This window comes from Calliopsis andreniformis, unplaced genomic scaffold (assembly GCF_051401765.1).
Source record: "Calliopsis andreniformis isolate RMS-2024a unplaced genomic scaffold, iyCalAndr_principal scaffold0138, whole genome shotgun sequence".
NCBI lineage: Eukaryota > Metazoa > Arthropoda > Insecta > Hymenoptera > Andrenidae > Calliopsis > Calliopsis andreniformis.
In genome coordinates this window covers 165,953-310,131 of record NW_027480547.1, presented here as the reverse complement: position 1 = coordinate 310,131, position 144,179 = coordinate 165,953, and positions in this window count along the sequence as shown.

Sequence of the window (144,179 nt, the reverse complement as noted above, 5' to 3'; positions counted from 1 at the left end):
GATTGAGGATTGAGGATTGAGGATTGAAGATTGACTATTGAGGATTGAAGATTGAAGATTGGGGATTGAGGATTGAGGATTGAGGATTGAAAATTGAGGATTGAGGATTGAAGATTGAGGATTGGGAATTGAGGATTGACGATTGAGGATTGAGTATTGAGGATTGAGAATTGAGGATTGAGGATTGAAGATTGAGCATTGAGGTTTGAGTATTGAAGATTGAGAATTGAGGATTGCAGATTGAGTATTGAGGATTGAAGATTGAGGATTGAGGATTGAGGATAGAGGATTGAGGACTGAGGATTGAGGATTGAGGATTGAAGATTGAGTATTGAGTATTGAAGATTGAGGATTGAGGATTGAGTATTGAGGATTGAGGATAGAGGAGTGAAGATTGAGGATTGGGGATTGAGGATTGAGGAGTGAGGATTGAGTGTTGAGTATTGAGAATTGAGGATTGAGGATTGAAGATTGAGTATTGAGGATTCAATATTGCTGATTGAGGATTGAGGATTCAAGATTGAGGACTGAGTGTTGAGGGTTGAGTGATGAGAATTGATGTTTGTGGATTGAGATTTGAAGATTGAAGAATGGGGATTGAGTATTGAAAACTGTGAATTGAGGATATTCTATTGAGGATTGAGGATTGACAATTGATTGTTGAGGACTGAGGACTGAGGACTGAAGTTTGCGGATTCAGGATTGAGGATTCGGGATTGAGGTTACAGGACTGAGGATAGCGGGTTGAGGATTGAGGATTGAGGATTGAGGATTGAGGATTGAGGATTGAGGATTGAAGATTGAGTATTGAGGTTTGATAATTGAGGATTGATGATTGAGGATTGAGGATTGAGTATTGAGGATTGAAGATTGAGGATTGGGTATTGAGGATTGAACATTCAGGATTGAGGATTGAGGATAGAGGATTGAAGATTGAGGATTGATGATTGAATATTGATGATCCGAGATTGAGGATTGAGGATTGAGGGTTGTGGATTGCGGACGAGGACTGAGGGTTGAGTATTGATGCTTGAGGTCTGAGCGTTGAGGATTGAGGATTGAGAATTGAGGATTGAGGATTGAGGATTGAAGATTAAGGACTGGGTGTTGAGGATTGAAGAATGAGGATTGAGGATTGAGGATTGAAGATTGAGGGTTGAGGATTGAGTATTGAGTATTGAAGATTGAGGATTGAGGATTGCGGATTGAGGATTGAGGATTGAGGATTGAGGATTGAAGATTGACTATTGAGGATTGAAGATTGAAGATTGGGGATTGAGGATTGAGGATTGAGGATTGAAGATTGAGGATTGAGGATTGAAGATTGAGGATTGGGAATTGAGGATTGACGATTGAGGATTGAGTATTGAGGATTGAGAATTGAGGATTGAGGATTGAAGATTGAGCATTGAGGATTGAGTATTGAAGATTGAGAATTGAGGATTGCAGATTGAGTATTGAGGATTGAAGATTGAGGATTGAGGATTGAGGATTGTGGATTGAGGACTGAGGATTGAGGATTGAGGATTGAAGATTGAGTATTGAGTATTGAAGATTGAGGATTGAGGATTGAGGATTGAGGATTGAGGATAGAGGACTGAAGATTGAAGATTGGGGATTGAGGATTGAGGATTGAGGATTGAGTGTTGAGGATTGAAAATTGAGGATTGAGGATTGAAGATTGAGTATTGAGGATTCAATATTACAGATTGAGGATTGAGGATTGAAGATTGAGGATTAGGTGTTGAGGATTGAAGAATGAGGATTGAGGGATTGCAGATTGAGTATTGAGGATTGAAGATTGAGGATTGAGGATTGAGGATTGAGGATTGAGGACTGAGGATTGAGGATTGAGGATTGAAGATTGAGTATTGGGTATTGAAGGTTGAGGATTGAGGATTGAGGATTGAGGATTGAGGATAGAGGATTGAAGATTGAGGATTGGGGATTGAGGATTGACGATTGAGAATTGAGTGTTGAGGATTGTGAATTGAGGATTGAGGATTGAGGATTGATGATTGAGAATTGGGGATTGAGGATTGAAGGTTGAGTATTGATGATTGAAGGTTGAGGATTGAGGATTGAGGGTTGTAGATTGAGGACGAGGTCTGAGGGTTGGGTATTAATGCTTGAGGTCTGAGGATTGAGGATTGCGAATTGAGGATTGAGGATTGAGGATTGAGGATTGAAGATTGAGGATTGATGATTGAATATTGATGATTGAAGATTGAGGATTGAGGATTGAGGGTTGGGGATTGCGGACGAGGACTGAGGGTTGAGTATTGATGCTTGAGGTCCGAGGATTGAGGTTTGAGGATTGAGAATTGAGGATTGAGGATTGAGGGTTGAGGATTGAAGATTGAAGACTGGGTGTTGAGGATTGAAGAATGAGGATTAAGGATTGAGGATTGAAGATTGAGGGTTGAAGATTGAGTATGGAGTATTGAAGATTGAGGATTGAGGGTTGAGGATTGAGGATTGAGGATTGAGGATTGAGGATTGGAGATTGAGTATTGAGGATTGAAGATTGAGGGTTGGGGTTGAGGATTGAGGATTGAGGATTGAAGATTGAGGATTGAGGATTGAAGATTGAGGATTGGGTATTGAGGATTGACGATTGAGGATTGAGTATTGAGGATTGAGAATTGAGGATTGAGGATTGAAGATTGAGTATTGAGGATTGAAGATTGAGGATTTAGGATTGAGGATTGAAGATTGACGACTGAGTGTTGAGGGTTGAGTGATGAGAATTGATGTTTGTGGATTGAGATTTGAAGATTGAAAAATGGGGATTGAGTATTGAAAACTTTGAATTGAGGATATTCTATTGAGGATTGAGAATTGACAATTGATTGTTGAGGACTGAGTGCTGAAGTTTGAGGATTCAGGATTGAGGATTCGGTATTGAGCTTTCAGGACTGAGGATTGAGGGTTGAGGATTGAGGATTGAGGATTGAGGATTTGGGATTGAGGATTGAGGATTGAGGATTGAGGATTGATGATTGAGGATTGAGTATTGAAGATTGAGTATTGAGGATTGAAGATTGAGGATTGAGGATTGAGGATTGAGGATTGAGAATTGAGGATTGAGGATTGAGGACTGAGGATTGAAGATTGAGGATTGGGTATTGAGGAGTGACGAATTAGGATTGAGGATTGAGGATTGAGGATTGAGGATTGCAGATTGAGTATTGAGGATTGAAGATTGAGGATTGAGGATTGCGGATTGAGGATTGAGGACTGAGGACTGAGGATTGAGGATTGAAGATTGAGTATTGAAGATTGAGGATTGGGGATTGAGGATTGAGGATTAAGGATTGAAGATTGAGGATTGAGGATTGAAGATTGAGGATTGGGAATTGAGGATTGGCGATTGAGGATTGACTATTGAGGATTGAGAATTGAGGATTGAGGATTGAAGATTGAGTATTGCGGATTGAAGATTGAGGATTTAGGATTGAGGATTGAAGATAGAGGACTGAGTGTTGAGGGTTGAGTGATGAGAATTGATGTTAGTGGATTGAGATTTGAAGATTGAAGATTGGGGATTGAGTGTTGAAAACTGTGAATTGGGTATATTCTAGTGAGGATTGAGGACTGACAATTGATTGTTGAGGACTGAGGGCTGAAGATTGAGGATTCAGGATTGAGGATTCAGGATTGAGGTTTGAGGACTGAGGATTGAGGATTGAGGATTGAGGATTGAGTATTGAGGATTGAAGATTGAGGATTGGGTATTGAGGATTGAACATTCAGGATTGAGGATTGAGGGTAGAGGATTGAAGATTGAGGATTGATGATTGAATATTGATGATCGAAGATTGAGGATTGAGGATTGAGGGTTGTGGATTGCGGACGAGGACTGAGGGTTGAGTACTGATGCTTGAGGACTGAGCGTTGAGGATTGAGGATTGAGAATTGAGGATTGAGGATTGAGGATTGAAGATTGAGGACTGGGTGTTGAGGATTGAAGAATGAGGATTGAGGATTGAGGATTGAAGATTGAGGGTTGAGGATTGAGTATTGAGTATTGAAGATTGAGGATTGAGGATTGCGGATTGAGGATTGAGGATTGAGGATTGAGGATTGAAGATTGACTATTGAGGATTGAAGATTGAAGATTGGGGATTGAGGATTGAGGATTGAGGATTGAAGATTGAGGATTGAGGATTGAAGATTGAGGATTGGGAATTGAGGATTGACGATTGAGGATTGAGTATTGAGGATTGAGAATTGAGGATTGAGGATTGAAGATTGAGCATTGAGGATTGAGTATTGAAGATTGAGAATTGAGGATTGCAGATTGAGTATTGAGGATTGAAGATTGAGGATTGAGGATTGAGGATTGTGGATTGAGGACTGAGGATTGAGGATTGAGGATTGAAGATTGAGTATTGAGTATTGAAGATTGAGGATTGAGGATTGAGGATTGAGGATTGAGGATAGAGGACTGAAGATTGAAGATTGGGGATTGAGGATTGAGGATTGAGGATTGAGTGTTGAGGATTGAAAATTGAGGATTGAGGATTGAAGATTGAGTATTGAGGATTCAATATTACAGATTGAGGATTGAGGATTGAAGATTGAGGATTAGGTGTTGAGGATTGAAGAATGAGGATTGAGGGATTGCAGATTGAGTATTGAGGATTGAAGATTGAGGATTGAGGATTGAGGATTGAGGATTGAGGACTGAGGATTGAGGATTGAGGATTGAAGATTGAGTATTGGGTATTGAAGGTTGAGGATTGAGGATTGAGGATTGAGGATTGAGGATAGAGGATTGAAGATTGAGGATTGGGGATTGAGGATTGACGATTGAGAATTGAGTGTTGAGGATTGTGAATTGAGGATTGAGGATTGAGGATTGATGATTGAGAATTGGGGATTGAGGATTGAAGGTTGAGTATTGATGATTGAAGGTTGAGGATTGAGGATTGAGGGTTGTATATTGAGGACGAGGTCTGAGGGTTGGGTATTAATGCTTGAGGTCTGAGGATTGAGGATTGCGAATTGAGGATTGAGGATTGAGGATTGAGGATTGAAGATTGAGGATTGATGATTGAATATTGATGATTGAAGATTGAGGATTGAGGATTGAGGGTTGGGGATTGCGGACGAGGACTGAGGGTTGAGTATTGATGCTTGAGGTCCGAGGATTGAGGTTTGAGGATTGAGAATTGAGGATTGAGGGTTGAGGATTGAAGATTGAAGACTGGGTGTTGAGGATTGAAGAATGAGGATTAAGGATTGAGGATTGAAGATTGAGGGTTGAAGATTGAGTATGGAGTATTGAAGATTGAGGATTGATGGTTGAGGATTGAGGATTGAGGATTGAGGATTGAGGATTGGAGATTGAGTATTGAGGATTGAAGATTGAGGGTTGGGGTTGAGGATTGAGGATTGAGGATTGAAGATTGAGGATTGAGGATTGAAGATTGAGGATTGGGTATTGAGGATTGACGATTGAGGATTGAGTATTGAGGATTGAGAATTGAGGATTGAGGATTGAAGATTGAGTATTGAGGATTGAAGATTGAGGATTTAGGATTGAGGATTGAAGATTGACGACTGAGTGTTGAGGGTTGAGTGATGAGAATTGATGTTTGTGGATTGAGATTTGAAGATTGAAAAATGGGGATTGAGTATTGAAAACTTTGAATTGAGGATATTCTATTGAGGATTGAGAATTGACAATTGATTGTTGAGGACTGAGTGCTGAAGTTTGAGGATTCAGGATTGAGGATTCGGTATTGAGGTTTCAGGACTGAGGATTGAGGGTTGAGGATTGAGGATTGAGGATTGAGGATTTGGGATTGAGGATTGAGGATTGAGGATTGAGGATTGATGATTGAGGATTGAGTATTGAAGATTGAGTATTGAGGATTGAAGATTGAGGATTGAGGATTGAGGATTGAGGATTGAGAATTGAGGATTGAGGATTGAGGACTGAGGATTGAAGATTGAGGATTGGGTATTGAGGAGTGACGAATTAGGATTGAGGATTGAGGATTGAGGATTGAGGATTGCAGATTGAGTATTGAGGATTGAAGATTGAGGATTGAGGATTGCGGATTGAAGATTGAGGACTGAGGACTGAGGATTGAGGATTGAAGATTGAGTATTGAAGATTGAGGATTGGGGATTGAGGATTGAGGAATAAGGATTGAAGATTGAGGATTGAGGATTGAAGATTGAGGATTGGGAATTGAGGATTGACGATTGAGGATTGACTATTGAGGATTGAGAATTGAGGATTGAGGATTGAAGATTGAGTATTGCGGATTGAAGATTGAGGATTTAGGATTGAGGATTGAAGATAGAGGACTGAGTGTTGAGGGTTGAGTGATGAGAATTGATGTTAGTGGATTGAGATTTGAAGATTGAAGATTGGGGATTGAGTGTTGAAAACTGTGAATTGGGTATATTCTAGTGAGGATTGAGGACTGACAATTGATTGTTGAGGACTGAGGGCTGAAGATTGAGGATTCAGGATTGAGGATTCAGGATTGAGGTTTGAGGACTGAGGATTGAGGATTGAGGATTGAGGATTGAGTATTGAGGATTGAAGATTGAGGATTGGGTATTGAGGATTGAACATTCAGGATTGAGGATTGAGGGTAGAGGATTGAAGATTGAGGATTGATGATTGAATATTGATGATCGAAGATTGAGGATTGAGGATTGAGGGTTGTGGATTGCGGACGAGGACTGAGGGTTGAGTACTGATGCTTGAGGACTGAGCGTTGAGGATTGAGGATTGAGAATTGAGGATTGAGGATTGAGGATTGAAGATTGAGGACTGGGTGTTGAGGATTGAAGAATGAGGATTGAGGATTGAGGATTGAAGATTGAGGATTTCGGATTGAGGATTGAAGATAGAGGACTGAGTGTTGAGGGTTGAGTGATGAGAATTGATGTTTGTGGATTGAGATTTGAAGATTGCAGATTGAGTATTCAGTATTGAAAACTGTGAATTGATGATGTTGTATTGAGGATTGAGGATTGACAACTGATTGTTGAGGACTGAGGGCTGAAGATTGACGATTGAGGATTGAGGATTGAGGATTGAGGATTGAGGATTGAGGATCGAGGATTGAAGATTGAGTATTGAGGATTGAAGATTGAGGATTGAGGATTGAGGATTGAGGATTGAGGACTGACAATTGATTCTTGAGGACTGAGGGCTGAAGATTGAGGATTCAGGATTGAGGATTCAGGATTGAGGCTTGAGGACTGAGGATTGAGGATTGAGGATTGAGGATTGAGTATTGAGGATTGAAGATTGAGGATTGGGTATTGAGGATTGAACATTCAGGATTGAGGATTGAGGATAGAGGATTGAAGATTGAGGATTGATTATTGAATATTGATGATCGAAGATTGAGGATTGAGGATTGAGGGTTGTGGATGGCGGACGAGGACTGAGGGTTGAGTATTGATGCTTGAGGTCTGAGCGTTGAGGATTGAGGATTGAGAATTGAGGATTGAGGATTGAGGATTGTGGATTGAGGTCTGAGCGTTGAGGATTGAGGATAGAGAATTGAGGATTGAGGATTGAGGATTGAAGATTGAGGACTGGGTGTTGAGGATTGAAGAATGAGGATTGAGGATTGAGGATTGAAGATTGAGGGTTGAGGATTGAGTATTGAGGATTGAAGATTGAGGATTGAGGATTGCGGATTGAGGATTGAGGATTGAGGGTTGAGGATTGAAGATTGACTATTGAGGATTGAAGATTGAAGATTGGGGATTGAGGATTGAGGTTTGAGGATTGAAGATTGAGGATTGGGGATTGAGGATTGAGGATTGAGGATTGAGGATTGAGGATTGAGGACTGAAGATTGCGGATTGAGGATTGAGGATTGAAGATTGAGGACTGAGTGTTGAGGGTTGAGGGTTGAGTGATGAGAATTGATGTTTGTGGATTGAGATTTGAAGATTGAAGAATGGGGATTGAGTATTGAAAACTGTGAATGGAGGATATTCTATTGAGGATTGAGGATTGACAATTGATTGTTGAGGACTGAGGACTGAGGACTGAAGTTTGCGGATTCAGGATTGAGGATTCGGGATTGAGGTTTCAGGACTGAGGATTGCGGGTTGAGGATTGAGGATTGAGGATTGAAGATTGAGGATTGAGGATTGAGGATTGAAGATTGAGTATTGAGGTTTGAGAATTGAGGATTGATGATTGAGTATTGAAGATTGAGTATTGAAGAATGAGGATTTGGGATTGATGATTGAGGAATGAGGATAGAGCATTGAAGATTGAGGATTGGGATTGAGCATTGACGACTGAGGATTGAGGATTGAGGATTGAGGATTGAGGATTGAGGATTGAGGATTGAGGATTGAGGATTGAAGATTGAGTATTGAGGATTGAGGATAGAGGATTGAGGATTGGGTATTGAGGTTTGAGGATTGAGGATTGAGGATTGAGGATTGAGTATTGGAGACTGAGGATTGAAGGTTGAATATTGATGATTGATGATTGAGTATTGAGGATTGAGGGTTGTAGATTGAGGACGAGGACTGATGGTTGGGTATTAATGCTTGAGGTCTGAGGATTGAGGATTGCGAATTGAGGTTTGAGGATTGAGGATTGAAGATTGTGCGTTTGGTATTGAGGATTGAAGAATGAGGACTGAGGAGTGAGGATTGAGGATTGAGGATTGACGATTGAGTATTCAGGATTGGAGATTGACGATTGAGGATTGAGGATTGAGGATTGAGGATTGAGGATTGAGGATTGAGGATTGAAGATTGAGTATTGAGGATTGAAGATTGAGGATTGAGTATTGATGATTGAGGATTGGGGATTGAAGATTGAGGATTGGGGTCTGAGTGTTGAGCGTTGAGTGATGAGAATTGATGTTAGTGGATTGAGATTTGAAGATTGAAGATTGGGGATTGAGTGTTGAAAACTGTGAATTGGGTATACTCTATTGAGGATTGAGGACTGACAATTGATTGATGAGGACTGAGGGCTGAAGATTGAGGATTCAGGATTGAGGATTCAGGATTGAGGTTTGAGGACTGAGGATTGAGGGTTGAGGATTGAGGATTGAGTATTGAGGATTGAAGATTGAGGATTGGGTATTGAGGATTGAACATTCAGGATTGAGGATTGAGGATTGAGGATTGAAGATTGAGGATTGATGATTGAATATTGATGATCGAAGATTGAGGATTGAGGATTGAGGGTTGTGGATTGCGGACGAGGACTGAGGGTTGAGTATTGATGCTTGAGGTCTGAGCGTTGAGGATTGAGGATTGAGAATTGAGGATTGAGGATTGAGGATTGAAGATTGAGGACTGGGTGTTGAGGATTGAAAAATGAGGATTGAGGATTGAGGATTGAAGATTGAGGGTTGAGGATTGAGTATCGAGGATTGAAGATTGAGGATTGAGGATTGCGGATTGAGGATTGAGGATTGAGGATTGAGGATTGAAGATTGACTATTGAGGATTGAAGATTGAAGATTGGGGATTGAGGATTGAGGATTGAGGATTGAAAATTGAGGATTGAGGATTGAAGATTGAGGATTGGGAATTGAGGATTGACGATTGAGGATTGAGTATTGAGGATTGAGAATTGAGGATTGAGGATTGAAGATTGAGCATTGAGGATTGAGTATTGAAGATTGAGAATTGAGGATTGCAGATTGAGTATTGAGGATTGAAGATTGAGGATTGAGGATTGAGGATTGAGGATTGAGGACTGAGGATTGAGGATTGAGGATTGAAGATTGAGTATTGAGTATTGAAGATTGAGGATTGAGGATTGAGGATTGAGGATAGAGGAGTGAAGATTGAGGATTGGGGATTGAGGATTGAGGAGTGAGGATTGAGGATTGAGGATTGAAGATTGAGGGTTGAGGATTGAGTATTGAGGATTGAAGATTGAGGATTGAGGATTGCGGATTGAGGATTGAGGATTGAGGATTGAGGATTGAAGATTGACTATTGAAGATTGAAGATTGAAGATTGGGGATTGAGGATTGAGGATTGAGGATTGAAAATTGAGGATTGAGGATTGAAGATTGAGGATTGGGAATTGAGGATTGACAATTGAGGATTGTGTATTGAGGATTGAGAATTGAGGATTGAGGATTGAAGATTGAGCATTGAGGATTGAGTATTGAAGATTGAGAATTGAGGATTGCAGATTGAGTATTGAGGATTGAAGATTGAGGATTGAGGATTGAGGATTGAGGATTGAGGACTGAGGATTGAGGATTGAGGATTGAAGATTGAGTATTGAGTATTGAAGATTGAGGATTGAGGATTGAGGATTGAGGATTGAGGATAGAGGAGTGAAGATTGAGGATTGGGGATTGAGGATTGAGGAGTGAGGATTGAGGATTGAAGATTGAGGACTGAGTGTTGAGGGTTGAGGGTTGAGTGATGAGAATTGATGTTTGTGGATTGAGATTTGAAGATTGAAGAATGGGGATTGAGTATTGAAAACTGTGAATTGGGTATACTCTATTGAGGATTGAGGACTGACAATTGATTGTTGAGGACTGAGGGCTGAAGATTGAGGATTCAGGATTGAGGATTCAGGATTGAGTATTGAGTATTGAGGATTGAAGATTGAGGATTGGGTATTGAGGATTGAACATTCAGGATTGAGGATTGAGGATAGAGGATTGAAGATTGAGGATTGATGATTGAATATTGATGATCGAGGATTGAGGATTGAGGACTGAGGGTTGTGGATTGCGGACGAGGACTGAGGGTTGAGTATTGATGCTTGAGGTCTGAGCGTTGAGGATTGAGGATTGAGAATTGAGGATTGAGGATTGAGGATTGAAGATTGAGGACTGGGTGTTGAGGATTGAAGAATGAGGATTGAGGATTGAGGATTGAGGATTGAAGATTGAGGATTGGGGATTGAGGATTGAGGATTGAGGATTGAGGATTGAGGATTGAGTATTGAAGATTGCGGATTGAGGATTGAGGATTGAAGATTGAGGACTGAGTGTTGAGGGTTGAGGGTTGAGTGATGAGAATTGATGTTTGTGGATTGAGATTTGAAGATTGAAGAATGGGGATTGAGTATTGAAAACTGTGAATTGAGGATATTCTATTGAGGATTGAGGATTGACAATTGATTGTTGAGGACTGAGGACTGAGGACTGAAGTTTGCGGATTCAGGATTGAGGATTCGGGATTGAGGTTTCAGGACTGAGGATTGCGGGTTGAGGATTGAGGATTGAGGATTGAGGATTGCGGATTGATGATTGAGGATTGAGGATTGAGGATTGAAGATTGACTATTGAGGATTGAAGATTGAAGATTGGGGATTGAGGATTGAGGATTGAGGATTGAAGATTGAGGATTGGGGATTGAGGATTGAGGATTGAGGATTGAGGATTGAGGATTGAGGATTGAAGATTGCGGATTGAGGATTGAGGATTGAAGATTGAGGACTGAGTGTTGAGGGTTGAGGGTTGAGTGATGAGAATTGATGTTTGTGGATTGAGATTTGAAGATTGAGGATTGGGGATTGAGCATTGACGACTGAGGATTGAGGATTGAGGATTGAGGATTGAGGATTGAGGATTGAGGATTGAGGATTGAGGATTGAAGATTGAGGATTGAGGATTGATGATTGAGGATTGAGGACTGAGGATTGAGGATTGAGGATTGAAGATTGAGTATTGAGTATTGAAGATTGAGGATTGAGGATTGAGGATTGAGGATTGAGGATAGAGGATTGAAGACTGAGGATTGGGGATTGAGGATTGAGGAATGAGGATTGAGTGTTGAGGATGGAGAATTGAGGATTGAGGATTGAAGATTGAGTATTGAGGATTCAAGATTGCGGATTGAGGATTGAGGATTGAAGATTGAGTACTGAGTGTTGAGGGTTGAGTGATGAGAATTGATGTTTGTGGATTGAGATTTGAAGATTGAAGAATGGGGATTGAGTACTGAAAACTGTGAATTGAGGATATTCTATTGAGGATTGAGGATTGACAATTGATTGTTGAGGACTGAGGACTGAGGACTGATGTTTGCGGATTCAGGATTGAGGATTCGGTATTGAGGTTTCAGGACTGAGGATTGCGGGTTGAGGATTGAGGATTGAGGATTGAGGATTGAGGATTGAGGATTGAGGATTGAAGATTGAGTATTGAGGTTTGATAATTGAGGATTGATGATTGAGGATTGAAGATTGAGGATTGAAGAATGAGGATTGGGGATTGAGGAATGTGGATTGAGGATAGAGGATTGAAGATTGAGGATTAGGATTGAGCATTGACGACTGAGGATTGAGGATTGAGGATTGAGGATTGAGGATTGAGGATTGAGGATTGAGGATTGAAGATTGAGTATTGAGGATTGATGATTGAGGTTCGAGGATCGAGGATTGAGGATTGAGGATTGAGGATTGAATATTCAGTATTGAGGATTGAAGATTGAGAATTGAGGATTGAGGATTGAACATAAAGGACTGAGTGTTGAGGGATGATTGATGAGAATTGATGTTGGTGGATAGAGATTTGAAGATTGCAGATTGTGTATTGAGTATTGAAATCTGTGAATTGGTGATATTCTATTGAGGATTGAGGATTGACAACTGATTGTTGAGGACTGAGGGCTGAAGATTGAGGATTCATGGTTGAGGATTCAGGATTGTGGTTTGGGGACTGAGGATTGAGGATTGAGGATTTAGGATTGAGGATTGAGGATTGAGGATAGAGGATTGAGGATTGGGTATTGAGGTTTGAGGATTGAGGATTGAGGATTGAGGATTGAGTATTGGAGACTGAGGATTGAAGGTTGAATATTGATGATTGATGATTGAGTATTGAGGATTGAGGGTTGTAGATTGAGCACGAGGACTGATGGTTGGGTATTAATGCTTGAGGTCTGAGGATTGAGGATTGCGAATTGAGGTTTGAGGATTGAGGATTGAAGATTGTGCGTTTGGTATTGAGGATTGAAGAATGAGGACTGAGGAGTGAGGATTGAGGATTGAGGATTGAAGATTGAGTATTGAAGATTGAGGATTGAGGATTGAGGATTGAGGATTGAGGATAGAGGAGTGAAGATTGAGGATTGGGGATTGAGGATTGAGGAGTGAGGATTGAGGATTGAGGATTGAAGATTGAGGGTTGAGGATTGAGTATTGAGGATTGAAGATTGAGGATTGAGGATTGCGGATTGAGGATTGAGGATTGAGGATTGAGGATTGAAGATTGAGCATTGAGGATTGAGTATTGAAGATTGAGAATTGAGGATTGCAGATTGAGTATTGAGGATTGAAGATTGAGGATTGAGGATTGAGGATTGAGGATTGAGGACTGAGGATTGAGGATTGAGGATTGAAGATTGAGTATTGAGTATTGAAGATTGAGGATTGAGGATTGAGGATTGAGGATTGAGGATAGAGGAGTGAAGATTGAGGATTGGGGATTGAGGATTGAGGAGTGAGGATTGAGGATTGAAGATTGAGGACTGAGTGTTGAGGGTTGAGGGTTGAGTGATGAGAATTGATGTTTGTGGATTGAGATTTGAAGATTGAAGAATGGGGATTGAGTATTGAAAACTGTGAATTGGGTATACTCTATTGAGGATTGAGGACTGACAATTGATTGTTGAGGACTGAGGGCTGAAGATTGAGGATTCAGGATTGAGGATTCAGGATTGAGGTTTGAGGACTGAGGATTGAGGATTGAGGATTGAGGATTGAGTATTGAGGATTGAAGATTGAGGATTGGGTATTGAGGATTGAACATTCAGGATTGAGGATTGAGGATAGAGGATTGAAGATTGAGGATTGATGATTGAATATTGATGATCGAGGATTGAGGATTGAGGATTGACGGTTGTGGATTGCGGACGACGACTGAGGGTTGAGTATTGATGCTTGAGGTCTGAGCGTTGAGGATTGAGGATTGAGAATTGAGGATTGAGGATTGAGGATTGAAGATTGAGGACTGGGTGTTGAGGATTGAAGAATGAGGATTGAGTATTGAGGATTGAAGATTGAGGGTTGAGGATTGAGTATTGAGGATTGAAGATTGAGGATTGAGGATTGCGGATTGATGATTGAGGATTGAGGATTGAGGATTGAAGATTGACTATTGAGGATTGAAGATTGAAGATTGGGGATTGAGGATTGAGGATTGAGGATTGAAGATTGAGGATTGGGGATTGAGGATTGAGGATTGAGGATTGAGGATTGAGGATTGAGGATTGAAGATTGCGGATTGAGGATTGAGGATTGAAGATTGAGGACTGAGTGTTGAGGGTTGAGGGTTGAGTGATGAGAATTGATGTTTGTGGATTGAGATTTGAAGATTGAAGAATGGGGATTGAGTATTGAAAACTGTGAATTGAGGATATTCTATTGAGGATTGAGGATTGACAATTGATTGTTGAGGACTGAGGACTGAGGACTGAAGTTTGCGGATTCAGGATTGAGGATTCGGGATTGAGGTTTCAGGACTGAGGATTGCGGGTTGAGGATTGAGGATTGAGGATTGAGGATTGAGGATTGAGGATTGAGGATTGAAGATTGAGTATTGAGGTTTGATAATTGAGGATTGATGATTGAGTATTGAAGATTGAGGATTGAAGAATGAGGATTGGGGATTGAGGATTGAGGATTGAGGATAGAGGATTGAAGATTGAGGATTGGGATTGAGCATTGACGACTGAGGATTGAGGATTGAGGATTGAGGATTGAGGATTGAGGATTGAGGATTGAGGATTGAGGATTGAAGATTGAGTATTGAGGATTGATGATTGAGGATTGAAGATTTAGGATTGAAGATTGAGGATTGGGGATTGAGGACTGAGGATTGAGGATAGAGGATTGAAGATTGAGGATTGGGTATTGCGGATTGAACATTGAGGATTGAGGATTGAGGACTGAGGATTGAGGTTCGAGGATCGAGGATTGAGGATTGAGGATTGGGGATTGAAGATTGAGGATTGGAGACTGAGTATTGAAGATTGAGGATTGAGGATTGAGGATTGAGGATTGAGGATTGAGGATTGAGGATTGAGGATTGAGGATTGAAGATTCAGTATTGAGGATTGAAGATTGAGAATTGAGGATTGAGGATTGAACATAAAGGACTGAGTGTTGAGGGATGATTGCTGAGAATTGATGTTGGTGGATAGAGATTTGAAGATTGCAGATTGTGTATTGAGTATTGAAATCTGTGAATTGGTGATATTCTATTGAGGATTGAGGATTGACAACTGATTGTTGAGGACTGAGGGCTGAAGATTGAGGATTCATGGTTGAGGATTCAGGATTGTGGTTTGGGGACTGAGGATTGAGGATTGAGGATTTAGGATTGAGGATTGAGGATTGAGGATAGAGGATTGAGGATTGGGTATTGAGGTTTGAGGATTGAGGATTGAGGATTGAGGATTGAGTATTGGAGACTGAGGATTGAAGGCTGAATATTGATGATTGATGATTGAGTATTGAGGATTGAGGGTTGTAGATTGAGGACGAGGACTGATGGTTGGGTATTAATGCTTGAGGTCTGAGGATTGAGGATTGCGAATTGAGGTTTGAGGATTGAGGATTGAAGATTGTGCGTTTGGTATTGAGGATTGAAGAATGAGGACTGAGGAGTGAGGATTGAGGATTGAGGATTGAAGATTGAGTATTCAGGATTGGAGATTGACGATTGAGGATTGAGGATTGAGGATTGAGGATTGAGGATTGAGGATTGAGGATTGAAGATTGAGTATTGAGGATTGAAGATTGAGGATTGAGTATTGAGGATTGAGGATTGGGGATTGAGGACTGAGGATTGAGGATTGAGGATTGAAGATTGAGTATTGAGTATTGAAGATTGAGGATTGAGGATTGAGGATTGAGGATTGAAGATTGAGGATTGAGGATTGCGGATTGAGGATTGAGGATTGAGGATTGAGGATTGAAGATTGACTATTGAGGATTGAAGATTGAAGATTGGGGATTGAGGATTGAGGATTGAGGATTGAAAATTGAGGATTGAGGATTGAAGATTGAGGATTGGGAATTGAGGATTGACGATTGAGGATTGAGTAATGAGGATTGAGAATTGAGGATTGAGGATTGAAGATTGAGCATTGAGGATTGAGGATTGAGGATTGAGGATAGAGAAGTGAAGATTGAGGATTGGGGATTGAGGATTGAGGAGTGAGGATTGAGGATTGAAGATTGAGGACTGAGTGTTGAGGGTTGAGGGTTGAGTGATGAGAATTGATGTTTGTGGATTGAGATTTGAAGATTGAAGAATGGGGATTGAGTATTGAAAACTGTGAATTGGGTATACTCTATTGAGGATTGAGGACTGACAATTGATTGTTGAGGACTGAGGGCTGAAGTTTGAGGATTCAGGATTGAGGATTCAGGATTGAGGTTTGAGGACTGAGGATTGAGGATTGAGGATTGAGGATTGAGTATTGAGGATTGAAGATTGAGGATTGGGTATTGAGGATTGAACATTCAGGATTGAGGATTGAGGATAGAGGATTGAAGATTGAGGATTGATGATTGAATATTGATGATCGAGGATTGAGGATTGAGGATTGAAGATTGAGGATTGAAGATTGAGGATTGAGGATTGCGGATTGATGATTGAGGATTGAGGATTGAGGATTGAAGATTGACTATTGAGGATTGAAGATTGAAGATTGGGGATTGAGGATTGAGGATTGAGGGTTGAAGATTGAGGATTGGGGATTGAGGATTGAGGATTGAGGATTGAGGATTGAGGATTGAGGATTGAAGATTGCGGATTGAGGATTGAGGATTGAAGATTGAGGACTGAGTGTTGAGGGTTGAGGGTTGAGTGATGAGAATTGATGTTTGTGGATTGAGATTTGAAGATTGAAGAATGGGGATTGAGTATTGAAAACTGTGAATTGAGGATATTCTATTGAGGATTGAGGATTGACAATTGATTGTTGAGGACTGAGGACTGAGGACTGAAGTTTGCGGATTCAGGATTGAGGATTCGGGATTGAGGTTTCAGGACTGAGGATTGCGGGTTGAGGGTTGAGGATTGAGGATTGAGGATTGAGGATTGAGGATTTAGGATTGAAGATTGAGTATTGAGGTTTGATAATTGAGGATTGATGATTGAGTATCGAAGATTGAGGATTGAAGAATGAGGATTGGGGATTGAGGATTGAGGATTGAGGATAGAGGATTGAAGATTGAGGATTGGGATTGAGCATTGACGACTAAGGATTGAGGATTGAGGATTGAGGATTGAGGATTGAGGATTGAGGATTGAGGATTGAGGATTGAAGATTGAGTATTGAGGATTGATGATTGAGGATTGAAGATTTAGGATTGAAGATTGAGGATTGGGGATTGAGGACTGAGGATTGAGGATAGAGGATTGAAGATTGAGGATTGGGTATTGCGGATTGAACATTGAGGATTGAGGATTGAGGACTGAGGATTGAGGTTCGAGGATCGAGGATTGAGGATTGAGGATTGGGGATTGAAGATTGAGGATTGGAGACAGAGTATTGAAGATTGAGGATTGAGGATTGAGGATTGAGGATTGAGGATTGAGGATTGAGGATTGAAGATTGACTATTGAGGATTGAAGATTGAAGATTGGGGATTGAGGATTGAGGATTGAGGATTGAAAATTGAGTATTGAGGATTGAAGATTGAGGATTGAGGATTGAGGATTGAGGATTGAAAATTGAGTATTGAGGATTGAAGATTGAGGATTGAGTATTGAGGATTGAGGATTGGGGATTGAGGACTGAGGATTGAGGATTGAGGATTGAAGATTGAGTATTGAGTATTGAAGATTGAGGATTGAGGATTGAGGATTGAGGATTGAAGATTGAGGATTGAGGATTGCGGATTGAGGATTGAGGATTGAGGATTGAGGATTGAAGATTGACTATTGAGGATTGAAGATTGAAGATTGGGGATTGAGGATTGAGGATTGAGGATTGAAAATTGAGGATTGAGGATTGAAGATTGAGGATTGGGAATTGAGGATTGACGATTGAGGATTGAGTATTGAGGATTGAGAATTGAGGATTGAGGATTGAAGATTGAGGATTGAGGATTGAGGATTGAAGATTGAGGGTTGAGGATTGAGTATTGAGGATTGAAGATTGAGGATTGAGGATTGCGGATTGAGGATTGAGGATTGAGGATTGAGGATTGAAGATTGAGCATTGAGGATTGAGTATTGAAGATTGAGAATTGAGGATTGCAGATTGAGTATTGAGGATTGAAGATTGAGGATTGAGGATTGAGGATTGAGGATTGAGGACTGAGGATTGAGGATTGAGGATTGAAGATTGAGTATTGAGTATTGAAGATTGAGGATTGAGGATTGGGGATTGAGGACTGAGGATTGAGGATAGAGGATTGAAGATTGAGGATTGGGTATTGCGGATTGAACATTGAGGATTGAGGATTGAGGACTGAGGATTGAGGTTCGAGGATCGAGGATTGAGGATTGAGGATTGGGGATTGAAGATTGAGGATTGGAGACTGAGTATTGAAGATTGAGGATTGAGGATTGAGGATTGAGGATTGAGGATTGAGGACGAGGACTGATGGTTGGGTATTAATGCTTGAGGTCTGAGGATTGAGGATTGCGAATTGAGGTTTGAGGATTGAGGATTGAAGATTGTGCGTTTGGTATTGAGGATTGAAGAATGAGGACTGAGGAGTGAGGATTGAGGATTGAGGATTGAAGATTGAGTATTCAGGATTGGAGATTGACGATTGAGGATTGAGGATTGAGGATTGAGGATTGAGGATTGAGGATTGAGGATTGAAGATTGAGTATTGAGGATTGAAGATTGAGGATTAAGTATTGAGGATTGAGGATTGGGGATTGAGGACTGAGGATTGAGGATTGAGGATTGAAGATTGAGTATTGAGTATTGAAGATTGAGGATTGAGGATTGAGGATTGAGGATTGAAGATTGAGGATTGAGGATTGCGGATTGAGGATTGAGGATTGAGGATTGAGGATTGAAGATTGACTATTGAGGATTGAAGATTGAAGATTGGGGATTGAGGATTGAGGATTGAGGATTGAAAATTGAGGATTGAGGATTGAAGATTGAGGATTGGGAATTGAGGATTGACGATTGAGGATTGAGTAATGAGGATTGAGAATTGAGGATTGAGGATTGAAGATTGAGCATTGAGGATTGAGTATTGAAGATTGAGAATTGAGGATTGCAGATTGAGTATTGAGGATTGAAGATTGAGGATTGAGGATTGAGGATTGAGGATTGAGGACTGAGGATTGAGGATTGAGGATTGAAGATTGAGTATTGAGTATTGAAGATTGAGGATTGAGGATTGAGGATTGAGGATTGAGGATAGAGGAGTGAAGATTGAGGATTGGGGATTGAGGATTGAGGAGTGAGGATTGAGGATTGAGGATTGAAGATTGAGGGTTGAGGATTGAGTATTGAGGATTGAAGATTGAGGATTGAGGATTGCGGATTGAGGATTGAGGATTGAGGATTGAGGATTGAAGATTGACTATTGAAGATTGAAGATTGAAGATTGGGGATTGAGGATTGAGGATTGAGGATTGAAAATTGAGGATTGAGGATTGAAGATTGAGGATTGGGAATTGAGGATTGACGATTGAGGATTGAGTATTGAGGATTGAGAATTGAGGATTGAGGATTGAAGATTGAGCATTGAGGATTGAGTATTGAAGATTGAGAATTGAGGATTGCAGATTGAGTATTGAGGATTGAAGATTGAGGATTGAGGATTGAGGATTGAGGATTGAGGACTGAGGATTGAGGATTGAGGATTGAAGATTGAGTATTGAGTATTGAAGATTGAGGATTGTGGATTGAGGATTGAGGATTGAGGATAGAGAAGTGAAGATTGAGGATTGGGGATTGAGGATTGAGGAGTGAGGATTGAGGATTGAAGATTGAGGACTGAGTGTTGAGGGTTGAGGGTTGAGTGATGAGAATTGATGTTTGTGGATTGAGATTTGAAGATTGAAGAATGGGGATTGAGTATTGAAAACTGTGAATTGGGTATACTCTATTGAGGATTGAGGACTGACAATTGATTGTTGAGGACTGAGGGCTGAAGTTTGAGGATTCAGGATTGAGGATTCAGGATTGAGGTTTGAGGACTGAGGATTGAGGATTGAGGATTGAGGATTGAGTATTGAGGATTGAAGATTGAGGATTGGGTATTGAGGATTGAACATTCAGGATTGAGGATTGAGGATAGAGGATTGAAGATTGAGGATTGATGATTGAATATTGATGATCGAGGATTGAGGATTGAGGATTGAGGGTTGTGGATTGCGGACGAGGACTGAGGGTTGAGTATTGATGCTTGAGGTCTGAGCGTTGAGGATTGAGGATTGAGAATTGAGGATTGACTATTGAAGATTGAAGATTGAAGATTGGGGATTGAGGATTGAGGATTGAGGATTGAAAATTGAGGATTGAGGATTGAAGATTGAGGATTGGGAATTGAGGATTGACGATTGAGGATTGAGTATTGAGGATTGAGAATTGAGGATTGAGGATTGAAGATTGACTATTGAGGATTGAAGATTGAAGATTGGGGATTGAGGATTGAGGATTGAGGATTGAAGGTTGAAGATTGCGGATTGAGGATTGAGGATTGAAGATTGAGGATTGAAGATTGAGGATTGAGGATTGCGGATTGATGATTGAGGATTGAGGATTGAGGATTGAAGATTGACTATTGAGGATTGAAGATTGAAGATTGGGGATTGAGGATTGAGGATTGAGGATTGAAGATTGAGGATTGGGGATTGAGGATTGAGGATTGAGGATTGAGGATTGAGGATTGAGGATTGAAGATTGCGGATTGAGGATTGAGGATTGAAGATTGAGGACTGAGTGTTGAGGGTTGAGGGTTGAGTGATGAGAATTGATGTTTGTGGATTGAGATTTGAAGATTGAAGAATGGGGATTGAGTATTGAAAACTGTGAATTGAGGATATTCTATTGAGGATTGAGGATTGACAATTGATTGTTGAGGACTGAGGACTGAGGACTGAAGTTTGCGGATTCAGGATTGAGGATTCGGGATTGAGGTTTCAGGACTGAGGATTGCGGGTTGAGGATTGAGGATTGAGGATTGAGGATTGAGGATTGAGGAATGAGGATTGAAGATTGAGTATTGAGGTTTGATAATTGAGGATTGATGATTGAGTATTGAAGATTGAGGATTGAAGAATGAGGATTGGGGATTGAGGATTGAGGATTGAGGATAGAGGATTGAAGATTGAGGATTGGGATTGAGCATTGACGACTGAGGATTGAGGATTGAGGATTGAGGATTGAGGATTGAGGATTGAGGATTGAGGATTGAGGATTGAAGATTGAGTATTGAGGATTGATGATTGAGGATTGAAGATTTAGGATTGAAGATTGAGGATTGGGGATTGAGGACTGAGGATTGAGGATAGAGGATTGAAGATTGAGGATTGGGTATTGCGGATTGAACATTGAGGATTGAGGATTGAGGACTGAGGATTGAGGTTCGAGGATCGAGGATTGAGGATTGAGGATTGGGGATTGAAGATTGAGGATTGGAGACTGAGTATTGAAGATTGAGGATTGAGGATTGAGGATTGAGGATTGAGGATTGAGGATTGAGGATTGAGGATTGAGGATTGAGGATTGAAGATTCAGTATTGAGGATTGAAGATTGAGAATTGAGGATTGAGGATTGAACATAAAGGACTGAGTGTTGAGGGATGATTGCTGAGAATTGATGTTGGTGGATAGAGATTTGAAGATTGCAGATTGTGTATTGAGTATTGAAATCTCTGAATTGGTGATATTCTATTGAGGATTGAGGATTGACAACTGATTGTTGAGGACTGAGGGCTGAAGATTGAGGATTCATGGTTGAGGATTCAGGATTGTGGTTTGGGGACTGAGGATTGAGGATTGAGGATTTAGGATTGAGGATTGAGGATTGAGGATAGAGGATTGAGGATTGGGTATTGAGGTTTGAGGATTGAGGATTGAGGATTGAGGATTCAGTATTGGAGACTGAGGATTGAAGGCTGAATATTGATGATTGATGATTGAGTATTGAGGATTGAGGGTAGTAGATTGAGGACGAGGACTGATGGTTGGGTATTAATGCTTGAGGTCTGAGGATTGAGGATTGCGAATTGAGGTTTGAGGATTGAGGATTGAAGATTGTGCGTTTGGTATTGAGGATTGAAGAATGAGGACTGAGGAGTGAGGATTGAGGATTGAGGATTGAAGATTGAGTATTCAGGATTGGAGATTGACGATTGAGGATTGAGGATTGAGGATTGAGGATTGAGGATTGAGGATTGAGGATTGAAGATTGAGGATTGAGGATTGCGGATTGAGGATTGAGGATTGAGGATTGAGGATTGAAGATTGACTATTGAGGATTGAAGATTGAAGATTGGGGATTGAGGATTGAGGATTGAGGATTGAAAATTGAGTATTGACGATTGAAGATTGAGGATTGAGTATTGAGGATTGAGGATAGGGGATTGAGGACTGAGGATTGAGGATTGAGGATTGAAGATTGAGTATTGAGTATTGAAGATTGAGGATTGAGGATTGAGGATTGAGGATTGAAGATTGAGGATTGAGGATTGCGGATTGAGGATTGAGGATTGAGGATTGAGGATTGAAGATTGACTATTGAGGATTGAAGATTGAAGATTGGGGATTGAGGATTGAGGATTGAGGATTGAAAATTGAGGATTGAGGATTGAAGATTGAGGATTGGGAATTGAGGATTGACGATTGAGGATTGAGTATTGAGGATTGAGAATTGAGGATTGAGGATTGAAGATTGAGCATTGAGGATTGAGTATTGAAGATTGAGAATTGAGGATTGCAGATTGAGTATTGAGGATTGAAGATTGAGGATTGAGGATTGAGGATTGAGGATTGAGGACTGAGGATTGAGGATTGAGGATTGAAGATTGAGTATTGAGTATTGAAGATTGAGGATTGAGGATTGAGGATTGAGGATTGAGGATAGAGGAGTGAAGATTGAGGATTGGGGATTGAGGATTGAGGAGTGAGGATTGAGGATTGAGGATTGAAGATTGAGGGTTGAGGATTGAGTATTGAGGATTGAAGATTGAGGATTGAGGATTGCGGATTGAGGATTGAGGATTGAGGATTGAGGATTGAAGATTGAGCATTGAGGATTGAGTATTGAAGATTGAGAATTGAGGATTGCAGATTGAGTATTGAGGATTGAAGATTGAGGATTGAGGATTGAGGATTGAGGATTGAGGACTGAGGATTGAGGATTGAGGATTGAAGATTGAGTATTGAGTATTGAAGATTGAGGATTGAGGATTGAGGATTGAGGATTGAGGATAGAGGAGTGAAGATTGAGGATTGGGGATTGAGGATTGAGGAGTGAGGATTGAGGATTGAAGATTGAGGACTGAGTGTTGAGGGATGAGGGTTGAGTGATGAGAATTGATGTTTGTGGATTGAGATTTGAAGATTGAAGAATGGGGATTGAGTATTGAAAACTGTGAATTGGGTATACTCTATTGAGGATTGAGGACTGACAATTGATTGTTGAGGACTGAGGGCTGAAGTTTGAGGATTCAGGATTGAGGATTCAGGATTGAGGTTTGAGGACTGAGGATTGAGGATTGAGGATTGAGGATTGAGTATTGAGGATTGAAGATTGAGGATTGGGTATTGAGGATTGAACATTCAGGATTGAGGATTGAGGATAGAGGATTGAAGATTGAGGATTGATGATTGAATATTGATGATCGAGGATTGAGGATTGAGGATTGAGGGTTGTGGATTGCGGACGAGGACTGAGGGTTGAGTATTGATGCTTGAGGTCTGAGCGTTGAGGATTGAGGATTGAGAATTGAGGATTGAGGATTGAGGATTGAAGATTTAGGACTGGGTGTTGAGGATTGAAGAATGAGGATTGAGGATTGAGGATTGAAGATTGAGGGTTGAGGATTGAGTATTGAGGATTGAAGATTGAGGATTGAGGATTGCGGATTGAGGATTGAGGATTGAGGATTGAGGATTGAAGATTGACTATTGAGGATTGAAGATTGAAGATTGGGGATTGAGGATTGAGGATTGAGGATTGAAGATTGAGGATTGGGGATTGAGGATTGAGGATTGAGGATTGAGGATTGAGGATTGAGGATTGAAGATTGCGGATTGAGGATTGAGGATTGAAGATTGAGGACTGAGTGTTGAGGGTTGAGGGTTGAGTGATGAGAATTGATGTTTGTGGATTGAGATTTGAAGATTGAAGAATGGGTATTGAGTATTGAAAACTGTGAATTGAGGATATTCTATTGAGGATTGAGGATTGACAATTGATTGTTGAGGACTGAGGACTGAGGACTGAAGTTTGCCGATTCAGGATTGAGGATTCGGGATTGAGGTTTCAGGACTGAGGATTGCGGGTTGAGGATTGAGGATTGAGGATTGAGGATTGAGGATTGAGGATTGAGGATTGAAGATTGAGTATTGAGGTTTGATAATTGAGGATTGATGATTGAGTATTGAAGATTGAGGATTGAAGAATGAGGATTGGGGATTGAGGATTGAGGATTGCGGATTGAGGATTGAGGATTGAGGATTGAGGATTGAAGATTGACTATTGAGGATTGAAGATTGAAGATTGGGGATTGAGGATTGATGATTGAGGATTGAGGATTGAGGATTGAAGATTGACTATTGAGGATTGAAGATTGAAGATTGGGGATTGAGGATTGAGGATTGAGGATTGAAGATTGAGGATTGGGGATTGAGGATTGAGGATTGAGGATTGAGGATTGAGGATTGAGGATTGAAGATTGCGGATTGAGGATTGAGGATTGAAGATTGAGGACTGAGTGTTGAGGGTTGAGGGTTGAGTGATGAGAATTGATGTTTGTGGATTGAGATTTGAAGATTGAAGAATGGGGATTGAGTATTGAAAACTGTGAATTGAGGATATTCTATTGAGGATTGAGGATTGACAATTGATTGTTGAGGACTGAGGACTGAGGACTGAAGTTTGCGGATTCAGGATTGAGGATTCGGGATTGAGGTTTCAGGACTGAGGATTGCGGGTTGAGGATTGAGGATTGAGGATTGAGGATTGAGGATTGAGGATTGAGGATTGAAGATTGAGTATTGAGGTTTGATAATTGAGGATTGATGATTGAGTATTGAAGATTGAGGATTGAAGAATGAGGATTGGGGATTGAGGATTGAGGATTGAGGATAGAGGATTGAAGATTGAGGATTGGGATTGAGCATTGACGACTGAGGATTGAGGATTGAGGATTGAGGATTGAGGATTGAGGATTGAGGATTGAGGATTGAGGATTGAAGATTGAGTATTGAGGATTGATGATTGAGGATTGAAGATTTAGGATTGAAGATTGAGGATTGGGGATTGAGGACTGAGGATTGAGGATAGAGGATTGAAGATTGAGGATTGGGTATTGCGGATTGAACATTGAGGATTGAGGATTGAGGACTGAGGATTGAGGTTCGAGGATCGAGGATTGAGGATTGAGGATTGGGGATTGAAGATTGAGGATTGGAGACTGAGTATTGAAGATTGAGGATTGAGGATTGAGGATTGAGGATTGAGGATTGAGGATTGAGGATTGAGGATTGAGGATTGAGGATTGAAGATTCAGTATTGAGGATTGAAGATTGAGAATTGAGGATTGAGGATTGAACATAAAGGACTGAGTGTTGAGGGATGATTGCTGAGAATTGATGTTGGTGGATAGAGATTTGAAGATTGCAGATTGTGTATTGAGTATTGAAATCTCTGAATTGGTGATATTCTATTGAGGATTGAGGATTGACAACTGATTGTTGAGGACTGAGGGCTGAAGATTGAGGATTCATGGTTGAGGATTCAGGATTGTGGTTTGGGGACTGAGGATTGAGGATTGAGGATTTAGGATTGAGGATTGAGGATTGAGGATAGAGGATTGAGGATTGGGTATTGAGGTTTGAGGATTGAGGATTGAGGATTGAGGATTGAGTATTGGAGACTGAGGATTGAAGGCTGAATATTGATGATTGATGATTGAGTATTGAGGATTGAGGGTTGTAGATTGAGGACGAGGACTGATGGTTGGGTATTAATGCTTGAGGTCTGAGGATTGAGGATTGCGAATTGAGGTTTGAGGATTGAGGATTGAAGATTGTGCGTTTGGTATTGAGGATTGAAGAATGAGGACTGAGGAGTGAGGATTGAGGATTGAGGATTGAAGATTGAGTATTCAGGATTGGAGATTGACGATTGAGGATTGAGGATTGAGGATTGAGGATTGAGGATTGAGGATTGAGGATTGAAGATTGAGGATTGAGGATTGCGGATTGAGGATTGAGGATTGAGGATTGAGGATTGAAGATTGACTATTGAGGATTGAAGATTGAAGATTGGGGATTGAGGATTGAGGATTGAGGATTGAAAATTGAGTATTGACGATTGAAGATTGAGGATTGAGTATTGAGGATTGAGGATAGGGGATTGAGGACTGAGGATTGAGGATTGAGGATTGAAGATTGAGTATTGAGTATTGAAGATTGAGGATTGAGGATTGAGGATTGAGGATTGAAGATTGAGGATTGAGGATTGCGGATTGAGGATTGAGGATTGAGGATTGAGGATTGAAGATTGACTATTGAGGATTGAAGATTGAAGATTGGGGATTGAGGATTGAGGATTGAGGATTGAAAATTGAGGATTGAGGATTGAAGATTGAGGATTGGGAATTGAGGATTGACGATTGAGGATTGAGTATTGAGGATTGAGAATTGAGGATTGAGGATTGAAGATTGAGCATTGAGGATTGAGTATTGAAGATTGAGAATTGAGGATTGCAGATTGAGTATTGAGGATTGAAGATTGAGGATTGAGGATTGAGGATTGAGGATTGAGGACTGAGGATTGAGGATTGAGGATTGAAGATTGAGTATTGAGTATTGAAGATTGAGGATTGAGGATTGAGGATTGAGGATTGAGGATAGAGGAGTGAAGATTGAGGATTGGGGATTGAGGATTGAGGAGTGAGGATTGAGGATTGAGGATTGAAGATTGAGGGTTGAGGATTGAGTATTGAGGATTGAAGATTGAGGATTGAGGATTGCGGATTGAGGATTGAGGATTGAGGATTGAGGATTGAAGATTGAGCATTGAGGATTGAGTATTGAAGATTGAGAATTGAGGATTGCAGATTGAGTATTGAGGATTGAAGATTGAGGATTGAGGATTGAGGATTGAGGATTGAGGACTGAGGATTGAGGATTGAGGATTGAAGATTGAGTATTGAGTATTGAAGATTGAGGATTGAGGATTGAGGATTGAGGATTGAGGATAGAGGAGTGAAGATTGAGGATTGGGGATTGAGGATTGAGGAGTGAGGATTGAGGATTGAAGATTGAGGACTGAGTGTTGAGGGATGAGGGTTGAGTGATGAGAATTGATGTTTGTGGATTGAGATTTGAAGATTGAAGAATGGGGATTGAGTATTGAAAACTGTGAATTGGGTATACTCTATTGAGGATTGAGGACTGACAATTGATTGTTGAGGACTGAGGGCTGAAGTTTGAGGATTCAGGATTGAGGATTCAGGATTGAGGTTTGAGGACTGAGGATTGAGGATTGAGGATTGAGGATTGAGTATTGAGGATTGAAGATTGAGGATTGGGTATTGAGGATTGAACATTCAGGATTGAGGATTGAGGATAGAGGATTGAAGATTGAGGATTGATGATTGAATATTGATGATCGAGGATTGAGGATTGAGGATTGAGGGTTGTGGATTGCGGACGAGGACTGAGGGTTGAGTATTGATGCTTGAGGTCTGAGCGTTGAGGATTGAGGATTGAGAATTGAGGATTGAGGATTGAGGATTGAAGATTTAGGACTGGGTGTTGAGGATTGAAGAATGAGGATTGAGGATTGAGGATTGAAGATTGAGGGTTGAGGATTGAGTATTGAGGATTGAAGATTGAGGATTGAGGATTGCGGATTGAGGATTGAGGATTGAGGATTGAGGATTGAAGATTGACTATTGAGGATTGAAGATTGAAGATTGGGGATTGAGGATTGAGGATTGAGGATTGAAGATTGAGGATTGGGGATTGAGGATTGAGGATTGAGGATTGAGGATTGAGGATTGAGGATTGAAGATTGCGGATTGAGGATTGAGGATTGAAGATTGAGGACTGAGTGTTGAGGGTTGAGGGTTGAGTGATGAGAATTGATGTTTGTGGATTGAGATTTGAAGATTGAAGAATGGGTATTGAGTATTGAAAACTGTGAATTGAGGATATTCTATTGAGGATTGAGGATTGACAATTGATTGTTGAGGACTGAGGACTGAGGACTGAAGTTTGCCGATTCAGGATTGAGGATTCGGGATTGAGGTTTCAGGACTGAGGATTGCGGGTTGAGGATTGAGGATTGAGGATTGAGGATTGAGGATTGAGGATTGAGGATTGAAGATTGAGTATTGAGGTTTGATAATTGAGGATTGATGATTGAGTATTGAAGATTGAGGATTGAAGAATGAGGATTGGGGATTGAGGATTGAGGATTGAGAATAGAGGATTGAAGATTGAGGATTGGGATTGAGCATTGACGACTGAGGATTGAGGATTGAGGATTGAGGATTGAGGATTGAGGATTGAGGATTGAGGATTGAGGATTGAAGATTGAGTATTGAGGATTGATGATTGAGGGTTGAAGATTGAGGATTGAAGATTGAGGATTGGGGATTGAGGACTGAGGATTGAGGATAGAGGATTGAAGATTGAGGATTGGGTATTGCGGATTGAACATTGAGGATTGAGGATTGAGGACTGAGGATTGAGGTTCGAGGATCGAGGATTGAGGATTGAGGATTGGGGATTGAAGATTGAGGATTGGGGACTGAGTATTGAAGATTGAGGATTGAGGATTGAGGATTGAGGATTGAGGATTGAGGATTGAGGATTGAGGATTGAGGATTGAGGATTGAAGATTCAGTATTGAGGATTGAAGATTGAGAATTGAGGATTGAGGATTGAACATAAAGGACTGAGTGTTGAGGGATGATTGATGAGAATTGATGTTGGTGGATAGAGATTTGAACATTGCAGATTGTGTATTGAGTATTGAAATCTGTGAATTGGTGATATTCTATTGAGGATTGAGGATTGACAACTGATTGTTGAGGACTGAGGGCTGAAGATTGAGGATTCATGGTTGAGGATTCAGGATTGTGGTTTGGGGACTGAGGATTGAGGATTGAGGATTTAGGATTGAGGATTGAGGATTGAGGATAGAGGATTGAGGATTGGGTATTGAGGTTTGAGGATTGAGGATTGAGGATTGAGGATTGAGGATTGAGTATTGGAGACTGAGGATTGAAGGCTGAATATTGATGATTGATGATTGAGTATTGAGGATTGAGGGTTGTAGATTGAGGACGAGGACTGATGGTTGGGTATTAATGCTTGAGGTCTGAGGATTGAGGATTGCGAATTGAGGTTTGAGGATTGAGGATTGAAGATTGTGCGTTTGGTATTGAGGATTGAAGAATGAGGACTGAGGAGTGAGGATTGAGGATTGAGGATTGAAGATTGAGTATTCAGGATTGGAGATTGACGATTGAGGATTGAGGATTGAGGATTGAGGATTGAAGATTGACTATTGAGGATTGAAGATTGAAGATTGGGGATTGAGGAATGCGGATTGAGGGTTGAAGATTGAGGATTGAGGATTGAAGATTGAGGATTGGGAATTGAGGATTTAGGATTGAGGGTTGGGGATTGCGGACGAGGACTGAGGGTTGAGTATTGATGCTTGAGGTCTGAGGATTGAGGTTTGAGGATTGAGCATTGAGGATTGAGGATTGAGGATTGAAGATTGAGGACTGGGTGTTGAGGATTGAAGATTGAGGATTGAGGATTGAGGATTGAGGATTGAGGATTGAGGATTGAGGATTGAAGATTGAGTATTGAGGATTGAAGATTGAGGATTGGGGATTGAGGATTGAGGATTGAGGATTGAAGATTGAGGATTGAGGATTGAAGATTGAGGATTGGGAATTGAGGATTGACGATTGAGGATTGAGTATTGAGGATTGAGAATTGAGGATTGAGGATTGAAGATTGAGTATTGAGGATTCAAGATTGCGGATTGAGGATTGAGGATTTAAGATTGAGGACTGAGTGTTGAGGGCTGAGTGATGAGAATTGATGTTTGTGGATTGAGACTTGAAGATTGAAGAAAAGGGATTTGAGTATTGAAAACTGTTAATTGAGGATATTCTATTGAGGATTGAGGATTGACGATTGATTGTTGAGGACTGAGGACTGAAGTTTGCGGATTCAGGATTGAGGATTCGGGATTGAGGTTTCAGGACTGAGGATTGAGGGTTGAGGATTGAGGATTGAGGATTGAGGACTGAGGATTGAGGATTGAGGATTGATGATTGAAGATTGAGTATTGAGGATTGAAAATTGAGGATTGATGATTGAGGATTGAGGATTGAGTATTGAAGATTGAGGATTGGGGACGGAGTGTTGAGGGTTGAGAGATGAGAATTGATGTTTGTGGATAGAGATTTGAAGATTGCAGATTGAGTATTCAGTATTGAAAACTGTGAATTGATGATGTTGCATTGAGGATTGAGGATTGACAACTGATTGTTGAGGACTGAGGGCTGAAGATTGACGATTGAGGATTGAGGATTGAGGATTGAGGATTGAGGATTGGGGATTGAGGATTGAGGATTGAGGATTGAAGATTGAGGATTGAGGATTGAAGATTGAGGATTGGGAATTGAGGATTGACGATTGAGGATTGAGTATTGAGGATTGAGAATTGAGGATTGAGGATTGAAGATTGAGTATTGAGGATTCAAGATTGCGGATTGAGGATTGAGGATTGAAGATTGAGGACTGAGTGTGGAGGGCTGAGTGATGAGAATTGATGTTTGTGGATTGAGACTTGAAGATTGAAGAATGGGGATTTGAGTATTGAAAACTGTGAATTGAGGATATTCTATTGAGGATTGAGGATTGACGATTGATTGTTGAGGACTGAGGACTGAAGTTTGCGGATTCAGGATTGAGGATTCGGGATTGAGGTTTCAGGACTGAGGATTGAGGGTTGAGGATTGAGGATTGAGGATTGAGGACTGAGGATTGAGGATTGAGGATTGATGATTGAAGATTGAGTATTGAGGATTGAAAATTGAGGATTGATGATTGAGTATTGAGGATTGAGTATTGAAGATTGAGGATTGGGGACGGAGTGTTGAGGGTTGAGTGATGAGAATTGATGTTTGTGGATAGAGATTTGAAGATTGCAGATTGAGTATTCAGTATTGAAAACTGTGAATTGATGATGTTGTATTGAGGATTGAGGATTGACAACTGATTGTTGAGGACTGAGGGCTGAAGATTGACGATTGAGGCTTGAGGATTGAGGATAGAGGATTGAGGATTGAGGATTGAGGATTGAAGATTGAGTATTGAGGATTGAAGGTAGAGGATTGAGGATTGAGGATTGAGGATTGAGGACTGACAATTGATTGTTGAGGACTGAGGGCTGAAGATTGAGGATTCAGGATTGAGGATTCAGGATTGAGGTTTGAGGACTGAGGATTGAGGATTGAGGATTGAGGATTGAGTATTGAGGATTGAAGATTGAGGATTGGGTATTGAGGATTGAACATTCAGGATTGAGGATTGAGGATAGAGGATTGGAGATTGAGGATTGATGATTGAATATTGATGATCGAAGATTGTGGATTGAGGATTGAGGGTTGTGGATTGCGGACGAGGACTGAGGGTTGAGTATTGATGCTTGAGGTCTGAGCGTTGAGGATTGAGGATTGAGAATTGAGGATTGAGGATTGAGGATTGAAGATTGAGGACTGGGTGTTGAGGATTGAAGAATGAGGATTGAGGATTGAGGATTGAAGATTGAGGGTTGAGGATTGAGTATTGAGGATTGAAGATTGAGGATTGAGGATTGCGGATTGAGGATTGAGGATTGAGGATTGAGGATTGAAGATTGACTATTGAGGATTGAAGATTGAAGATTGGGGATTGAGGATTGAGGATTGAGGATTGAAAATTGAGGATTGAGGATTGAAGATTGAAGATTGGGAATTGAGGATTGACGATTGAGGATTGAGTATTGAGGATTGAGAATTGAGGATTGAGGATTGAAGATTGAGCATTGAGGTTTGAGTATTGAAGATTGAGAATTGAGGATTGCAGATTGAGTATTGAGGATTGAAGATTGAGGATTGAGGATTGAGGATAGAGGATTGAGGACTGAGGATTGAGGATTGAGGATTGAAGATTGAGTATTGAGTATTGAAGATTGAGGATTGAGGATTGAGGATTGAGGATTGAGGATAGAGGAGTGAAGATTGAGGATTGGGGATTGAGGATTGAGGAGTGAGGATTGAGTGTTGAGGACTGAGAATTGAGGATTGAGGATTGAAGATTGAGTATTGAGGATTCAATATTGCAGATTGAGGATTGAGGATTCAAGATTGAGGACTGAGTGTTGAGGGTTGAGTGATGAGAATTGATGTTTGTGGATTGAGATTTGAAGATTGAAGAATGGGGATTGAGTATTGAAAACTGTGAATTGAGGATATTCTATTGAGGATTGAGGATTGACAATTGATTGTTGAGGACTGAGGACTGAGGACTGAAGTTTGCGGATTCAGGATTGAGGATTCGGGATTGAGGTTACAGGACTGAGGATAGCGGGTTGAGGATTGAGGATTGAGGATTGAGGATTGAGGATTGAGGATTGAGGATTGAAGATTGAGTATTGAGGTTTGATAATTGAGGATTATGTATTGAGGATTGAGGATTGAGTATTGAGGATTGAAGATTGAGGATTGGGTATTGAGGATTGAACATTCAGGATTGAGGATTGAGGATAGAGGATTGAAGATTGAGGATTGATGATTGAATATTGATGATCCGAGATTGAGGATTGAGGATTAAGGGTTGTGGATTGCGGACGAGGACTGAGGGTTGAGTATTGATGCTTGAGGTCTGAGCGTTGAGGATTGAGGATTGAGAATTGAGGATTGAGGATTGAGGATTGAAGATTGAGGACTGGGTGTTGAGGATTGAAGAATGAGGATTGAGGATTGAGGATTGAAGATTGAGGGTTGAGGATTGAGTATTGAGGATTGAAGATTGAGGATTGAGGATTGCGGATTGAGGATTGAGGATTGAGGATTGAGGATTGAAGATTGACTATTGAGGATTGAAGATTGAAGATTGGGGATTGAGGATTGAGGATTGAGGATTGAAGATTGAGGATTGAGGATTGAAGATTGAGGATTGGGAATTGAGGATTGACGATTGAGGATTGAGTATTGAGGATTGAGAATTGAGGATTGAGGATTGAAGATTGAGCATTGAGGATTGAGTATTGAAGATTGAGAATTGAGGATTGCAGATTGAGTATTCAGGATTGAAGATTGAGGATTGAGGATTGAGGATTGTGGATTGAGGACTGAGGATTGAGGATTGAGGATTGAAGATTGAGTATTGAGTATTGAAGATTGAGGATTGAGGATTGAGGATTGAGGATTGAGGATAGAGGACTGAAGATTGAAGATTGGGGATTGAGGATTGAGGATTGAGGATTGAGTGTTGAGGATTGAAAATTGAGGATTGAGGATTGAAGATTGAGTATTGAGGATTCAATATTGCAGATAGAGGATTGAGGATTGAAGATTGAGGATTAGGTGTTGAGGATTGAAGAATGAGGATTGAGGGATTGCAGATTGAGTATTGAGGATTGAAGATTGAGGATTGAGGATTGAGGATTGAGGATTGAGGACTGAGGATTGAGGATTGAGGATTGAAGATTGAGTATTGGGTATTGAAGGTTGAGGATTGAGGATTGAGGATTGAGGATTGAGGATAGAGGATTGAAGATTGAGGATTGGGGATTGAGGATTGACGATTGACAATTGAGTGTTGAGGATTGTGAATTGAGGATTGAGGATTGAGGATTGAGGGTTGAGGATTGGGGATTGAGGATTGAAGGTTGAGTATTGATGATTGAAGGTTGAGGATTGAGGATTGAGGGTTGTAGATTGAGGACGAGGACTGAGGGTTGGGTATTAATGCTTGAGGTCTGAGGATTGAGGATTGCGAATTGAGGATTGAGGGTTGAGGATTGAGGATTGAAGATTGAGGATTTGGCATTGAGGATTGAAGAAGGAGGACTGAGGAGTGAGGATTGAGGATTGAGGATTGAAGATTGAGTATTCAGGATTGGAGTCTGACGATTGAGGATTGAGGATTGAGGATTGAGGATTGAGGATTGAGGATTCAGGATTGATAATTGAGGATTGAAGATTGAGTAATGAGGAATGAAAATTGAGGATTGATGATTGAGGATTGAGGATTGAGGATTGAAGATTGAGGATTGGGGACGGAGTGTTGAGGGTTGAGTGATGAGAATTGATGTTTGTGGATAGAGATTTGAAGATTGCAGATTGAGTATTGAGTATTGAAAACTGTGAATTGATGATGTTGTATTGAGGATTGAGGATTGACAACTGATTGTTGAGGACTGAGGGCTGAAGACTGGCGTTTGAGGATTGAGGTTTGAGGATTGAGGATTGAGGATTGAGGATTGAGGATTGAAGATTGAGTATTGAGGATTGAAGATAGAGGATTGAGGATTGAGGGTTGAGGATTGAGGATTGAAGGTTGAGGATTGGGGACTGAGTGTTGAGCGTTGAGTGATGAGAATTGACGTTTGTGGATTGAAATTTGAAAATCGAAGATTGGGGATTGAGTATTGAAAACCTCGAATTGGGTATATTCTATTGAGGATTGAGGACTGACAATTGATTGTTGAGGACTGAGGGCTGAAGATTGAGGTTTCAGGATTGAGGATTCAGGACTGAGGTTTGAGGACTGAGGATTCGAGGATTGAGGATTGAGGATTGAGTACTGGGGATTGAAGATTGAGGATTGGGTATTGAGGATTGAACATTCAGGATTGAGGATTGAGGATAGTGGGTTGAGTATTGAGGATTGAAGATTGAATATTGATGATTGAAGATTGAGGATTGAGGACTGAGGGTTGTGGATTGCGGACGAGGACAGAGGGTTGAGTATTGATGTTTGAGGTCTGAGGATTGAGGAATGAGGATTGAGGATTGAGGATTGAGGATTGCAGATTGAGGATTTGGTGTGGAGGATTGAAGAATGAGGATTGAGGATTGAGGATTGAGGATTGAGAATTGAGGAGTGAGGATTGAGGATTGAAGATTGAGGACTGGGTGTTGAGGATTGAAGAATGAGGATTGAGGATTGAGGATTGAAGATTGAGGATTTAGGATTGAGGATTGAGGATAGAGGACTGAGTATTGAGGGGTGAGTAATGAGAATTGATGTTTGTGGATTGAGATTTAAAGATTGAAGAATGGGGATTGAGTATTGAAAACTGTGAATTGAGGATATTCTATTGAGGATTGAGGATTCACAATTGATTGTTGAGGACCGAGGACTGAAGTTTGCGGATTCAGGGTTGAGGATTCGGGATTGAGGTTTCAGGACTGAGGATTGAGGGTTAAGGATTGAGGACTGAGGATTGAGGATTGAGGATTGAGGATTGAGGATTGAAGATTGAGTATTGAGGATTGAAAATTGAGGATTGATGATTGATGATTGAGGATTGAGGATTGAGGATTGAAGATTGAGGATTAGGCTTTGAGGATTGAAGAATGAGGATTGAGGATTGCAGATTGAGTATTGAGGATTGAAGATTGAGGATTGAGGATTCAGGATTGAGGATTCAGGATTGAGGTTTGAGGACTGAGGATTGAGGATTGAGGATTGAGGATTGAGTATTGAGGATTGAAGATTGAGGATTGGGTATTGAGGATTGAACATTCAGGATTGAGGATTGAGGATAGAGGATTGAAGATTGAGTATTGATGATTGAATATTGATGATCGAAGATTGAGGATTGAGGATTGAGGGTTGTGGATTGCGGACGAGGACTGAGGGTTGAGTATTGATGCTTGAGGTCTGAGCGTTGAGGATTGAGGATTGAGAATTGAGGATTGAGGATTGAGGATTGAAGATTGAGGACTGGGTGTTGAGGATTGAAGAATGAGGATTGAGGATTGAGGATTGAAGATTGAGGGTTGAGGATTGAGTATTGAGGATTGAAGATTGAGGATTGAGGATTGCGGATTGAGGATTGAGGATTGAGGATTGAGGATTGAAGATTGGCTATTGAGGATTGAAGATTGAAGATTGGGGATTGAGGAATGAGGATTGAGGATTGAAGATTGAGGATTGAGGATTGAAGATTGAGGATTGGGAATTGAGGATTTAGGATTGAGGGTTGGGGATTGCGGACGAGGACTGAGGGTTGAGTATTGATGCTTGAGGTCTGAGGATTGAGGTTTGAGGATTGAGCATTGAGGATTCAGGATTGAGGATTGAAGATTGAGGACTGGGTGTTGAGGATTGAAGAATGAGGATTGAGGATTGAGGATTGAAGATTGATGGTTGAAGATTGAGTATTGAGGATTGAAGATTGAGGATTGAGGATTGAGGATTGAGGATTGAGGATTGAGGATTGAGGATTGAAGATTGAGTATTGAGGATTGAAGATTGAGGATTGGGGATTGAGGATTGAGGATTGAGGATTGAAGATTGAGGATTGAGGATTGAAGATTGAGGATTGGGAATTGAGGATTGACGATTGAGGATTGAGTATTGAGGATTGAGAATTGAGGATTGAGGATTGAAGATTGAGTATTGAGGATTCAAGATTGCGGATTGAGGATTGAGGATTGAAGATTGAGGACTGAGTGTTGAGGGCTGAGTGATGAGAATTGATGTTTGTGGATTGAGACTTGAAGATTGAAGAAAAGGGATTTGAGTATTGAAAACTGTGAATTGACGATATTCTATTGAGGATTGAGGATTGACGATTGATTGTTGAGGACTGAGGACTGAAGTTTGCGGATTCAGGATTGAGGATTCGGGATTGAGGTTTCAGGACTGAGGATTGAGGGTTGAGGATTGAGGATTGAGGATTGAGGACTGAGGATTGAGGATTGAGGATTGATGATTGAAGATTGAGTATTGGGGATTGAAAATTGAGGATCGATTATTGAGGATTGAGGATTGAGTATTGAAGATTGAGGATTGGGGACGGAGTGTTGAGGGTTGAGTGATGAGAATTGATGTTTGTGGATAGAGATTTGAAGATTGCAGATTGAGTATTCAGTATTGAAAACTGTGAATTGATGATGTTGTATTGAGGATTGAGGATTGACAACTGATTGTTGAGGACTGAGGGCTGAAGATTGACGATTGAGGATTGAGGATTGAGGATTGAGGATTGAGGATTGGGGATTGAGGATTGAGGATTGAGGATTGAAGATTGAGGATTGAGGATTGAAGATTGAGGATTGGGAATTGAGGATTGACGATTGAGGATTGAGTATTGAGGATTGAGAATTGAGGATTGAGGATTGAAGATTGAGTATTGAGGATTCAAGATTGCGGATTGAGGATTGAGGATTGAAGATTGAGGACTGAGTGTGGAGGGCTGAGTGATGAGAATTGATGTTTGTGGATTGAGACTTGAAGATTGAAGAATGGGGATTTGAGTATTGAAAACTGTGAATTGAGGATATTCTATTGAGGATTGAGGATTGACAATTGATTGTTGAGGACTGAGGACTGAAGTTTGCGGATTCAGGATTGAGGATTCGGGATTGAGGTTTCAGGACTGAGGATTGAGGGTTGAGGATTGAGGATTGAGGATTGAGGACTGAGGATTGAGGATTGAGGATTGATGATTGAAGATTGAGTATTGAGGATTGAAAATTGAGGATTGATGATTGAGTATTGAGGATTGAGTATTGAAGATTGAGGATTGGGGACGGAGTGTTGAGGGTTGAGTGATGAGAATTGATGTTTGTGGGTAGAGATTTGAAGATTGCAGATTGAGTATTCAGTATTGAAAACTGTGAATTGATGATGTTGTATTGAGGATTGAGGATTGACAACTGATTGTTGAGGACTGAGGGCTGAAGATTGACGATTGAGGATTGAGGATTGAGGATTGATGATTGAGGATTGAGGATTGAGGATTGAAGATTGAGTATTGAGGATTGAAGGTAGAGGATTGAGGATTGAGGATTGAGGATTGAGGACTGACTATTGATTGTTGAGGACTGAGGGCTGAAGATTGAGGATTCAGGATTGAGGATTCAGGATTGAGGTTTGAGGACTGAGGATTGAGGATTGAGGATTGAGGATTGAGTATTGAGGATTGAAGATTGAGGATTGGGTATTGAGGATTGAACATTCAGGATTGAGGATTGAGGATAGAGGATTGGAGATTGAGGATTGATGATTGAATATTGATGATCGAAGATTGAGGATTGAGGATTGAGGGTTGTGGATTGCGGACGAGGACTGAGGGTTGAGTATTGATGCTTGAGGTCTGAGCGTTGAGGATTGAGGATTGAGAATTGAGGATTGAGGATTGAGGATTGAAGATTGAGGACTGGGTGTTGAGGATTGAAGAATGAGGATTGAGGATTGAGGATTGAAGATTGAGGGTTGAGGATTGAGTATTGAGGATTGAAGATTGAGGGTTGAGGATTGCGGATTGAGGATTGAGGATTGAGGATTGAGGATTGAAGATTGACTATTGAGGATTGAAGATTGAAGATTGGGGATTGAGGATTGAGGATTGAGGATTGAAAATTGAGGATTGAGGATTGAAGATTGAGGATTGGGAATTGAGGATTGACGATTGAGGATTGAGTATTGAGGATTGAGAATTGAGGATTGAGGATTGAAGATTGAGCATTGAGGTTTGAGTATTGAAGATTGAGAATTGAGGATTGCAGATTGAGTATTGAGGATTGAAGATTGAGGATTGAGGATTGAGGATAGAGGATTGAGGACTGAGGATTGAGGATTGAGGATTGAAGATTGAGTATTGAGTATTGAAGATTGAGGATTGAGGATTGAGGATTGAGGATTGAGGATAGAGGAGTGAAGATTGAGGATTGGGGATTGAGGATTGAGGAGTGAGGATTGAGTGTTGAGGATTGAGAATTGAGGATTGAGGATTGAAGATTGAGTATTGAGGATTCAATATTGCTGATTGAGGATTGAGGATTCAAGATTGAGGACTGAGTGTTGAGGGTTGAGTGATGAGAATTGATGTTTGTGGATTGAGATTTGAAGATTGAAGAATGGGGATTGAGTATTGAAAACTGTGAATTGAGGATATTCTATTGAGGATTGAGGATTGACAATTGATTGTTGAGGACTGAGGACTGAGGACTGAAGTTTGCGGATTCAGGATTGAGGATTCGGGATTCAGGTTACAGGACTGAGGATAGCGGGTTGAGGATTGAGGATTGAGGATTGAGGATTGAGGATTGAGGATTGAGGATTGAAGATTGAGTATTGATGTTTGATATTTGAGGATTGAGGATTGAGGATTGAGGATTGAGTATTGAGGATTGAAGATTGAGGATTGGGTATTGAGGATTGAACATTCAGGATTGAGGATTGAGGATAGAGGATTGAAGATTGAGGATTGATGATTGAATATTGATGATCCGAGATTGAGGATTGAGGATTGAGGGTTGTGGATTGCGGACGAGGACTGAGGGTTGAGTATTGATGCTTGAGGTCTGAGCGTTGAGGATTGAGGATTGAGAATTGAGGATTGAGGATTGAGGATTGAAGATTGAGGACTGGGTGTTGAGGATTGAAGAATGAGGATTGAGGATTGAGGATTGAAGATTGAGGGTTGAGGATTGAGTGTTGAGTATTGAAGATTGAGGATTGAGGATTGCGGATTGAGGATTGAGGATTGAGGATAGAGGATTGAAGATTGACTATTGAGGATTGAAGATTGAAGATTGGGGATTGAGGATTGAGGATTGAGGATTGAAGATTGAGGATTGAGGATTGAAGATTGAGGATTGGGAATTGAGGATTGACGATTGAGGATTGAGTATTGAGGATTGAGAATTGAGGATTGAGGATTGAAGATTGAGCATTGAGGATTGAGTATTGAAGATTGAGAATTGAGGATTGCAGATTGAGTATTGAGGATTGAAGATTGAGGATTGAGGATTGAGGATTGTGGATTGAGGACTGAGGATTGAGGATTGAGGATTGAAGATTGAGTATTGAGTATTGAAGATTGAGGATTGAGGATTGAGGATTGAGGATTGAGGATAGAGGACTGAAGATTGAAGATTGGGGATTGAGGATTGAGGATTGAGGATTGAGTGTTGAGGATTGAAAATTGAGGATTGAGGATTGAAGATTGAGTATTGAGGATTCAATATTGCAGATTGAGGATTGAGGATTGAAGATTGAGGATTAGGTGTTGAGGATTGAAGAATGAGGATTGAGGGATTGCAGATTGAGTATTGAGGATTGAAGATTGAGGATTGAGGATTGAGGATTGAGGATTGAGGACTGAGGATTGAGGATTGAGGATTGAAGATTGAGTATTGGGTATTGAAGGTTGAGGATTGAGGATTGAGGATTGAGGATTGAGGATAGAGGATTGAAGATTGAGGATTAGGGATTGAGGATTGACGATTGAGAATTGAGTGTTGAGGATTGTGAATTGAGGATTGAGGATTGAGGATTGATGATTGAGGATTGGGGATTGAGGATTGAAGGTTGAGTATTGATGATTGAAGGTTGAGGATTGAGGATTGAGGGTTGTAGATTGAGGACGAGGTCTGAGGGTTGGGTATTAATGCTTGAGGTCTGAGGATTGAGGATTGCGAATTGAGGATTGAGGATTGAGGATTGAGGATTGAAGATTGAGGATTGATGATTGAATATTGATGATTGAAGATTGAGGATTGAGGATTGAGGGTTGGGGATTCCGGACGAGGACTGAGGGTTGAGTATTGATGCTTGAGGTCCGAGGATTGAGGTTTGAGGATTGAGAATTGAGGATTGAGGGTTGAGGATTGAAGATTGAAGACTGGGTGTTGAGGATTGAAGAATGAGGATTAAGGATTGAGGATTGAAGATTGAGGGTTGAAGATTGAGTATGGAGTATTGAAGATTGAGGATTGAGGGTTGAGGATTGAGGATTGAGGATTGAGGATTGAGGATTGGAGATTGAGTATTCAGGATTGAAGATTGAGGGTTGGGGTTGAGGATTGAGGATTGAGGATTGAAGATTGAGGATTGAGGATTGAAGATTGAGGATTGGGTATTGAGGATTGACGATTGAGGATTGAGTATTGAGGATTGAGAATTGAGGATTGAGGATTGAAGATTGAGTATTGAGGATTGAAGATTGAGGATTTAGGATTGAGGATTGAAGATTGAGGACTGAGTGTTGAGGGTTGAGTGATGAGAATTGATGTTTGTGGATTGAGATTTGAAGATTGAAAAATGGGGATTGAGTATTGAAAACTTTGAATTGAGGATATTCTATTGAGGATTGAGAATTGACAATTGATTGTTGAGGACTGAGTGCTGAAGTTTGAGGATTCAGGATTGAGGATTCGGTATTGAGGTTTCAGGACTGAGGATTGAGGGTTGAGGATTGAGGATTGAGGATTGAGGATTTGGGATTGAGGATTGAGGATTGAGGATTGAGGATTGATGATTGAGGATTGAGTATTGAAGATTGAGTATTGAGGATTGAAGATTGAGGATTGAGGATTGAGGATTGAGGATTGAGAATTGAGGATTGAGGATTGAGGACTGAGGATTGAAGATTGAGGATTGGGTATTGAGGAGTGACGAATTAGGATTGAGGATTGAGGATTGAGGATTGAGGATTGCAGATTGAGTATTGAAGATTCAGGATTGAGGATTGCGGATTGAGGATTGAGGATTGAGGATTGAGGATTGAAGATTGACTATTGAGGATTGAAGATTGAAGATTGGGGATTGAGGATTGAGGATTGAGGATTGAAGATTGAGGATTGAGGATTGAAGATTGAGGATTGGGAATTGAGGATTGACGATTGAGGATTGAGTATTGAGGATTGAGAATTGAGGATTGAGGATTGAAGATTGAGCATTGAGGATTGAGTATTGAAGATTGAGAATTGAGGATTGCAGATTGAGTATTGAGGATTGAAGATTGAGGATTGAGGATTGAGGATTGTGGATTGAGGACTGAGGATTGAGGATTGAGGATTGAAGATTGAGTATTGAGTATTGAAGATTGAGGATTGAGGATTGAGGATTGAGGATTGAGGATAGAGGACTGAAGATTGAAGATTGGGGATTGAGGATTGAGGATTGAGGATTGAGTGTTGAGGATTGAAAATTGAGGATTGAGGATTGAAGATTGAGTATTGAGGATTCAATATTGCAGATTGAGGATTGAGGATTGAAGATTGAGGATTAGGTGTTGAGGATTGAAGAATGAGGATTGAGGGATTGCAGATTGAGTATTGAGGATTGAAGATTGAGGATTGAGGATTGAGGATTGAGGATTGAGGACTGAGGATTGAGGATTGAGGATTGAAGATTGAGTATTGGGTATTGAAGGTTGAGGATTGAGGATTGAGGATTGAGGATTGAGGATAGAGGATTGAAGATTGAGGATTGGGGATTGAGGATTGACGATTGAGAATTGAGTGTTGAGGATTGTGAATTGAGGATTGAGGATTGAGGATTGATGATTGAGGATTGGGGATTGAGGATTGAAGGTTGAGTATTGATGATTGAAGGTTGAGGATTGAGGATTGAGGGTTGTAGATTGAGGACGAGGTCTGAGGGTTGGGTATTAATGCTTGAGGTCTGAGGATTAAGGATTGCGAATTGAGGATTGAGGATTGAGGATTGAGGATTGAAGATTGAGGATTGATGATTGAATATTGATGATTGAAGATTGAGGATTGAGGATTGAGGGTTGGGGATTGCGGACGAGGACTGAGGGTTGAGTATTGATGCTTGAGGTCCGAGGATTGAGGTTTGAGGATTGAGAATTGAGGATTGAGGGTTGAGGATTGAAGATTGAAGACTGGGTGTTGAGGATTGAAGAATGAGGATTAAGGATTGAGGATTGAAGATTGAGGGTTGAAGATTGAGTATGGAGTATTGAAGATTGAGGATTGAGGGTTGAGGATTGAGGATTGAGGATTGAGGATTGAGGATTGGAGATTGAGTATTGAGGATTGAAGATTGAGGGTTGGGGTTGAGGATTGAGGATTGAGGATTGAAGATTGAGGATTGAGGATTGAAGATTGAGGATTGGGTATTGAGGATTGACGATTGAGGATTGAGTATTGAGGATTGAGAATTGAGGATTGAGGATTGAAGATTGAGTATTGAGGATTGAAGATTGAGGATTTATGATTGAGGATTGAAGATTGAGGACTGAGTGTTGAGGGTTGAGTGATGAGAATTGATGTTTGTGGATTGAGATTTGAAGATTGAAAAATGGGGATTGAGTATTGAAAACTTTGAATTGAGGATATTCTATTGAGGATTGAGAATTGACAATTGATTGTTGAGGACTGAGTGCTGAAGTTTGAGGATTCAGGATTGAGGATTCGGTATTGAGGTTTCAGGACTGAGGATTGAGGGTTGAGGATTGAGGATTGAGGATTGAGGATTTGGGATTGAGGATTGAGGATTGAGGATTGAGGATTGATGATTGAGGATTGAGTATTGAAGATTGAGTATTGAGGATTGAAGATTGAGGATTGAGGATTGAGGATTGAGGATTGAGAATTGAGGATTGAGGATTGAGGACTGAGGATTGAAGATTGAGGATTGGGTATTGAGGAGTGACGAATTAGGATTGAGGATTGAGGATTGAGGATTGAGGATTGCAGATTGAGTATTGAAGATTGAGGATTGAGGATTGCGGATTGAGGATTGAGGATTGAGGATTGAGGATTGAAGATTGACTATTGAGGATTGAAGATTGAAGATTGGGGATTGAGGATTGAGGATTGAGGATTGAAGATTGAGGATTGAGGATTGAAGATTGAGGATTGGGAATTGAGGATTGACGATTGAGGATTGAGTATTGAGGATTGAGAATTGAGGATTGAGGATTGAAGATTGAGCATTGAGGATTGAGTATTGAAGATTGAGAATTGAGGATTGCAGATTGAGTATTGAGGATTGAAGATTGAGGATTGAGGATTGAGGATTGTGGATTGAGGACTGAGGATTGAGGATTGAGGATTGAAGATTGAGTATTGAGTATTGAAGATTGAGGATTGAGGATTGAGGATTGAGGATTGAGGATAGAGGACTGAAGATTGAAGATTGGGGATTGAGGATTGAGGATTGAGGATTGAGTGTTGAGGATTGAAAATTGAGGATTGAGGATTGAAGATTGAGTATTGAGGATTCAATATTGCAGATTGAGGATTGAGGATTGAAGATTGAGGATTAGGTGTTGAGGATTGAAGAATGAGGATTGAGGGATTGCAGATTGAGTATTGAGGATTGAAGATTGAGGATTGAGGATTGAGGATTGAGGATTGAGGACTGAGGATTGAGGATTGAGGATTGAAGATTGAGTATTGGGTATTGAAGGTTGAGGATTGAGGATTGAGGATTGAGGATTGAGGATAGAGGATTGAAGATTGAGGATTGGGGATTGAGGATTGACGATTGAGAATTGAGTGTTGAGGATTGTGAATTGAGGATTGAGGATTGAGGATTGATGATTGAGGATTGGGGATTGAGGATTGAAGGTTGAGTATTGATGATTGAAGGTTGAGGATTGAGGATTGAGGGTTGTAGATTGAGGACGAGGTCTGAGGGTTGGGTATTAATGCTTGAGGTCTGAGGATTGAGGATTGCGAATTGAGGATTGAGGATTGAGGATTGAGGATTGAAGATTGAGGATTGACGATTGAATATTGATGATTGAAGATTGAGGATTGAGGATTGAGGGTTGGGGATTGCGGACGAGGACTGAGGGTTGAGTATTGATGCTTGAGGTCCGAGGATTGAGGTTTGAGGATTGAGAATTGAGGATTGAGGGTTGAGGATTGAAGATTGAAGACTGGGTGTTGAGGATTGAAGAATGAGGATTAAGGATTGAGGATTGAAGATTGAGGGTTGAAGATTGAGTATGGAGTGTTGAAGATTGAGGATTGAGGGTTGAGGATTGAGGATTGAGGATTGAGGATTGAGTATTGAAGATTGAGTATTGAGGATTGAAGATTGAGGATTGAGGATTGAGGGTTGAGGATTGAGAATTGAGGATTGAGGATTGAGGACTGAGGATTGAAGATTGAGGATTGGGTATTGAGGAGTGACGAATTAGGATTGAGGATTGAGGATTGAGGATTGAGGATTGCAGATTGAGTATTGAGGATTGAAGATTGAGGATTGAGGATTGCGGATTGAGGATTGAGGACTGAGGACTGAGGATTGAGGATTGAAGATTGAGTATTGAAGATTGAGGATTGGGGATTGAGGATTGAGGATTAAGGATTGAAGATTGAGGATTGAGGATTGAAGATTGAGGATTGGGAATTGAGGATTGACGATTGAGGATTGACTATTGAGGATTGAGAATTGAGGATTGAGGATTGAAGATTGAGTATTGCGGATTGAAGATTGAGGATTTAGGATTAAGGATTGAAGATAGAGGACTGAGTGTTGAGGGTTGAGTGATGAGAATTGATGTTAGTGGATTGAGATTTGAAGATTGAAGATTGGGGATTGAGTGTTGAAAACTGTGAATTGGGTATATTCTAGTGAGGATTGAGGACTGACAATTGATTGTTGAGGACTGAGGGCTGAAGATTGAGGATTCAGGATTGAGGATTCAGGATTTTGGTTTGAGGACTGAGGATTGAGGATTGAGGATTGAGGATTGAGTATTGAGGATTGAAGATTGAGGATTGGGTATTGAGGATTGAACATTCAGGATTGAGGATTGAGGGTAGAGGATTGAAGATTGAGGATTGATGATTGAATATTGATGATCGAAGATTGAGGATTGAGGATTGAGTGTTGTGGATTGCGGACGAGGACTGAGGGTTGAGTACTGATGCTTGAGGACTGAGCGTTGAGGATTGAGGATTGAGACTTGAGGATTGAGGATTGAGGATTGAAGATTGAGGACTGGGTGTTGAGGATTGAAGAATGAGGATTGAGGATTGAGGATTGAAGATTGAGGATTTCGGATTGAGGATTGAAGATAGAGGACTGAGTGTTGAGGGTTGAGTGATGAGAATTGATGTTTGTGGATTGAGATTTGAAGATTGCAGATTGAGTATTCAGTATTGAAAACTGTGAATTGATGATGTTGTATTGAGGATTGAGGATTGACAACTGATTGTTGAGGACTGAGGGCTGAAGATTGACGATTGAGGATTGAGGATTGAGGATTGAGGATTGAGGATTGAGGATCGAGGATTGAAGATTGAGTATTGAGGATTGAAGATTGAGGATTGAGGATTGAGGATTGAGGATTGAGGACTGACAATTGATTGTTGAGGACTGAGGGCTGAAGATTGAGGATTCAGGATTGAGGATTCAGGATTGAGGCTTGAGGACTGAGGATTGAGGATTGAGGATTGAGGATTGAGTATTGAGGATTGAAGATTGAGGATTGGGTATTGAGGATTGAACATTCAGGATTGAGGATTGAGGATAGAGGATTGAAGATTGAGGATTGATGATTGAATATTGATGATCGAAGATTGAGGATTGAGGATTGAGGGTTGTGGATGGCGGACGAGGACTGAGGGTTGAGTATTGATGCTTGAGGTCTGAGCGTTGAGGATTGAGGATTGAGAATTGAGGATTGAGGATTGAGGATTGAAGATTGAGGACTGTGTGTTGAGGATTGAAGAATGAGGATTGAGGATTGAGGATTGAAGATAGAGGGTTGAGGATTGAGTATTGAGGATTGAAGATTGAGGATTGAGGATTGCGGATTGAGGATTGAGAATTGAGGATTGAGGATTGAAGATTGACTATTGAGGATTGAAGATTGAAGATTGGGGATTGAGGATTGAGGATTGAGAATTGAAGATTGAGGATTGAGGATTGAAGATTGAGGATTGGGAATTGAGGATTGACGATTGAGGATTGAGTATTGAGGATTGAGAATTGAGGATTGAGGATTGAAGATTGAGCATTGAGGATTGAGTATTGAAGATTGAGAATTGAGGATTGCAGATTGAGTATTGAGGATTGAAGATTGAGGATTGAGGATTGAGGATTGTGGATTGAGGACTGAGGATTGAGGATTGAGGATTGAAGATTGAGTATTGAGTATTGAAGATTGAGGATTGAGGATTGAGGATTGAGGATTGAGGATAGAGGACTGAAGGTTGAGGATTGGGTATTGAGGATTGAGGATTGAGGATTGAGTGTTGAGGATTGAGAATTGAGTATTGAGGATTGAAGATTGAGTATTGAGGATTCAATATTGCAGATTGAGGATTGAGGTTTGAAGATTGAGGATTAGGTGTTGAGGATTGAAGAATGAGGATTGAGGATTGCAGATTGAGTATTGAGGATTGAAGATTGAGGATTGAGGATTGAGGATTGAGGATTGAGGACTGAGGATTGAGGATTGAGGATTGAAGATTGAGTATTGGGTACTGAAGGTTGAGGATTGAGAATTGAGGATTGAGGATTGAGGATAGAGGATTGAAGATTGAGGATTGGGGATTGAGGGTTGACGATTGAGGATTGAGTGTTGAGGATTGTGAATTGAGGATTGAGGATTGAGGATTGAGGATTGAGGATTGGGGATTGAGGATTGAAGGTTGAGTATTGATGATTGAAGATTGAGGATTGAGGATTGAGGGTTGTAGATTGAGGACGAGGACTGAGGGTTGGGTATTAATGCTTGAGGTCTGAGGATTGAGGATTGCGAATTGAGGATTGAGGATTGAGGATTGAGGATTGAAGATTGAGGATTTGGTGTTGAGGATCGAAGAAGGAGGACTGAGGAGTGAGGATTGAGGATTGAGGATTGAAGATTGAGTATTCAGGATTGGAGTCTGACGATTGAGGATTGAGGATTGAGGATTGAGGATTGAGGATTGAGGATTGAGGATTGAGGATTGAAGATTGAGTAATGAGGAATGAAAATTGAGGATTGATGATTGAGGATTGAGGATTGAGGATTGAAGATTGAAGATAGAGGACTGAGTGTTGAGGGTTGAGTGATGAGAATTGATGTTTGTGGATTGAGATTTGAAGATTGAAGAATGGGGATTGAGTATTGAAAACTGTGAATTGAGGATACTCTATTGAGGATTGAGGATTGACAATTGATTGTTGAGGACAGAGGGCTGAAGTTTGAGGATTCAGGATTGAGGATACGGAACTGATGTTTCTGGACTGAGGCTTGAGTGTTGAGGATTGAGGATTGAGGATTGAGGATTTGGGATTCAGGATTGAGGATTGAGGATTGAGGATTGAGGATTGAGGATTGAGGATTAAAGATTGAGTATTGAGGATTGAAGATTGAGGGTTGAGGATTGAGGATCGAGGATTAAGGATTGAGGATGAGGGCTGAGGGTTGAGGATTGAGGTCTGAGGACTCAGGACTGAGGATTGAGGATTGAGAATTGAGGATTGAGGATTGAGGATTGAAGATTGAGGATTGGGTATTGAGGATTGAAGAATGAGGATTGGGGATTGAGGATTGAGGACTGAGGATTGAGGATTGAGGATTGAAAATTGAGCACTGAGGATTGAAGGTTGATGATTGAGGTTTGAGGATTGAGGATTGAGGATTGAATATTGAGGATTGTGGACTGAGTGTTGAGGGTTGAGTGTTGAGAATTGATGTTTGTGGATAGAGATTTGAAGATTGCAGGTTGAGTATTGAGTATTGAAAACTGTGAATTGGTGATATTCTATTGAGGATTGAGGATTAACAACTGATTGTTGAGGACCGAAGGCTGAAGATTTAGGATTCAGGATTGATGTTTGAGGACTGAGGATTGAGGATTGGGGATTGAGGATTGAGGATTGGGGATTGATGATTGAGGATTGAGGATTGAGGATTGAGAATTGAGGGTGAGGACTGAGGATTGAGGATTGAGGTTTGAGGAATGAGGATTGAGGATTGAGGATTGAGGATTGAGGATTGAGGATTGAAGATTGAGGATTGGGGACTGAGTGTTGAGCGTTGAGTGATGAGAATTGATGTTTGTGGATTGAGATTTGAAGATTGAACATTGGGGATTGAGTATTGAAACCTGCGAATTGGGTATATTCTATTGAGGATTGAGGACTGACAATTGATTGTTGAGGACTGAGGGCTGAAGATTTAGGATTCAGGATTGATGTTTGAGGACTGAGAATTGAGGATTGGGGATTGAGGATTGAGGATTGGGGATTGATGATTGAGGATTGAGGATTGAGGATTGAGAATTGAGGGTGAGGACTGAGGATTGAGGATTGAGGTTTGAGGAATGAGGATTGAGGATTGAGGATTGAGGATTGAGGATTGAGGGTTGTGGATTGCGGACGAGGACAGTGGGTTGAGTATTGATGTTTGAGGTCTGAGGATTGAGGAATGAGGATTGAGAATTGAGGATTGAGGATTGAGGATTGCAGATAGAGGATTTGGTGTTGAGGATTGAAGAATGAGGATTGAGGATTGAGGATTGAAGATTGAGGGTTGAAGATTGAGTATTGAGGATTGAAGATTGAGGATTGAGGATTGAGGATTGAGGATTGAGGATTGAGGATTGAGGATTGAAGATTGACAATTGAGGATCGAAGATTGAGGATTGAGGATTAAGGATTGAAGATTGAGGATTGAGGATTGAAGATTGAGGATTGGGAATTGAGGATTGACGGTTGAGGATTGAGTACTGAAGATTGAGAATTGAGGATTGAGGATTGAGGTTTGAGGATTGAGGATTTGGGATTCAGGATTGAGGATTGAGGATTGAGGATTGAGGATTGAGGATTGAGGATTAAAGATTGAGTATTGAGGATTGAAGATTGAGGGTTGAGGATTGAGGATCGAGGATTAAGGATTGAGGATGAGGGCTGAGGGTTGAGGATTGAGGTCTGAGGACTCAGGACTGAGGATTGAGGATTGAGAATTGAGGATTGAGGATTAAGGATTGAAGATTGAGGATTGGGTATTGAGGATTGAAGAATGAGGATTGGGGATTGAGGATTGAGGACTGAGGATTGAGGATTGAGGATTGAAAATTGAGCACTGAGGATTGAAGGTTGATGATTGAGGTTTGAGGATTGAGGATTGAGGATTGAATATTGAGGGTTGTGGACTGAGTGTTGAGGGTTGAGTGATGAGAATTGATGTTTGTGGATAGAGATTTGAAGATTGCAGATTGAGTATTGAGTATTGAAAACTGTGAATTGGTGATATTCTATTGAGGATTGAGGATTAACAACTGATTGTTGAGGACCGAAGGCTGAAGATTTAGGATTCAGGATTGATGTTTGAGGACTGAGGATTGAGGATTGGGGATTGAGGATTGAGGATTGGGGATTGATGATTGAGGATTGAGGATTGAGGATTGAGAATTGAGGGTGAGGACTGAGGATTGAGGATTGAGGTTTGAGGAATGAGGATTGAGGATTGAGAATTGAGGGTGAGGACTGAGGATTGAGGATTGTGGTTTGAGGAATGAGGATTGAGGATTGAGAATTGAGGATTGAGGATTGAGGATTGCAGATAGAGGATTTGGTGTTGAGGATTGAAGAATGAGGATTGAGGATTGAGGACTGAAGATTGAGTATTCAGGATTGGAGTCTGACGATTGGGGATTGAGGATTGAGGATTGAGGATTGAGGATTGAGGATTGAGGATTGAGGATTGAAGATTGAGTAATGAGGAATGAAAATTGAGGATTGATGATTGAGGATTGAGGATTGAGGATTGAAGATTGAGGATTGGGAACGGAGTGTTGAGGGTTGAGTGATGAGAATTGATGTTTGTGGATAGAGATTTGAAGATTGCAGATTGAGTATTGAGTATTGAAAACTGTGAATTGATGATGTTGTATTGAGGATTGAGGATTGACAACTGATTGTTGAGGACTGAGGGCTGAAGATTGGCGATTGAGGATTGAGGATTGAGGATTGAGGATTGATGATTGAGGATTGAGGATTGAAGATTGAGTATTGAGGATTGAAGATAGAGGATTGAGGATTGAGGGTTGCGGATTGAGGATTGAAGGTTGAGGATTGGGGACTGAGTGTTGAGCGTTGAGTGATGAGAATTGACGTTTGTGGATTGAGATTTGAAAATTGAGGATTGGGGATTGAGGATTGAGGATTGGGGATTGATGATTGAGGATTGAGGATTGAGGATTGAGAATTGAGGGTGAGGACTGAGGATTGAGGATTGAGGTTTGAGGAATGAGGATTGAGGATTGAGGATTGAGGATTGAGGATTGAGGGTTGTGGATTGCGGACGAGGACAGTGGGTTGAGTATTGATGTTTGAGGTCTGAGGATTGAGGAATGAGGATTGAGAATTGAGGATTGAGGATTGAGGATTGCAGATAGAGGATTTGGTGTTGAGGATTGAAGAATGAGGATTGAGGATTGAGGATTGAAGATTGAGGGTTGAAGATTGAGTATTGAGGATTGAAGATTGAGGATTGAGGATTGAGGATTGAGGATTGAGGATTGAGGATTGAGGATTGAAGATTGACAATTGAGGATCGAAGATTGAGGATTGAGGATTAAGGATTGAAGATTGAGGATTGAGGATTGAAGATTGAGGATTGGGAATTGAGGATTGACGGTTGAGGATTGAGTACTGAAGATTGAGAATTGAGGATTGAGGATTGAGGTTTGAGGATTGAGGATTTGGGATTCAGGATTGAGGATTGAGGATTGAGAATTGAGGATTGAGGATTGAGGATTGCAGATAGAGGATTTGGTGTTGAGGATTGAAGAATGAGGATTGAGGATTGAGGACTGAGGATTGAGGGTTGAGGATTGTGGATTGAGGATTGAGGATTGAGGATTGAGGATTGAGGATTGAGGATTGAAGATTGAGTATTGAGGAATGAAAATTGAGGATTGATGATTGAGGATTGAGGATTGAGGATTGAAGATTGAGGATTGGGGACGGAGTGTTGAGGGTTGAGTGATGAGAATTGATGTTTGTGGATAGAGATTTGAAGATTGCAGATTGAGTATTGAGTATTGAAAACTGTGAATTGATGTTGTTGTATTGAGGATTGAGGATTGACAACTGATTGTTGAGGACTGAGGGCTGAAGATTGGCGATTGAGGATTGAGGATTGAGGATTGAGGATTGAGGATTGAGGATTGAGGGTTGAAGATTGAGTATTGAGGATTGAAGGTTGAGGATTGAGGATTGAGGGTTGAAGATTGAGGATTGAAGGTTGAGGATTGGGGACTGAGTGTTGAGCGTTGAGTGATGAGAATTGACCTTTGTGGATTGAGATTTGAAAATTGAAGATTGGGGATTGAGTATTGAAAACTGCGAATTGGGTATATTCTATTGAGGATTGAGGACTGACAATTGATTGTTGAGGACTGAGGGCTGAAGATTGAGGTTTCAGGATTGAGGATTCAGGACTGGGGTTTGAGGACTGACGATTCGAGGATTGAGGATTGAGGATTGAGTACTGGGGATTGAAGATTGAGGATTGGGTATTGAGGATTGAACATTCAGGATTGAGGATTGAGGATAGAGGGTTGAGTATTGAGGATTGTAGATTGAATATTGATGATTGAAGATTGAGGATTGAGGATTGAGGGTTGTGGATTGCGGACGAGGACAGTGGGTTGAGTATGGAGTTTGAGGTCTGAGGATTGAGGAATGAGGATTGAGAATTGAGGATTGAGGATTGAGGATTGCAGATCGAGGATTTGGTGTTGAGGATTGAAGAATGAGGATTGAGGATTGAGGATTGAAGATTGAGGGTTGAAGATTGAGTATTGAGGATTGAAGATTGAGGATTGAGGATTGAGGATTGAGGATTGAGGATTGAGGAATGAGGATTGAAGATTGAGTACTGAGGATTGAAGATTGAGGATTGGGGATTGAGGATTGAGGATTAAGGATTGAAGATTGAGGATTTAGGATTGAAGATTGAGGATTGGGAATTGAGGATTGACGGTTGAGGATTGAGTACTGAAGATTGAGAATTGAGGATTGAGGATTGAAGATTGAGTATTGAGGATTGAATATTGAGGATTTAGGATTGAGGATTGAAGATTGAGGACTGAGTGTTGAGGGTTGAGTGATGAGAATTGATGCTTGTGGATTGAGATCTGAAGATTGAAGAATGGGGATTGAGAATTGAAAACTGTGAATTGAGGATATTCTATCGAGGATTGAGGATTGACAATTGATTGTTGAGGACTGAGGGCTGAAGATTGAGGATTCAGTATTGAGGATTCGGTATTGATGTTTCAGGACTGAAGCTTGAGGGTTGAGGATTGAGGATTGAGGATTGAGGATTTGGGATCCAGGATTGAGGATTGAGGATTGAGGATTGAGGATTGAGGATTGAGGATTAAAGATTGAGTATTGAGGATTGAAGATTGAGGGTTGAGGATTGAGGATCGAGGATTAAGGATTGAGGATGAGGGCTGAGGGTTGAGGATTGAGGTCTGAGGACTCAGGACTGAGGATTGAGGATTGAGAATTGAGGATTGAGGATTGAGGATTGAAGATTGAGGATTGGGTATTGAGGATTGAAGAATGAGGATTGGGGATTGAGGATTGAGGACTGAGGATCGAGGATTGAGGATTGAAAATTGAGCTCTGAGGATTGAAGGTAGATGATTGAGGTTTGAGGATTGAGGATTGAGGATTGAATATTGAGGATTGTGGACTGAGTGTTGAGGGTTGAGTGATGAGAATTGATGTTTGTGGATAGAGATTTGAAGATTGCAGATTGAGTATTGAGTATTGAAAACTGTGAATTGGTGATATTCTATTGAGGATTGAGGATTAACAACTGATTGTTGAGGACCGAAGGCTGAAGATTTAGGATTCAGGATTGATGTTTGAGGACTGAGGATTGAGGATTGGGGATTGAGGATTGAGGATTGGGGATTGATGATTGAGGATTGAGGATTGAGGATTGAGAATTGAGGGTGAGGACTGAGGATTGAGGATTGAGGTTTGAGGAATGAGGATTGAGGATTGAGGATTGAGGATTGAGGATTGAGGATTGAAGATTGAGGATTGGGGACTGAGTGTTGAGCGTTGAGTGATGAGAATTGATGTTTGTGGATTGAGATTTGAAGATTGAACATTGGGGATTGAGTATTGAAACCTGCGAATTGGGTATATTCTATTGAGGATTGAGGACTGACAATTGATTGTTGAGGACTGAGGGCTGAAGATTTAGGATTCAGGATTGATGTTTGAGGACTGAGGATTGAGGATTGGGGATTGAGGATTGAGGATTGGGGATTGATGATTGAGGATTGAGGATTGAGGATTGAGAATTGAGGGTGAGGACTGAGGATTGAGGATTGAGGTTTGAGGAATGAGGATTGAGGATTGAGGATTGAGGATTGAGGATTGAGGGTTGTGGATTGCGGACGAGGACAGTGGGTTGAGTATTGATGTTTGAGGTCTGAGGATTGAGGAATGAGGATTGAGAATTGAGGATTGAGGATTGAGGATTGCAGATAGAGGATTTGGTGTTGAGGATTGAAGAATGAGGATTGAGGATTGAGGATTGAAGATTGAGGGTTGAAGATTGAGTATTGAGGATTGAAGATTGAGGATTGAGGATTGAGGATTGAGGATTGAGGATTGAGGATTGAGGATTGAAGATTGACAATTGAGGATCGAAGATTGAGGATTGAGGATTAAGGATTGAAGATTGAGGATTGAGGATTGAAGATTGAGGATTGGGAATTGAGGATTGACGGTTGAGGATTGAGTACTGAAGATTGAGAATTGAGGATTGAGGATTGAGGTTTGAGGATTGAGGATTTGGGATTGAGGATTGAGGATTGAGGATTGAGGATTGAGGATTGAGGATTGAGGATTGAGGATTGAGGATTAAAGATTGAGTATTGAGGATTGAAGATTGAGGGTTGAGGATTGAGGATCGAGGATTAAGGATTGAGGATGAGGGCTGAGGGTTGAGGATTGAGGTCTGAGGACTCAGGACTGAGGATTGAGGATTGAGAATTGAGGATTGAGGATTGAGGATTGAAGATTGAGGATTGGGTATTGAGGATTGAAGAATGAGGATTGTGGATTGAGGATTGAGGACTGAGGATTGAGGATTGAGGATTGAAAATTGAGCACTGAGGATTGAAGGTTGATGATTGAGGTTTGAGGATTGAGGATTGAGGATTGAATATTGAGGATTGTGGACTGAGTGTTGAGGGTTGAGTGATGAGAATTGATGTTTGTGGATAGAGATTTGAAGATTGCAGATTGAGTATTGAGTATTGAAAACTGTGAATTGGTGATATTCTATTGAGGATTGAGGATTAACAACTGATTGTTGAGGACCGAAGGCTGAAGATTTAGGATTCAGTATTGATGTTTGAGGACTGAGGATTGAGGATTGGGGATTGAGGATTGAGGATTGGGGATTGATGATTGAGGATTGAGGATTGAGGATTGAGAATTGAGGGTGAGGACTGAGGATTGAGGATTGAGGTTTGAGGAATGAGGATTGAGGATTGAGGATTGAGGACTGAGGATTGAGGATTGAAGATTGAGGATTGGGGACGGAGTGTTGAGGGTTGAGTGATGAGAATTGATGTTTGTGGATAGAGATTTGAAGATTGCAGATTGAGTATTGAGTATTGAAAACTGTGAATTGATGTTGTTGTATTGAGGATTGAGGATTGACAACTGATTGTTGAGGACTGAGGGCTGAAGATTGGCGATTGAGGATTGAAGATTGAGGATTGGGAATTGAGGATTGACGGTTGAGGGTTGAGTACTGAAGATTGAGAATTGAGGATTGAGGATTGAAGATTGAGTATTGAGGATTGAATATTGAGGATTTAGGATTGAGGATTGAAGATTGAGGACTGAGTGTTGAGGGTTGAGTGATGAGAATTGATGCTTGTGGATTGAGATTTGAAGATTGAAGAATGGGGATTGAGAATTGAAAACTGTGAATTGAGGATATTCTATCGAGGATTGAGGATTGACAATTGATTGTTGAGGACTGAGGGCTGAAGATTGAGGATTCAGTATTGAGGATTCGGTATTGATGTTTCAGGACTGAGGATTGAGGGTTGAGGATTGAGGATTGAGGATTGAGGATTTGGGATTCAGGATTGAGGATTGAGGATTGAGGATTGAGGATTTGGGATTCAGGATTGAGGATTGAGGATTGAAGATTGAGGATTGAGGATTGAGTATTGAAGATTGAGTATTGAGGATTGAAGATTGAGGATTGAGGATTGAGGATTGTGGATTGAGAATTGAGGATTGAGGATTGAGGATTGAAGATTGAGGACTGGGTTTCGAGGAGCGACGAATTAGGATTGAGGATTGAGGATTGAGGATTGAGGATTGCAGATTGAGTATTGAGGATAGAAGATTGAGGATTGAGGATTGAGGATTGAGGATTGAGGACTGAGGAATTAGGATTGAAGATTCAGAATTGAGGATTGAATATTGAGAATTGAGGATTGAGGACTGAACATTGAGGACTGAGTGTTGAGGGTTGAGTTATGAGCATTGATGTTTGTGGATAGAGATTTGAAGAATGCAGATTGAGTATTGGGTATTGAAAGCTGTGAATTGAGGATATTCTATTGAGGACTGAGGATTGGCAACTGATTGTTGAGGACTGAGGGCTGAAGGTTGAGGATTCAGGACTGAGTACTCAGAATTGAGGTTTGAGGACTGAGGATTGAGGATTGAAGATTGAGTATTGAGGATTGAAGATTGAGGGTTGAGGATTGAGGATCGAGGATTGAGGATTGAGGATGAGGGCTGAGGGTTGAGGATTGAGGTCTGAGGACTCAGGACTGAGGATTGAGTATTGAGAATTGAGGATTGAGGATTGAGGATTGAAGATTGAGGATTGGGTATTGAGGATTGAAGAATGAGGATTGGGGATTGAGGATTGAGGACTGAGGATTGAGGATTGAGTATTGAAGATTGAGCACTGAGGATTGAAGGTTGATGATTGAGGATTGAGGATTGAGGATTGAGGATTGAATATTGAGGATTGTGGACTGAGCGTTGAGGGTTGAGTGATGAGAATTGATGTTTGTGGATAGAGATTTGAAGATTGCAGATTGAGTATTGAGTATTGAAAACTGTGAATTGGTGATATTCTATTGAGGATTGAGGATTAACAACTGATTGTTGAGGACTGAGGGCTGAAGATTTAGGATTCAGGATTGATGTTTGAGGACTGAGGATTGAGGATTGGGGATTGAGGATTGAGGATTGGGGATTGATGATTGAGGATTGAGGATTGAGGATTGAGAATTGAGGGTGAGGACTGAGGATTGAGGATTGAGGTTTGAGGAATGAGGATTGAGGATTGAGGATTGAGGATTGAGGATTGAGGATTGCAGATTGAGTATTGAGGATTGAAGATTGAGGATTGAGGATTGCGGATTGAGGATTGAGGACTGAGGATTGAGGATTGAGGATTGAAGATTGAGTATTGAAGATTGAGGATTGGGGATTGAGGATTGAGGATTAAGGATTGAAGATTGAGGATTGAGGATTGAAGATTGAGGATTGGGAATTGAGGATTGACGATTGAGGATTGACTATTGAGGATTGAGAATTGAGGATTGAGGATTGAAGATTGAGTATTGCGGATTGAAGATTGAGGATTTAGGATTGAGGATTGAAGATAGAGGACTGAGTGTTGAGGGTTGAGTGATGAGAATTGATGTTTGTGGATTGAGATTTGAAGATTGAAGAATGGGGATTGAGTATTGAAAGCTGTGAATTGAGGATATTCTATTGAGGATTGAGGATTGACAATTGATTGTTGAGGACTGAGGGCTGAAGACTGAGGATTCAGGATTGAGGATTCGGAACTGATGTTTCTGGACTGAGCATTGAGGGTTGAGCATTAAGGCTTAAGGATTGAGGATTGAGGATTGAGAATTGAGGATTGAGTATTGAGGATTAGAGATTGAGGATTGAGGATTGAGGGTTGAGGATTGAGAATTGAGGATTGAGTATTGAAGATTGAGTATTGAGTATTGAAGATTGAGGATTGAAGATTGAGGATTGGGGATTGAGGATTGAGGATTGAGGATAGAGGATTGAAGATTGAGGATTGGGGATTGAGGATTGACGATTGAGGATTGAGGATTGAGGATTGACGATGGAGGATTGAGGATTGAGGATTGAAGATTGAGTATTGAGAATTGAAGATTGAGGATTGGGGATTGAGGATTGAGGATTGAGTATTGAAGATTGAGGATTGAGGATTGCAGATTGAGTATTGAGGATTGAAGATTGAGGATTGAGGATTGAGGATTGAGGATTGAGGACTGAGGATTGAGGATTGAGGATTGAAGATTGAGTATTGAGTATTGAAGATTGAGGATTGAGGATTGAGGATTGAGGGTAGAGGATTGAAGACTGAGGATTGGGGATTGAGGATTGAGGATTGAGGATTGAGTGTTGAGGATTGAGAATTGAGGATTGAGGATTGAATATTGAGTATTGAGGACTGAGGATTGAGGATTGAGGATTGAGGATTGAGGATTGAGGACTCAGGATTGAGGATTGAGGATTGAAGATTGAGTATTGAGGATTGATGATTGAGGATCGAAGATTGAGGATTGAAGATTGAGGATTGGGGATTGAGGATTGAGGATTGAGGATAGAGGATTGAAGATTAAGGATTGGGTATTGCGGATTGAACATTGAGGATTGAGGATTGAGGACTGAGGATTGAGGTTCGAGGATCGAGGATTGAGGATTGAGGATTGAGGATTGAAGATTGAGGATTGGGGACTGAGTATTGAAGATTGAGGATTGAGGATTGAGGATTGAGGATTGAGGATTGAGGATTGAAGATTCAGTACTGAGGATTGAAGGTTGAGTATTGAGGATTGAAGATTGAGGATTGGGGATTGAGGATTGAGGATTAGGGATTGAAGATTGAGGATTGAGGATTGAAGATTGAGGATTGGGAATTGAGGATTGACGGTTGAGGATTGAGTACTGAAGATTGAGAATTGAGGATTGAGGATTGAAGATTGAGTATTGAGGATTGAATATAGAGGATTTAGGATTGAGGATTGAAGATTGAGGACTGAGTGTTGAGGGTTGAGTGATGAGAATTGATGCATGTGGATTGAGATTTGAAGATTGAAGGATGGGGATTGAGAATTGAAAACTGTGAATTGAGGATATTCTATCGAGGATTGAGGATTGACATTTGATTGTTGAGGACTGAGGGCTGAAGATTGAGGATTCAGTATTGAGGTTTCGGTATTGATGTTTCAGGACTGAGGGCTGAAGGTTGAGGATTCAGGACTGAGTACTCAGAATTGAGGTTTGAGGACTGAGGATTGAGGATTAAAGATTGAGTATTGAGGATTGAAGATTGAGGGTTGAGGATTGAGGATCGAGGATTGAGGATTGAGGATGAGGGCTGAGGGTTGAGGATTGAGGTCTGAGGACTCAGGACTGAGGATTGAGGATTGAGAATTGAGGATTGAGGATTGAGGATTGAAGATTGAGGATTGGGTATTGAGGATTGAAGAATGAGGATTGGGGATTGAGGATTGAGGACTGAGGATTGAGGATTGAGGATTGAAGATTGAGCACTGAGGATTGAAGGTTGATGATTGATGATTGAGGATTGAGGATTGAGGATTGAGAATTGAGGGTGAGGACTGAGGATTGAGGATTGAGGTTTGAGGAATGAGGATTGAGGATTGAGGATTGAGGATTGAGGATTGAGGATTGAGGATTGAAGATTGAGGATTGGGGATTGAGGATTGAGGATTGAGGATTGAAGATTGAGGATTGAGGATTGAAGATTGAGGATTGGGTATTGAGGATTGACGATTGTGGATTGAGTATTGAGGATTGAGAATTGAGGATTGAGGATTGAAGATTGAGTATTGAGGATTGAAGATTGAGGATTTAGGATTGAGGATTGAAGATTGAGGACTGAGTGTTGAGGGTTGAGTGATGAAAATTGATGTTTGTGGATTGAGATTTGAAGATTGAAGAATGGGGATTGAGTATTGAAAACTCTGAATTGAGGATATTCTATTGAGGATTGAGAATTGACAATTGATTGTTGAGGACTGAGTGCCGAAGATTGAGGATTCAGGATTGAGGATTCGGTATTGAGGTTTCAGGACTGAGGATTGAGGGTTGAGGATTGAGGATTGAGGATTGAGGATTTGGGATTGAGGAATGAGGATTGAGGATTGAGGATTGATGATTGAGGATTGAGTATTGAAGATTGAGTATTGAGGATTGAAGATTGAGGATTGAGGATTGAGGATTGAGGATTGAGAATTGAGGATTGAGGACTGAGGATTGAAGATTGAGGATTGGGTATTGAGGAGTGACGAATTAGGATTGAGGATTGAGGATTGAGGATTGAGGATTGCAGATTGAGTATTGAGGATTGAAGATTGAGGATTGAGGATTGCGGATTGAGGATTGAGGATTGAGGACTGAGGATTGAGGATTGAGGATTGAAGATTGGGTAGTGAAGATTGAGGATCGGCGATTGAGGATTGAGGATTAAGGATTGAAGATTGAGGATTGAGGATTGAAGATTGAGGATTGGGAATTGAGGATTGACGATTGAGGATTGACTATTGAGGATTGAGAATTGAGGATTGAGGATTGAAGATTGAGTATTGCGGATTGAAGATTGAGGATTTAGGATTGAGGATTGAATATAGAGGACTGAGTGTTGATGGTTGAGTGATGAGAATTGATGTTTGTGGATTGAGATTTGAAGATTGAAGAATGGGGATTGAGTATTGAAAACTGTGAATTGAGGATATTCTATTGAGGATTGAGGATTGACAATTGATTGTTGAGGACTGAGGGCTGAAGACTGAGGATTCAGGATTGAGGATTCGGAACTGATGTTTCTGGACTGAGCATTGAGGGTTGAGTATTAAGGATTAAGGATTGAGGATTGAGGATTGAGAATTGAGGATTGAGTATTGAGGATTAGAGAATGAGGATTGAGGATTGAGCGTTGAGGATTGAGGATTGAGGATTGAGTATTGAAGATTGAGTATTGAGGATTGAAGATTGTGGATTGAATATTGAAGATTGGGGATTGAGGATTGAGGATTGAGGATAGAGGATTGAAGATTGAGGTTTGGGGATTGAGGATTGACGATTGAGGATTGAGGATTGAGGATTGACGACGGAGGATTGAGGATTGAGGATTGAAGATTGAGTATTGAGAATTGAAGATTGAGGATTGGGGATTGAGGATTGAGGATTGAGTATTGAAGATTGAGAATTGAGGATTGCAGATCGAGTATTGAGGATTGAAGATTGAGGATTGAGGATTGAGGATTGAGGATTGAGGACTGAGGATTGAGGATTGAGGATTGAAGATTGAGTATTGAGTATTGAAGATTGAGGATTGAGGATTGAGGATTGAGGGTAGAGGATTGAAGACTGAGGATTGGGGATTGAGGATTGAGGATTGAGGATTGAGTGTTGAGGATTGATAATTGAGGATTGAGGATTGAAGATTGAGTATTGAGGACTCAAGATTGCGGATTGAGGATTGAGGATTGAAGATTGAGGACTGAGTGTTGAGGGTTGAGTGATGAGAATTGATGTTTGTGGATTGAGATTTGAAGATTGAAGAATGGGGATTGAGTATCGAAAACTGTGAATTGAGGATATTCTATAGAGGATTCAGGATTGACAGTTGATTGTTGAGGACTGCGGACGGGGGACTGATGTTTGCGGATTCAGGATTGAGGATTCGGGATTGAGGTTCCAGGACTGAGGAATGAGGGTTGAGGATTGAGGATTGAGGATTGAGGATTGAGGATTGAGGATTGAGGATTGAAGATTGAGTATTGAGGTTTGATAATTGAGGATTGATGATTGAGGATTGAAGATTGAGGATTGAAGAATGAGGATTGGGGATTGAGGACTGATGATTGAGGATAGAGGATTGAAGATTGAGGATTGGGATTGAGCATTGACGACTGAGGATTGAGGATTGAGGATTGAGGATTGAGGATTGAGGACTCAGGATTGAGGATTGAGGATTGAAGATTGAGTATTGAGGATTGATGATTGAGGATCGAAGATTGAGGATTGAAGATTGAGGATTGGGGATTGAGGATTGAGGATTGAGGATAGAGGATTGAAGATTAAGGATTGGGTATTGCGGATTGAACATTGAGGATTGAGGATTGAGGACTGAGGATTGAGGTTCGAGGATCGAGGATTGAGGATTGAGGATTGAGGATTGAGGATTGAAGATTGAGGATTGGGGACTGAGTATTGAAGATTGAGGATTGAGGATTGAGGATTGAGGATTGAGGATTGAGGGTTGAAGATTCAGTACTGAGGATTGAAGGTTGAGTATTGAGGATTGAAGATTGAGGATTGGGGATTGAGGATTGAGGATTAGGGATTGAAGATTGAGGATTGAGGATTGAAGATTGAGGATTGGGAATTGAGGATTGACGGTTGAGGATTGAGTACTGAAGATTGAGAATTGAGGATTGAGGATTGAAGATTGAGTATTGAGGATTGAATATTGAGGATTTAGGATTGAGGATTGAAGATTGAGGACTGAGTGTTGAGGGTTGAGTGATGAGAATTGATGCATGTGGATTGAGATTTGAAGATTGAAGGATGGGGATTGAGAATTGAAAACTGTGAATTGAGGATATTCTATCGAGGATTGAGGATTGACATTTGATTGTTGAGGACTGAGGGCTGAAGATTGAGGATTCAGTATTGAGGTTTCGGTATTGATGTTTCAGGACTGAGGGCTGAAGGTTGAGGATTCAGGACTGAGTACTCAGAATTGAGGTTTGAGGACTGAGGATTGAGGATTAAAGATTGAGTATTGAGGATTGAAGATTGAGGGTTGAGGATTGAGGATCGAGGATTGAGGATTGAGGATGAGGGCTGAGGGTTGAGGATTGAGGTCTGAGGACTCAGGACTGAGGATTGAGGATTGAGAATTGAGGATTGAGGATTGAGGATTGAAGATTGAGGATTGGGTATTGAGGATTGAAGAATGAGGATTGGGGATTGAGGATTGAGGACTGAGGATTGAGGATTGAGGATTGAAGATTGAGCACTGAGGATTGAAGGTTGATGATTGATGATTGAGGATTGAGGATTGAGGATTGAGAATTGAGGGTGAGGACTGAGGATTGAGGATTGAGGTTTGAGGAATGAGGATTGAGGATTGAGGATTGAGGATTGAGGATTGAGGATTGAGGATTGAAGATTGAGGATTGGGGATTGAGGATTGAGGATTGAGGATTGAAGATTGAGGATTGAGGATTGAAGATTGAGGATTGGGTATTGAGGATTGACGATTGTGGATTGAGTATTGAGGATTGAGAATTGAGGATTGAGGATTGAAGATTGAGTATTGAGGATTGAAGATTGAGGATTTAGGATTGAGGATTGAAGATTGAGGACTGAGTGTTGAGGGTTGAGTGATGAAAATTGATGTTTGTGGATTGAGATTTGAAGATTGAAGAATGGGGATTGAGTATTGAAAACTCTGAATTGAGGATATTCTATTGAGGATTGAGAATTGACAATTGATTGTTGAGGACTGAGTGCCGAAGATTGAGGATTCAGGATTGAGGATTCGGTATTGAGGTTTCAGGACTGAGGATTGAGGGTTGAGGATTGAGGATTGAGGATTGAGGATTTGGGATTGAGGAATGAGGATTGAGGATTGAGGATTGATGATTGAGGATTGAGTATTGAAGATTGAGTATTGAGGATTGAAGATTGAGGATTGAGGATTGAGGATTGAGGATTGAGAATTGAGGATTGAGGACTGAGGATTGAAGATTGAGGATTGGGTATTGAGGAGTGACGAATTAGGATTGAGGATTGAGGATTGAGGATTGAGGATTGCAGATTGAGTATTGAGGATTGAAGATTGAGGATTGAGGATTGCGGATTGAGGATTGAGGATTGAGGATTGAAGATTGAGGATTGAGGATTGAAGATTGAGGATTGGGAATTGAGGATTGACGATTGAGGATTGACTATTGAGGATTGAGAATTGAGGATTGAGGATTGAAGATTGAGTATTGCGGATTGAAGATTGAGGATTTAGGATTGAGGATTGAATATAGAGGACTGAGTGTTGATGGTTGAGTGATGAGAATTGATGTTTGTGGATTGAGATTTGAAGATTGAAGAATGGGGATTGAGTATTGAAAACTGTGAATTGAGGATATTCTATTGAGGATTGAGGATTGACAATTGATTGTTGAGGACTGAGGGCTGAAGACTGAGGATTCAGGATTGAGGATTCGGAACTGATGTTTCTGGACTGAGCATTGAGGGTTGAGTATTAAGGATTAAGGATTGAGGATTGAGGATTGAGAATTGAGGATTGAGTATCGAGGATTAGAGAATGAGGATTGAGGATTGAGCGTTGAGGATTGAGGATTGAGGATTGAGTATTGAAGATTGAGTATTGAGGATTGAAGATTGTGGATTGAATATTGAAGATTGGGGATTGAGGATTGAGGATTGAGGATAGAGGATTGAAGATTGAGGTTTGGGGATTGAGGATTGACGATTGAGGATTGAGGATTGAGGATTGACGACGGAGGATTGAGGATTGAGGATTGAAGATTGAGTATTGAGAATTGAAGATTGAGGATTGGGGATTGAGGATTGAGGATTGAGTATTGAAGATTGAGAATTGAGGATTGCAGATCGAGTATTGAGGATTGAAGATTGAGGATTGAGGATTGAGGATTGAGGATTGAGGACTGAGGATTGAGGATTGAGGATTGAAGATTGAGTATTGAGTATTGAAGATTGAGGATTGAGGATTGAGGATTGAGGGTAGAGGATTGAAGACTGAGGATTGGGGATTGAGGATTGAGGATTGAGGATTGAGTGTTGAGGATTGATAATTGAGGATTGAGGATTGAAGATTGAGTATTGAGGACTCAAGATTGCGGATTGAGGATTGAGGATTGAAGATTGAGGACTGAGTGTTGAGGGTTGAGTGATGAGGATTGATGTTTGTGGATTGAGATTTGAAGATTGAAGAATGGGGATTGAGTATTGAAAACTGTGAATTGAGGATATTCTATAGAGGATTCAGGATTGGCAGTTGATTGTTGAGGACTGCGGACGGGGGACTGATGTTTGCGGATTCAGGATTGAGGATTCGGGATTGAGGTTCCAGGACTGAGGAATGAGGGTTGAGGATTGAGGATTGAGGATTGAGGATTGAGGATTGAGGATTGAGGATTGAGGATTGAAGATTGTGTATTGAGGTTTGATAATTGAGGATTGATGATTGAGGATTGAACATTGAGGATTGAAGATTGAGGATTGGGGATTGAGGACTGAAGATTGAGGATAGAGGATTGAAGATTGAGGATTGGGATTGAGCATTGACGACTGAGGATTGAGGATTGAGGATTGAGGATTGAGGATTGAGGACTCAGGATTGAGGATTGAGGATTGAAGATTGAGTATTGAGGATTGATGATTGAGGATTGAAGATTGAGGATTGAAGATTGAGGATTGGGGATTGAGGATTGAGGATTGAGGATAGAGGATTGAAGATTGAGGATTGGGTATTGCGGATTGAACATTGAGGATTGAGGATTGAGGACTGAGGATTGAGGTTCGAGGATCGAGGATTGAGGATTGAGGATTGAGGATTGAAGATTGAGGATTGGGGACTGAGTATTGAAGATTGAGGATTGAGGATGGAGGATTGAGTGTTGAGTGTTGAGGATTGAGAATTGAGGATTGAGGATTGAAGATTGAGTATTGAGGATTCAAGATTGCGGATTGAGGATTGAGGATTGAAGATTGAGGACTGAGTGTTGTGGGTTGAGTGATGAGAATTGATGTTTGTGGATTGAGATTTGAAGATTGAAGAATGGGGATTGAGTATTGAAAACTGTGAATTGAGGATATTCTATTGAGGATTGAGGATTGACAATTGATTGTTGAGGACTGAGGACTGAGGACTGAAGTTTGCGGATTCAGGATTGAGGATTCGGGATTGAGGTTTCAGGACAGAGGATTGCGGGTTGAGGATTGAGGATTGAGGATTGAGGATCGAGGATTGAGGACTGAGGAGTGAGGGTTGAGGATTGAGGATTGAAGATTGAGTATTCAGGATTGGAGATTGACGATTGAGGATTGAGGATTGAGGATTGAGGATTGAGGATTGAGGATTGAGGATTGAGGATTGAAGATTGAGTATTGAGGATTGAAGATTGAGGATTGAGTATTGAGGATTGAGTATTGGGGATTGAAGATTGAGGATTGGGGTCTGAGTGTTGAGCGTTGAGTGATGAGAATTGATGTTAGTGGATTGAGATTTGAAGATTGAAGATTGGGGATTCAGTGTTGAAAACTGTGAATTGGGTATACCCTATTGAGGATTGAGGACTGACAATTGATTGTTGAGGACTGAGTGCTGAAGATTGAGGATTCAGGATTGAGGATTCAGGATTGAGGTTTGAGGACTGAGGATTGAGGATTGAGGATTGAGGATTGAGTACTGAGGATTGAAGATTGAGGATTGGGTATTGAGGATTGAACATTCAGGATTGAGGATTGAGGATAGAGGATTGAAGATTGAGGATTGATGATTGAATATTGATGATCGAAGATTGAGGATTGAGGATTGAGGGTTGTGGATTGCGGACGAGGACTGAGGGTTGAGTATTGATGCTTGAGGTCTGAGCGTTGAGGATTGAGGATTGAGAATTGAGGATTGAGGATTGAGGATTGAAGATTGAGGACTGGGTGTTGAGGATTGAAGAATGAGGATTGAGGATTGAGGATTGAAGATTGAGTGTTGAGGATTGAGTATTGACGATTGAAGATTGAGGATTGAGGATTGCGGATTGAGGATTGAGGATTGAGGATTGAGGATTGAAGATTGAGTATTGAGGATTGAAGATTGAGGATTGGGGATTGAGGATTGAGGATTGAGGATTGAAGATTGAGGATTGAGGATTGAAGATTGAGGATTGGGAATTGAGGATTGACGATTGAGGATTGAGTATTGAGGATTGAGAATTGAGGATTGAGGATTGAAGATTGAGTATTGAGGATTCAAGATTGCGGATTGAGGATTGAGGATTGAAGATTGAGGACTGAGTGTTGAGGGCTGAGTGATGAGAATTGATGTTTGTGGATTGAGACTTGAAGATTGAAGAATGGGGATTTGAGTATTGAAAACTGTGAATTGAGGATATTCTATTGAGGATTGAGGATTGACGATTGATTGTTGAGGACTCAGGACTGAAGTTTGCGGATTCAGGATTGAGGATTCGGGATTGAGGTTTCAGGACTGAGGATTGAGGGTTGAGGATTGAGGATTGAGGATTGAGGACTGAGGATTGACGATTGAGGATTGATGATTGAAGATTGAGTATTGAGGATTGAAAATTGAGGATTGATGATTGAGGATTGAGGATTGAGTATTGAAGATTGAGGATTGGGGACGGAGTGTTGAGGGTTGAGTGATGAGAATTGATGTTTCTGGATAGAGATTTGAAGATTGCAGATTGAGTATTCAGTATTGAAAACTGTGAATTGATGATGTTGTATTGAGGATTGAGGATTGACAACTGATTGTTGAGGACTGAGGGCAGAAGATTGACGATTGAGGATTGAGGATTGAGGATTGAGGATTGAGGATTGAGGATTGAGGATTGAGGATTGAAGATTGAGTATTGAGGATTGAAGATAGAGGATTGAGGATTGAGGATTGAGGATTGAGGACTGACAATTGATTGTTGAGGACTGAGGGCTGAAGATTGAGGATTCAGGATTGAGGATTCAGGATTGAGGTTTGAGGACTGAGGATTGAGGATTGAGGATTGAGGATTGAGTATTGAGGATTGAAGATTGAGGATTGGGTATTGAGGATTGAACATTCAGGATTGAGGATTGAGGATAGAGGATTGAAGATTGAGGTTTGATGATTGAATATTGATGATCGAAGATTGAGGATTGAGGATTGAGGATTGAGGATTGAGGATTGAGTGTTGAGTGTTGAGGATTGAGAATTGAGGATTGAGGATTGAAGATTGAGTATTGAGGATTCAAGATTGCGGATTGAGGATTGAGGATTGAAGATTGAGGACTGAGTGTTGAGGGTTGAGTGATGAGAATTGATGTTTGTGGATTGAGATTTGAAGATTGAAGAATGGGGATTGAGTATTGAAAACTGTGAATTGAGGATATTCTATTGAGGATTGAGGATTGACAATTGATTGTTGAGGACTGAGGACTGAGGACTGAAGTTTGCGGATTCAGGATTGAGGATTCGGGATTGAGGTTTGAGAATTGAGGATTGAGGATCGAGGATTGAGGACTGAGGAGTGAGGGTTGAGGATTGAGGATTGAAGATTGAGTATTCAGGATTGGAGATTGACGATTGAGGATTGAGGATTGAGGATTGAGGATTGAGGATTGAGGATTGAGGATTGAGGATTGAAGATTGAGTATTGAGGATTGAAGATTGAGGATTGAGTATTGAGGATTGAGGATTGGGGATTGAAGATTGAGGATTGGGGTCTGAGTGTTGAGCGTTGAGTGATGAGAATTGATGTTAGTGGATTGAGATTTGAAGATTGAAGATTGGGGATTCAGTGTTGAAAACTGTGAATTGGGTATACTCTATTGAGGATTGAGGACTGACAATTGATTGTTGACGTCTGAGGGCTGAAGATTGAGGATTCAGGATTGAGGATTCAGGATTGAGTTTTGAGGACTGAGGATTGAGGATTGAGGATTGAGGATTGAGTATTGAGGATTGAAGATTGAGGATTGGGTATTGAGGATTGAACATTCAGGATTGAGGATTGAGGATAGAGGATTGAAGATTGAGGACTGATGATTGAATATTGATGATCGAATATTGAGGATTGAGGATTGAGGGTTGTGGATTGCGGACGAGGACTGAGGGTTGAGTATTGATGCTTGAGGTCTGAGCGTTGAGGATTGAGGGTTGAGAATTGAGGATTGAGGATTGAGGATTGAAGATTGAGGACTGGGTGTTGAGGATTGAAGAATGAGGATTGAGGATTGAGGATTGAGGATTGAGGATTGAGGATTGAGGATGGAAGATTGACTATTGAGGATTGAAGATTGAAGATTGGGGATTGAGGATTGAGGATTGAGGATTGAAGATTGAGGATTGAGGATTGAAGATTGAGGATTGGGAATTGAGAATTGAGGATTGAGGGTTGGGGATTGCGGACGAGGGCTGAGGGTTGAGTATTGATGCTTGAGGTCTGAGGATTGAGGTTTGAGGATTGAGAATTGAGGATTCGAGGATTGAGGATTGAAGATTGAGGACTGTGTGTTGAGGATTGAAGAATGAGGATTGAGGATTGAGGATTGAAGATTGAGGGTTGAAGATTGAGTATTGAGGATTGAAGATTGAGGATAGAGGATTGAAGATTGAGGATTGGGGATTGAGGATTGAGGATTGAGGATTGAGTGTTGAGGATTGAGAATTGAGGATTGAGGATTGAAGATTGAGTATTGAGGATTCAATATTGCGGATTGAGGATTGAGGATTGAAGGTTGAGGACTGAGTGTTGAGGGTTGAGTGATGAGAATTGATGTTTGTGGATTGAGATTTGAAGATTGAAGAATGGGGATTGAGTATTGAAAACTGTGAATTGAGGATATTCTATTGAGGATTGAGGATTGACAATTGATTGTTGAGGACTGAGGACTGAGGACTGAAGTTTGCCGATTCAGGATTGAGGATTCGGGATTGAGGTTTCAGGACTGAGGATTGAGGGTTGAGGATTGAGGATTGAGGATTGAGGATTGAGGATTGAGGATTGAGGATTGAGGATTGAAGATTGAGTATTGAGGTTTGATAATTGAGGATTGATGATTGAGGATTGAAGATTGAGGATTGAAGATTGAGGATTGGGGATTGAGGATTGAGGATTGAGGATAGAGGATTGAAGATTGAGGATTGAGGATTGATGATTGAGGATTGAGGATTGAGGACTGAGGATTGAGGATTAAGGATTGAAGATTGAGTAATGAGTATTGAAGATTGAGGATTGAGCATTGAGGATTGAGGATTGAGGATAGAGGATTGAAGATTGAGGATTGGGCATTGAGGATTGAGGATTGAGGATTGAGTGTTGAGGATTGAGAATTGAGGATTGAGGATTGAAGATTGAGTATTGAGGATTCAAGATTGCGGATTGAGGATTGAGGATTGAAGATTGAGGACTGAGTGTTGAGGGTTGAGTGATGAGAATTGATGTTTGTGGATTGAGATTTGAAGATTGAAGAATGGGGATTGAGTATTGAAAACTGTGAATTGAGGATATTCTATTGAGGATTGAGGATTGACAATTGATTGTTGAGGACTGAGGACTGAGGACTGAAGTTTGCGGATTCAGGATTGAGGATTCGGGATTGAGGTTTCAGGACTGAGGATTGCGGGTTGAGGATTGAGGATTGAGGATTGAGGATCGAGGATTGAGGACTGAGGAGTGAGGGTTGAGGATTGAGGATTGAAGATTGAGTATTCAGGATTGGAGATTGACGATTGAGGATTGAGGATTGAGGATTGAGGATTGAGGATTGAGGATTGAGGATTGAGGATTGAAGATTGAGTATTGAGGATTGAAGATTGAGGATTGAGTATTGAGGATTGAGGATTGGGGATTGAAGATTGAGGATTGGGGTCTGAGTGTTGAGCGTTGAGTGATGAGAATTGATGTTAGTGGATTGAGATTTGAAGATTGAAGATTGGGGATTCAGTGTTGAAAACTGTGAATTGGGTACACTCTATTGAGGATTGAGGACTGACAATTGATTGTTGAGGACTGAGGGCTGAAGATTGAGGATTCAGGATTGAGGATTCAGGATTGCGGTTTGAGGACTGAGGATTGAGGATTGAGGATTGAGGATTGAGTATTGAGGATTGAAGATTGAGGATTGGGTATTGAGGATTGAACATTCAGGATTGAGGATTGAGGATAGAGGATTGAAGATTGAGGATTGATGATTGAATATTGATGATCGAAGATTGAGGATTGAGGATTGAGGGTTGTGGATTGCGGACGAGGACTGAGGGTTGAGTATTGATGCTTGAGGTCTGAGCGTTGAGGATTGAGGATTGAGAATTGAGGATTGAGGATTGAGGATTGAAGATTGAGGACTGGGTGTTGAGGATTGAAGAATGAGGATTGAGGATTGAGGATTGAAGATTGACGGTTGAGGATTGAGTATTGAGGATTGAAGATTGAGGATTGAGGATTGCGGATTGAGGATTGAGGATTGAGGATTGAGGATTGCAGATTGACTATTGAGGATTGAAGATTGAAGATTGGGGATTGAGTATTGAAAACTGTGAATTGAGGATATTCTATTGAGGATTGAGGATTGACAATTGATTGTTGAGGACTGAGGTCTGAGGACTGAAGTTTGCGGATTCAGGATTGAGGATTCGGGATTGAGGTTTCAGGACTGAGGATTGCGGGTTGAGGATTGAGGATTGAGGATTGAGGATCTAGGATTGAGGACTGAGGAGTGAGGGTTGAGGATTGAGGATTGAAGATTGAGTATTCAGGATTGGAGATTGACGATTGTGGATTGAGGATTGAGGATTGAGGATTGAGGATTGAGGATTGAGGATTGAGGATTGAAGATTGAGTATTGAGGATTGAAGATTGAGGATTGAGTATTGAGGATTGAGGATTGGGGATTGAAGATTGAGGATTGGGGTCTGAGTGTTGAGCGTTGAGTGATGAGAATTGATGTTAGTGGATTGAGATTTGAAGATTGAAGATTGGGGATTCAGTGTTGAAAACTGTGAATTGGGTATACTCTATTGAGGATTGAGGACTGACAATTGATTGTTGACGACTGAGGGCTGAAGATTGAGGATTCAGGATTGAGGATTCAGGATTGAGGTTTGAGGACTGAGGATTGAGGATTGAGGATTGAGGATTGAGTATTGAGGATTGAAGATTGAGGATTGGGTATTGAGGATTGAACATTCAGGATTGAGGATTGAGGATAGAGGATAGAGGATTGAAGATTGAAGATTGGGGATTGAGGATTGAGGATTGAGGATTGAATGATTGAGGATTGACGATTGAAGATTGAGGATTGGGAATTGAGGATTGACGACTGAGGATTGAGTATTGAGGATTGAGAATTGAGGATTGAGGATTGAAGATTGAGCATTGAGGATTGAGTATTGATGATTGAGAATTGAGGATTGCAGATTGAGTATTGAGGATTGAAGATTGAGGATTGAGGATTGAGGATTGAGGATTGAGGATTGAAGATTGAGTAATGAGTATTGAAGATTGAGGATTGAGGATTGAGGATTGAGGATTGAGGATAGAGGATTGAAGATTGAGGATTGGGCATTGAGGATTGAGGATTGAGGATTGAGTGTTGAGTGTTGAGGATTGAGAATTGAGGATTGAGGATTGAAGATTGAGTATTGAGGATTCAAGATTGCGGATTGAGGATTGAGGATTGAAGATTGAGGACTGAGTGTTGAGGGTTGAGTGATGAGAATTGATGTTTGTGGATTGAGATTTGAAGATTGAAGAATGGGGATTGAGTATTGAAAACTGTGAATTGAGGATATTCTATTGAGGATTGAGGATTGACAATTGATTGTTGAGGACTGAGGACTGAGGACTGAAGTTTGCGGATTCAGGATTGAGGATTCGGGATTGAGGTTTCAGGACTGAGGATTGCGGGTTGAGGATTGAGGATTGAGGATTGAGGATCGAGGATTGAGGACTGAGGAGTGAGGGTTGAGGATTGAGGATTGAAGATTGAGTATTCAGGATTGGAGATTGACGATTGAGGATTGAGGATTGAGGATTGAGGATTGAGGATTGAGGATTGAGGATTGAGGATTGAAGATTGAGTATTGAGGATTGAAGATTGAGGATTGAGTATTGAGGATTGAGGATTGGGGATTGAAGATTGAGGATTGGGGTCTGAGTGTTGAGCGTTGAGTGATGAGAATTGATGTTAGTGGATTGAGATTTGAAGATTGAAGATTGGGGATTCAGTGTTCAAAACTGTGAATTGGGTACACTCTATTGAGGATTGAGGACTGTCAATTGATTGTTGAGGACTGAGGGCTGAAGATTGAGGATTCAGGATTGAGGATTCAGGATTGAGGTTTGAGGACTGAGGATTGAGGATTGAGGATTGAGGATTGAGTATTGAGGATTGAAGATTGAGGATTGGGTATTGAGGATTGAACATTCAGGATTGAGGATTGAGGATAGAGGATTGAAGATTGAGGATTGATGATTGAATATTGATGATCGAAGATTGAGGATTGAGGATTGAGGGTTGTGGATTGCGGACGAGGACTGAGGGTTGAGTATTGATGCTTGAGGTCTGAGCGTTGAGGATTGAGGATTGAGAATTGAGGATTGAGGATTGAGGATTGAAGATTGAGGACTGGGTGTTGAGGATTGAAGATTGAGGATTGAGGATTGAGGATTGAAGATTGACGGTTGAGGATTGAGTATTGAGGATTGAAGATTGAGGATTGAGGATTGCGGATTGAGGATTGAGGATTGAGGATTGAGGATTGCAGATTGACTATTGAGGATTGAAGATTGAAGATTGGGGATTGAGTATTGAAAACTGTGAATTGAGGATATTCTATTGAGGATTGAGGATTGACAATTGATTGTTGAGGACTGAGGTCTGAGGACTGAAGTTTGCGGATTCAGGATTGAGGATTCGGGATTGAGGTTTCAGGACTGAGGATTGCGGGTTGAGGATTGAGGATTGAGGATTGAGGATCTAGGATTGAGGACTGAGGAGTGAGGGTTGAGGATTGAGGATTGAAGATTGAGTATTCAGGATTGGAGATTGACGATTGAGGATTGAGGATTGAGGATTGAGGATTGAGGATTGAGGATTGAGGATTGAGGATTGGGGATTGAAGATTGAGGATTGGGGTCTGAGTGTTGAGCGTTGAGTGATGAGAATTGATGTTAGTGGATTGAGATTTGAAGATTGAAGATTGGGGATTCAGTGTTGAAAACTGTGAATTGGGTATACTCTATTGAGGATTGAGGACTGACAATTGATTGTTGACGACTGAGGGCTGAAGATTGAGGATTCAGGATTGAGGATTCGGGATTGAGGTTTGAGGACTGAGGATTGAGGATTGAGGATTGAGGATTGAGTATTGAGGATTGAAGATTGAGGATTGGGTATTGAGGATTGAACATTCAGGATTGAGGATTGAGGATAGAGGATTGAAGATTGAAGATTGGGGATTGAGGATTGAGGATTGAGGATTGAATGATTGAGGATTGACGATTGAAGATTGAGGATTGGGAATTGAGGATTGACGACTGAGGATTGAGTATTGAGGATTGAGAATTGAGGATTGAGGATTGAAGATTGAGCATTGAGGATTGAGTATTGATGATTGAGAATTGAGGATTGCAGATTGAGTATTGAGGATTGAAGATTGAGGATTGAGGATTGAGGATTGAGGATTGAGGATTGAAGATTGAGTAATGAGTATTGAAGATTGAGGATTGAGGATTGAGGATTGAGGATTGAGGATAGAGGATTGAAGATTGAGGATTGGGCATTGAGGATTGAGGATTGAGGATTGAGTGTTGAGTGTTGAGGATTGAGAATTGAGGATTGAGGATTGAAGATTGAGTATTGAGGATTCAAGATTGCGGATTGAGGATTGAGGATTGAAGATTGAGGACTGAGTGTTGAGGGTTGAGTGATGAGAATTGATGTTTGTGGATTGAGATTTGAAGATTGAAGAATGGGGATTGAGTATTGAAAACTGTGAATTGAGGATATTCTATTGAGGATTGAGGATTGACAATTGATTGTTGAGGACTGAGGACTGAGGACTGAAGTTTGCGGATTCAGGATTGAGGATTCGGGATTGAGGTTTCAGGACTGAGGATTGCGGGTTGAGGATTGAGGATTGAGGATTGAGGATCGAGGATTGAGGACTGAGGAGTGAGGGTTGAGGATTGAGGATTGAAGATTGAGTATTCAGGATTGGAGATTGACGATTGAGGATTGAGGATTGAGGATTGAGGATTGAGGATTGAGGATTGAGGATTGAGGATTGAAGATTGAGTATTGAGGATTGAAGATTGAGGATTGAGTATTGAGGATTGAGGATTGGGGATTGAAGATTGAGGATTGGGGTCTGAGTGTTGAGCGTTGAGTGATGAGAATTGATGTTAGTGGATTGAGATTTGAAGATTGAAGATTGGGGATTCAGTGTTCAAAACTGTGAATTGGGTATACTCTATTGAGGATTGAGGACTGACAATTGATTGTTGACGACTGAGGGCTGAAGATTGAGGATTCAGGATTGAGGATTCAGGATTGAGGTTTGAGGACTGAGGATTGAGGATTGAGGATTGAGGATTGAGTATTGAGGATTGAAGATTGAGGATTGGGTATTGAGGATTGAACATTCAGGATTGAGGATTGAGGATAGAGGATTGAAGATTGAGGATTGATGATTGAATATTGATGATCGAAGATTGAGGATTGAGGATTGAGGGTTGTGTATTGCGGACGAGGACTGAGGGTTGAGTATTGATGCTTGAGGTCTGAGCGTTGAGGATTGAGGATTGAGAATTGAGGATTGAGGATTGCGGATTGAGGATTGAGGATTGAGGATTGAGGATTGAAGATTGAGGATTGAGTATTGAGGATTGAGGATTGAGGATTGAGGATTGAGTACTGAGGATTGAAGATTGAGGATTGGGTATTGAGGATTGAACATTCAGGATTGAGGATTGAGGATAGAGGATTGAAGATTGAGGATTGATGATTGAATATTGATGATCGAAGATTGAGGATTGAGGATTGAGGGTTGTGGATTGCGGACGAGGACTGAGGGTTGAGTATTGATGCTTGAGGTCTGAGCGTTGAGGATTGAGGATTGAGAATTGAGGATTGAGGATTGAGGATTGAAGATTGAGGACTGGGTGTTGAGGATTGAAGAATGAGGATTGAGGATTGAGGATTGAAGGTTGAGGGTTGAGGATTGAGTATTGAGGATTGAAGATTGAGGATTGAGGATTGCGGATTGAGGATTGAGGATTGAGGATTGAGGATTGAAGATTGAGTATTGAGGATTGAAGATTGAGGATTGGGGATTGAGGATTGAGGATTGAGGACTGAAGATTGAGGATTGAGGATTGAAGATTGAGGATTGGGAATTGAGGATTGACGATTGAGGATTGAGTATTGAGGATTGAGAATTGAGGATTGAGGATTGAAGATTGAGTATTGAGGATTCAAGATTGCGGATTGAGGATTGAGGATTGAAGATTGAGGACTGAGTGTTGAGGGCTGAGTGATGAGAATTGATGTTTGTGGATTGAGACTTGAAGATTGAAGAATGGGGATTTGAGTATTGAAAACTGTGAATTGAGGATATTCTATTGAGGATTGAGGATTGACGATTGATTGTTGAGGACTCAGGACTGAAGTTTGCGGATTCAGGATTGAGGATTCGGGATTGAGGTTTCAGGACTGAGGATTGAGGGTTGAGGATTGAGGATTGAGGATTGAGGACTGAGGATTGACGATTGAGGATTGATGATTGAAGATTGAGTATTGAGGATTGAAAATTGAGGATTGATGATTGAGGATTGAGGATTGAGTATTGAAGATTGAGGATTGGGGACGGAGTGTTGAGGGTTGAGTGATGAGAATTGATGTTTCTGGATAGAGATTTGAAGATTGCAGATTGAGTATTCAGTATTGAAAACTGTGAATTGATGATGTTGTATTGAGGATTGAGGATTGACAACTGATTGTTGAGGACTGAGGGCAGAAGATTGACGATTGAGGATTGAGGATTGAGGATTGAGGATTGAGGATTGAGGATTGAGGATTGAGGATTGAAGATTGAGTATTCAGGATTGAAGATAGAGGATTGAGGATTGAGGATTGAGGATTGAGGACTGACAATTGATTGTTGAGGACTGAGGGCTGAAGATTGAGGATTCAGGATTGAGGATTCAGGATTGAGGTTTGAGGACTGAGGATTGAGGATTGAGGATTGAGGATTGAGTATTGAGGATTGAAGATTGAGGATTGGGTATTGAGGATTGAACATTCAGGATTGAGGATTGAGGATAGAGGATTGAAGATTGAGGTTTGATGATTGAATATTGATGATCGAAGATTGAGGATTGAGGATTGAGGGTTGTGGATTGCGGACGAGGACTGACGGTTGAGTATTGATGCTTGAGGTCTGAGCGTTGAGGATTGAGGATTGAGAATTGAGGATTGAGGATTGAGGATTGAAGATTGATGACTGGGTGTTGAGGATTGAAGAATGAGGATTGAGGATTGAGGATTGAAGATTGAGGTTTGAGGATTGAGTACTGAGGATTGAAGATTGAGGATTGAGGATTGCGGATTGAGGATTGAGGATTGAGGATTGAGGATTGAGGATTGAAGATTGACTATTGAGGATTGAAGATTGAAGATTGGGGATTGAGGATTGAGGATTGAGGATTGAATGATTGAGGATTGAGGATTGAAGATTGAGGATTGGGAATTGAGGATTGACGACTGAGGATTGAGTATTGAGGATTGAGAATTGAGGATTGAGGATTGAAGATTGAGCATTGAGGATTGAGTATTGATGATTGAGAATTGAGGATTGCAGATTGAGTATTGAGGATTGAAGATTGAGGATTGAGGATTGAGGATTGAGGATTGAGGATTCAGGATTGAGGATTCAGGATTGAGGTTTGAGGCCTGAGGATTGAGGATTGAGGATTGAGGATTGAGTATTGAGGATTGAAGATTGAGGATTGGGTATTGAGGATTGAACATTCAGGATTGAGGATTGAGGATAGAGGATTGAAGATTGAGGTTTGATGATTGAATATTGATGATCGAAGATTGAGGATTGAGGATTGAGGGTTGTGGATTGCGGACGAGGACTGACGGTTGAGTATTGATGCTTGAGGTCTGAGCGTTGAGTATTGAGGATTGAGGATTGGGGATTGAAGATTGAGGATTGGGGTCTGAGTGTTGAGCGTTGAGTGATGAGAATTGATGTTAGTGGATTGAGATTTGAAGATTGAAGATTGGGGATTCAGTGTTGAAAACTGTGAATTGGGTATACTCTATTGAGGATTGAGGACTGACAATTGATTGTTGACGTCTGAGGGCTGAAGATTGAGGATTCAGGATTGAGGATTCAGGATTGAGGTTTGAGGACTGAGGATTGAGGATTGAGGATTGAGGATTGAGTATTGAGGATTGAAGATTGAGGATTGGGTATTGAGGATTGAACATTCAGGATTGAGGATTGAGGATAGAGGATTGAAGATTGAGGACTGATGATTGAATATTGATGATCGAATATTGAGGATTGAGGATTGAGGGTTGTGGATTGCGGACGAGGACTGAGGGTTGAGTATTGATGCTTGAGGTCTGAGCGTTGAGGATTGAGGATTGAGAATTGAGGATTGAGGATTGAGGATTGAAGATTGAGGACTGGGTGTTGAGGATTGAAGAATGAGGATTGAGGATTGAGGATTGAGGATTGAGGATTGAGGATTGAGGATGGAAGATTGACTATTGAGGATTGAAGATTGAAGATTGGGGATTGAGGATTGAGGATTGAGGATTGAAGATTGAGGATTGAGGATTGAAGATTGAGGATTGGGAATTGAGAATTGAGGATTGAGGGTTGGGGATTGCGGACGAGGTCTGAGGGTTGAGTATTGATGCTTGAGGTCTGAGGATTGAGGTTTGAGGATTGAGAATTGAGGATTCGAGGATTGAGGATTGAAGACTGAGGACTGTGTGTTGAGGATTGAAGAATGAGGATTGAGGATTGAGGATTGAAGATTGAGGGTTGAAGATTGAGTATTGAGGATTGAAGATTGAGGATAGAGGATTGAAGATTGAGGATTGGGGATTGAGGATTGAGGATTGAGGATTGAGTGTTGAGGATTGAGAATTGAGGATTGAGGATTGAAGATTGAGTATTGAGGATTCAATATTGCGGATTGAGGATTGAGGATTGAAGGTTGAGGACTGAGTGTTGAGGGTTGAGTGATGAGAATTGATGTTTGCGGATTGAGATTTGAAGATTGAAGAATGGGGATTGAGTATTGAAAACTGTGAATTGAGGATATTCTATTGAGGATTGAGGATTGACAATTGATTGTTGAGGACTGAGGACTGAGGACTGAAGTTTGCCGATTCAGGATTGAGGATTCGGGATTGAGGTTTCAGGACTGAGGATTGAGGGTTGAGGATTGAGGATTGAGGATTGAGGATTGAGGATTGAGGATTGAGGATTGAGGATTGAAGATTGAGTATTGAGGTTTGATAATTGAGGATTGATGATTGAGGATTGAAGATTGAGGATTGAAGATTGAGGATTGGGGATTGAGGATTGAGGATTGAGGATAGAGGATTGAAGATTGAGGATTGAGGATTGATGATTGAGGATTGAGTATTGAGGACTGAGGATTGAGGATTGAGGATTGAAGATTGAGTAATGAGTATTGAAGATTGAGGATTGAGGATTGAGGATTGAGGATTGAGGATAGAGGATTGAAGATTGAGGATTGGGCATTGAGGATTGAGGATTGAGGATTGAGTGTTGAGGATTGAGAATTGAGGATTGAGGATTGAAGATTGAGTATTGAGGATTCAAGATTGCGGATTGAGGATTGAGGATTGAAGATTGAGGACTGAGTGTTGAGGGTTGAGTGATGAGAATTGATGTTTGTGGATTGAGATTTGAAGATTGAAGAATGGGGATTGAGTATTGAAAACTGTGAATTGAGGATATTCTATTGAGGATTGAGGATTGACAATTGATTGTTGAGGACTGAGGATTGAGGACTGAAGTTTGCGGATTCAGGATTGAGGATTCGGGATTGAGGTTTCAGGACTGAGGATTGCGGGTTGAGGATTGAGGATTGAGGATTGAGGATCGAGGATTGAGGACTGAGGAGTGAGGGTTGAGGATTGAGGATTGAAGATTGAGTATTCAGGATTGGAGATTGACGATTGAGGATTGAGGATTGAGGATTGAGGATTGAGGATTGAGGATTGAGGATTGAGGATTGAAGATTGAGTATTGAGGATTGAAGATTGAGGATTGAGTATTGAGGATTGAGGATTGGGGATTGAAGATTGAGGATTGGGGTCTGAGTGTTGAGCGTTGAGTGATGAGAATTGATGTTAGTGGATTGAGATTTGAAGATTGAAGATTGGGGATTCAGTGTTGAAAACTGTGAATTGGGTACACTCTATTGAGGATTGAGGACTGACAATTGATTGTTGAGGACTGAGGGCTGAAGATTGAGGATTCAGGATTGAGGATTCAGGATTGCGGTTTGAGGACTGAGGATTGAGGATTGAGGATTGAGGATTGAGTATTGAGGATTGAAGATTGAGGATTGGGTATTGAGGATTGAACATTCAGGATTGAGGATTGAGGATAGAGGATTGAAGACTGAGGATTGATGATTGAATATTGATGATCGAAGATTGAGGATTGAGGATTGAGGGTTGTGGATTGCGGACGAGGACTGAGGGTTGAGTATTGATGCTTGAGGTCTGAGCGTTGAGGATTGAGGATTGAGAATTGAGGATTGAGGATTGAGGATTGAAGATTGAGGACTGGGTGTTGAGGATTGAAGAATGAGGATTGAGGATTGAGGATTGAAGGTTGACGGTTGAGGATTGAGTATTGAGGATTGAAGATTGAGGATTGAGGATTGCGGATTGAGGATTGAGGATTGAGGATTGAGGATTGCAGATTGACTATGAGGATTGAAGATTGAAGATTGGGGATTGAGTATTGAAAACTGTGAATTGAGGATATTCTATTGAGGATTGAGGATTGACAATTGATTGTTGAGGACTGAGGTCTGAGGACTGAAGTTTGCGGAGTCAGGATTGAGGATTCGGGATTGAGGTTTCAGGACTGAGGATTGCGGGTTGAGGATTGAGGATTGAGGATTGAGGATCTAGGATTGAGGACTGAGGAGTGAGGGTTGAGGATTGAGGATTGAAGATTGAGTATTCAGGATTGGAGATTGACGATTGAGGATTGAGGATTGAGGATTGAGGATTGAGGATTGAGGATTGAGGATTGAGGATTGAAGATTGAGTATTGAGGATTGAAGATTGAGGATTGAGTATTGAGGATTGAGGATTGGGGATTGAAGATTGAGGATTGGGGTCTGAGTGTTGAGCGTTGAGTGATGAGAATTGATGTTAGTGGATTGAGATTTGAAGATTGAAGATTGGGGATTCAGTGTTGAAAACTGTGAATTGGGTATACTCTATTGAGGATTGAGGACTGACAATTGATTGTTGACGACTGAGGGCTGAAGATTGAGGATTCAGGATTGAGGATTCAGGATTGAGGTTTGAGGACTGAGGATTGAGGATTGAGGATTGAGGATTGAGTATTGAGGATTGAAGATTGAGGATTGGGTATTGAGGATTGAACATTCAGGATTGAGGATTGAGGATAGAGGATTGAAGATTGAAGATTGGGGATTGAGGATTGAGGATTGAGGATTGAATGATTGAGGATTGACGATTGAAGATTGAGGATTGGGAATTGAGGATTGACGACTGAGGATTGAGTATTGAGGATTGAGAATTGAGGATTGAGGATTGAAGATTGAGCATTGAGGATTGAGTATTGATGATTGAGAATTGAGGATTGCAGATTGAGTAATGAGTATTGAAGATTGAGGATTGAGGATTGAGGATTGAGGATTGAGGATAGAGGATTGAAGATTGAGGATTGGGCATTGAGGATTGAGGATTGAGGATTGAAGATTGAGTAATGAGTATTGAAGATTGAGGATTGAGGATTGAGGATTGAGGATTGAGGATAGAGGATTGAAGATTGAGGATTGGGCATTGAGGATTGAGGATTGAGGATTGAGTGTTGAGTGTTGAGGATTGAGAATTGAGGATTGAGGATTGAAGATTGAGTATTGAGGATTCAAGATTGCGGATTGAGGATTGAGGATTGAAGATTGAGGACTGAGTGTTGAGGGTTGAGTGATGAGAATTGATGTTTGTGGATTGAGATTTGAAGATTGAAGAATGGGGATTGAGTATTGAAAACTGTGAATTGAGGATATTCTATTGAGGATTGAGGATTGACAATTGATTGTTGAGGACTGAGGACTGAGGACTGAAGTTTGCGGATTCAGGATTGAGGATTCGGGATTGAGGTTTCAGGACTGAGGATTGCGGGTTGAGGATTGAGGATTGAGGATTGAGGATCGAGGATTGAGGACTGAGGAGTGAGGGTTGAGGATTGAGGATTGAAGATTGAGTATTCAGGATTGGAGATTGACGATTGAGGATTGAGGATTGAGGATTGAGGATTGAGGATTGAGGATTGAGGATTGAGGATTGAAGATTGAGTATTGAGGATTGAAGATTGAGGATTGAGTATTGAGGATTGAGGATTGGGGATTGAAGATTGAGGATTGGGGTCTGAGTGTTGAGCGTTGAGTGATGAGAATTGATGTTAGTGGATTGAGATTTGAAGATTGAAGATTGGGGATTCAGTGTTCAAAACTGTGAATTGGGTATACCCTATTGAGGATTGAGGACTGACAATTGATTGTTGACGACTGAGGGCTGAAGATTGAGGATTCAGGATTGAGGATTCAGGATTGAGGTTTGAGGACTGAGGATTGAGGATTGAGGATTGAGGATTGAGTATTGAGGATTGAAGATTGAGGATTGGGTATTGAGGATTGAACATTCAGGATTGAGGATTGAGGATAGAGGATTGAAGATTGAGGATTGATGATTGAATATTGATGATCGAAGATTGAGGATTGAGGATTGAGGGTTGTGGATTGCGGACGAGGACTGAGGGTTGAGTATTGATGCTTGAGGTCTGAGCGTTGAGGATTGAGGATTGAGAATTGAGGATTGAGGATTGCGGATTGAGGATTGAGGATTGAGGATTGAGGATTGAAGATTGAGGATTGAGTATTGAGGATTGAGGATTGAGGATTGAGGATTGAGTACTGAGGATTGAAGATTGAGGATTGGGTATTGAGGATTGAACATTCAGGATTGAGGATTGAGGATAGAGGATTGAAGATTGAGGATTGATGATTGAATATTGATGATCGAAGATTGAGGATTGAGGATTGAGGGTTGTGGATTGCGGACGAGGACTGAGGGTTGAGTATTGATGCTTGAGGTCTGAGCGTTGAGGATTGAGGATTGAGAATTGAGGATTGAGGATTGAGGATTGAAGATTGAGGACTGGGTGTTGAGGATTGAAGAATGAGGATTGAGGATTGAGGATTGAAGGTTGAGGGTTGAGGATTGAGTATTGAGGATTGAAGATTGAGGATTGAGGATTGCGGATTGAGGATTGAGGATTGAGGATTGAGGATTGAAGATTGAGTATTGAGGATTGAAGATTGAGGATTGGGGATTGAGGATTGAGGATTGAGGACTGAAGATTGAGGATTGAGGATTGAAGATTGAGGATTGGGAATTGAGGATTGACGATTGAGGATTGAGTATTGAGGATTGAGAATTGAGGATTGAGGATTGAAGATTGAGTATTGAGGATTCAAGATTGCGGATTGAGGATTGAGGATTGAAGATTGAGGACTGAGTGTTGAGGGCTGAGTGATGAGAATTGATGTTTGTGGATTGAGACTTGAAGATTGAAGAATGGGGATTTGAGTATTGAAAACTGTGAATTGAGGATATTCTATTGAGGATTGAGGATTGACGATTGATTGTTGAGGACTCAGGACTGAAGCTTGCGGATTCAGGATTGAGGATTCGGGATTGAGGTTTCAGGACTGAGGATTGAGGGTTGAGGATTGAGGATTGAGGATTGAGGACTGAGGATTGACGATTGAGGATTGATGATTGAAGATTGAGTATTGAGGATTGAAAATTGAGGATTGATGATTGAGGATTGAGGATTGAGTATTGAAGATTGAGGATTGGGGACGGAGTGTTGAGGGTTGAGTGATGAGAATTGATGTTTCTGGATAGAGATTTGAAGATTGCAGATTGAGTATTCAGTATTGAAAACTGTGAATTGATGATGTTGTATTGAGGATTGAGGATTGACAACTGATTGTTGAGGACTGAGGGCAGAAGATTGACGATTGAGGATTGAGGATTGAGGATTGAGGATTGAGGATTGAGGATTGAGGATTGAGGATTGAGGATTGAGGATTGAGGATTGAAGATTGAGTATTGAGGATTGAAGATAGAGGATTGAGGATTGAGGATTGAGGATTGAGGACTGACAATTGATTGTTGAGGACTGAGGGCTGAAGATTGAGGATTCAGGATTGAGGATTCAGGATTGAGGTTTGAGGACTGAGGATTGAGGATTGAGGATTGAGGATTGAGTATTGAGGATTGAAGATTGAGGATTGGGTATTGAGGATTGAACATTCAGGATTGAGGATTGAGGATAGAGGATTGAAGATTGAGGTTTGATGATTGAATATTGATGATCGAAGATTGAGGATTGAGGATTGAGGGTTGTGGATTGCGGACGAGGACTGACGGTTGAGTATTGATGCTTGAGGTCTGAGCGTTGAGGATTGAGGATTGAGAATTGAGGATTGAGGATTGAGGATTGAAGATTGATGACTGGGTGTTGAGGATTGAAGAATGAGGATTGAGGATTGAGGATTGAAGATTGAGGTTTGAGGATTGAGTACTGAGGATTGAAGATTGAGGATTGAGGATTGCGGATTGAGGATTGAGGATTGAGGATTGAGGATTGAGGATTGAAGATTGACTATTGAGGATTGAAGATTGAAGATTGGGGATTGAGGATTGAGGATTGAGGATTGAATGATTGAGGATTGAGGATTGAAGATTGAGGATTGGGAATTGAGGATTGACGACTGAGGATTGAGTATTGAGGATTGAGAATTGAGGATTGAGGATTGAAGATTGAGCATTGAGGATTGAGTATTGATGATTGAGAATTGAGGATTGCAGATTGAGTATTGAGGATTGAAGATTGAGGATTGAGGATTGAGGATTGAGGATTGAGGATTGAGGATTGAAGATTGAGTAATGAGTATTGAAGATTGAGGATTGAGGATTGAGGATTGAGGATTGAGGATAGAGGATTGAAGATTGAGGATTGGGCATTGAGAATTGAGGATTGAGGATTGAGTGTTGAGTGTTGAGTATTGAGAATTGAGGATTGAGGATTGAAGATTGAGTATTGAGGATTCAAGATTGCGGATTGAGGATTGAGGATTGAAGATTGAGGACTGAGTGTTGAGGGTTGAGTAATGAGAATTGATGTTTGTGGATTGAGATTTGAAGATTGAAGAATGGGGATTGAGTATTGAAAACTGTGAATTGAGGATATTCTATTGAGGATTGAGCATTGACAATTGATTGTTGAGGACTGAGGACTGAGGACTGAAGTTTGCGGATTCAGGATTGAGGATTCGGGATTGAGGTTTCAGGACTGAGGATTGCGGGTTGAGGATTGAGGATTGAGGATTGAGGATCGAGGATTGAGGACTGAGGAGTGAGGGTTGAGGATTGAGTATTGAAGATTGAGGATTGGGGACGGAGTGTTGAGGGTTGAGTGATGAGAATTGATGTTTCTGGATAGAGATTTCAAGATTGCAGATTGAGTATTCAGTATTGAAAACTGTGAATTGTTGATGTTGTATTGAGGATTGAGGATTGACAACTGATTGTTGAGGACTGAGGGCAGAAGATTGACGATTGAGGATTGAGGATTGAGGATTGAGGATTGAGGATTGAGGATTGAGGATTGAAGATTGAGTATTGAGGATTGAAGATAGAGGATTGAGGATTGAGGATTGAGGATTGAGGACTGACAATTGATTGTTGAGGACTGAGGGCTGAAGATTGAGGATTCAGGATTGAGGATTCAGGATTGAGGTTTGAGGACTGAGGATTGAGGATTGACGATTGAGGATTGAGTATTGAGGATTGAAGATTGAGGATTGGGTATTGAGGATTGAACATTCAGGATTGAGGATTGAGGATAGAGGATTGAAGATTGAGGTTTGATGATTGAATATTGATGATCGAAGATTGAGGATTGAGGATTGAGGGTTGTGGATTGCGGACGAGGACTGACGGTTGAGTATTGATGCTTGAGGTCTGAGCGTTGAGGATTGAGGATTGAGAATTGAGGATTGAGGGTCGAGGATTGAAGATTGAGGACTGGGTGTTGAGGATTGAAGAATGAGGATTGAGGATTGAGGATTGAAGATTGAGGGTTGAGGATTGAGTACTGAGGATTGAAGATTGAGGATTGAGGATTGCGGATTGAGGATTGAGGATTGAGGATTGAGGATTGAGGATTGAAGATTGACTATTGAGGATTGAAGATTGAAGATTGGGGATTGAGGATTGAGGATTGAGGATTGAATGATTGAGGATTGAGGATTGAAGATTGAGGATTGGGAATTGAGGATTGACGACTGAGGATTGAGTTTTGAGGATTGAGAATTGAGGATTGAGGATTGAAGATTGAGCATTGAGGATTGAGTATTGATGATTGAGAATTGAGGATTGCAGATTGAGTATTGAGGATTGAAGATTGAGGATTGAGGATTGAGGATTGAGGATTGAGGACTGAGGATTGAGGATTGAGGATTGAAGATTGAGTATTGAGTATTGAAGATTGAGGATTGAGGATTGAGGATTGAGGATTGAGGATAGAGGACTGAAGATTGAGGATTGGGGATTGAGGATTGAGGATTGAGGATTGAGTGTTGAGGATTGAGAATTGAGGATTGAAGATTGAAGATTGAGTATTGAGGATTCAATATTGCAGATTGGGGATTGAGGATTGAAGATTGAGGACTGAGTGTTGAGGGTTGAGTGATGAGAATTGATGTTTGTGGATTGAGATTTGAAGATTGAAGAATGGGGATTGAGTATTGAAAACTGTGAATTGAGGATATTCTATTGAGGATTGAGGATTGACAATTGATTGTTGAGGACTGAGGACTGAGGACTGAAGTTTGCGGATTCAGGATTGAGGATTCGGGATTGAGGTTACAGGACTGAGGATTGCGGGTTGAGGATTGAGGATTGAGGATTGAGGATTGAGGATTGAGGATTGAAGATTGAGTATTGAGGTTTGATAATTGAGGATTGATGATTGAGGATTGAAGATTGAGAATTGAAGAATGAGGATTGGGAATCGAGGATTGAGGATTGAGGATAGAGGATTGAAGATTGAGGATTGGGGATTGAGCATTGACGACTGAGAATTGAGGATTGAGGATTGAGGATTGACGATTGGGATTGAGCATTGACGACTGAGGATTGAGGATTGAGGGTTGAGGATTGAGGATTGAGGATTGAGGATTGAGGATTGAGGATTGAAGATTGAGTATTGAGGATTGATGATTGAGGATTGAAGATTGAGGATTGAAGATTAAGGATTGGGGATTGAGGACTGAGGGTTGAGGATAGAGGATTGAAGATTGAGGATTGGGTATTGCGGATTGAACATTGAGGATTGAGGATTGAGGACTGAGGATTGAGGTTCGAGGATCGAGGATTGAGGATTGAGGATTGGGGATTGAAGATTGAGGATTGGGGACTGAGTATTGAAGATTGACGATTGAGGATTGAGGATTGAGGATTGAGGATTGAGGATTGAGGATTGAGGATTGAGGATTGAAGATTCAGTATTGAGGATTGAAGTTTAAGAATTGAGGATTGAGGATTGAACAGAAAGGACTGAGTGTTGAGGGATGATTGATGAGAATTGATGTTGGAGGATAGAGATTTGAAGATTGCAGATTGTGTATTGAGTATTGAAATCTGTGAATTGGTGATATTCTATTGAGGATTGAGGATTGACAACTGATCGTTGAGGACTGAGGGCTGAAGATTGAGGATTCATGGTTGAGGATTCAGGATTGTGGTATGGGGACTGAGGATTGAGGATTGAGGATTTAGGATTGAGGATTGAGGATTGAGGATTGAGGATTGAGGATTGGGTATGGAGGTTTGAGGATTGAGGATTGAGGATTGAGGATTGAGTATTGGAGACTGAGGATTGAAGGTTGAATATTGATGATTGAAGATTGAGTATTGAGGGTTGTAGATTGAGGACGAGGACTGATGGTTGGGTATTAATGCTTGAGGTCTGAGGATTGAGGATTGCGAATTGAGGTTTGAGGATTGAGGATTGAAGATTGCGGGTTTGGTATTGAGGATTGAAGAATGAGGACTGAGGAGTGAGGATTGAGGATTGAGGATTGAAGATTGAGTATTCAGGATTGGAGACTGACGATTGAGGATTGAGGATTGAGGATTGAGGATTGAGGATTGAGGATTGAGGATTGAATATTGAGTATTGAGGATTGAAGATTGAGGATTGAGTATTGAGGATTGAGGATTGGGGATTGAAGATTGAGGATTGGGGTGTGAGTGTTGAGCGTTGAGTGATGAGAATTGATGTTAGTGGATTGAGATTTGAAGATTGAAGATTGGGGATTCAGTGTTGAAAACTGTGAATTGGGTATACTCTATTGAGGATTGAGGACTGACAATTGATTGTTGAGGACTGAGTGCTGAAGATTGAGGATTCAGGATTGAGGATTGAGGATTGAGGTTTGAGGACTGAGGATTGAGGATTGAGGATTGAGGATTGAGAACTGAGGATTGAAGATTGAGGATTGGGTATTGAGGATTGAACATTCAGGATTGAGGATTGAGGATAGAGGATTGAAGATTGAGGATTGATGATTGAATATTGATGATCGAAGATTGAGGATTGTGGATTGAGGGTTGTGGATTGCGGACGAGGACTGAGGGTTGAGTATTGATGCTTGAGGTCTGAGCGTTGAGGATTGAGGATTGAGAATTGAGGATTGAGGATTGAGGATTGAAGATTGAGGACTGGGTGTTGAGGATTGAAGAATGGGGATTGAGGATTGAGGATTGAAGATTGAGGGTTGAGGATTGAGTATTGAGGATTGAATATTGATGATCGAAGATTGAGGATTGAGGATTGAGGGTTGTGGATTGCGGACGAGGACTGAGGGTTGAGTATTGATGCTTGAGGTCTGAGCGTTGAGGATTGAGGATTGAGAATTGAGGATTGAGGATTGAGGATTGAAGATTGAGGACTGGGTGTTGAGGATTGAAGAATGAGGATTGAGGATTGAGGATTGAAGATTGAGGGTTGAGGATTGAGTATTGAGGATTGAAGATTGAGGATTGGGGATTGCGGATTGAGGATTGAGGATTGAGGATTGAGGATTGAAGATTGAAGATTGAGGGTTGAAGATTGAGTATTGAGGATTGAAGATTGAGGATAGAGGATTGAAGATTGAGGATTGGGGATTGAGGATTGAGGATTGAGGATTGAGTGTTGAGGATTGAGAATTGAGGATTGAGGATTGAAGATTGAGTATTGAGGATTCAATATTGCGGATTGAGGATTGAGGATTGAAGGTTGAGGACTGAGTGTTGAGGGTTGAGTGATGAGAATTGATGTTTGCGGATTGAGATTTGAAGATTGAAGAATGGGGATTGAGTATTGAAAACTGTGAATTGAGGATATTCTATTGAGGATTGAGGATTGACAATTGATTGTTGAGGACTGAGGACTGAGGACTGAAGTTTGCCGATTCAGGATTGAGGATTCGGGATTGAGGTTTCAGGACTGAGGATTGAGGGTTGAGGATTGAGGATTGAGGATTGAGGATTGAGGATTGAGGATTGAGGATTGAGGATTGAAGATTGAGTATTGAGGTTTGATAATTGAGGATTGATGATTGAGGATTGAAGATTGAGGATTGAAGATTGAGGATTGGGGATTGAGGATTGAGGATTGAGGATAGAGGATTGAAGATTGAGGATTGAGGATTGATGATTGAGGATTGAGTATTGAGGACTGAGGATTGAGGATTGAGGATTGAAGATTGAGTAATGAGTATTGAAGATTGAGGATTGAGGATTGAGGATTGAGGATTGAGGATAGAGGATTGAAGATTGAGGATTGGGCATTGAGGATTGAGGATTGAGGATTGAGTGTTGAGGATTGAGAATTGAGGATTGAGGATTGAAGATTGAGTATTGAGGATTCAAGATTGCGGATTGAGGATTGAGGATTGAAGATTGAGGACTGAGTGTTGAGGGTTGAGTGATGAGAATTGATGTTTGTGGATTGAGATTTGAAGATTGAAGAATGGGGATTGAGTATTGAAAACTGTGAATTGAGGATATTCTATTGAGGATTGAGGATTGACAATTGATTGTTGAGGACTGAGGATTGAGGACTGAAGTTTGCGGATTCAGGATTGAGGATTCGGGATTGAGGTTTCAGGACTGAGGATTGCGGGTTGAGGATTGAGGATTGAGGATTGAGGATCGAGGATTGAGGACTGAGGAGTGAGGGTTGAGGATTGAGGATTGAAGATTGAGTATTCAGGATTGGAGATTGACGATTGAGGATTGAGGATTGAGGATTGAGGATTGAGGATTGAGGATTGAGGATTGAGGATTGAAGATTGAGTATTGAGGATTGAAGATTGAGGATTGAGTATTGAGGATTGAGGATTGGGGATTGAAGATTGAGGATTGGGGTCTGAGTGTTGAGCGTTGAGTGATGAGAATTGATGTTAGTGGATTGAGATTTGAAGATTGAAGATTGGGGATTCAGTGTTGAAAACTGTGAATTGGGTACACTCTATTGAGGATTGAGGACTGACAATTGATTGTTGAGGACTGAGGGCTGAAGATTGAGGATTCAGGATTGAGGATTCAGGATTGCGGTTTGAGGACTGAGGATTGAGGATTGAGGATTGAGGATTGAGTATTGAGGATTGAAGATTGAGGATTGGGTATTGAGGATTGAACATTCAGGATTGAGGATTGAGGATAGAGGATTGAAGACTGAGGATTGATGATTGAATATTGATGATCGAAGATTGAGGATTGAGGATTGAGGGTTGTGGATTGCGGACGAGGACTGAGGGTTGAGTATTGATGCTTGAGGTCTGAGCGTTGAGGATTGAGGATTGAGAATTGAGGATTGAGGATTGAGGATTGAAGATTGAGGACTGGGTGTTGAGGATTGAAGAATGAGGATTGAGGATTGAGGATTGAAGGTTGACGGTTGAGGATTGAGTATTGAGGATTGAAGATTGAGGATTGAGGATTGCGGATTGAGGATTGAGGATTGAGGATTGAGGATTGCAGATTGACTATGAGGATTGAAGATTGAAGATTGGGGATTGAGTATTGAAAACTGTGAATTGAGGATATTCTATTGAGGATTGAGGATTGACAATTGATTGTTGAGGACTGAGGTCTGAGGACTGAAGTTTGCGGAGTCAGGATTGAGGATTCGGGATTGAGGTTTCAGGACTGAGGATTGCGGGTTGAGGATTGAGGATTGAGGATTGAGGATCTAGGATTGAGGACTGAGGAGTGAGGGTTGAGGATTGAGGATTGAAGATTGAGTATTCAGGATTGGAGATTGACGATTGAGGATTGAGGATTGAGGATTGAGGATTGAGGATTGAGGATTGAGGATTGAGGATTGAAGATTGAGTATTGAGGATTGAAGATTGAGGATTGAGTATTGAGGATTGAGGATTGGGGATTGAAGATTGAGGATTGGGGTCTGAGTGTTGAGCGTTGAGTGATGAGAATTGATGTTAGTGGATTGAGATTTGAAGATTGAAGATTGGGGATTCAGTGTTGAAAACTGTGAATTGGGTATACTCTATTGAGGATTGAGGACTGACAATTGATTGTTGACGACTGAGGGCTGAAGATTGAGGATTCAGGATTGAGGATTCAGGATTGAGGTTTGAGGACTGAGGATTGAGGATTGAGGATTGAGGATTGAGTATTGAGGATTGAAGATTGAGGATTGGGTATTGAGGATTGAACATTCAGGATTGAGGATTGAGGATAGAGGATTGAAGATTGAAGATTGGGGATTGAGGATTGAGGATTGAGGATTGAATGATTGAGGATTGACGATTGAAGATTGAGGATTGGGAATTGAGGATTGACGACTGAGGATTGAGTATTGAGGATTGAGAATTGAGGATTGAGGATTGAAGATTGAGCATTGAGGATTGAGTATTGATGATTGAGAATTGAGGATTGCAGATTGAGTAATGAGTATTGAAGATTGAGGATTGAGGATTGAGGATTGAGGATTGAGGATAGAGGATTGAAGATTGAGGATTGGGCATTGAGGATTGAGGATTGAGGATTGAAGATTGAGTAATGAGTATTGAAGATTGAGGATTGAGGATTGAGGATTGAGGATTGAGGATAGAGGATTGAAGATTGAGGATTGGGCATTGAGGATTGAGGATTGAGGATTGAGTGTTGAGTGTTGAGGATTGAGAATTGAGGATTGAGGATTGAAGATTGAGTATTGAGGATTCAAGATTGCGGATTGAGGATTGAGGATTGAAGATTGAGGACTGAGTGTTGAGGGTTGAGTGATGAGAATTGATGTTTGTGGATTGAGATTTGAAGATTGAAGAATGGGGATTGAGTATTGAAAACTGTGAATTGAGGATATTCTATTGAGGATTGAGGATTGACAATTGATTGTTGAGGACTGAGGACTGAGGACTGAAGTTTGCGGATTCAGGATTGAGGATTCGGGATTGAGGTTTCAGGACTGAGGATTGCGGGTTGAGGATTGAGGATTGAGGATTGAGGATCGAGGATTGAGGACTGAGGAGTGAGGGTTGAGGATTGAGGATTGAAGATTGAGTATTCAGGATTGGAGATTGACGATTGAGGATTGAGGATTGAGGATTGAGGATTGAGGATTGAGGATTGAGGATTGAGGATTGAAGATTGAGTATTGAGGATTGAAGATTGAGGATTGAGTATTGAGGATTGAGGATTGGGGATTGAAGATTGAGGATTGGGGTCTGAGTGTTGAGCGTTGAGTGATGAGAATTGATGTTAGTGGATTGAGATTTGAAGATTGAAGATTGGGGATTCAGTGTTCAAAACTGTGAATTGGGTATACCCTATTGAGGATTGAGGACTGACAATTGATTGTTGACGACTGAGGGCTGAAGATTGAGGATTCAGGATTGAGGATTCAGGATTGAGGTTTGAGGACTGAGGATTGAGGATTGAGGATTGAGGATTGAGTATTGAGGATTGAAGATTGAGGATTGGGTATTGAGGATTGAACATTCAGGATTGAGGATTGAGGATAGAGGATTGAAGATTGAGGATTGATGATTGAATATTGATGATCGAAGATTGAGGATTGAGGATTGAGGGTTGTGGATTGCGGACGAGGACTGAGGGTTGAGTATTGATGCTTGAGGTCTGAGCGTTGAGGATTGAGGATTGAGAATTGAGGATTGAGGATTGCGGATTGAGGATTGAGGATTGAGGATTGAGGATTGAAGATTGAGGATTGAGTATTGAGGATTGAGGATTGAGGATTGAGGATTGAGTACTGAGGATTGAAGATTGAGGATTGGGTATTGAGGATTGAACATTCAGGATTGAGGATTGAGGATAGAGGATTGAAGATTGAGGATTGATGATTGAATATTGATGATCGAAGATTGAGGATTGAGGATTGAGGGTTGTGGATTGCGGACGAGGACTGAGGGTTGAGTATTGATGCTTGAGGTCTGAGCGTTGAGGATTGAGGATTGAGAATTGAGGATTGAGGATTGAGGATTGAAGATTGAGGACTGGGTGTTGAGGATTGAAGAATGAGGATTGAGGATTGAGGATTGAAGGTTGAGGGTTGAGGATTGAGTATTGAGGATTGAAGATTGAGGATTGAGGATTGCGGATTGAGGATTGAGGATTGAGGATTGAGGATTGAAGATTGAGTATTGAGGATTGAAGATTGAGGATTGGGGATTGAGGATTGAGGATTGAGGACTGAAGATTGAGGATTGAGGATTGAAGATTGAGGATTGGGAATTGAGGATTGACGATTGAGGATTGAGTATTGAGGATTGAGAATTGAGGATTGAGGATTGAAGATTGAGTATTGAGGATTCAAGATTGCGGATTGAGGATTGAGGATTGAAGATTGAGGACTGAGTGTTGAGGGCTGAGTGATGAGAATTGATGTTTGTGGATTGAGACTTGAAGATTGAAGAATGGGGATTTGAGTATTGAAAACTGTGAATTGAGGATATTCTATTGAGGATTGAGGATTGACGATTGATTGTTGAGGACTCAGGACTGAAGCTTGCGGATTCAGGATTGAGGATTCGGGATTGAGGTTTCAGGACTGAGGATTGAGGGTTGAGGATTGAGGATTGAGGATTGAGGACTGAGGATTGACGATTGAGGATTGATGATTGAAGATTGAGTATTGAGGATTGAAAATTGAGGATTGATGATTGAGGATTGAGGATTGAGTATTGAAGATTGAGGATTGGGGACGGAGTGTTGAGGGTTGAGTGATGAGAATTGATGTTTCTGGATAGAGATTTGAAGATTGCAGATTGAGTATTCAGTATTGAAAACTGTGAATTGATGATGTTGTATTGAGGATTGAGGATTGACAACTGATTGTTGAGGACTGAGGGCAGAAGATTGACGATTGAGGATTGAGGATTGAGGATTGAGGATTGAGGATTGAGGATTGAGGATTGAGGATTGAGGATTGAGGATTGAGGATTGAAGATTGAGTATTGAGGATTGAAGATAGAGGATTGAGGATTGAGGATTGAGGATTGAGGACTGACAATTGATTGTTGAGGACTGAGGGCTGAAGATTGAGGATTCAGGATTGAGGATTCAGGATTGAGGTTTGAGGACTGAGGATTGAGGATTGAGGATTGAGGATTGAGTATTGAGGATTGAAGATTGAGGATTGGGTATTGAGGATTGAACATTCAGGATTGAGGATTGAGGATAGAGGATTGAAGATTGAGGTTTGATGATTGAATATTGATGATCGAAGATTGAGGATTGAGGATTGAGGGTTGTGGATTGCGGACGAGGACTGACGGTTGAGTATTGATGCTTGAGGTCTGAGCGTTGAGGATTGAGGATTGAGAATTGAGGATTGAGGATTGAGGATTGAAGATTGATGACTGGGTGTTGAGGATTGAAGAATGAGGATTGAGGATTGAGGATTGAAGATTGAGGTTTGAGGATTGAGTACTGAGGATTGAAGATTGAGGATTGAGGATTGCGGATTGAGGATTGAGGATTGAGGATTGAGGATTGAGGATTGAAGATTGACTATTGAGGATTGAAGATTGAAGATTGGGGATTGAGGATTGAGGATTGAGGATTGAATGATTGAGGATTGAGGATTGAAGATTGAGGATTGGGAATTGAGGATTGACGACTGAGGATTGAGTATTGAGGATTGAGAATTGAGGATTGAGGATTGAAGATTGAGCATTGAGGATTGAGTATTGATGATTGAGAATTGAGGATTGCAGATTGAGTATTGAGGATTGAAGATTGAGGATTGAGGATTGAGGATTGAGGATTGAGGATTGAGGATTGAAGATTGAGTAATGAGTATTGAAGATTGAGGATTGAGGATTGAGGATTGAGGATTGAGGATAGAGGATTGAAGATTGAGGATTGGGCATTGAGAATTGAGGATTGAGGATTGAGTGTTGAGTGTTGAGTATTGAGAATTGAGGATTGAGGATTGAAGATTGAGTATTGAGGATTCAAGATTGCGGATTGAGGATTGAGGATTGAAGATTGAGGACTGAGTGTTGAGGGTTGAGTAATGAGAATTGATGTTTGTGGATTGAGATTTGAAGATTGAAGAATGGGGATTGAGTATTGAAAACTGTGAATTGAGGATATTCTATTGAGGATTGAGCATTGACAATTGATTGTTGAGGACTGAGGACTGAGGACTGAAGTTTGCGGATTCAGGATTGAGGATTCGGGATTGAGGTTTCAGGACTGAGGATTGCGGGTTGAGGATTGAGGATTGAGGATTGAGGATCGAGGATTGAGGACTGAGGAGTGAGGGTTGAGGATTGAGTATTGAAGATTGAGGATTGGGGACGGAGTGTTGAGGGTTGAGTGATGAGAATTGATGTTTCTGGATAGAGATTTCAAGATTGCAGATTGAGTATTCAGTATTGAAAACTGTGAATTGTTGATGTTGTATTGAGGATTGAGGATTGACAACTGATTGTTGAGGACTGAGGGCAGAAGATTGACGATTGAGGATTGAGGATTGAGGATTGAGGATTGAGGATTGAGGATTGAGGATTGAAGATTGAGTATTGAGGATTGAAGATAGAGGATTGAGGATTGAGGATTGAGGATTGAGGACTGACAATTGATTGTTGAGGACTGAGGGCTGAAGATTGAGGATTCAGGATTGAGGATTCAGGATTGAGGTTTGAGGACTGAGGATTGAGGATTGACGATTGAGGATTGAGTATTGAGGATTGAAGATTGAGGATTGGGTATTGAGGATTGAACATTCAGGATTGAGGATTGAGGATAGAGGATTGAAGATTGAGGTTTGATGATTGAATATTGATGATCGAAGATTGAGGATTGAGGATTGAGGGTTGTGGATTGCGGACGAGGACTGACGGTTGAGTATTGATGCTTGAGGTCTGAGCGTTGAGGATTGAGGATTGAGAATTGAGGATTGAGGGTCGAGGATTGAAGATTGAGGACTGGGTGTTGAGGATTGAAGAATGAGGATTGAGGATTGAGGATTGAAGATTGAGGGTTGAGGATTGAGTACTGAGGATTGAAGATTGAGGATTGAGGATTGCGGATTGAGGATTGAGGATTGAGGATTGAGGATTGAGGATTGAAGATTGACTATTGAGGATTGAAGATTGAAGATTGGGGATTGAGGATTGAGGATTGAGGATTGAATGATTGAGGATTGAGGATTGAAGATTGAGGATTGGGAATTGAGGATTGACGACTGAGGATTGAGTTTTGAGGATTGAGAATTGAGGATTGAGGATTGAAGATTGAGCATTGAGGATTGAGTATTGATGATTGAGAATTGAGGATTGCAGATTGAGTATTGAGGATTGAAGATTGAGGATTGAGGATTGAGGATTGAGGATTGAGGACTGAGGATTGAGGATTGAGGATTGAAGATTGAGTATTGAGTATTGAAGATTGAGGATTGAGGATTGAGGATTGAGGATTGAGGATAGAGGACTGAAGATTGAGGATTGGGGATTGAGGATTGAGGATTGAGGATTGAGTGTTGAGGATTGAGAATTGAGGATTGAAGATTGAAGATTGAGTATTGAGGATTCAATATTGCAGATTGGGGATTGAGGATTGAAGATTGAGGACTGAGTGTTGAGGGTTGAGTGATGAGAATTGATGTTTGTGGATTGAGATTTGAAGATTGAAGAATGGGGATTGAGTATTGAAAACTGTGAATTGAGGATATTCTATTGAGGATTGAGGATTGACAATTGATTGTTGAGGACTGAGGACTGAGGACTGAAGTTTGCGGATTCAGGATTGAGGATTCGGGATTGAGGTTACAGGACTGAGGATTGCGGGTTGAGGATTGAGGATTGAGGATTGAGGATTGAGGATTGAGGATTGAAGATTGAGTATTGAGGTTTGATAATTGAGGATTGATGATTGAGGATTGAAGATTGAGAATTGAAGAATGAGGATTGGGAATCGAGGATTGAGGATTGAGGATAGAGGATTGAAGATTGAGGATTGGGGATTGAGCATTGACGACTGAGAATTGAGGATTGAGGATTGAGGATTGACGATTGGGATTGAGCATTGACGACTGAGGATTGAGGATTGAGGGTTGAGGATTGAGGATTGAGGATTGAGGATTGAGGATTGAGGATTGAAGATTGAGTATTGAGGATTGATGATTGAGGATTGAAGATTGAGGATTGAAGATTAAGGATTGGGGATTGAGGACTGAGGGTTGAGGATAGAGGATTGAAGATTGAGGATTGGGTATTGCGGATTGAACATTGAGGATTGAGGATTGAGGACTGAGGATTGAGGTTCGAGGATCGAGGATTGAGGATTGAGGATTGGGGATTGAAGATTGAGGATTGGGGACTGAGTATTGAAGATTGACGATTGAGGATTGAGGATTGAGGATTGAGGATTGAGGATTGAGGATTGAGGATTGAGGATTGAAGATTCAGTATTGAGGATTGAAGTTTAAGAATTGAGGATTGAGGATTGAACAGAAAGGACTGAGTGTTGAGGGATGATTGATGAGAATTGATGTTGGAGGATAGAGATTTGAAGATTGCAGATTGTGTATTGAGTATTGAAATCTGTGAATTGGTGATATTCTATTGAGGATTGAGGATTGACAACTGATCGTTGAGGACTGAGGGCTGAAGATTGAGGATTCATGGTTGAGGATTCAGGATTGTGGTATGGGGACTGAGGATTGAGGATTGAGGATTTAGGATTGAGGATTGAGGATTGAGGATTGAGGATTGAGGATTGGGTATGGAGGTTTGAGGATTGAGGATTGAGGATTGAGGATTGAGTATTGGAGACTGAGGATTGAAGGTTGAATATTGATGATTGAAGATTGAGTATTGAGGGTTGTAGATTGAGGACGAGGACTGATGGTTGGGTATTAATGCTTGAGGTCTGAGGATTGAGGATTGCGAATTGAGGTTTCAGGATTGAGGATTGAAGATTGCGGGTTTGGTATTGAGGATTGAAGAATGAGGACTGAGGAGTGAGGATTGAGGATTGAGGATTGAAGATTGAGTATTCAGGATTGGAGACTGACGATTGAGGATTGAGGATTGAGGATTGAGGATTGAGGATTGAGGATTGAGGATTGAATATTGAGTATTGAGGATTGAAGATTGAGGATTGAGTATTGAGGATTGAGGATTGGGGATTGAAGATTGAGGATTGGGGTGTGAGTGTTGAGCGTTGAGTGATGAGAATTGATGTTAGTGGATTGAGATTTGAAGATTGAAGATTGGGGATTCAGTGTTGAAAACTGTGAATTGGGTATACTCTATTGAGGATTGAGGACTGACAATTGATTGTTGAGGACTGAGTGCTGAAGATTGAGGATTCAGGATTGAGGATTGAGGATTGAGGTTTGAGGACTGAGGATTGAGGATTGAGGATTGAGGATTGAGAACTGAGGATTGAAGATTGAGGATTGGGTATTGAGGATTGAACATTCAGGATTGAGGATTGAGGATAGAGGATTGAAGATTGAGGATTGATGATTGAATATTGATGATCGAAGATTGAGGATTGTGGATTGAGGGTTGTGGATTGCGGACGAGGACTGAGGGTTGAGTATTGATGCTTGAGGTCTGAGCGTTGAGGATTGAGGATTGAGAATTGAGGATTGAGGATTGAGGATTGAAGATTGAGGACTGGGTGTTGAGGATTGAAGAATGAGGATTGAGGATTGAGGATTGAAGATTGAGGGTTGAGGATTGAGTATTGAGGATTGAATATTGATGATCGAAGATTGAGGATTGAGGATTGAGGGTTGTGGATTGCGGACGAGGACTGAGGGTTGAGTATTGATGCTTGAGGTCTGAGCGTTGAGGATTGAGGATTGAGAATTGAGGATTGAGGATTGAGGATTGAAGATTGAGGACTGGGTGTTGAGGATTGAAGAATGAGGATTGAGGATTGAGGATTGAAGATTGAGGGTTGAGGATTGAGTATTGAGGATTGAAGATTGAGGATTGGGGATTGCGGATTGAGGATTGAGGATTGAGGATTGAGGATTGAAGATTGACTATTGAGGATTGAAGATTGAAGATTGGGGATTGAGGATTGAGGATTGAGGATTGAAGATTGAGGACTGGGGATTGAGGATTGAGGATTGAGGATTGAGTGTTGAGGATTGAGAATTGAGGATTGAGGATTGAAGATTGAGTATTGAGGATTCAAGATTGCGGATTGAGGATTGAGGATTGAAGATTGAGGACTGAGTGTTGAGGGTTGAGTGATGAGAATTGATGTTTGTGGATTGAGATTTGAAGATTGAAGAATGGGGATTGAGTATTGAAAACTGTGAATTGAGGATATTCTATTGAGGATTGAGGATTGACAATTGATTGTTGAGGACTGAGGACTGAGGACTGAAGTTTGCGGATTCAGGATTGAGGATTCGGGATTGAGGTTACAGGACTGAGGATTGCGGGTTGAGGATTGAGGATTGAGGATTGAGGATTGAGGATTGAGGATTGAAGATTGAGTATTGAGGTTTGATAATTGAGGATTGATGATTGAGGATTGAAGATTGAGGATTGAAGAATGAGGATTGGGAATCGAGGATTGAGGATTGAGGATAGAGGATTGAAGATTGATAATTGGGGATTGAGCATTGACGACTGAGAATTGAGGATTGAGGATTGAGGATTGACGATTGGGATTGAGCATTGACGACTGAGGATTGAGGATTGAGGGTTGAGGATTGAGGATTGAGGATTGAGGATTGAGGATTGAGGATTGAAGATTGAGTATTGAGGATTGATGATTGAGGATTGAAGATTGAGGATTGAAGATTAAGGATTGGGGATTGAGGACTGAGGGTTGAGGATAGAGGATTGAAGATTGAGGATTGGGTATTGCGGATTGAACATTGAGGATTGAGGATTGAGGACTGAGGATTGAGGTTCGAGGATCGAGGATTGAGGATTGAGGATTGGGGATTGAAGATTGAGGATTGGGGACTGAGTATTGAAGATTGACGATTGAGGATTGAGGATTGAGGATTGAGGATTGAGGATTGAGGATTGAGGATTGAGGATTGAAGATTCAGTATTGAGAATTGAAGTTTGAGAATTGAGGATTGAGGATTGAACAGAAAGGACTGAGTGTTGAGGGATGATTGATGAGAATTGATGTTGGAGGATAGAGATTTGAAGATTGCAGATTGTGTATTGAGTATTGAAATCTGTGAATTGGTGATATTCTATTGAGGATTGAGGATTGACAACTGATCGTTGAGGACTGAGGGCTGAAGATTGAGGATTCATGGTTGAGGATTCAGGATTGTGGTATGGGGACTGAGGATTGAGGATTGAGGATTTAGGATTGAGGATTGAGGATTGAGGATTGAGGATTGGGTATGGAGGTTTGAGGATTGAGGATTGAGGATTGAGGATTGAGTATTGGAGACTGAGGATTGAAGGTTGAATATTGATGATTGAAGATTGAGTATTGAGGGTTGTAGATTGAGGACGAGGACTGATGGTTGGGTATTAATGCTTGAGGTCTGAGGATTGAGGATTGCGAATTGAGGTTTGAGGATTGAGGATTGAAGATTGCGGGTTTGGTATTGAGGATTGAAGAATGAGGACTGAGGAGTGAGGATTGAGGATTGAGGATTGAAGATTGAGTATTCAGGATTGGAGACTGACGATTGAGGATTGAGGATTGAGGATTGAGGATTGAGGATTGAGGATTGAGGATTGAATATTGAGTATTGAGGATTGAAGATTGAGGATTGAGTATTGAGGATTGAGGATTGGGGATTGAAGATTGAGGATTGGGGTGTGAGTGTTGAGCGTTGAGTGATGAGAATTGATGTTAGTGGATTGAGATTTGAAGATTGAAGATTGGGGATTCAGTGTTGAAAACTGTGAATTGGGTATACTCTATTGAGGATTGAGGACTGACAATTGATTGTTGAGGACTGAGTGCTGAAGATTGAGGATTCAGGATTGAGGATTGAGGATTGAGGTTTGAGGACTGAGGATTGAGGATTGAGGATTGAGGATTGAGAACTGAGGATTGAAGATTGAGGATTGGGTATTGAGGATTGAACATTCAGGATTGAGGATTGAGGATAGAGGATTGAAGATTGAGGATTGATGATTGAATATTGATGATCGAAGATTGAGGATTGTGGATTGAGGGTTGTGGATTGCGGACGAGGACTGAGGGTTGAGTATTGATGCTTGAGGTCTGAGCGTTGAGGATTGAGGATTGAGAATTGAGGATTGAGGATTGAGGATTGAAGATTGAGGACTGGGTGTTGAGGATTGAAGAATGAGGATTGAGGATTGAGGATTGAAGATTGAGGGTTGAGGATTGAGTATTGAGGATTGAATATTGATGATCGAAGATTGAGGATTGAGGATTGAGGGTTGTGGATTGCGGACGAGGACTGAGGGTTGAGTATTGATGCTTGAGGTCTGAGCGTTGAGGATTGAGGATTGAGAATTGAGGATTGAGGATTGAGGATTGAAGATTGAGGACTGGGTGTTGAGGATTGAAGAATGAGGATTGAGGATTGAGGATTGAAGATTGAGGGTTGAGGATTGAGTATTGAGGATTGAAGATTGAGGATTGGGGATTGCGGATTGAGGATTGAGGATTGAGGATTGAGGATTGAAGATTGACTATTGAGGATTGAAGATTGAAGATTGGGGATTGAGGATTGAGGATTGAGGATTGAAGATTGAGGACTGGGGATTGAGGATTGAGGATTGAGGATTGAGTGTTGAGGATTGAGAATTGAGGATTGAGGATTGAAGATTGAGTATTGAGGATTCAAGATTGCGGATTGAGGATTGAGGATTGAAGATTGAGGACTGAGTGTTGAGGGTTGAGTGATGAGAATTGATGTTTGTGGATTGAGATTTGAAGATTGAAGAATGGGGATTGAGTATTGAAAACTGTGAATTGAGGATATTCTATTGAGGATTGAGGATTGACAATTGATTGTTGAGGACTGAGGACTGAGGACTGAAGTTTGCGGATTCAGGATTGAGGATTCGGGATTGAGGTTACAGGACTGAGGATTGCGGGTTGAGGATTGAGGATTGAGGATTGAGGATTGAGGATTGAGGATTGAAGATTGAGTATTGAGGTTTGATAATTGAGGATTGATGATTGAGGATTGAAGATTGAGGATTGAAGAATGAGGATTGGGAATCGAGGATTGAGGATTGAGGATAGAGGATTGAAGATTGATAATTGGGGATTGAGCATTGACGACTGAGAATTGAGGATTGAGGATTGAGGATTGACGATTGGGATTGAGCATTGACGACTGAGGATTGAGGATTGAGGGTTGAGGATTGAGGATTGAGGATTGAGGATTGAGGATTGAGGATTGAAGATTGAGTATTGAGGATTGATGATTGAGGATTGAAGATTGAGGATTGAAGATTAAGGATTGGGGATTGAGGACTGAGGGTTGAGGATAGAGGATTGAAGATTGAGGATTGGGTATTGCGGATTGAACATTGAGGATTGAGGATTGAGGACTGAGGATTGAGGTTCGAGGATCGAGGATTGAGGATTGAGGATTGGGGATTGAAGATTGAGGATTGGGGACTGAGTATTGAAGATTGACGATTGAGGATTGAGGATTGAGGATTGAGGATTGAGGATTGAGGATTGAGGATTGAGGATTGAAGATTCAGTATTGAGAATTGAAGTTTGAGAATTGAGGATTGAGGATTGAACAGAAAGGACTGAGTGTTGAGGGATGATTGATGAGAATTGATGTTGGAGGATAGAGATTTGAAGATTGCAGATTGTGTATTGAGTATTGAAATCTGTGAATTGGTGATATTCTATTGAGGATTGAGGATTGACAACTGATCGTTGAGGACTGAGGGCTGAAGATTGAGGATTCATGGTTGAGGATTCAGGATTGTGGTATGGGGACTGAGGATTGAGGATTGAGGATTTAGGATTGAGGATTGAGGATTGAGGATTGAGGATTGGGTATGGAGGTTTGAGGATTGAGGATTGAGGATTGAGGATTGAGTATTGGAGACTGAGGATTGAAGGTTGAATATTGATGATTGAAGATTGAGTATTGAGGGTTGTAGATTGAGGACGAGGACTGATGGTTGGGTATTAATGCTTGAGGTCTGAGGATTGAGGATTGCGAATTGAGGTTTGAGGATTGAGGATTGAAGATTGCGGGTTTGGTATTGAGGATTGAAGAATGAGGACTGAGGAGTGAGGATTGAGGATTGAGGATTGAAGATTGAGTATTCAGGATTGGAGACTGACGATTGAGGATTGAGGATTGAGGATTGAGGATTGAGGATTGAGGATTGAGGATTGAATATTGAGTATTGAGGATTGAAGATTGAGGATTGAGTATTGAGGATTGAGGATTGGGGATTGAAGATTGAGGATTGGGGTCTGAGTGTTGAGCGTTGAGTGATGAGAATTGATGTTAGTGGATTGAGATTTGAAGATTGAAGATTGGGGATTCAGTGTTGAAAACTGTGAATTGGGTATACTCTATTGAGGATTGAGGACTGACAATTGATTGTTGAGGACTGAGTGCTGAAGATTGAGGATTCAGGATTGAGGATTCAGGATTGAGGTTTGAGGACTGAGGATTGAGGATTGAGGATTGAGGATTGAGAACTGAGGATTGAAGATTGAGGATTGGGTATTGAGGATTGAACATTCAGGATTGAGGATTGAGGATAGAGGATTGAAGATTGAGGATTGATGATTGAATATTGATGATCGAAGATTGAGGATTGAGGATTGAGGGTTGTGGATTGCGGACGAGGACTGAGGGTTGAGTATTGATGCTTGAGGTCTGAGCGTTGAGGATTGAGGATTGAGAATTGAGGATTGAGGATTGAGGATTGAAGATTGAGGACTGGGTGTTGAGGATTGAAGAATGAGGATTGAGGATTGAGGATTGAAGATTGAGGGTTGAGGATTGAGTATTGAGGATTGAATATTGATGATCGAAGATTGAGGATTGAGGATTGAGGGTTGTGGATTGCGGACGAGGACTGAGGGTTGAGTATTGATGCTTGAGGTCTGAGCGTTGAGGATTGAGGATTGAGAATTGAGGATTGAGGATTGAGGATTGAAGATTGAGGACTGGGTGTTGAGGATTGAAGAATGAGGATTGAGGATTGAGGATTGAAGATTGAGGGTTGAGGATTGAGTATTGAGGATTGAAGATTGAGGATTGAAGGATTGCGGATTGAGGATTGAGGATTGAGGATTGAGGATTGAAGATTGACTATTGAGGATTGAAGATTGAAGATTGGGGATTGAGGATTGAGGATTGAGGATTGAAGATTGAGGACTGGGGATTGAGGATTGAGGATTGAGGATTGAGTGTTGAGGATTGAGAATTGAGGATTGAGGATTGAAGATTGAGTATTGAGGATTCAAGATTGCGGATTGAGGATTGAGGATTGAAGATTGAGGACTGAGTGTTGAGGGTTGAGTGATGAGAATTGATGTTTGTGGATTGAGATTTGAAGATTGAAGAATGGGGATTGAGTATTGAAAACTGTGAATTGAGGATATTCTATTGAGGATTGAGGATTGACAATTGATTGTTGAGGACTGAGGACTGAGGACTGAAGTTTGCGGATTCAGGATTGAGGATTCGGGATTGAGGTTTCAGGACTGAGGATTGCGGGTTGAGGATTGAGGATTGAGGATTGAGGATTGAGGATTGAGGATTGAGGATTGAAGATTGAGTATTGAGGTTTGATAATTGAGGATTGATGATTGAGGATTGAAGATTGAGGATTGAAGAATGAGGATTGGGGATTGAGGATTGAGGATTGAGGATAGAGGATTGAAGATTGAGGATTGGGATTGAGCATTGACGACTGAGGATTGAGGATTGAGGATTGAGGATTGAGGATTGAGGATTGAGGATTGAGGATTGAGGATTGAAGATTGAGTATTGAGGATTGATGATTGAGGATTGAAGATTGAGGATTGAAGATTGAGGATTGGGGATTGATGACTGAGGATTGAGGATTGAGTATTGAGGATTGAAGATTGAGGATTGGGTATTGAGGATTGAACATTCAGGATTGAGGATTGAGGATAGAGGATTGAAGATTGAGGATTGATGATTGAATATTGATGATCGAAGATTGAGGATTGAGGATTGAGGGTTGTGGATTGCGGACGAGGACTGAGGGTTGAGTATTGATGCTTGAGGTCTGAGCGTTGAGGATTGAGGATTGAGAATTGAGGATTGAGGATTGAGGATTGAAGATTGAGGACTGGGTGTTGAGGATTGAAGAATGAGGATTGAGGATTGAGGATTGAAGATTGAGGGTTGAGGATTGAGTATTGAAGATTGAAGATTGAGGATTGAGGATTGCGGATTGAGGATTGAGGATTGAGGATTGAGGATTGAAGATTGAGTATTGAGGATTGAAGATTGAGGATTGGGGATTGAGGATTGAGGATTGAGGATTGAAGATTGAGGATTGAGGATTGAAGATTGAGGATTGGGAATTGAGGATTGACGATTGAGGATTGAGTATTGAGGATTGAGAATTGAGGATTGAGGATTGAAGATTGAGTATTGAGAATTCAAGATTGCGGATTGAGGATTGAGGATTGAAGATTGAGGACTGAGTGTTGAGGGCTGGGTGATGAGAATTGATGTTTGTGGATTGAGACTTGAAGATTGAAGAATGGGGATTTGAGTATTGAAAACTGTGAATTGAGGATATTCTATTGAGGATTGAGGATTGACGATTGATTGTTGAGGACACAGGACTGAAGTTTGCGGATTCAGGATTGAGGATTCGGGATTGAGGTTTCAGGACTGAGGATTGAGGGTTGAGGATTGAGGATTGAGGATTGAGGACTGAGGATTGAGGATTGAGGATTGAGGATTGAGGATTGAGGATTGAAGATTGAGGATTGAGGATTGATGATTGAGGATTGAGGACTGAGGATTGAGGATTGAGGATTGAAGATTGAGTAATGAGTATTGAAGATTGAGGATTGAGGATTGAGGATTGAGGATTGAGGATAGAGGATTGAAGATTGAGGATTGGGCATTGAGGATTGAGGATTGAGGATTGAGTGTTGAGTGTTGAGGATTGAGAATTGAGGATTGAGGATTGAAGATTGAGTATTGAGGATTCAAGATTGCGGATTGAGGATTGAGGATTGAAGATTGAGGACTGAGTGTTGAGGGTTGAGTGATGAGAATTGATGTTTGTGGATTGAGATTTGAAGATTGAAGAATGGGGATTAAGTATTGAAAACTGTGAATTGAGGATATTCTATTGAGGATTGAGGATTGACAATTGATTGTTGAGGACTGAGGACTGAGGACTGAAGTTTGCGGATTCAGGATTGAGGATTCGGGATTGAGGTTTCAGGACTGAGGATTGCGGGTTGAGGATTGAGGATTGAGGATTGAGGATCGAGGATTGAGGACTGAGGAGTGAGGGTTGAGGATTGAGGATTGAAGATTGAGTATTCAGGATTGGAGATTGACGATTGAGGATTGACGGTTGAGGATTGAGGATTGAGGATTGAGGATTGAGGATTGAGGATTGAGGATTGAAGATTGAGTATTGAGGATTGAAGATTGAGGATTAAGTATTGAGGATTGAGGATTGGGGATTGAAGATTGAGGATTGGGGATTGAGGATTGAGGATTGATGATTGAGTGTTGAGGATTGAGAATTGAGGATTGAGGATTGAAGATTGAGTATTGAGGATTCAAGATTGCGGATTGAGGATTGAGGATTGAAGATTGAGGACTGAGTGTTGAGGGTTGAGTGATGAGAATTGATGTTTGTGGATTGAGATTTGAAGATTGAAGAATGGGGATTGAGTATTGAAAACTGTGAATTGAGGATATTCTATTGAGGATTGAGGATTGACAATTGATTGTTGAGGACTGAGGACTGAGGACTGAAGTTTGCGGATTCAGGATTGAGGATTCGGGATTGAGGTTTCAGGACTGAGGATTGCGGGTTGAGGATTGAGGATTGAGGATTGAGGATTGAGGATTGAGGATTGAGGATTGAAGATTGAGTATTGAGGTTTGATAATTGAGGATTGATGATTGAGGATTGAAGATTGAGGATTGAAGAATGAGGATTGGGGATTGAGGATTGAGGATTGAGGATAGAGGATTGAAGATTGAGGATTGGGATTGAGCATTGACGACTGAGGATTGAGGATTGAGGATTGAGGATTGAGGATTGAGGATTGAGGATTGAGGATTGAGGATTGAAGATTGAGTATTGAGGATTGATGATTGAGGATTGAAGATTGAGGATTGAAGATTGAGGATAGGGGATTGATGACTGAGGATTGAGGATTGAGTATTGAGGATTGAAGATTGAGGATTGGGTATTGAGGATTGAACATTCAGGATTGAGGATTGAGGATAGAGGATTGAAGATTGAGGATTGATGATTGAATATTGATGATCGAAGATTGAGGATTGAGGATTGAGGGTTGTGGATTGCGGACGAGGACTGAGGGTTGAGTATTGATGCTTGAGGTCTGAGCGTTGAGGATTGAGGATTGAGAATTGAGGATTGAGGATTGAGGATTGAAGATTGAGGACTGGGTGTTGAGGATTGAAGAATGAGGATTGAGGATTGAGGATTGAAGATTGAGGGTTGAGGATTGAGTATTGAAGATTGAAGATTGAGGATTGAGGATTGCGGATTGAGGATTGAGGATTGAGGATTGAGGATTGAAGATTGAGTATTGAGGATTGAAGATTGAGGATTGGGGATTGAGGATTGAGGATTGAGGATTGAAGATTGAGGATTGAGGATTGAAGATTGAGGATTGGGAATTGAGGATTGACGATTGAGGATTGAGTATTGAGGATTGAGAATTGAGGATTGAGGATTGAAGATTGAGTATTGAGGATTCAAGATTGCGGATTGAGGATTGAGGATTGAAGATTGAGGACTGAGTGTTGAGGGCTGGGTGATGAGAATTGATGTTTGTGGATTGAGACTTGAAGATTGAAGAATGGGGATTTGAGTATTGAAAACTGTGAATTGAGGATATTCTATTGAGGATTGAGGATTGACGATTGATTGTTGAGGACACAGGACTGAAGTTTGCGGATTCAGGATTGAGGATTCGGGATTGAGGTTTCAGGACTGAGGATTGAGGGTTGAGGATTGAGGATTGAGGATTGAGGACTGAGGATTGAGGATTGAGGATTGAGGATTGAGGATTGAGGATTGAAGATTGAGGATTGAGGATTGATGATTGAGGATTGAGGACTGAGGATTGAGGATTGAGGATTGAAGATTGAGTAATGAGTATTGAAGATTGAGGATTGAGGATTGAGGATTGAGGATTGAGGATAGAGGATTGAAGATTGAGGATTGGGCATTGAGGATTGAGGATTGAGGATTGAGTGTTGAGTGTTGAGGATTGAGAATTGAGGATTGAGGATTGAAGATTGAGTATTGAGGATTCAAGATTGCGGATTGAGGATTGAGGATTGAAGATTGAGGACTGAGTGTTGAGGGTTGAGTGATGAGAATTGATGTTTGTGGATTGAGATTTGAAGATTGAAGAATGGGGATTAAGTATTGAAAACTGTGAATTGAGGATATTCTATTGAGGATTGAGGATTGACAATTGATTGTTGAGGACTGAGGACTGAGGACTGAAGTTTGCGGATTCAGGATTGAGGATTCGGGATTGAGGTTTCAGGACTGAGGATTGCGGGTTGAGGATTGAGGATTGAGGATTGAGGATCGAGGATTGAGGACTGAGGAGTGAGGGTTGAGGATTGAGGATTGAAGATTAAGTATTCAGGATTGGAGATTGACGATTGAGGATTGACGGTTGAGGATTGAGGATTGAGGATTGAGGATTGAGGATTGAGGATTGAGGATTGAAGATTGAGTATTGAGGATTGAAGATTGAGGATTAAGTATTGAGGATTGAGGATTGGGGATTGAAGATTGAGGATTGGGGATTGAGGATTGAGGATTGATGATTGAGTGTTGAGGATTGAGAATTGAGGATTGAGGATTGAAGATTGAGTATTGAGGATTCAAGATTGCGGATTGAGGATTGAGGATTGAAGATTGAGGACTGAGTGTTGAGGGTTGAGTGATGAGAATTGATGTTTGTGGATTGAGATTTGAAGATTCAAGAATGGGGATTGAGTATTGAAAACTGTGAATTGAGGATATTCTATTGAGGATTGAGGATTGACAATTGATTGTTGAGGACTGAGGACTGAGGACTGAAGTTTGCGGATTCAGGATTGAGGATTCGGGATTGAGGTTTCAGGACTGAGGATTGCGGGTTGAGGATTGAGGATTGAGGATTGAGGATTGAGGATTGAGGATTGAGGATTGAAGATTGAGTATTGAGGTTTGATAATTGAGGATTGATGATTGAGGATTGAAGATTGAGGATTGAAGAATGAGGATTGGGGATTGAGGATTGAGGATTGAGGATAGAGGATTGAAGATTGAGGATTGGGATTGAGCATTGACGACTGAGGATTGAGGATTGAGGATTGAGGATTGAGGATTGAGGATTGAGGATTGAGGATTGAGGATTGAAGATTGAGTATTGAGGATTGATGATTGAGGATTGAAGATTGAGGATTGAAGATTGAGGATTGGGGATTGAGGACTGAGGATTGAGGATAGAGGATTGAAGATTGAGGATTGGGTATTGCGGATTGAACATTGAGGATTGAGGATTGAGGACTGAGGATTGAGGTTCGAGGATCGAGGATTGAGGATTGAGGATTGGGGATTGAAGATTGAGGATTGGGGACTGAGTATTGAAGATTGAGGATTGAGGATTGAGGATTAAGGATTGAGGATTGAGGATTGAGGATTGAGGATTGAGGATTGAGGATTGAAGATTCAGTATTGAGGATTGAAGTTTGAGAATTGAGGATTGAGGATTGAACATAAAGGACTGAGTGTTGAGGGATGATTGATGAGAATTGATGTTGGAGGATAGAGATTTGAAGATTGCAGATTGTGTATTGAGTGTTGAAATCTGTGAATTGGTGATATTCTATTGAGGATTGAGGATTGACAACTGATCGTTGAGGACTGAGGGCTGAAGATTGAGGATTCATGGTTGAGGATTCAGGATTGTGGTTTGGGGACTGAGGATTGAGGATTGAGGATTTAGGATTGAGGATTGAGGATTGAGGATTGAGGATTGAGGATTGGGTATGGAGGTTTGAGGATTGAGGATTGAGGATTGAGGATTGAGTATTGGAGACTGAGGATTGAAGGTTGAATATTGATGATTGAAGATTGAGTATTGAGGGTTGTAGATTGAGGACGAGGACTGATGGTTGGGTATTAATGCTTGAGGTCTGAGGATTGAGGATTGCGAATTGAGGTTTGAGGATTGAGGATTGAAGATTGCGGGTTTGGTATTGAGGATTGAAGAATGAGGACTGAGGAGTGAGGATTGAGGATTGAGGATTGAAGATTGAGTATTCAGGATTGGAGATTGACGATTGAGGATTGAGGATTGAGGATTGAGGATTGAGGATTGAGGATTGAAGATTGAGTATTGAGGATTGAAGATTGAGGATTGAGTATTGAGGATTGAGGATTGAGGATTGAGGATTGAGTACTGAGGATTGAAGATTGAGGATTGGGTATTGAGGATTGAACATTCAGGATTGAGGATTGAGGATAGAGGATTGAAGATTGAGGATTGATGATTGAATATTGATGATCGAAGATTGAGGATTGAGGATTGAGGGTTGTGGATTGCGGACGAGGACTGAGGGTTGAGTATTGATGCTTGAGGTCTGAGCGTTGAGGATTGAGGATTGAGAATTGAGGATTGAGGATTGAGGATTGAAGATTGAGGACTGGGTGTTGAGGATTGAAGAATGAGGATTGAGGATTGAGGATTGAAGATTGAGGGTTGAGGATTGAGTACTGAGGATTGAAGATTGAGGATTGAGGATTGCGGATTGAGGATTGAGGATTGAGGATTGAGGATTGAGGATTGAAGATTGACTATTGAGGATTGAAGATTGAAGATTGGGGATTGAGGATTGAGGATTGAGGATTGAATGATTGAGGATTGAGGATGAAGATTGAGGATTGGGAATTGAGGATTGACGACTGAGGATTGAGTATTGAGGATTGAGAATTGAGGATTGAGGATTGAAGATTGAGCATTGAGGATTGAGTATTGATGATTGAGAATTGAGGATTGCAGATTGAGTATTGAGGATTGAAGATTGAGGATTGAGGATTGAGGATTGAGGATTGAGGACTGAGGATTGAGGATTGAGGATTGAAGATTGAGTATTGAGTATTGAAGATTGAGGATTGAGGATTGAGGATTGAGGATTGAGGATAGAGGACTGAAGATTGAGGATTGGGGATTGAGGATTGAGGATTGAGGATTGAGTGTTGAGGATTGAGAATTGAGGATTGAGGATTGAAGATTGAGTATTGAGGATTCAATATTGCAGATTGGGGATTGAGGATTGAAGATTGAGGACTGAGTGTTGAGGGTTGAGTGATGAGAATTGATGTTTGTGGATTGAGATTTGAAGATTGAAGAATGGGGATTGAGTATTGAAAACTGTGAATTGAGGATATTCTATTGAGGATTGAGGATTGACAATTGATTGTTGAGGACTGAGGACTGAGGACTGAAGTTTGCGGATTCAGGATTGAGGATTCGGGATTGAGGTTACAGGACTGAGGATTGCGGGTTGAGGATTGAGGATTGAGGATTGAGGATTGAGGATTGAGGATTGAAGATTGAGTATTGAGGTTTGATAATTGAGGATTGATGATTGAGGATTGAAGATTGAGGATTGAAGAATGAGGATTGGGAATTGAGGATTGAGGATTGAGGATAGAGGATTGAAGATTGAGGATTGGGGATTGAGCATTGACGACTGAGAATTGAGGATTGAGGATTGAGGATTGACGATTGGGATTGAGCATTGACGACTGAGGATTGAGGATTGAGGGTTGAGGATTGAGGATTGAGGATTGAGGATTGAGGATTGAGGATTGAGGATTGAAGATTGAGTATTGAGGATTGATGATTGAGGATTGAAGATTGAGGATTGAAGATTAAGGATTGGGGATTGAGGACTGAGGATTGAGGATAGAGGATTGAAGATTGAGGATTGGGTATTGCGGATTGAACATTGAGGATTGAGGATTGAGGACTGAGGATTGAGGTTCGAGGATCGAGGATTGAGGATTGAGGATTGGGGATTGAAGATTGAGGATTGGGGACTGAGTATTGAAGATTGAGGATTGAGGATTGAGGATTGAGGATTGAGGATTGAGGATTGAGGATTGAGGATTGAGGATTGAAGATTCAGTATTGAGGATTGAAGTTTGAGAATTGAGGATTGAGGATTGAACATAAAGGACTGAGTGTTGAGGGATGATTGATGAGAATTGATGTTGGAGGATAGAGATTTGAAGATTGCAGATTGTGTATTGAGTATTGAAATCTGTGAATTGGTGATATTCTATTGAGGATTGAGGATTGACAACTGATCGTTGAGGACTGAGGGCTGAAGATTGAGGATTCATGGTTGAGGATTCAGGATTGTGGTTTGGGGACTGAGGATTGAGGATTGAGGATTTAGGATTGAGGATTGAGGATTGAGGATTGAGGATTGAGGATTGGGTATGGAGGTTTGAGGATTGAGGATTGAGGATTGAGGATTGACTATTGGAGACTGAGGATTGAAGGTTGAATATTGATGATTGAAGATTGAGTATTGAGGGTTGTAGATTGAGGACGAGGACTGATGGTTGGGTATTAATGCTTGAGGTCTGAGGATTGAGGATTGCGAATTGAGGTTTGATGATTGAGGATTGAAGATTGCGGGTTTGGTATTGAGGATTGAAGAATGAGGACTGAGGAGTGAGGATTGAGGATTGAGGATTGAAGATTGAGTATTCAGGATTGGAGATTGACGATTGAGGATTGAGGATTGAGGATTGAGGATTGAGGATTGAGGATTGAGGATTGAAGATTGAGTATTGAGGATTGAAGATTGAGGATTGAGTATTGAGGATTGAGGATTGGGGATTGAAGATTGAGGATTGGGGTCTGAGTGTTGAGCGTTGAGTGATGAGAATTGATGTTAGTGGATTGAGATTTGAAGATTGAAGATTGGGGATTCAGTGTTGAAAACTGTGAATTGGGTATACTCTATTGAGGATTGAGGACTGACAATTGATTGTTGAGGACTGAGTGCTGAAGATTGAGGATTCAGGATTGAGGATTCAGGATTGAGGTTTGAGGACTGAGGATTGAGGATTGAGGATTGAGTATTGAGTATTGAGGATTGAAGATTGAGGATTGGGTATTGATGATTGAACATTCAGGATTGAGGATTGAGGATAGAGGATTGAAGATTGAGGATTGATGATTGAATATTGATGATCGAAGATTGAGGATTGAGGATTGAGGGTTGTGGATTGCGGACGAGGACTGAGGGTTGAGTATTGATGCTTGAGGTCTGAGCGTTGAGGATTGAGGATTGAGAATTGAGGATTGAGGATTGAGGATTGAAGATTGAGGACTGGGTGTTGAGGATTGAAGAATGAGGATTGAGGATTGAGGATTGAAGATTGAGGGTTGAGGATTAAGTATTGAGGATTGAAGATTGAGGATTGAGTATTGAGGATTGAGGATTGGGGATTGAAGATTGAGGATTGGGGTCTGAGTGTTGAGCGTTGAGTGATGAGAATTGATGTTAGTGGATTGAGATTTGAAGATTGAAGATTGGGGATTCAGTGTTGAAAACTGTGAATTGGGTATACTCTTTTGAGGATTGAGGACTGACAATTGATTGTTGACGACTGAGGGCTGAAGATTGAGGATTCAGGATTGAGGATTCAGGATTGAGGTTTGAGGACTGAGGATTGAGGATTGAGGATTGAGGATTGAGTATTGAGGATTGGGTATTGAGGATAGAACATTCAGGATTGAGGATTGAGGATAGAGGATTGAAGATTGAGGATTGATGATTGAATATTGATGATCGAAGATTGAGGATTGAGGATTGAGGGTTGTGGATTGCGGACGAGGACTGAGGGTTGAGTATTGATGCTTGAGGTCTGAGCGTTGAGGATTGAGGATTGAGAATTGAGGATTGAGGATTGAGGATTGAAGATTGAGGACTGGGTGTTGAGGATTGAAGAATGAGGATTGAGGATTGAGGATTGAAGATTGAGGGTTGAGGATTGAGTATTGAGGATTGAAGATTGAGGATTGAGGATTGCGGATTGAGGATTGAGGATTGAGGATTGAGGATTGAAGATTGACTATGGAGGATTGAAGATTGAAGATTGGGGATTGAGGATTGAGGATTGAGGATTGAAGATTGAGGATTGGGGATTGAGGATTGAGGATTGAGGATTGAGTGTTGAGGATTGAGAATTGAGGATTGAGGATTGAAGATTGAGTATTGAGGATTCAAGATTGCGGATTGAGGATTGAGGATTGAAGATTGAGGACTGAGTGTTGAGGGTTGAGTGATGAGAATTGATGTTTGTGGATTGAGATTTGAAGATTGAAGAATGGGGATTGAGTATTGAAAACTGTGAATTGAGGATATTCTATTGAGGATTGAGGATTGACAATTGATTGTTGAGGACTGAGGACTGAGGACTGAAGTTTGCGGATTCAGGATTGAGGATTCGGGATTGAGGTTTCAGGACTGAGGATTGCGGGTTGAGGATTGAGGATTGAGGATTGAGGATTGAGGATTGAGGATTGAGGATTGAAGATTGAGTATTGAGGTTTGATAATTGAGGATTGATGATTGAGGATTGAAGATTGAGGATTGAAGAATGAGGATTGGGGATTGAGGATTGAGGATTGAGGATAGAGGATTGAAGATTGAGGATTGGGATTGAGCATTGACGACTGAGGATTGAGGATTGAGGATTGAGGATTGAGGATTGAGGATTGAGGATTGAGGATTGAGGATTGAAGATTGAGTATTGAGGATTGATGATTGAGGATTGAAGATTGAGGATTGAAGATTGAGGATTGGGGATTGAGGACTGAGGATTGAGGATAGAGGATTGAAGATTGAGGATTGGGTATTGCGGATTGAACATTGAGGATTGAGGATTGAGGACTGAGGATTGAGGGTCGAGGATCGAGGATTGAGGATTGAGGATTGGGGATTGAAGATTGAGGATTGGGGACTGAGTATTGAAGATTGAGGATTGAGGATTGAGGATTGAGGATTGAGGATTGAGGATTGAGGATTGAGGATTGAGGATTGAGGATTGAAGATTCAGTATTGAGGATTGAAGTTTGAGAATTGAGGATTGAGGATTGAACATAAAGGACTGAGTGTTGAGGGATGATTGATGAGAATTGATGTTGGAGGATAGAGATTTGAAGATTGCAGATTGTGTATTGAGTATTGAAATCTGTGAATTGGTGATATTCTATTGAGGATTGAGGATTGACAACTGATCGTTGAGGACTGAGGGCTGAAGATTGAGGATTCATGGTTGAGGATTCAGGATTGTGGTTTGGGGACTGAGGATTGAGGATTGAGGATTTAGGATTGAGGATTGAGTATTGAGGATTGAGGATTGAGGATTGGGTATGGAGGTTTGAGGATTGAGGATTGAGGATTGAGGATTGAGTATTGGAGACTGAGGATTGAAGGTTGAATATTGATGATTGAAGATTGAGTATTGAGGGTTGTAGATTGAGGACGAGGACTGATGGTTGGGTATTAATGCTTGAGGTCTGAGGATTGAGGATTGCGAATTGAGGTTTGAGGATTGAGGATTGAAGATTGCGGGTTTGGTATTGAGGATTGAAGAATGAGGACTGAGGAGTGAGGATTGAGGATTGAGGATTGAAGATTGAGTATTCAGGATTGGAGATTGACGATTGAGGATTGAGGATTGAGGATTGAGGATTGAGGATTGAGGATTGAGGATTGAAAATTGAGTATTGAGGATTGAAGATTGAGGATTGAGTATTGAGGATTGAGGATTGAGGAATGAGGATTGAGTACTGAGGATTGAAGATTGAGGATTGGGTATTGAGGATTGAACATTCAGGATTGAGGATTGAGGATAGAGGATTGAAGATTGAGGATTGATGATTGAATATTGATGATCGAAGATTGAGGATTGAGGATTGAGGGTTGTGGATTGCGGACGAGGACTGAGGGTTGAGTATTGATGCTTGAGGTCTGAGCGTTGAGGATTGAGGATTGAGAATTGAGGATTGAGGATTGAGAATTGAGGATTGAGGATTGAGGATTGAAGATTGAGGACTGGGTGTTGAGGATTGAAGAATGAGGATTGAGGATTGAGGATTGAAGATTGAGGGTTGAGGATTGAGTATTGAGGATTGAAGATTGAGGATTGAGGATTGCGGATTGAGGATTGAGGATTGAGGATTGAGGATTGAAGATTGAGTATTGAGGATTGAAGATTGAGGATTGGGGATTGAGGATTGAGGATTGAGGATTGAAGATTGAGGATTGAGGATTGAAGATTGAGGATTGGGAATTGAGGATTGACGATTGAGGATTGAGTATTGAGGATTGAGAATTGAGGATTGAGGATTGAAGATTGAGTATTGAGGATTCAAGATTGCGGATTGAGGATTGAGGATTGAAGATTGAGGACTGAGTGTTGAGGGCTGAGTGATGAGAATTGATGTTTGTGGATTGAGACTTGAAGATTGAAGAATGGGGATTTGAGTATTGAAAACTGTGAATTGAGGATATTCTATTGAGGATTGAGGATTGACGATTGATTGTTGAGGACTCAGGACTGAAGTTTGCGGATTCAGGATTGAGGATTCGGGATTGAGGTTTCAGGACTGAGGATTGAGTGTTGAGGATTGAGGATTGAGGATTGAGGACTGAGGATTGACGATTGAGGATTGATGATTGAAGATTGAGTATTGAGGATTGAAAATTGAGGATTGATGATTGAGGATTGAGGATTGAGTATTGAAGATTGAGGATTGGGGACGGAGTGTTGAGGGTTGAGTGATGAGAATTGATGTTTCTGGATAGAGATTTGAAGATTGCAGATTGAGTATTCAGTATTGAAAACTGTGAATTGATGATGTTGTATTGAGGATTGAGGATTGACAACTGATTGTTGAGGACTGAGGGCAGAAGATTGACGATTGAGGATTGAGGATTGAGGATTGAGGATTGAGGATTGAGGATTGAGGATTGAGGATTGAAGATTGAGGGTTGAGGATTGAGTATTGAGGATTGAAGATTGAGGATTGAGGATTGCGGATTGAGGATTGAGGATTGAGGATTGAGGATTGAAGATTGAGTATTGAGGATTGAAGATTGAGGATTGGGGATTGAGGATTGAGGATTGAGGATTGAAGATTGAGGATTGAGGATTGAAGATTGAGGATTGGGAATTGAGGATTGACGATTGAGGATTGAGTATTGAGGATTGAGAATTGAGGATTGAGGATTGAAGATTGAGTATTGAGGATTCATGATTGCGGATTGAGGATTGAGGATTGAAGATTGAGGACTGAGTGTTGAGGGCTGAGTGATGAGAATTGATGTTTGTGGATTGAGACTTGAAGATTGAAGAATGGGGATTTGAGTATTGAAAACTGTGAATTGAGGATATTCTATTGAGGATTGAGGATTGACGATTGATTGTTGAGGACTCAGGACTGAAGTTTGCGGATTCAGGATTGAGGATTCGGGATTGAGGTTTCAGGACTGAGGATTGAGTGTTGAGGATTGAGGATTGAGGATTGAGGACTGAGGATTGACGATTGAGGATTGATGATTGAAGATTGAGTATTGAGGATTGAAAATTGAGGATTGATGATTGAGGATTGAGGATTGAGTATTGAAGATTGAGGATTGGGGACGGAGTGTTGAGGGTTGAGTGATGAGAATTGATGTTTCTGGATAGAGATTTGAAGATTGCAGATTGAGTATTCAGTATTGAAAACTGTGAATTGATGATGTTGTATTGAGGATTGAGGATTGACAACTGATTGTTGAGGACTGAGGGCAGAAGATTGACGATTGAGGATTGAGGATTGAGGATTGAGGATTGAGGATTGAGGATTGAGGATTGAGGATTGAAGATTGAGTATTGAGGATTGAAGATAGAGGATTGAGGATTGAGGATTGAGGATTGAGGACTGACAATTGATTGTTGAGGACTGAGGGCTGAAGATTGAGGATTCAGGATTGAGGATTCAGGATTGAGGTTTGAGGACTGAGGATTGAGGATTGAGGATTGAGGATTGAGTATTGAGGATTGAAGATTGAGGATTGGGTATTGAGGATTGAACATTCAGGATTGAGGATTGAGGATAGAGGATTGAAGATTGAGGTTTGATGATTGAATATTGATGATCGAAGATTGAGGATTGAGGATTGAGGGTTGTGGATTGCGGACGAGGACTGACGGTTGAGTATTGATGCTTGAGGTCTGAGAGTTGAGGATTGAGGATTGAGAATTGAGGATTGAGGATTGAGGATTGAAGATTGAGGACTGGGTGTTGAGGATCGAAGAATGAGGATTGAGGATTGAGGATTGAAGATTGAGGGTTGAGGATTGAGTATTGAAGATTGAAGATTGAGGATTGAGGATTGCGGATTGAGGATTGAGGATTGAGGATTGAAGATTGAGTATTGAGTATTGAAGATTGAGGATTGAGGATTGAGGATTGAGGATTGAGGATAGAAGACTGAAGATTGAGGATTGGGGATTGAGGATTGAGGATTGAGGATTGAGTGTTGAGGATTGAGAATTGAGGATTGAGGATTGAAGATTGAGTATTGAGGATTCAATATTGCAGATTGGGGATTGAGGATTGAAGATTGAGGACTGAGTGTTGAGGGTTGAGTGATGAGAATTGATGTTTGTGGATTGAGATTTGAAGATTGAAGAATGGGGATTGAGTATTGAAAACTGTGAATTGAGGATATTCTATTGAGGATTGAGGATTGACAATTGATTGTTGAGGACTGAGGACTGAGGACTGAAGTTTGCGGATTCAGGATTGAGGATTCGGGATTGAGGTTACAGGACTGAGGATTGCGGGTTGAGGATTGAGGATTGAGGATTGAGGATTGAGGATTGAGGATTGAAGATTGAGTATTGAGGTTTGATAATTGAGGATTGATGATTGAGGATTGAAGATTGAGGATTGAAGAATGAGGATTGGGAATTGAGGATTGAGGATTGAGGATAGAGGATTGAAGATTGAGGATTGGGGTTTGAGCATTGACGACTGAGAATTGAGGATTGAGGATTGAGGATTGACGATTGGGATTGAGCATTGACGACTGAGGATTGAGGATTGAGGGTTGAGGATTGAGGATTGAGGATTGAGGATTGAGGATTGAGGATTGAAGATTGAGTATTGAGGATTGATGATTGAGGATTGAAGATTGAGGATTGAAGATTAAGGATTGGGGATTGAGGACTGAGTATTGAGGATAGAGGATTGAAGATTGAGGATTGGGTATTGCGGATTGAACATTGAGGATTGAGTATTGAGGACTGAAGATTGATGTTCGAGGATCGAGGATTGAGGATTGAGGATTGGGGATTGAAGATTGAGGATTGGGGACTGAGTATTGAAGATTGAGGATTGAGGATTGAGGATTGAGGATTGAGGATTGAAGATTGAGTATTGAGGATTGAAGATAGAGGATTGAGGATTGAGGATTGAGGATTGAGGACTGACAATTGATTGTTGAGGACTGAGGGCTGAAGATTGAGGATTCAGGATTGAGGATTCAGGATTGAGGTTTGAGGACTGAGGATTGAGGATTGAGGATTGAGGATTGAGTATTGAGGATTGAAGATTGAGGATTGGGTATTGAGGATTGAACATTCAGGATTGAGGATTGAGGATAGAGGATTGAAGATTGAGGATTGATGATTGAATATTGATGATCGAAGATTGAGGATTGAGGATTGAGGGTTGTGGATTGCGGACGAGGACTGAGGGTTGAGTATTGATGCTTGAGGTCTGAGCGTTGAGGTTTGAGGATTGAGAATTGAGGATTGAGGATTGAGGATTGAAGATTGAGGACTGGGTGTTGAGGATTGAAGTATGAGGATTGAGGATTGAGGATTGAAGATTGAGGGTTGAGGATTGAGTATTGAGGATTGAAGATTGAGGATTGAGGATTGCGGATTGAGGATTGAGGATTGAGGATTGAGGATTGAAGATTGACTATTGAGGATTGAAGATTGAAGATTGGGGATTGAGGATTGAGGATTGAGGATTGAAGATTGAGGATTGGGGATTGAGGATTGAGGATTGAGGATTGAGTGTTGAGGATTGAGAATTGAGGATTGAGGTTTGAAGATTGAGTATTGAGGATTCAAGATTGCGGATTGAGGATTGAGGATTGAAGATTGAGGACTGAGTGTTGAGGGTTGAGTGATGAGAATTGATGTTTGTGGATTGAGATTTGAAGATTGAAGAATGGGGATTGAGTATTGAAAACTCTGAATTGAGGATATTCTATTGAGGATTGAGGATTGACAATTGATTGTTGAGGACTGAGGACTGAGGACTGAAGTTTGCGGATTCAGGATTGAGGATTCGGGATTGACGTTTCAGGACTGAGGATTGCGGGTTGAGGATTGAGGATTGAGGATTAAGGATTGAGGATTGAGGATTGAGGATTGAAGATTGAGTATTGAGGTTTGATAATTGAGGATTGATGATTGAGGATTGAAGATTGAGGATTGAAGAATGAGGATTGGGGATTGAGGATTGAGGATTGAGGATAGAGGATTGAAGATTGAGGATTGGGATTGAGCATTGACGACTGAGGATTGAGGATTGAGGATTGAGGATTGAGGATTGAGGATTGAGGATTGAGGATTGAGGATTGAGGATTGAAGATTGAGTATTGAGGATTGATGATTGAGGATTGAAGATTGAGGATTGAAGATTGAGGATTGGGGATTGAGGACTGAGGATTGAGGATAGAGGATTGAAGATTGAGGATTGGGTATTGCGGATTGAACATTGAGGATTGAGGATTGAGGACTGAGGATTGAGGTTCGAGGATCGAGGATTGAGGATTGAGGATTGGGGATTGAAGATTGAGGATTGGGGACTGAGTATTGAAGATTGAGGATTGAGGATTGAGGATTGATGATTGAGGATTGAGGATTGAGGATTGAGGATTGAGGATTGAAGATTCAGTATTGAGGATTGAAGTTTGAGAATTGAGGATTGAGGATTGAACATAAAGGACTGAGTGTTGAGGTATGATTGATGAGAATTGATGTTGGAGGATAGAGATTTGAAGATTGCAGATTGTGTATTGAGTATTGAAATCTGTGAATTGGTGATATTCTATTGAGGATTGAGGATTGACAACTGATCGTTGAGGACTGAGGGCTGAAGAGTGAGGATTCATGGTTGAGGATTCAGGATTGTGGTTTGGGGACTGAGGATTGAGGATTGAGGATTTAGGATTGAGGATTGAGGATTGAGGATTGAGGATTGAGGATTGGGTATGGAGGTTTGAGGATTGAGGATTGAGGATTGAGTATTGGAGACTGAGGATTGAAGGTTGAATATTGATGATTGAAGATTGAGTATTGAGGGTTGTAGATTGAGGACGAGGACTGATGGTTGGGTATTAATACTTGAGGTCTGAGGATTGAGGATTGCGAATTGAGGTTTGAGGATTGAGGATTGAAGATTGCGGGTTTGGTATTGAGGATTGAAGAATGAGGACTGAGGAGTGAGGATTGAGGATTGAGGATTGAAGATTGAGTATTCAGGATTGGAGATTGACGATTGAGGATTGAGGATTGAGGATTGAGGATTGAGGATTGAGGATTGAGGATTGAAGATTGAGTATTGAGGATTGAAGATTGAGGATTGAGTATTGAGGATTGAGGATTGGGGATTGAAGATTGAGGATTGGGGTCTGAGTGTTGAGCGTTGAGTGATGAGAATTGATGTTAGTGGATTGAGATTTGAAGATTGAAGATTGGGGATTCAGTGTTGAAAACTGTGAATTGGGTATACTCTATTGAGGATTGAGGACTGACAATTGATTGTTGAGGACTGAGGGCTGAAGATTGAGGATTCAGGATTGAGGATTCAGGATTGAGGTTTGAGGACTGAGGATTGAGGATTGAGGATTGAGGATTGAGTATTGAGGATTGAAGACTGAGGATTGGGTATTGAGAATTGAACATTCAGGATTGAGGATTGAGGATAGAGGATTGAAGATTGAGGTTTGATGATTGAATATTGATGATCGAAGATTGAGGATTGAGTATTGAGGGTTGTGGATTGCGGACGAGGACTGACGGTTGAGTATTGATGCTTGAGGTCTGAGCGTTGAGGATTGAGGATTGAGAATTGAGGATTGAGGATTGAGGATTGAAGATTGAGGACTGGGTGTTGAGGATTGAAGAATGAGGATTGAGGATTGAGGATTGAAGATTGAGGGTTGAGGATTGAGTACTGAGGATTGAAGATCGAGGATTAAGGATTGCGGATTGAGGATTGAGGATTGAGGATTGAGGATTGAGGATTGAAGATTGACTATTGAGGATTGAAGATTGAAGATTGGGGATTGAGGATTGAGGATTGAGGATTGAAGATTGAGGATTGAGGATTGAAGATTGAGGATTGGGAATTGAGGATTGACGACTGAGGATTGAGTATTGAGGATTGAGAATTGAGGATTGAGGATTGAAGATTGAGCATTGAGGATTGAGTATTGATGATTGAGAATTGAGGATTGCAGATTGAGGATTGAGGATTGAGGATTGACGATTGGGATTGAGCATTGACGACTGAGGGTTGAGGATTGAGGGTTGAGGATTGAGGATTGAGGATTGAGGATTGAGGATTGAGGATTGAAGATTGCGTATTGAGGATTGATGATTGAGGATTGAAGATTGAGGATTGAAGATTAAGGATTGGGGATTGAGGACTGAGGATTGAGGATAGAGGATTGAAGATTGAGGATTGGGTATTGCGGATTGAACATTCAGGATTGAGGATTGAGGACTGAGGATTGAGGTTCGAGGATCGAGGATTGAGGATTGAGGATTGGGGATTGAAGATTGAGGATTGGGGACTGAGTATTGAAGATTGAGGATTGAGGATTGAGGATTGAGGATTGAGGATTGGGGATTGAAGATTGAGGATTGGGGTCTGAGTGTTGAGCGTTGAGTGATGAGAATTGATGTTAGTGGATTGAGATTTGAAGATTGAAGATTGGGGATTCAGTGTTGAAAACTGTGAATTGGGTATACTCTATTGAGGATTGAGGACTGACAATTGATTGTTGAGGACTGAGGGCTGAAGATTGAGGATTCAGGATTGAGGATTCAGGATTGAGGTTTGAGGACTGAGGATTGAGGATTGAGGATTGAGGATTGAGTATTGAGGATTGAAGACTGAGGATTGGGTATTGAGAATTGAACATTCAGGATTGAGGATTGAGGATAGAGGATTGAAGATTGAGGTTTGATGATTGAATATTGATGATCGAAGATTGAGGATTGAGTATTGAGGGTTGTGGATTGCGGACGAGGACTGACGGTTGAGTATTGATGCTTGAGGTCTGAGCGTTGAGGATTGAGGATTGAGAATTGAGGATTGAGGATTGAGGATTGAAGATTGAGGACTGGGTGTTGAGGATTGAAGAATGAGGATTGAGGATTGAGGATTGAAGATTGAGGGTTGAGGATTGAGTACTGAGGATTGAAGATTGAGGATTAAGGATTGCGGATTGAGGATTGAGGATTGAGGATTGAGGATTGAGGATTGAAGATTGACTATTGAGTATTGAAGATTGAAGATTGGGGATTGAGGATTGAGGATTGAGGATTGAAGATTGAGGATTGAGGATTGAAGATTGAGGATTGGGAATTGAGGATTGACGACTGAGGATTGAGTATTGAGGATTGAGAATTGAGGATTGAGGATTGAAGATTGAGCATTGAGGATTGAGTATTGATGATTGAGAATTGAGGATTGCAGATTGAGGATTGAGGATTGAGGATTGACGATTGGGATTGAGCATTGACGACTGAGGGTTGAGGATTGAGGGTTGAGGATTGAGGATTGAGGATTGAGGATTGAGGATTGAGGATTGAAGATTGCGTATTGAGGATTGATGATTGAGGATTGAAGATTGAGGATTGAAGATTAAGGATTGGGGATTGAGGACTGAGGATTGAGGATAGAGGATTGAAGATTGAGGATTGGGTATTGCGGATTGAACATTGAGGATTGAGGATTGAGGACTGAGGATTGAGGTTCGAGGATCGAGGATTGAGGATTGAGGATTGGGGATTGAAGATTGAGGATTGGGGACTGAGTATTGAAGATTGAGGATTGAGGATTGAGGATTGAGGATTGATGATTGAGGATTGAGGATTGAGGATTGAGGATTGAGGATTGAAGATTCAGTATTGAGGATTGAAGTTTGAGAATTGAGGATTGAGGATTGAACAGAAAGGACTGAGTGTTGAGGGATGATTGATGAGAATTGATGTTGGAGGATAGAGATTTGAAGATTGCAGATTGTGTATTGAGTATTGAAATCTGTGAATTGGTGATATTCTATTGAGGATTGAGGATTGACAACTGATCGTTGAGGACTGAGGGCTGAAGATTGAGGATTCATGGTTGAGGATTCAGGATTGTGGTTCGGGGACTGAGGATTGAGGATTGAGGATTTAGGATTGAGGATTGAGGATTGAGGATTGAGGATTGAGGATTGGGTATGGAGGTTTGAGGATTGAGGATTGAGGATTGAGGATTGAGTATTGGAGACTGAGGATTGAAGGTTGAATATTGATGATTGAAGATTGAGTATTGAGGATTGAGGGTTGTAGATTGAGGACGAGGACTGATGGTTGGGTATTAATGCTTGAGGTCTGAGGATTGAGGATTGCGAATTGAGGTTTGAGGATTGAGGATTGAAGATTGAGGGTTTGGTATTGAGGGTTGAAGATTGAGGATTGAGTATTGAGGATTGAGGATTGGGGATTGAAGATTGAGGATTGGGGTCTGAGTGTTGAGCGTTGAGTGATGAGAATTGATGTTAGTGGTTTGAGATTTGAAGATTGAAGATTGGGGATTGAGTGTTGAAAACTGTGAATTGGGTATACTCTATTGAGGATTGAGGACTGACAATTGATTGTTGAGGACTGAGAGCTGAAGTGTGAGGATTCAGGATTGAGGATTCAGGATTGAGGTTTGAGGAATGAGGATTGAGGATTGAGGATTGAGGATTGAGTATTGAGGATTGATGATTAAGGATTGAGTATTGAAGATTGAGTATTGAGGATTGAAGATTGAGGATTGAGGATTGAGGATTGAGGATTGAGAATTGAGGATTGAGGACTGAGGATTGAAGATTGAGGATTGGGTATTGAGGAGTGACGAATTAGGATTGGGGACTGAGGATTGAGGATTGAGGATTGCAGATTGAGTATTGAGGATTGAAGATTGAGGATTGAGGATTGCGGATTGAGGATTGAGGACTGAGGATTGAGGATTGAGGATTGAAGATTGAGTATTGAAGATTGAGGATTGGGGATTGAGGATTGAGGATTAAGGATTGAAGATTGAGGATTGAGGATTGAAGATTGAGGATTGGGAATTGAGGATTGACGATTGAGGATTGACTATTGAGGATTGAGGATTGAGGATTGAGGATTGAAGATTGAGTATTGCGGATTGAAGATTGAGGATTTAGGATTGAGGATTGAAGATAGAGGACTGAGTGTTGAGTGTTGAGTGATGAGAATTGATGTTTGTGGATTGAGATTTGAAGATTGAAGAATGGGTATTGAGTATTGAAAACTGTGAATTGAGGATATTCTATTGAGGATTGAGGATTGACAATTGATTGTTGAGGACTGAGGGCTGAAGACTGAGGATTCAGGATTGAGGATTCGGAACTGATGTTTCTGGACTGAGCATTGAGGGTTGAGTATTGAGGATTAAGGATTGAGGATTGAGGATTGAGTATTGAGGATTGAGTATTGAGGATTAAAGATAGATGATTGAGGATTGAGGGTTGAGGATTGAGAATTGAGGATTGAGGATTGAGGATTCAACATTGAGGATTGGGTATTGAGGAGTGACGAATTAGGATTGATGATTGAGGATTGAGGATTGAGGATTGCAGATTGAGTATTGAGGATTGAAGATTGAGGATTGAGGATTGAGGATTGAGAATTGAGGTCTGAGGATTGAGGATTGAGGATTGAAGATTGAGTATTGAGTATTGAAGATTGAGGATTGAGGATTGAGGATTGAGGATTGTGGATAGAGGATTGAAGATTGAGGATTGGGGATTGAGGATTGACGATTGAGGGTTGAGTGTTGAGGATTGAGAATTGAGAATTGAGGATTGAGGATTGAAGATTGGGTATTGAGGATTCAAGATTGCGGATTGAGGATTGAGGATTGAAGATTGAGGACTGAGTGTTGAGGGCTGAGTGATGAGAATTGATGTTTGTGGATTGAGACTTGAAGATTGAAGAATGGGGATTTGAGTATTGAAAACTGTGAATTGAGGATATTCTATTGAGGATTGAGGATTGACGATTGATTGTTGAGGACTGAGGACTGAAGTTTGCGGATTCAGGATTGAGGATTCGGGATTGAGATTTCAGGACTGAGGATTGAGGGTTGAGGATTGAGGATTGAGGATTGATGACTGAGGATTGAGGATTGATGATTGAAGATTGGGTATTGAGGATTGAAAATTGAGGATTGATGATTGAGGATTGAGGATTGAGGATTGAAGATTGAGGATTGAGGATTGAGGATTGAGGATTGAGGACTGAGGATTGAGGATTGAGGATTGAAGATTGAGTATCGGGTATTGAAGGTTGAGGATTGAGTATTGAGGATTGAGGATTGAGGATAGAGGATTGAAGATTGAGGATTGGGGATTGAGGATTGACGATTGAGGATTGAGTGTTGAGGATTGTGAATTGAGGATTGAGGATTGAAGATTGAGTATTGAGGATTCAAGATTGCGGATTGAGGATTGAGGATTGAAGATTGAGGACTGAGTGTTGAGGGCTGAGTGATGAGAATTGATGTTTGTGGATTGAGACTTGAAGATTGAAGAATGGGGATTGAGTATTGAAAACTGTGAATTGAGGATATTCTATTGAGGATTGAGTATTGACGATTGATTGTTGAGGACTGAGGACTGAAGTTTGCGGATTCAGGATTGAGGATTCGGGATTGAGGTTTCAGGACTGAGGATTGAGGGTTGAGGATTGAGGATTGAGGATTGAAGATTGAGGATTGGGGATTGAGGACTGAAGATTGAGGATAGAGTATTGAAGATTGAGGATTGGGATTGAGCATTGACGACTGAGGATTGAGGATTGAGGATTGAGGATTGAGGATTGAGGATTCAGGATTGAGGATTGAGGATTGAAGATTGAGTATTGAGGATTGATGATTGAGGATTGAAGATTGAGGATTGAAGATTGAGGATTGGGGATTGAGGATTGAGGATTGAGGATAGAGGATTGAAGATTGAGGATTGGGTATTGCGGATTGAACATTGAGGATTGAGGATTGAGGACTGAGGATTGAGGTTCGAGGATCGAGGATTGAGGATTGAGGATTGAGGATTGAAGATTGAGGATTGGGGACTGAGTATTGAAGATTGAGGATTGAGGATTGAGGATTGAGGATTGAGGATTGAGGATTGAGGATTGAGGATTGAGGATTGAAGATTCAGTATTGAGGATTGAAGATTGAGTATTGAGGATTGAAGATTGAGGATTGGGGATTGAGGATTGAGGATTAAGGATTGAAGATTGAGGATTGAGGATTGAAGATTGAGGATTGGGAATTGAGGATTGACGGTTGAGGATTGAGTACTGAAGATTGAGAATTGAGGATTGAGGATAGAAGATTGAGTATTGAGGATTGAAGATTGAGGACTGAGTGTTGAGGGTTGAGTGATGAGAATTGATGCTTGTGGATTGAGATTTGAAGATTGAAGAATGGGGATTGAGAATTGAAAACTGTGAATTGAGGATATTCTATCGAGGATTGAGGATTGACATTTGATTGTTGAGGACTGAGGGCTGAAGATTGAGGATTCAGTATTGAGGATTCGGTATTGATGTTTCAGGACTGAGGGCTGAAGGTTGAGGATTCAGGACTGAGTACTCAGAATTGAGGTTTGAGGACTGAGGATTGAGGATTAAAGATTGAGTATTGAGGATTGAAGATTGAGGGTTGAGGATTGAGGATCGAGGATTGAGGATTGACTATTGAGGATTGAGAATTGAGGATTGAGGATTGAAGATTGAAGATTGAGGATTGGGTATTGAGGATTGAAGAATGAGGATTGGGGATTGAGGATTGAGGACTGAGGATTGAGGATTGAGGATTGAAGATTGAGCACTGAGGATTGAAGGTTGATGATTGAGGATTGAGGATTGAGGATTGAGGATTGAATATTGAGGATTGTGGACTGAGTGTTGAGGGTTGAGTGATGAGAATTGATGTTTGTGGATAGAGATTTGAAGATTGCAGGTTGAGTATTGAGTATTGAAAACTGTGAATTGGTGATATTCTATTGAGGATTGAGGATTAACAACTGATTGTTGAGGACTGAGGGCTGAAGATTTAGGATTCAGGATTGATGTTTGAGGACTGAGGATTGTGGATTGGGGATTGAGGATTGAGGATTGGGGATTGATGATTGAGGATTGAGGATTGAGGATTGAGAATTGAGGGTGAGGACTGAGGATTGAGGATTGAGGTTTGAGGAATGAGGATTGAGGATTGAGGATTGAGGATTGAGGATTGAGGATTGAGGATTGGGGACTGAGTGTTGAGCGTTGAGTGTTGAGAATTGATGTTTGTGGATTGAGATTTGAAGATTGAATATTGGGGATTGAGTATTGAAACCTGCGAATTGGGTATATTCTATTGAGTATTGAGGACTGACAATTGATTGTTGAGGACTGAGGGCTGAAGATTTAGGATTCAGGATTGATGTTTGAGGACTGAGGATTGAGGATTGGGGATTGAGGATTGAGGATTGAGGATTGGGGATTGATGATTGAGGATTGAGGATTGAGGATTGAGAATTGAGGGTGAGGACTGAGGATTGAGGATTGAGGTTTGAGGAATGAGGATTGAGGATTGAGGATTGAGGATTGGGGATTGAGGATTGAGGATTGGGGATTGAAGATTGAGGATTGGGGATTGAAGATTGAGGATTAGGTATTGAGGATTGACGAGTGTGGATTGAGTATTGAGGATTGAGAATTGAGGATTGAGGATTGAAGATTGAGTATTGAGGATTGAAGATTGAGGATTTAGGATTGAGGATTGAAGATTGAGGACTGAGTGTTGAGGGTTGAGTGATGAGAATTGATGTTTGTGGATTGAGATTTGAAGATTGAAGAATGGGGATTGAGTATTGAAAACTCTGAATTGAGGATATTCTATTGAGGATTGAGAATTGAGAATTGACAATTGATTGTTGAGGACTGAGTGCCGAAGATTGAGGATTCAGGATTGAGGATTCGGTATTGAGGTTTCAGGACTGAGGATTGAGGGTTGAGTATTGAGGATTGAGGATTGCAGATTGAGTATTGAGGATAGAAGATTGAGGATTGAGGATTGAGGATTGAGGATTGAGGACTGAGGAATTAGGATTGAAGATTCAGAATTGAGGATTGAATATTGAGAATTGAGGATTGAGGACTGAACATTGAGGACTGAGTGTTGAGGGTTGAGTTATGAGCATTGATGTTTGTGGATAGAGATTTGAAGAATGCAGATTGAGTATTGAGTATTGAAAGCTGTGAATTGAGGATATTCTATTGAGGACTGAGGATTGGCAACTGATTGTTGAGGACTGAGGGCTGCAGGTTGAGGATTCAGGACTGAGTACTCAGAATTGGGGTTTGAGGACTGAGGATTGAGGATTAAAGATTGAGTATTGAGGATTGAGGATTGAGGGTTGAGGATTGAGGATCGAGGATTGAGGATTGAGGATGAGGGCTGAGGGTTGAGGATTGAGGTCTGAGGACTCAGGACTGAGGATTGAGGATTGAGAATTGAGGATTGAGGATTGAGGATTGAAGATTGAGGATTGGGTATTGAGGATTGAAGAATGAGGGTTGGGGATTGAGGATTGAGGACTGAGGATTGAGGATTGAGGATTGAAGATTGAGCACTGAGGATTGAAGGTTGATGATTGAGGTTTGAGGATTGAGGATTGAGGATTGAATATTGAGGATTGTGGACTGAGTGTTGAGGGTTGAGTGACGAGAATTGATGTTTGTGGATAGAGATTTGAAGATTGCAGATTGAGTATTGAGTATCGAAAACTGTGAATTGGTGATATTCTATTGAGGATTGAGGATTAACAACTGATTGTTGAGGACTGAGGGCTGAAGATTTAGGATTCAGGATTGATGTTTGAGGACTGAGGATTGAGGATTGGGGATTGAGGATTGAGGATTGGGGATTGATGATTGAGGATTGAGGATTGAGGATTGAGAATTGAGGGTGAGGACTGAGGATTGAGGATTGAGGTTTGAGGAATGAGGATTGAGGATTGAGGATTGAGGATTGAGGATTGAGGACTGAGGATTGAAGATTGAGGATTGGGGACTGAGTGTTAAGCGTTGAGTGATGAGAATTGATGTTTGTGGATTGAGATTTGAAGATTGAACATTGGGGATTGAGTATTGAAACCTGCGAATTGGGTATATTCTATTGAGGATTGAGGACTGACAATTGGTTGTTAAGGACTGTGGGCTGAAGATTTAGGATTCAGGATTGATGTTTGAGTTCTGAGGATTGAGTATTGCGAATTGAGGATTGAGGATTGAGGATTGAAGATTGAGGGTTTGGCATTGAGGATTGAAGAATGAGGACTGAGGAGTGAGAATTGAGGATTGGGGATAGAAGATTGAGGATTGGGGTCTGAGTGTTGAGCGCTGAGTGATGAGAATTGATGTTAGTGGATTGAGATTTGAAGATTGAAGATTGGGGATGGAGTGTTGAAAACTGTGAATTGGGTATATTCTATTGAGGATTGAGGACTGACAATTGATTGTTGAGGACTGAGGGCTGAAGATTGAGGATTCAGGATTGAGGATTCAGGATTGAGGTTTGAGGACTGAGGATTGAGGATTGAGAATTGAGGATTGAGTATTGAGGATTGAAGATTGAGGATTGGGTATTGAGGATTGAACATTCAGGACTGAGGATTGAGGATAGAGGATTGAAGATTGAGGATTGATGATTGAATATTGATGATCGAAGATTGAGGATTGAGGATTGAGGGTTGTGGATTGCGGACGAGGACTGAGGGTTGAGTATTGATGCTTGAGGTCTGAGCGTTGAGGATTGAGGATTGAGAATTGAGGATTGAGGATTGAGGATTGAAGATTGAGGACTGGGTGTTCAGGATTGAAGAATGAGGATTGAGGATTGAGGATTGAAGATTGAGGGTTGAGGATTGAGTATTGAGAATTGAAGATTGAGGATTGAGGATTGCGGATTGAGGATTGAGGATTGAGGATTGAGGATTGAAGATTGACTATTGAGGATTGAAGATTGAAGATTGGGGATTGAGGATTGAGGATTGAGGATTGTAGATTGAGGATTGAGGATTGAAGATTGAGGATTGGGAATTGAGAATTGAGGATTGAGGGTTGGGGATTGCGGACGAGGGCTGAGGGTTGAGTATTGATGCTTGAGGTCTGAGGATTGAGGTTTGAGGATTGAGAATTGAGGATTGAGGATTGAGGATTGAAGATTGAGGACTGTGTGTTGAGGATTGAAGAATGAGGATTGAGGATTGAGGATTGAAGATTGAGGGTTGAAGATTGAGTATTGAGGATTGAAGATTGAGGATAGAGGATTGAAGATTGAGGATTGGGGATTGAGGATTGAGGATTGAGGATTGAGTGTTGAGGATTGAGAATTGAGGACTGAGGATTGAAGATTGAGTATTGAGGATTCAATATTGCGGATTGAGGATTGAGGATTGAAGGTTGAGGACTGAGTGTTGAGGGTTGAGTGATGAGAATTGATGTTTGTGGATTGAGATTTGAAGATTGAAGAATGGGGATTGAGTATTGAAAACTGTGAATTGAGGATATTCTATTGAGGATTGAGTATTGACGATTGATTCTTGAGGACTGAGGACTGAAGTTTGCGGATTCAGGATTGAGGATTCGGGATTGAGGTTTCAGGACTGAGGATTGAGGGTTGAGGATTGAGGATTGAGGATTGAAGATTGAGGATTGGGGATTGAGGACTGAAGATTGAGGATAGAGTATTGAAGATTGAGGATTGGGATTGAGCATTGACGACTGAGGATTGATGATTGAGGATTGAGGATTGAGGATTGAGGATTCAGGATTGAGGATTGAGGATTGAAGATTGAGTATTGAGGATTGATGATTGAGGATTGAAGATTGAGGATTGAAGATTGAGGATTGGGGATTGAGGATTGAGGATTGAGGATAGAGGATTGAAGATTGAGGATTGGGTATTGCGGATTGAACATTGAGGATTGAGGATTGAGGACTGAGGATTGAGGTTCGAGGATCGAGGATTGAGGATTGAGGATTGAGGATTGAAGATTGAGGATTGGGGACTGAGTATTGAAGATTGAGGATTGAGGATTGAGGATTGAGGATTGAGGATTGAGGATTGAGGATTGAGGATTGAGGATTGAGGATTGAAGATTCAGTATTGAGGATTGAGGATTGAAGATTGAGGATTGAGGATTGAATATTGAGGATTTAGGATTGAGGATTGAAGATTGAGGACTGAGTGTTGAGGGTTGAGTGATGAGAATTGATGCTTGTGGATTGAGATTTGAAGATTGAAGAATGGGGATTGAGAATTGAAAACTGTGAATTGAGGATATTCTATCGAGGATTGAGGATTGACATTTGATTGTTGAGGACTGAGGGCTGAAGATTGAGGATTCAGTATTGAGGATTCGGTATTGATGTTTCAGGACTGAGGGCTGAAGGTTGAGGGTTCAGGACTGAGTACTCAGAATTGAGGTTTGAGGATTGAGGATTGAGGATTAAAGATTGAGTATTGAGGATTGAAGATTGAGGGTTGAGGATTGAGGATCGAGGATTGAGGATTGACTATTGAGGATTGAGAATTGAGGATTGAGGATTGAAGATTGAAGATTGAGGATTGGGTATTGAGGATTGAAGAATGAGGATTGGGGATTGAGGATTGAGGACTGAGGATTGAGGATTGAGGATTGAAGATTGATCACTGAGGATTGAAGGTTGATGATTGAGGATTGAGGATTGAGGATTGAGGATTGAATATTGAGGATTGTGGACTGAGTGTTGAGGGTTGAGTGATGAGAATTGATGTTTGTGGATAGAGATTTGAAGATTGCAGGTTGAGTATTGAGTATTGAAAGCTGTGAATTGGTGATATTCTATTGAGGATTGAGGATTAACAACTGATTGTTGAGGACTGAGGGCTGAAGATTTAGGATTCAGGATTGATGTTTGAGGACTGAGGATTGTGGATTGGGGATTGAGGATTGAGGATTGGGGATTGATGATTGAGGATTGAGTGTTGAGCGTTGAGTGTTGAGAATTGATGTTTGTGGATTGAGATTTGAAGATTGAATATTGGGGATTGAGTATTGAAACCTGCGAATTGGGTATATTCTATTGAGTATTGAGGACTGACAATTGATTGTTGAGGACTGAGGGCTGAAGATTTAGGATTCAGGATTGATGTTTGAGGACTGAGGATTGAGGATTGGGGATTGAGGATTGAGGATTGAGGATTGGGGATTGATGATTGAGGATTGAGGATTGAGGATTGAGAATTGAGGGTGAGGACTGAGGATTGAGGATTGAGGTTTGAGGAATGAGGATTGAGGATTGAGGATTGAGGATTGAGGATTGAGGATTGAGGATTGAAGATTGAGGATTGGGGATTGAGGATTGAGGATTGAGGATTGAAGATTGAGGATTGAGGATTGAAGATTGAGGATTAGGTATTGAGGATTGACGAGTGTGGATTGAGTATTGAGGATTGAGAATTGAGGGTTGAGGATTGAAGATTCAGAATTGAGGATTGAATATTGAGAATTGAGGATTGAGGACTGAACATTGAGGACTGAGTGTTGAGGGTTGAGTTATGAGCATTGATGTTTGTGGATAGAGATTTGAAGAATGCAGATTGAGTATTGAGTATTGAAAGCTGTGAATTGAGGATATTCTATTGAGGACTGAGGATTGGCAACTGATTGTTGAGGACTGAGGGCTGCAGGTTGAGGATTCAGGACTGAGTACTCAGAATTGGGGTTTGAGGACTGAGGATTGAGGATTAAAGGTTGAGTATTGATGATTGAAGATTGAGGGTTGAGGATTGAGGATCGAGGATTGAGGATTGAGGATGAGGGCTGAGGGTTGAGGATTGAGGTCTGAGGATTGGGAATTGAGGATTTAGGATTGAGGGTTAGGGATTGCGGACGAGGACTGAGGGTTGAGTATTGATGCTTGAGGTCTGAGGATTGAGGTTTCAGGATTGAGCATTGAGGATTGAGGATTGAAGATTGAGGACTGGGTGTTGAGGATTGAAGAATGAGGATTGAGGATTGAGGATTGAAGATTGAGGGTTGAAGATTGAGTATTGAGGATTGAAGATTGAGGATTGAGGATTGAGGATTGAGGATTGAGGATTGAGGATTGAGGATTGAAGATTGAGTATTGAGGATTGAAGATTGAGGATTGGGGATTGAGGATTGAGGATTGAGGATTGAAGATTGAGGATTGAGGATTGAAGATTGAGGATTGGGAATTGAGGATTGACGATTGAGGATTGAGTATTGAAGATTGAGAATTGAGGATTGAGGATTGAAGATTGAGTATTGAGGTTTCAAGATTGCGGATTGAGGATTGAGGATTGAAGATTGAGGACTGAGTGTTGAGGGCTGAGTGATGAGAATTGATGTTTGTGGATTGAGACTTGAAGATTGAAGAATGGGGATTTGAGTATTGAAAACTGTGAATTGAGGATATTCTATTGAGGATTGAGGATTGACGATTGATTGTTGATGACTGAGGACTGAAGTTTGCGGATTCAGGATTGAGGATTCGGGATTGAGGTTTCAGGACTGAGGATTGAGGGTTGAGGATTGAGGATTGAGGATTGAGGACTGAGGATTGACGATTGAGGATTGATGATTGAAGATTGAGTATTGAGGATTGAAAATTGAGGATTGATGATTGAGGATTGAGGATTGAGTATTGAAGATTGAGGATTGGGGACGGAGTGTTGAGGGTTGAGTGATGAGAATTGATGTTTCTGGATAGAGATTTGAAGATTGCAGATTGAGTATTCAGTATTGAAAACTGTGAATTGATGATGTTGTATTGAGGATTGAGGATTGACAACTGATTGTTGAGGACTGAGGGCAGAAGATTGACGATTGAGGATTGAGGATTGAGGATTGAGGATTGAGGATTGAGGATTGAGGATTGAAGATTGAGTATTGAGGATTGAAGATAGAGGATTGAGGATTGAGGATTGAGGATTGAGGACTGTCAATTGATTGTTGAGGACTGAGGGCTGAAGATTGAGGATTCAGGATTGAGGATTCAGGATTGAGGTTTGAGGACTGAGGATTGAGGATTGAGGATTGAGGATTGAGTATTGAGGATTGATGATTGAGGATTGGGTATTGAGGATTGAACATTCAGGATTGAGGATTGAGGATAGAGGATTGAAGATTGAGGTTTGATGATTGAATATTGATGATCGAAGATTGAGGATTGAGGATTGAGGGTTGTGGATTGCGGACGAGGACTGACGGTTGAGTATTGATGCTTGAGGTCTGAGCGTTGAGGATTGAGGATTGAGAATTGAGGATTGAGGATTGAGGATTGAAGATTGAGGACTGGGTGTTGAGGATTGAAGAATGAGGATTGAGGATTGAGGATTGAAGATTGAGGGTTGAGGATTGAGTACTGAGGATTGAAGATTGAGGATTGAGGATTGAGGATTGCAGATTGAGTATTGAGGATTGAAAATTGAGGATTGAGGATTGAGGATTGAGGATTGAGGATTGAGGATAGAGGATTGAATATTGAGTATTGAGGATTGAAGATTGAGGATTGAGGATTGAGGATTGAGGATTGAGGATTGAAGATTTAGGGTTGGGGATTGAGGATTGAAGATTGAGGATTCAGGATTGAGGTTTCAGAATTGTGGTTTGAGGACTGAGGATTGAGGATTGAAGATTGGGTATTGAGGATTGAGGATTGAGGATTGAAGATTGAGGATTGAGGGTTGAGGATGAGGGCTGAGGGTTGAGGATTGAGGTTTGAGGACTGAGGACTGAGGATTGAGGATTGAGAATTGAGGACTGAGGATTGAGGATTGAAGATTGAGGCCTGGGTATTGAGGATTGAGGAATGGGGATTGAGGATTGAGGATTGAAGATTGAGGATTGAAGATTGTGTATTGAGGACTGAGGACTGAGGATTGGGGATTGAGAATTGACAATTCAGGATTGAGGATTGAGGATCGAGAATTGAGGATTGAGGATTGAGGATTGAAGATTGAGTATTGGTTACTGAGGATTGAAGATTGAGTATTGAGGATTGAGGATTGAGGATTGAGGATTGAAGATTGAGTATTGAGGATTGAAGACTGACGATTGAGGATTGAGGATTGAGGATTGAGGATTGAGGATTGTGGATTGAAGTTTGAGTATTGAGGATTGAAGATTGAGGATTGAGGATTGAGGACTGAGGATTGAGGATGAGGGCTGAGGGTTGAGGATTGAGGTTTGAGGACTGAGGACTGAAGATTGAGGATTGAGAATTCAGGATTGAGGATTTAGGATTGAAGATTGAGGATTGGGTGTTGAGGATTGAAGAATGAGAATTGAGGATTGAGTATCGAGTATTGAGGATTGAAGATTGAGTATTCAGGATTTGAGATAGACGATTGAGGATTGAGGATTGAGGATCGAGGATTGAGGACTCAGGATTCAATATTGAGTATTGAGGATTGAAGATTGAGTATTGAGGATTGAAGATTGAGGATTGAGGATTGGGGATTGAGGATTGAGCATTGAGGATGAGGGCTGAGGGTTGAGGATTGAGGTTTGAGGTCTGTGGGCTGAGGATTGAGGATTGAGGATTGAGAATTGAGGATTGAGGATTGAGGATTCAAGATTGAGGATTGGGTATTGAGGATTGAAGGTTGAGGATTGAGGATTGAGGATTGAGGGTTGAGGATTGAAGATTGAGTATTGAGGATTGAAGGCTGACGATTGAGGATTGAGGATTGAGGATTGAGTATTGAGGATTGAGGATTGAAGATTGAGAATTGAGGATTGAAGATTGAGGATTGAGGTTTGGGGACTGAGGATTGAGGATTGAGGATTGAGGATTGAAGATTGACGATTGAGGATTGAGGATTCAGGATTGAGGATTCGGAATTGATGTTTGAGGACTGAGGATTGTGGATTGAAGATTGAGTATTGAGGATTGAAGATTGACGATTGAGGATTGAGGATTGAAGATTGAGGATTGGGGATTGAGGATGAGGGCTGAGGGTTGAGGATTGAGGGTTGAGGACTGAGGACTGAGGATTGAGGATTGAGAATTGAGGATTGAGGATTGAGGATTGAAGATTGAGGACTGGGTATTGAGGATTGAGGAATGGGGATTGAGGATTGAGGATTGAAGATTGAGGATTGAAGATTGTGTATTGAGGACTGAGGACTGAGGATTGAGGATTGAGAATTGACGATTGAGGATTGAGGATTGAGGATCGAGAATTGAGGATTGAGGATTGAGGATTGAAGATTGAGTATTGGTTATTGAGGATTGAAGATTGAGTATTGAGGATTGAGGATTGAGGATTGAGGGTTGAAGATTGAGTATTGAGGATTGAAGACCGACGATTGAGGAATGAGGATTGAGGATTGAGGATTGAGGATTGAGGATTGAAGTTTGAGTATTGAGGATTGAAGATTGAGGATTGAGGATTAAGGATTGAGTATTGAGGATGAGTGCTGAGGGTTGAGGATTGAGGTTTGAGGACTGAGGACTGAGGATTGAGGACTGAGAATTCAGGATTGAAGATTGAGTATTCGGTACAGATGATTGCAGAATGAGGATTGAGGATTGAGGATTGAGGATTGAGGAATGAAGATTGAGGATTGAGGATTGAGGATTGAGGATTGAAGATTGAGTATTGAGGATTGAAGATTGAGGATTGAGGATTGAGGATTGAGGATTGAGGATTGAAAGTTGCGAATTTGGGACTGAGTGTTGAGGCTTGAGTGATGAGAATCGATGTTTGTGCATAGAGATTTGACGATTGCAGATTGAGTATTGCGTATTGAAAACTCTGAACTGGGGATATTCTATTGAGGATTGAGGATTGACAACTGATTGTTGAGGACTGAGTGCCGAAGATTGAGGATTCAGGATTGAGGATTCGGAATTGATGTTTGAGGGCTGAGGATTGAGGATTGAGGTATTGAGGATTGAGGATTGCAGATTGAGTATTGAGGATTGAAAATTGAGGATTGAGGATTGAGGATTGAGGATTGAGGATTGAGGATAGAGGGTTGAATATTGAGTATTGAGGATTGAAGATTGAGGATTGAGGATTGAGGATTGAGGATTGAGGATTGAAGATTGAGGATTGGGGATTGAGGATTGAAGATTGAGGATTCAGGATTGAGGTTTCAGAATTGTGGGTTGAGGACTGAGGATTGAGGATTGAATATTGGGTATTGAGGATTGAGGATTGAGGATTGAAGATTGAGGATTGAGGATTGAGGATGAGGGCTGAGGGTTGAGGATTGAGGTTTGACGACTGAGGACTGAGGATTCAGGATTGAGAATTGAGGACTGAGGATTGAGGATTGATGATTGAGGACTGGGAATTGAGGATTGAGGAATGGGGATTGAGGATTGAGGATTGAAGATTGAGGATTGAAGATTGTGTATTGAGGACTGAGGACTGAGGATTGAGGATTGAGAATTGACGATTCAGGGTTGAGTATTGAGGATCGAGAATTGAGGATTGTGGATTGAGGATTGAGGATTGAGGATTGAAGATTGAGTATTGAGGATTGAAGACTGACGATTGAGGATTGAGGATTGAGGATTGAGGATTGAGGATTGAGGATTGAAGTTTGAGTATTGAGGATTGAAGATTGAGGATTGAGGATTGAGGATTGAGGATTGAGGATGAGGGCTGAGGGTTGAGGATTGAGGTTTGAGGACTGAGGACTGAGGATTGAGGATTGAGAATTCAGGATTGATGATTGAGGATTGAAGATTGAGGATTGGGTGTTGAGGATTGAAGAATGAGGATTGAGGATTGAGTATTGAGGATTGAGGATTGAAGATTGAGTATTCAGGATTGGTGACAGACGATTGAGGATTGAGGATTGAGGATCGAGGATTGAGGATTGAGGATTGAAGAGTGAGTATTGAGGATTGAAGATTGAGGATTGGGTGTTGCGGATTGAACATTGACGGTCGAGGATTGAGGATTGAGGATTGAGGATTGAGGATTGAGGTTTGAAGATTGAGGATTGGGTGTTGCGGATTGAACATTGACGGTTGAGAATTGAGGATTGAGAATTGAGGATTTAGGATTGAGGATTGAAGATTGAGGATTGGGTATTGAGGATCGAAGAATGAGGATTGAGGATTGAGGATTGAGGATTGAGGATTGAAGATTGAGTATCGAGGATTGAAGATTGAGGGTTGAGGATTGAGGATTGAAGATTGAGCATTTGGTACTGAGGATTGTGGATTGAGGATCGAGGATTGAATATTGAGGATTTAGGATTGAGGATTGAGGATTGAAGATTGACGATTGAGGATTGAGGATTCAGGATTGAGGATTGGTGATTGAGGATTGAATATTGAGGATTGAGGATTGAGGATTGAGGATTGAGGATTGAGGATTGAGGATTGAAGATTGAGTATTGAGGATTCAAGATTGAGGATTGAGGATTGAGTATTGAGGATTGAGGATTGAAGATTGAGGATTGGGGATTGAGGATTGAAGATTGAGTATTCAGGAATGAGGATTCAGAATTGAGGTCTGAGGACTGAGGATTGAGGATTGAAGATTGAGTATTGAGGATTAAGGATTGAGGATTGAATATTGAGGATTGAGGATTGAGGATAAGTGCTGAGGTTTGAGGATTGAGGATTGAGGATTGAGGATTGAAGATTGAGTATTGAGGATTCAAGATTGAGGATTGGGTATTGAGGATTGAAGAATGAGGATTGAGGATTGAGGATTGAGGATTGAGGATAGAGGATTGAATATTGAGTATTGAGGATTGAAGATTGAGAATTGAGGATTGAGGATTGAGGATTGAGGATTGAAGATTGAGGGTTGGAGATTGAGGATTGAAGATTGAGGATCCACGATTGAGGTTTCAGAATTGTGGTTTGAGGACTGGGGATTGAGGATTGAAGATTGGGTATTGAGGATTCAGGATTGAGGATTCAGGATTGAGGTTTGAGAGTTGAGGATTGAGGATTGAGGATTGAGGATTGAGGATTGTGGATTGAGGATTGAAATTTGAGGATTAGTTATTGCGGATTGAACATTGAGGGCTGAGGATTGAGGATTGAGGATCGAGGATTGAGGATTGAAGATTGAATATTGATGATTGAAGATTGAGTATTGAGAATTGAGGATTGAGGATTGCGGATCGAAGATTGAGGATTCGGTATTGAGGATTGAAGAATGAGGATTGAGGATGGAGGATTGAGGATTGAGGATTGCAGATTGAGTATTGAGGATTGAATATTGAGGATTGAGTATTGAGTATTGAGGATTGAGGATTGAGGATTGAGGATTGAAGATTGAGTATTGAGGATTGAAGATTGAGGATTGAGGATTGAGTATTGAGGATTGAGGATTGAAATTTGAGGATTAGTTATTGCGGATTGAACATTGAGGATTGAGTATTGAGGATTGAGGATTGAGGATTGAAGATTGAGTATTGAGGATTGAAGATTGAGGATTGAGGATTGAGGATTGAGGATTGAAGATTGAGGATTGGGGACTGAGTGTTGAGTGTTGAGTGATGAGAATTGATATTTATGGATAGAGATTTGAAGATTGCAGATTGAGAATTGAGAATTGAAGACTCTGAACTGAGGATATTCTATTGAGGATTGAGGATTGACAACTGATTGTTGAGGACTGAGGGCCGAAGATTGAGGATTCAGGATTGAGGTTTGGGGACTGAGGATTGAGGATTGAGGATTGAGGATTGAAGATTGACGATTGAGGATTGAGGATTGGCTATTGAGAATGGAAGAATGAGGATTGAGGATTGAGGATTGAGGATTGAGGATTGAAGATTGTGTATTGAGGATTGAAGATTGACGATTGAGGATTGAGGATTGAGGATTGAAGATTGAGGATTGGGGACTGAGTGTTGAGTGTTGAGTGATGAGAATTGATGTTTGTGGATAGAGATTTGAAGATTGCAGATTGAGTATTGCGAATTGAAAACTCTGAACTGAGGATATTCTATTGAGGATTGAGGATTGACAACTGATTGTTGAGGACTGAGGGCCGAAGATTGAGGATTCAGGATTGAGGTTTGGGGACTGAGGATTGAGGATTGAGGATTGAGGACTGAGGATTGAGGATTGAGGATTGAGGATTGAGGATTGAGGATAGAGGATTGAATATTGAGTATTGAGGATTGAAGATTGAGGATTGAGGATTGAGGATTGAGGGTTGAGGATTGAATATTGAGGGTTGGAGATTGAGGATTGAAGATTGAGGATCCACGATTGAGGTTTCAGAATTGTGGTTTGAGGACTAAGGATTGAGGATTGAAGATTGAGTATTGAGGATTCAGGATTGAGGATTCAGGATTGAGGTTTGAGGGCTGAGGATTGAGGATTGAGGATCGAGGATTGAGGATTGAAGATTGAATATTGATGTTTGAAGATTGAGTATTGAGAATTGAGGATTGAGGATTGAGGATTGAAGATTGAGGATTCGGTATTGAGGATTGAAGAATGAGGATTGAGGATGGAGGATTGAGGATTGAGGATTGCAGATTGAGTATTGAGGATTGAAGATTGAGGATTGAGGATTGAGTATTGAGGATTGAGGATTGAGGATTGAGGATTGAAGATTGAGTATTGAGGATTGAAGATTGAGGATTGAGGATTGAGTATTGAGGATTGAGGATTGAAGATTGAGGATTGGGGATTGAGGATTGAAGATTGAGGATTCAGGATTGAGGATTCAGAATTGAGGTCTGAGGACTGAGGATTGAGGATTGAAGATTGAGTATTGAGGATTGAGTATTGAGGATTGAATATTGAGGATTGAGGATTGAGGATGAGGGCTGAGGGTTGAGGATTGAGGTTTGAGGGCTGAGGACTGAGGATTGAGGATTGAGGATTGAGGATTGAAGAATGAGGATTGAAAATTGAGGATTGAGGTTTCAGAATTGAGGATTGGGGATTGAGGATTGAAGATTGAGGATTGGGTATTGAGGATGGAAGAATGAGGATTGAGGATAGAGGATTGAGGATTGTAGATTGAGTATTGAGGATTGAGGATTGAATATTGAGGATTGAGGATTGAGGATAGAGGATTGAGGATTGATGATTGAAGATTGAAAATTGCTTATTGAGGATTGAAGAATGAGGACTGAGTATTGAGGATTGAGGATTGAGGATTGAAGAATGAGTATTGAGGATTGAATACTGACGATTGAGGATCGAGGATTCAGGATTGAGGATTGAGGATTGAGGATTGAGGATTGATAATTGAGGATTGAGGATTGAAGATTGAGTATTGGGTATTGAGGTTTGAAGAATGAGGATTGAAAATTGAGGATTGAGGATTCAGAATTGAGGATTGAGGATTGAGGATTGAAGATTGAGGATTGGGTATTGAGGATTGAAGAATGAGGATTGAGGATTGAGGATTGAGGACTGAGGATTGAAGATTGAGTATTGAGGATTGTAGATTGACGATTGAGGATTGAGGATTGAGGATTGAGGACTGAATATTGGGGACTGAGTGTTGAGTGTTGAGTGATGAGAATTGATGTTTGTGGTTAGAGATTTGAAGATTGCAGATTGAGTATTGCGAATTGAAAACTCTGAACTGAGGATATTCTATTGAGGATTGAGGATTGACAACTGATTGTTGAGGACTGAGGGCCG